The sequence below is a fragment of the Lactuca serriola genome, chromosome 3 (genome assembly GCF_051521515.1).
Source record: "Lactuca serriola cultivar US96UC23 chromosome 3, Lser_US96UC23_V15, whole genome shotgun sequence".
Classification (NCBI taxonomy): Eukaryota; Viridiplantae; Streptophyta; class Magnoliopsida; order Asterales; family Asteraceae; genus Lactuca; species Lactuca serriola.
Genome location: NC_136410.1, coordinates 102,824,289 through 102,968,467, shown reverse-complemented (window position 1 = coordinate 102,968,467; position 144,179 = coordinate 102,824,289). Strand labels below are relative to the sequence as shown.

General features: G+C 37.6%; 6 protein-coding genes and 1 non-coding gene across 9 annotated transcripts; 3 read left to right on the top strand and 4 right to left on the bottom strand.

Annotated features, from left to right (window-relative positions):
* Positions 1–28,464: 28,464 nt before the first annotated feature.
* On the bottom strand, positions 28,465–28,567 carry LOC145096562 (U6 spliceosomal RNA). Its single transcript, XR_013703937.1, has one exon. It is a non-coding gene; the product is annotated as a U6 spliceosomal RNA (small nuclear RNA).
* A 1,147-nt stretch (positions 28,568–29,714) lies between these two features.
* LOC145092976 (L-ascorbate peroxidase 3-like) lies at positions 29,715–32,482 on the bottom strand. Of its 3 annotated transcripts, none has more exons than XM_079030988.1 (10): positions 32,438–32,482; positions 32,054–32,197; positions 31,336–31,460; positions 31,149–31,198; positions 30,921–30,986; positions 30,756–30,804; positions 30,600–30,682; positions 30,426–30,508; positions 30,223–30,343; positions 29,715–30,128 (listed from the first exon to the last, which is right to left on the bottom strand). In XM_079030988.1, exons 2-10 carry the CDS (start codon positions 32,185–32,187, stop codon positions 29,931–29,933), a joined length of 909 nt encoding a protein of 302 aa, XP_078887114.1. In that variant the 5' UTR covers positions 32,188–32,197; positions 32,438–32,482; the 3' UTR covers positions 29,715–29,930. The 3 variants fall into 3 exon arrangements, with proteins under 3 accessions (XP_078887114.1, XP_078887115.1, XP_078887113.1); XM_079030989.1 differs by lacking the exon at positions 32,438–32,482 and adding an exon at positions 32,267–32,366; XM_079030987.1 differs by lacking the exon at positions 32,438–32,482 and having other exon boundaries at positions 32,054–32,362.
* A 6,126-nt stretch (positions 32,483–38,608) lies between these two features.
* Positions 38,609–41,474, bottom strand: ATRAD17 (RADIATION SENSITIVE 17). The gene is made up of 7 exons (XM_079030986.1): positions 41,075–41,474; positions 40,754–40,811; positions 39,717–40,634; positions 39,535–39,648; positions 39,251–39,449; positions 39,103–39,163; positions 38,609–38,990 (listed from the first exon to the last, which is right to left on the bottom strand). Exons 1-7 carry the CDS (start codon positions 41,291–41,293, stop codon positions 38,802–38,804), a joined length of 1,758 nt encoding a protein of 585 aa, XP_078887112.1. The 5' UTR covers positions 41,294–41,474; the 3' UTR covers positions 38,609–38,801.
* Positions 41,475–48,601: 7,127 nt separating this feature from the next.
* LOC145092974 (rac-like GTP-binding protein RHO1) lies at positions 48,602–50,652 on the top strand. Its single transcript, XM_079030985.1, has 7 exons — positions 48,602–49,007; positions 49,308–49,395; positions 49,475–49,584; positions 49,673–49,736; positions 49,832–49,896; positions 50,012–50,077; positions 50,176–50,652. The coding sequence occupies exons 1-7, from the start codon at positions 48,909–48,911 to the stop codon at positions 50,275–50,277; spliced, it is 594 nt and encodes a 197-aa protein (XP_078887111.1). The 5' UTR covers positions 48,602–48,908; the 3' UTR covers positions 50,278–50,652.
* Positions 50,653–60,110: 9,458 nt separating this feature from the next.
* On the bottom strand, positions 60,111–65,465 carry LOC145092973 (vacuolar protein sorting-associated protein 35A-like). Its single transcript, XM_079030983.1, has 21 exons — positions 65,197–65,465; positions 64,982–65,078; positions 64,753–64,876; positions 64,042–64,227; positions 63,807–63,951; positions 63,632–63,721; positions 63,418–63,540; positions 63,236–63,310; positions 63,103–63,162; positions 62,902–63,018; positions 62,575–62,811; positions 62,429–62,494; positions 62,231–62,320; positions 61,707–61,796; positions 61,520–61,612; positions 61,380–61,448; positions 61,239–61,319; positions 61,039–61,146; positions 60,853–60,956; positions 60,590–60,703; positions 60,111–60,472 (listed from the first exon to the last, which is right to left on the bottom strand). The coding sequence occupies exons 1-21, from the start codon at positions 65,287–65,289 to the stop codon at positions 60,259–60,261; spliced, it is 2,376 nt and encodes a 791-aa protein (XP_078887109.1). The 5' UTR covers positions 65,290–65,465; the 3' UTR covers positions 60,111–60,258.
* Positions 65,466–82,620: 17,155 nt separating this feature from the next.
* LOC145092972 (protein FREE1-like) lies at positions 82,621–85,308 on the top strand. Its single transcript, XM_079030982.1, has 9 exons — positions 82,621–83,691; positions 83,775–83,861; positions 83,944–84,075; positions 84,163–84,273; positions 84,371–84,436; positions 84,514–84,624; positions 84,720–84,815; positions 84,907–84,993; positions 85,084–85,308. Exons 1-9 carry the CDS (start codon positions 82,894–82,896, stop codon positions 85,159–85,161), a joined length of 1,566 nt encoding a protein of 521 aa, XP_078887108.1. The 5' UTR covers positions 82,621–82,893; the 3' UTR covers positions 85,162–85,308.
* A 23,908-nt stretch (positions 85,309–109,216) lies between these two features.
* On the top strand, positions 109,217–112,161 carry MCA1 (PLAC8 family protein). The gene is made up of 8 exons (XM_079030981.1): positions 109,217–109,583; positions 110,046–110,632; positions 110,715–111,139; positions 111,223–111,299; positions 111,408–111,479; positions 111,577–111,683; positions 111,759–111,852; positions 111,941–112,161. Exons 2-8 carry the CDS (start codon positions 110,222–110,224, stop codon positions 111,991–111,993), a joined length of 1,239 nt encoding a protein of 412 aa, XP_078887107.1. The 5' UTR covers positions 109,217–109,583; positions 110,046–110,221; the 3' UTR covers positions 111,994–112,161.
* The last annotated feature ends 32,018 nt before the right edge of the window (positions 112,162–144,179 follow it).

Sequence of the window (144,179 nt, the reverse complement as noted above, 5' to 3'; positions counted from 1 at the left end):
GGCCAGCACCCAGATATGCTAGGCAGTATCCGGTCGAGAGGACCGAAGGGGTAGGTCGGGCACCCGGATATGCCCGGAAATATATGTATGATATGTGATTGTATGGTATGTGGTATGATGGGGGAACTCACTAAGCTTCGTGCTTACGGTTTTCAATTTTGGTTTCAGGTACTTCGTGTTTAAAGGAAAGGAGCCGGCTTGATCGCAACGCATCACACTATGGTTTTCCGCACATGAGATCGTTGGGATTACACTCTGATATTGTTTTATGATAACATGTTTGATTATTTCTACTTTGGTTTGACATGACATAATATTACAGATGTTTTATTACACTGTTGGTTTTAAAATGACGTAATTAAAAATGAAATTTTTGGCCTGTATTTTTGGGATGCTACAAGTTGGTATCAAAGCATTGGTTTGAGGGATTCGGACATACTCTCGGGTGTGTCTGAACTCAAACTAAGGGCTTGGTATGAAAATTTTCAAAAGTAAAACCATTTTATAAAAAGGAGTTTGAAAAGAATCTGAAAAGAGAAAAGAACTTTGAGAAGAACAAAGTGTGTGATGCGTGCAATCAGCCGAGCTCAAGTAAGTTTTCCCAAGATACCCATACAAGATATGATATGATATGATAATGAGAATTGCATGCTAGATTAGGGCTAAGTATCTAGGAGGATGCCATATATGCCTATGGTATGTGCTTGTAGACTTGCATGCTAGTACTGATCAGTCAGTAATAGGATATCCTGTTTAGGTTATGCCTAATTGTATGAGCCTTTTAATTACATGTACAGATTCCTGATTAGAGGATAAAATGATTTGATTGGAATATGACGGTTAGATTTTCCATTGTCTGAATGCTGCTTGCTTTGTGCTTTGTGGGACACTTAGAAATGTGAGTTAGCTATTAAGTGAATATGCTAAGTCACATGTGGCACAGGCTGGATAATCTCAGAGTGATAGATTTGACCCTATTGCACAGCTCTCGTTTGAGTCTAACTGTTCTAGGGATGGGTCTTTTACTCGAAGGATTATCTGATCTCTGTTGCATGTGGCTATATTCATGAGGTAGCTAGTTGACATTACTGTGAATCTTTCAGCAGCTGAGGGTCGGTGAGTTCGGGAACCTAGGGAAGCCTGTGATATATTTCAGTGAGTTAGTATTGAGGCTCAGTTAGACTTGGGTGTATCAGTTGAGGAAGTGACTTGGAGGATCCGGGAGGATTGCTGAGGAAAGTATGGATAGGTGTGGAAGGTAGTATTGGGCCCGTACTACTTAAAAGCATAGGATCCATACTTGAATCAGTGAGAGTCTTGGAGAATCTAAGAAGCTTAAGAAAGAGTTCGTGACCCAGTTTGGGGGGGACAGAGGATGTTCCAGTTGTTGCAGCTTAGCCATTGGCAAGCGAGCTAGTGAGCGTGACAGAGTGTCAGACCCTGAAGGACATGATTTCCAAGAGTTGTAGATGCGAGACCAATTCGGAGCACCCTAGAAACAGAGGTGTGTGCCAGGTGAGTATAGTAGGGGTCTCGGGAAGAGACCCATGATTTTTGATCATCAGGTGAAGGGCCAGCAAGGCCAGAGTCAGTGCAGCACGTACAGGACAGTGTACAAGGGAGTTTGTCGCTCCGAGGGTTTAGGCTACTACAGGGTACTGGGGTTGGTCATGTCAGCAGAAGGTGATCAGTATTCCTCCAGGTGTTGCGGGTATGTCATCTTCTATGATATTAGGTGAATGTTTGGAATACGTACCGTTTTGGAATTATGAGTGAGTTTGGATAAGTCAGACCCCGGGTCGGTTTTTCTGCTAGTGTTTGGGTTATCAAGGATCATATATGCCATCCTACATGCCGAAAGGTCCTTGATGAACCCAAAGAGGGACGCATCTTGCGGAGTGGGTTCCGCGCATACCGTTATCATTTGGATCTTTGTCGGGATCTATGCAAGAGTATTATTTAGAGAATACTCGATCAAGGTTGGAGTGATTGTTCTCCAATGAAGTCAGCGTTCAGAGGTTTTATCATTGTTAAGGTATGGTCGGTAATATTTTATGTATGAACTTTAGAGTTCAAGGCACTACCGTTGCTAGGACAGAACTGGTGACAGGAAGAGGGTAGTGTCAGTCGCGGGTGTTAGATGCATAAGTGGTTGGTCATTGGATGTTCAAGAGAATTGTGTTTTCGCATGGTCCGTGTTCAGTTAGAGTTCAGTGGTACTGCAAGATTGGGAGAGGAAACGAGGATTCGTCAGCTAGAGTGAAGATTAAGGTCTTCAACTGACAGCATGTTACATGGATTGAGGTGTCAGACTAGATTAGATTTCAAGAGTACTCATCAAGATTTCCGAGGATGGGAGATATCAAGGTTTAATTGGCGATTAAGCACTAGCATTGGCAGGCACATGTCGTCATCAATGGGATATTAGGAAGCGAGGAGGATTGGAAATCCTTCAATTCTTGCGTACAGTGAAGACTCAGTCGAATCCAAGTGGGGGAGAGACTTTTTATAAAGTTATCCAAATGTGAGTTTGGGTTTGCGGGGTGCAAACTCTTGGGCACCTTGTCAACCAGAAGGGTATTCTAGTTGATTCGGCCAAGATAGAGGTCATGATGCAGTGGGAGATACCGAGGTCTCCATCTGAGATTCGGAATTCCCTGGGTATAGTGGGTTATTACCGGAGATTTATACGGGACTTCTCTGAGATTGAGGTTCCTTTGACCCGACTGACCAAGAAGTCGATGGCCTTTCGTCGAGGCCCTGGGCAACAGGCAGCCTTCAAGGCTCTCAGATAGCGGTTGTACGAGGCGTGGATTCTCACTCTACCAGAGGGTGTAGATGATTTTGTGGTTTATGGTGATGCTTTGATCACGGGTATGGATGTGGTACTGATACAATAGGGTCAAGTGATAGCAGGTTTCGGGAACTAGGGTAGAGTTTTGGTTAGAACTCAAGTTCAATGGTGTGTTGGGTCGAGTGTGTGTTCGACCCAGTTTGGAAAGTGTTGTAAGACTACGAGGGTAGCCGTAGCATTCACTAGCAGTCGGACAGTTTGGAAGGTGTTGTAAGACTACGGGGGTAGTCGTAGCATTTAGCATGGGAAGTGTCGTAAGACTACGGGGGTAGCCGTAGCATTCACTAGTGGTAAGTTAGCATGGGAAGCGTTGTAAGACTGCGGGGGTAGCCGTAGCATTCACTTGGTTGGCACAGATGGCATGAGCACGTTGTTAGGACGCGGAATGAACAGTAGTGCCCACCAGTTCGGGTGTAGCAGTGAGGATATGGAAATCCACAGATTGGGTTCGGAATTACCCAGATGGATTAGGTCTGGTTGAGCCAATGACGAGACTGTAGGAGCGTCACTACAGTTATGGGATCAGGAAAGCAATGGACTGTATAAGATTGCGTGTGAGATAAGGATACCATTGGACAGGTAGCAATCACTTTTAGCCTTGGGTTTGGTGACGTCAGGATTCGTCGTATGGACTCGATCAATTAGATCAGAAAGTTATTAGAGCCTCAGTGACATGATAACTAGTGGCAACTAGTTCCAGAGAAGGATTTCGTTTAGTGGTCGGGTGAGGAGACTAAATAGGGAGTCCTTTGGCTCCGCATCCGGATTGGAACCTGGTATTTCAGATGATTGGTGAACGAATTGAGACCAGGAAGGTCTCGATAGATTTTGGGAAGCAACTATATAGCAGCATACTGCTTCAGGCAGTTCAGTGTTCAGACAGTTTCAGCGATTGGCAGTATTAGTATTTGTGTTTTAGGTTGCAGGTTCGGACGGAATAATAGATTGCTTGGGTTATGCTAAATGACCTCCAGGGATGATTGGGTCCGTGAATTCAGTTTTCTGGTGGGAGCCTCAGGTTATCCGAAGTTGAGTAGTCAGTTGAGGGATAAGCAGACTAGTTTCAACGATAATGATTCAGTATGAGTGGTCTATCAGGGATTCAGACCATCTCGAGACAACAGATTTTAGACGTATTAGATGTGATCTTTTGCAAGGAAATTCTTCATCTGCAGATTTTTGGGCCTTACGAGGATTGGTCGTGGCTACCCTGGGTAGGCTAGGGCGTGCCTAGATTGGCGACTATGCTACTAGAGTAGTTGGGCGAGTAAGGAATGGTAAGGAATGATTTCGAGGACGAAATCTAATATAAGTGGGGGAGAGTTGTAATACCTTGTTTATTTATTAGATAAATAAATAAATTGATGAACGAATAGTAGCCCTAAAATAAATAATTATATAGCTAGTGTTAGTCTCGAGGAGCTATTCGTCATAATTTTAGTAGTTGGGGGTTAAAAGTGCAAGTTCTGGATTTGATTTGAAAAGGATTTCAAAAGTCAGGGTGCGTTCGGTAATTAATGGACTTAAATTGAAAGAACTTTGGAGTAATGGGGACAAGATGGTAAAATTCGGATGTCATTTGAAAAGATTTATGGAGTCAAGGGGCTTAAGTGTAAATTTGAGATTTAAATTCAAAACAATATCATGGGGAGGGACTAATATTGGTTAAATGAACATAAATTTGGATGGACACGGGATGAGACCCAATGCCACCCTTCCTCCCGTTCTCATTATTCAGTCCGAACCCTAGGGCACCATTCAGCAGCCGCCACCCCTCATGAGAAGCTCCCTCTGCCGCCACTTGCATCACAGGTCCGACAGCCTCCTTTCCGCCTGCCGCCTCGCTAATGAACACCGACACAACAATCCTTGCTGCCGGAGACGTCACAGGTATCGTCGGAGACCTGCCAACGGAGTCGAAGCGCTGTTATTTGTCGTGTGGGTTGCGGATTTCCGAGGAAACGCCTTGTACGATCATCTACCACTTCCCTTCCTCCCTTCCTTCGTTCATTTTGACGGTTTGTCATCGGGTTTGCAGGCTGTGGTTGTCGTCGCTCGATTGGCTACCGTTTTGTTGTAACTCGCTGCCACCAGCCACAATAGGAGATGGTTGTGGGTGCGTTTATAAGTGTATGTCCATGTGTGAATGTTGCTACTGGTTTTATGGGGTTGTATGTATGCTTTAGTGGTAGGAAAACCCACTGTCACCACCTCACGGTGGTGGCTGCCACCACTCACCACCGCCGGCAACCAAGGTGGTTGTGTGTGTGTATGTTTAGCTTAGTTAGTGGGCGTGTTACTTTGGTATTTTCATTGTAATTGTAACAAAAAATGGAATAATGAAAGGAACTTGAAAACCACCACCTTAGGGTGGTGGCTGCCGCCACCGGCCGCCGTGTCGAGTGCCGGTGTGCCTCATTGATGTTGTGTTTTGGTTTGGATGTTTGGACAAGGGACTAAAACCCTAATGGGCTCAAAGGAGCTCTAATGGGCCCAATGAAGCTTAATGTACTCTAATAGACCCAATAAAACCCTAATGGGCTCAATGATATTCTAGTGGGCTTGGTAGGCCCAATAAAACCCTAAATCGCCTAAAAGTCTAACAAATTAATAATGGGCTAGTATTTGTGTTGGAAAAACCCTAATGCCAATAAATCTTAATTTGGGGAATTAAGCGTGTCACACGAGAATTATTTATTAACTTGGAATATTAATTAATAATCATTGGCGGAAATTAATCTAAGTAATATTGGACTTAATGGATTAAGTTCTTAATGGATTAAGTCCTTAATGGATTAAGTCCTTAAGGGTTAAGTAGGAAACTTAACCCTAATCATCATTTTATGTGAAACCCTAATTTCACTTGGGTTTATTGTTGGGCCTTTCTATTGGGCCTTGATGATTTGGGTTGTTAAATGGACTATCCAAGATCAAGCAAATGGTCTAGAGCAATTTAATGGGCCTAGGGTAAGGCCCATGTAAGGGGCTTGGGCCCAATTTGGAAAATTTGGCCATAGATGGGACAAGGTTTGGGCCTTAATGAGTATATGATGTTGGGCCTTAGAATGAGACCATGTATAGGTCTAGGCTCAATTTGGAAAATTGGGCCATGTGTTGGGCTTTGATTCCTAGTTGACTTTGGGCCTACGGATTGGGTCTTGGGCTTGAATAAGCCAAGCGAGGGGTAATGTAGTAATTACCCAAAGAATGTACGTATGGTTATGTATTGGGACCTAATTATTAATTGGGTGTTATTTTGGTGTTGACAGTTCGGGAATCTGTCAGCCAGCAGCTGGGGTCGAGTCTGCGGGACTTCAGCAAGTGTTGGATTGTGTCTTCGGGACTTCAGCAGTGTGAGGTGAGTTACCTCCCAGTAGCGGTGGGTCTACGGCCACAATGTCGGCCCACCCGTAGGAGTTGTATGATAGATGATTGTCTCTGTGATATTCATCTAGGGTTGCTACTACATGTGTTATGTTTATGTGCTAGTATGATATGATGCTATGTGATATGTGTTATGTGGTAGCAGTAGGGGTGAAATAGTCCCCAGTATTCGGTCTTAAGGACCGAAGGGGAGGCCAGCACCCAGATATGCTAGACAGTATCCGGTCGTAAGGACCGAAGAGGAGACCAGCACCCAGATATGCTAGTCAGTATCCGGTCGTGAGGACCGAAGGGGAGGCCAGCACCCAGATATGCTAGGCAGTATCCGGTCGAGAGGACCGAAGGGGTAGGTCGGGCACCCAGATATGCCCGGCAATATATGTGTGATATGTGATTGTATGGTATGTGGTATGATGGGGGAACTCACTAAGCTTCGTGCTTACGGTTTTCAGTTTTGGTTTCAGGTACTTCGTGTATAAAGGAAAGGAGCCGGCTTGATCGCAGCGCATCACACTATGGTTTTCCGCACATGAGATCGTTGGGATTACACTCTGATATTGTTTTATGATAACATGTTTGATTATTTCTACTTTGGTTTGACATGACATAATATTACAGATGTTTTATTACACTGTTGGTTTTAAAATGACGTAATTAAAAATGAAATTTTTGGCCTGTATTTTTGGGATGCTACAAGTTGGTATCAAAGCATTGGTTTGAGGGATTCGGACATACTCTCGGGTGTGTCTGAACTCAAACTAAGGGCTTGGTATGAAAATTTTCAAAAGTAAAACCATTTTATAAAAAGGAGTTTGAAAAGAATCTGAAAAGAGAAAAGAACTTTGAGAAGAACAAAGTGTGTGATGCGTGCAATCAGCCGAGCTCAAGTAAGTTTTCCCAAGATACCCATACAAGATATGATATGATATGATTATGAGAATTGCATGCTAGATTAGGGCTAAGGATCTAGGAGGATGCCTTATATGCCTATGGTATGTGCTTGTAGACTTGCATGCTAGTACTGATCAGTCAGTGATAGGATAGCTTGTTTAGGTTATGCCTGATTGTATGAGCCTTTTAATTGCATGTACAGATTCCTGATTAGAGGTTAAAATGATTTGATTGGAATATGACGGTTAGATTTTCCATTGTCTGAATGCTGCTTGCTTTGTGCTTTGTGGGACTCTTAGAAATGTGAGTTAGCTATTAAGTGAATATGCTAAGTCACATGTGGCACAGGCTGGATAATCTCAGAGTGATAGATTTGACCCTATTGCGCAGCTCTCGTTTGAGTCTAACTGTTCTAGGGATGGGTCTTTTACTCGAAGGATTATCTGATCTCTGTTGCATGTGGCTATATTCATGAGGTAGCTAGTTGACATTACTGTGAATCTTTCAGCAGCTGAGGGTCGGGTGAGTTCGGGAACCTAGGGAAGCCTATGATATATTTCAGTGAGTTAGTATTGAGGCTCAGTTAGACTTGGGTGTATCAGTTGAGGAAGTGAATTGGAGGATCCGGGAGGATTGCTGAGGAAAGTATGGATAGGCGTGGAAGGTAGTATTGGGCCCGTACTACTGAAAGCACAGGATCCATACTTGAATCAGTGAGAGTCTTGGAGAATCTAAGAAGCTTAAGAAAGAGTTCGTGACCCAGTTTGGGGGGGACAGAGGATGTTCCAGTTGTTGCAGCTTAGCCATTGGCAAGCGAGCTAATGAGCGTGACAGAGTGTCAGACCCTGAAGGACATGATTTCCAAGAGTTGTAGATGCGAGACCAATTCGGAACACCCTGGAAACAGAGGTGTGTTCCAGGTGAGTATAGTAGGGGTCTCAGGAAGAGACCCATGATTTCTGATCATCAGGTGAAGGGCCAGCAGGGCCAGAGTCAGTGCAGCACGTACAGGACAGTGTACAAGGGAGTTTGTCGCTCCGAGGGTTTAGGCTACTACAGGGTAGTGGGGTTGGTCATGTCAGCAGAAGGTGATCAGTATTCCTCCAGGTGTTGCGGGTATGTCATCTTCTATGATATTAGGTGAATGTTTGGAATACGTACCGTTTTGGAATCGTGAGTGAGTTTGGATAAGTCAGACCTCGGGTCGGTTTTTCTGCTAGTGTTTGGGTTATCAAGGATCATATATGCCATCCTACATGCCGAAAGGTCCTTGATGAACCCAAAGAGGGACGCATCTTGCGGAGTGGGTTCCGCGCATACCGTTATCATTTGGATCTTTGTCGGGATCTATGTAAGAGTATTATTTAGAGAATACTCGATCAGGGTTGGAGTGATTGTTCTCCAATGAAGTCAGCGTTCAGAGGTTTTATCATTGTTAAGGTATGGTCGGTAATATTTTATGTATGAACTTTGGAGTTCAAGGCACTACCGTTGCTAGGACAGAACTGGTGACAGGAAGAGGGTAGTGTCAGTCGCGGGTGTTAGATGCATAAGTGGTTGGTCATTGGATGTTCAAGAGAATTGTGTTTTCGCATGGTCCGTGTTCAGTTAGAGTTCAGTGGTACTGCAAGATTGGGAGAGGAAACGAGGATTTGTCAGCTAGAGTGAAGATTAAGGTCTTCAACTGACAGCATGTTAGATGGATTGAGGTGTCAGACTAGATTAGATTTCAAGAGTACTCATCAAGATTTCCGAGGATGGGAGATATCAAGGTTTAATTGGCGATTAAGCACTAGCATTGGCAGGCACAGGTTGTCATCAATGGGATATTAGGAAGCGAGGAGGATTGGAAATCCTTCAATTCTTGCGTACAGTGAAGACTCAGTCGAATCCAAGTGGGGGAGAGACTTTTTATAAAGTTCTCCAAATGTGAGTTTGGGTTTGCGGGGTGCAAACTCTTGGGCACCTTGTCAACCAGAAGGGTATTCTAGTTGATTCGGCCAAGATAGAGGTCATGATGCAGTGGGAGATACCGAGGTCTCCATCTGAGATTCGGAATTCCCTGGGTATAGTGGGTTATTACCGGAGATTTATACGGGACTTCTCTGAGATTGAGGTTCCTTTGACCCGACTGACCAAGAAGTCGATGGCCTTTCGTCGAGGCCCTGGGCAACAGGCAGCCTTCAAGGCTCTCAGATAGCGGTTGTACGAGGCGTGGATTCTCACTCTACCAGAGGGTGTAGATGATTTTGTGGTTTATGGTGATGCTTTGATCACGGGTATGGATGCGGTACTGATACAATAGGGTCAAGTGATAGCAGGTTTCGGGAACTAGGGTAGAGTTTTGGTTAGAACTCAAGTTCAGTGGTGTGTTGGGTCGAGTGTGTGTTCGACCCAGTTTGGAAAGTGTTGTAAGACTACGAGGGTAGCCATAGCATTCACTAGCAGTCGGACAGTTTGGAAGGTGTTGTAAGACTACGGGGGTAGTCGTAGCATTTAGCATGGGAAGTGTCGTAAGACTACGAGGGTAGCCGTAGCATTCACTAGTGGTAAGTTAGCATGGGAAGCGTTGTAAGACTGCGGGGGTAGCCGTAGCATTCACTTGGTTGGCACAGATTGGGTTCGGAATTACCCAGATGGATTCGGTCTGGTTGAGCCAATGACGAGACTGTAGGAGCGTCACTACAGTTATGGGATCAGGAAAGCAATGGACTGTATAAGATTGCATGTGAGATAAGGATACCATTGGACAGGTAGCAATCACTTTTAGCCTTGGGTTTGGTGACGTCAGGATTCGTCGTATGGACTCGATCAATTAGATCAGAAAGTTATTAGAGCCTCAGTGACATGATAACTAGTGGCAACTAGTTCCAGAGAAGGATTTCGTTCAGTGGTCGGGTGAGGAGACTAAATAGGGAGTCCTTTGGCTCCGCATCCGGACTGGAACCTGGTATTTCAGATTATTGGTGAACGAATTGAGACCAGGAAGGTCTCGATAGATTTTGGGAAGCAACTATATAGCAGCATACTGCTTCAGGCAGTTCATTGTTCAGACAGTTTCAGCGATTGGCAGTATTAGTATTTGTGTTTTAGGTTGCAGGTTCGGACGGAATAATAGATTACTTGGGTTATGCTAAATGAACTCCAGGGATGACTGGGTCCGTGAATTCAGTTTTCTGGTGGGAGCCTCAGGTTATCCGAAGTTGAGTAGTCAGTTGAGGGATAAGCAGACTAGTTTCAACGATAATGATTCAGTATGAGTGGTCTGTCAGGGATTCAGACCATCTCGAGACAACAGATTTCAGACATATTAGATGTGATCTTTTGCAAGGAATTTCTTCATCTACAGATTTTAGGGCCTTACGAGGATTGGTCGTGGCTACCCTGGGTAGGCTAGGGCGTGCCCAGATTGGTGACTATGCTACTAGAGTAGTTGGGCGAGTAAGGAATGGTAAGGAATGATTTCGAGAACGAAATCTAATATAAGTGGGGGAGAGTTGTAATACCTTGTTTATTTATTAGATAAATAAATAAATTGATGGACGAATAATAGCCCTAAAATAAATAATTATATAGCAAGGTGTTAGTCTCGAGGAGCTATTTGTCATAATTTTAGAAGTTGGGGGCTAAAAGTGCAAGTTCTGGATTTAATTTGAAAAGGATTTCAAAAGTCATGGTGCGTTCGGTAATTAATGGACTTAAATTGAAAGAACTTTGGAGTGATGGGGACAAGATGGTAAAATTCGGATGTCATTTGAAAAGATTTATGGAGTCAAGGGGCTTAAGTGTAAGTTTGAGATTTAAATTCAAAACAATATCATGGGGAGGGACTAATATTGGTTAAATGAACATAAGTTTAGATGGATACGGGATGAGACCCAATGCCACCCTTCCTCCCGTTCTCATTATTCGATCCTAACCCTAGGGCACCATTCAGCAGCCGCCACCCCTCATGAGAAGCTCCCTCATCCGCCACGTGCATCGCAGGTCCGACAACCTCCTCTCCGTATGCCGCCTCGCTAATGAACGCCGGCACAACAATCCTTGCTGCCGGAGACGTCACAGGTATTGTCGGAGACCTGCCAACGGAGTCGAAGCGCTGTTATTTGTCGTGTGGGTCGCAGATTTCCGAGGAAACGCTTGGTACGATCATCTACCACTTCCCTTCCTCCCTTACTTCGTTCGGTTTGACGGTTTGTCGTCAGGTTTGCCGGCTGTGGTTGTCGTCGCTCGATTGGCTACCGTTTTGCTGTAACTCGCTGCCACCAGCCACAATAGGAGATGGATGTGGGTGCGTTTATAAGTGTATGTCCATGTGTGAATGATGCTACTGGTTTTATGGGGTTGTATGTATGCTTTAGTGGCAGCAAAACCCACTGTCACCACCTCACGGTGGTGGCTGCCACCCAATGACCTTTTTTGTCGCCCATTTTCGCCACCAGCCACCGTAGGAGGTGGCTGTGTGTGTTTTTATTATTAACTGTGAAGAACTATGTGTGATTTTTGGGTAGGAACCACCACCACCATTGGAAATGGTGGCTCTCGTCGTGCCGCTGCTGTTGCTATCGGACCTCCGTATGCCGCCGTGAAATGGGTGATCGTGTGCATTCCCGAGCAGGAGGCGTATTTTGTGGTGTGTGTTTTGTTTAGCCGGAAAACCAAGAAAGCCACCACCACCACTGTGAGGTGGTGGCTGCCACCACTCACCACCGCCGGCAACCAAGGTGGTTGTGTGTGTGTATGTTTAGCTTAGTTAGTGGGTGTGTTACTTTGGTATTTTCATTGTAATTGTAACAAAAAATGGAATAATGAAAGGAACTTGAAAACCACCACCTTAGGGTGGTGGCTGCCGCCACCGACCGCCGTGTCGAGTGCCGATGTGCCTCGTTGATGTTGTGTTTTGGTTTGGATGTTTGGACAAGGGACTAAAACCCTAATGGGCTCAAATGAGCTCTAATGGGCCCAATGAAGCTTAATGTACTCTAATAGACCCAATAAAACCCTAATGGGCTCAATGATATTCTAGTGGGCTTGGTAGGCCCAATAAAACCCTAAATCGCCTAAAAGTCTAACAAATTAATAATGGGCTAGTATTTGTGTTGGAAAAACCCTAATGCCAATAAATCTTAATTTGGGGAATTAAGCGTGTCACACGAGAATTATTTATTAACTTGGAATATTAATTAATAATCATTGGCGGAAATTAATCTAAGTAATATTGGACTTAATGGATTAAGTTCTTAATGGATTAAGTCCTTAATGGATTAAGTCCTTAAGGGTTAAGTAGGAAACTTAACCCTAATCATCATTTTATGTGAAACCCTAATTTCACTTGGGTTTATTGTTGGGCCTTTCTATTGGGCCTTGATGATTTGGGTTGTTAAATGGACTATCCAAGATCAAGCAAATGGTCTAGAGCAATTTAATGGGCCTAGGGTAAGGCCCATGTAAGGGGCTTGGGCCCAATTTGGAAAATTTGGCCATAGATGGGACAAGGTTTGGGCCTTAATGAGTATATGATGTTGGGCCTTAGAATGAGACCATGTATAGGTCTAGGCTCAATTTGGAAAATTGGGCCATGTGTTGGGCTTTGATTCCTAGTTGACTTTGGGCCTACGGATTGGGTCTTGGGCTTGAATAAGCCAAGCGAGGGGTAATGTAGTAATTACCCAAAGAATGTACGTATGGTTATGTATTGGGACCTAATTATTAATTGGGTGTTATTTTGGTGTTGACAGTTCGGGAATCTGTCAGCCAGCAGCTGGGGTCGAGTCTGCGGGACTTCAGCAAGTGTTGGATTGTGTCTTCGGGACTTCAGCAGTGTGAGGTGAGTTACCTCCCAGTAGCGGTGGGTCTACGGCCACAATGTCGGCCCACCCGTAGGAGTTGTATGATAGATGATTGTCTCTGTGATATTCATCTAGGGTTGCTACTACATGTGTTATGTTTATGTGCTAGTATGATATGATGCTATGTGATATGTGTTATGTGGTAGCAGTAGGGGTGAAATAGTCCCCAGTATTCGGTCTTAAGGACCGAAGGGGAGGCCAGCACCCAGATATGCTAGACAGTATCCGGTCGTAAGGACCGAAGAGGAGACCAGCACCCAGATATGCTAGTCAGTATCCGGTCGTGAGGACCGAAGGGGAGGCCAGCACCCAGATATGCTAGGCAGTATCCGGTCGAGAGGACCGAAGGGGTAGGTCGGGCACCCAGATATGCCCGGCAATATATGTGTGATATGTGATTGTATGGTATGTGGTATGATGGGGGAACTCACTAAGCTTCGTGCTTACGGTTTTCAGTTTTGGTTTCAGGTACTTCGTGTATAAAGGAAAGGAGCCGGCTTGATCGCAGCGCATCACACTATGGTTTTCCGCACATGAGATCGTTGGGATTACACTCTGATATTGTTTTACGATAACATGTTTGATTATTTCTACTTTGGTTTGACATGACATAATATTACAGATGTTTTATTACACTGTTGGTTTTAAAATGACGTAATTAAAAATGAAATTTTTGGCCTGTATTTTTGCGATGTTACACCCATACACGTAGCAAGGAAGACACAATCCCTAGGGTTTGTTGGTATTAGTCTCCCGATATTATGTTGTTTATCTGACATCTTGGGTATATATTTTTCAGTATGGTGGTGACGAGACGTTTTACTACTGGATCTGGGTCAGGATCGGGATCGGGATCAGGATCAGGATCGGGAGACGGAGGGTCGGAGGTGCCGGTAGCACCTGAGCCCGTGGTATAGATAGGGATCGAGGAGTTGGATGCCAGGATTCGGGAGATTCTGCACGACGAGGTTGTTGCGGCGTTCCGAGCGCAGCTACCAGTGATGTTTCGGTCGATTAAGACCATGATGGTTGAGTACTTTGATGAGCGATATGCAGCTCTAGCAGAGACAGCTGCCGCTGTAGCCACATCAGCTGTAACCGCGGCAGGGGTTGGAGGAGGAGCCGGCAGGGCTTTCCAGTACCATGACTTCGATAACACGAAGCCCCCGACGTTTGATGGTACACAAGATGTGATCAGGGCTATGAGGTGGTTATCTGACGTGGAGGGTTGTTTCTTCACGTGTTCATGCCCTACTGACCAGAAGGTTAGGTGTGCCCTGAACCTGCTGAGGCTTGGGGCCAAGGATTGGTGTAAATTGATGACCGCATCTTATACTGATGATCAGAGAGCTGCTGTTACTTGGGAGCAGTTCCGGGATATGTTCCGCACCCGCTACATTCCACGCGTTGAGCGGGAGCGGCTTGCTCAGGAGTTTTTGACATTGAGGCAAGATAGGGAGTCTGCGATGGAGATCACTCGTATGTTCACGGAGAGAGCTATGTTCTGCCCCGAGTTTGCTTCAGATCAGTCTCAGATGACTCGTTATATGAGAATGCTCAAGACGGATATTCGACAGTTTGTGGCTACACAGCGATGTAATACCCTCCTGGATCTTCAGGAAGCCGTGAGGCGGCGTGAGTTAGAGATTGGGTTGCAGTTGAGGGAGCGGCGTCAGGTTCCGGCACAGTCTCAGTCGGCACCTAATCGGTCTAAGACTGCTGATACTCGGACCGAGGGTCAGCAGAGCCGCACTTGTGGAAAGTGTGGTCGGGGTCATTCTGGGGTTTGTTGAGCGGGAGGTGGTTGCCACAAATGTGGCAAGGAGGGGCAGTATGCCAAGGACTGTCACCAGTCCACCCCTCCAGCAGATATGAGAATTTGTTTCCATTGTCATCAGGTCGGTCACGTGAAGACCAACTGTCTGCAGCTCGCCGCCAAGCCGGTGCAGGGTTCCGCATCGACTACCTTGAGGATTGTGGATGGGAGGTCAGTCAAGGTGGAGCCTGTGAAGGCTCAGGGGCGCGCCTTCCAGCTTACGGCCGAGGAGGCCAAGGCAACACCGGATGTGGTTGCTGGTATGTTTCTATTTTTCTGTTTCAGTTATTATATATATGTTATGCTTATTGGTTGTACCCGTGTTTAGGAACGTTTTTGGTAAATTCTTTTCCTGCTTTGGTATTATTCGACTCAAGAGCAAGTCGATCGTTTGTATCTCAGGCTTTCAATAGAGGGTTCAGTGTGCCGATAGATGAGCTTGAGTGTCCGTTGCGAGTTTCAATCACCAACGAGCACAAGGTTTCTGCTTCTTCGGTCTACCGGGGATGCGAGTTAGAGATTTTTGGGTCCGATAGATTTGATTCCTATTCCCATGGTGGAAGTATGCATGATAGTAGGGATGGATTGGATCAGTCGATTCAGCGCCATGATCGACTGTATGGGACAGCGAGTGGTGGTTCGAACCCTAAGTGGGGGAGAACTTGTGGTATATGGCGAGGGCACAAGGATCGGATCAGGGTTTTGTTCGGTATCCAGGGCTCGACGGCATATTCATCACGGGTTTTCCGGTTATTTAACATATGTGGTGGATACGCGGGTTAGGGAGTAGCCCTCAGTCTTAGAGGTCCCAGTGGTTAGGGAGTTTGCTGATGTGTTTCCGGAGGAGTTACCCGGAGTGCCTCTGGAGAGGCAGGTTAAGTTCAGGATTGATCTAGTGCCGGGTGCGGCCCCTATCGCCAAGGCACCGTACCGTCTAGCACCGCCTGAGATGCAGGAGTTGTCATCTCAGCTGTAGGATCTGTTGGGTAAGCAGTTTATTCATCCGAGTAGTTCACCCTGGGGAGCACCGATCCTTTTCGTCAGGAAGAAGGACGGTTCGCACAGGATGTGCATTGACTATAGGGACTTGAACAAGTTAATGGTGAAAAACCGTTATCCTCTCTCGAGGATAGATTATCTTTTCGACCAGCTGCAGGGTGCATCTTGGTTCTCCAAGATCGATTTGAGGTTCGGATATCACCAGGTCAGGGTGAGGGAGAAAGATGTGGAGAAGACCACGTTTCGGACTCGTTATGGTCATTATGAATTCGTGGTGATGTCATTTGGGCTCACCAACGCCCCGACAGTGTTCATGGATTTGATGAGCCGAGTCTGCAGACCAATGCTGGACCGCTCGGTCATTGTGTTCATAGATGATATCATGGTGTATTCCAAGACCCGAGAGCAGCATGAGGAGCATCTCAGGGAGCTGCTGGAGGCTCTGCAGCGAGAACGGATGTATGCCAAGTTCTCGAAGTGTGAGTTTTGGTTACGATAGGTCTAGTTCCTCGGACATCTCGTTAACCAGGAGGGGATTTTGGTCGATCCGGCCAAGGTGGAGGTGGTTATGCAGTAGGAGATTCCGAAATGTCCCTCAGACATTAGGAGTTTCTTGGGTCTAGCAGGGTACTACCGGATATTCATTTGAGATTTCTCCAAGATTGCAGTACCACTCACTCGTTTAACGAGGAAAGGGGTGGATTTCCGATGGGGCCCTGAGCAGCAGAGGGCATTTGAGACCCTCCGACGGTGTTTATGTAAGGCGCCAATGTTGACGCTCCCCGAGGGAGTTGAGGATTTTATAGTATTTTGTGATGCATCCATCACACGCTTGGGGGCAGTCCTCATGCAGAGGGGACGAGTGATAGCCTATGCATCGCGGCAGCTGAAGCCGCATGAGATGAGATACCCTGCGCACGATCTTGAGTTGGGAGCGGTGGTATTCGCTCTCAAGATTTGGAGGCATTATCTGTACGGGGTCTATTGCACTATATACACGGATCACAAGAGTTTGAGACACATCATTGATCAGCCAAACCTGAACATGAGGCAGCGCAGGTGACTAGATGTAGTCAAGGACTATGATTGTGAGAGCCTTTACCATCCTGGTAAAGCGAATGTGGTTGCGGACACTTTGTGCCGCGAGTCAGCTAGGTCTTCTACCTCAACAAGGTGTATGAGGATAGCGGTGGATTCCCCGCTTGTGAGCTTGATTAGGGATGCTCAGGTTGAGGGCATGAGGCCAGAGAACTGGAAGTTGGAGAGGATTAAGGGTGAGGGCGCCCGATTTGTTTAGAATAGTCGCGGATTATTGACCCGACACAGTCGGGTTTGGGTTCCATTGTCCGGAGGGATCTGGCAGACAGTGATGGAGGACGCTCATAAGCCTCACTTTTCTATACACCCGGGGGGCACCTAGATGTACCGTGATCTGAGTTTAAGTTACTGGTGGCTCGGTATGAAGCAAGATGTAACGTCCCAAAATACGACCCAAAAATTTTTGTTTATAATTTTAAAAATCATGATACTGAAAACCATAATATAAAACGTATGTCATGAATCTCAAATCATAATAAAATGTATCATATCAAACTGAATTAAACATGTGAAGATGTCTAATTAAACTCCCAGGAAAACTGCTGAAGCTGTGGTGTGTGCGATGCTATCAACCCGAGCTCTTCCCTTTTACTACGGAAGTACCTGAAACCAAAACTGAAACTGTAAGTACCTGAAACCATAAATACACGTCAGGAGTCGCTTTCGCCTCCTCTGCTGTCAACTGGAAAGCCCTACTCTTCGCCACTGGCGTCTCAGCTCGGCCCTGACGGCTATTTGTAATCCCCAAAGTAGCAGGGGCAGGTGCAGACACCTTCCCTACAGCCGCTAAACTCGGACACTGGGACTTTTTATGTCCCCTCTGATTGCACTGAAAGCAAATCAGATCTGATGCCGCAATGGCGGTGGTAGTGGTTGTACAATCTCTACTCATATGCCCCATTCGGCCGCACTTATAGCAGCCGGAACTCCCTGCCTTGCACACCCCGTTGTGCAATCTCCCACACTTGCCACATCGACTGTGGCTCTGCTGACTCCTGGATCTATGATCAGAAACCTTGGGCTTTTTGCCCGAACCCCCTGTACCCAAAGCCGCCTCCGTCTTCCTCTTCCTCTCCATCTCAAGGTCAATCTCTCGCTCTCGAGCTCTAGCAATCATGTCATCCAGCGTTTTACAGCTGGACCAGCTCACAAACTGGCGGATATCACTCCGCAGCATCTCATGATAACGGGCCTTCTTCATTTCCTTATCAATTGTGTACTAAGGAACAAGAAGTGCCCTCTCCCTGAACTTGGCGGTAATTTCCGCCACTGTCTCTGTGGTCTGGGCCAAATCCTGAAACTTACGTGCTAACTGTTGCACCTCAATAACCGGTGCGAACTCAGCTCTGAACCTGGTAGAAAAGTCTGCCCAGGTCATGGCATCCAAATCCGCGTAATCCCCGATGGCATGACCAACCTCCTCCCACCAATCCCGTGCCCTGTCCTTCAGAAGACAGCACGCTAATCTGACCTTGTCCCCCTCAGGACACCTGCTTGAGCGGAATACGTTGGCCACGTCCGCCAACCATCTGGTACTCGCTATGGGGTGTCGCGCCCCGTGGTAGTCTGGAGCTCCACATGCCCGGAACTCCCTGAAAGTAAGTATGTGCGTCCCCATCATGGCCGCCACCTCAGTACGAAAGGTGCCTAGCTTCTCCTCCATCAACTCTAGTATACCCTCCTTGATCGAACCAAAGATCACTGGAGTCTGCTCAAGAATGATACGAGTGACTTCTGAAGTGAAGAACTCTCTAGTCTGCTCATCCAACTGTTCGGCTCCTGAGCCTGATCCCGATCCCTCTCCGGCACCTAAACTGCCGCCCGCTGGTCTAGAGCGTAAAAGCACCATTCTGAAAACACATTATGATAAACGTCAGAAACACTGATATATCTCGAGGGATCACTACTACTACAGACCTTCCGGTCTCATCTCAGCCTTCCTTGATTCGAGTACAGATCCTCTGCTTCCAGTAGTATGGGCCCCTACTACCTTCCACATATATCCGTACTTTCCTCAAGAACTGCCTCGAATCCACCCAACCACTACTACTGCTGCTGATCTCTACTACTCTCATCCTAGGCTTGCCCTAGGGAAATCTCTAACTCAACCCTACCAGTCCTCAGCTGCTGAAGGCCTCCTTGTGATGCCAATTAGTCATTACCTGAATACCATCACATGTGGCGAGGCTCAGATAATCCTTCGAGTAAAGAACTCGTCCGCATAACGGTTAGACTCAAACAAGATCTGCGCAGCAGGGCCAAATCCAACACTCTGAGATTATCTAACCATGTTCACATGTGATGTGGCGTATTCACCTAACGGCTAGCTCCCATCACTCAGAATTCCACAAAGCACAAAGCAAGTAGCATTCGGACACGGAAACTACTCAAGCAATTCTATCCTCATAATGAGAAACTGTACTAGCATACAATGCTAAGCTCGTGCTATCAGTCATAACCTAAACAGGCTATCCTACTGCTGTCTACTCGATACTAGCATGCAATTCTCATAAAGCTGGAATACACAAAGCACGCACATAAGGCATCCTCCTAGATCCTTAGTCCTATACTAGCATACTGTTATACTGAAACTGAAACAATTAATCATAATATAACTTGTATGGGTAATTTGGGAGTACTTACTTGAGCTCGTCTGATCGCATGCACCACACCCTTTTCTCTTTATCAAAAATCTTTTCTTTCTAAGTTCTTTTTCAAATTGCTTTTCTTTTGAAAACCTTTTTCCATTTCCTTAGTTTGAGTTCAGATGCACCCAAGAGTGTATCCGAATCCCTCAAACCAAGGCTCTGATACCAACTTGTAACGTCCCAAAATACGACCCAAAAATTTTTGTTTATAATTTTAAAAATCATGATACTAAAAACCATAATATAAAATGTATGTCATGAATCTCAAATCATAATAAAATGTATCATATCAAACTGAATTAAACATGTGAAGATGTCTAATCAAACTCCCAGGAAAACTGCTGACATTGTGGTGTGTGCGATGCTATCAACCCGAGCTCTTCCCTTTTACTGTGGAAGTACCTGAAACCAAAACTGAAACTGTAAGCACGAAGCTTAGTGATCTCCCCCAAACTACCACATACCATACAATCACATATAAGCAACTATTGGGCCATGCCCACTGCATCGGACCGAGGTCCGGAAACTGCATCAGACCAAAGTCCAGAACTAACCAGGGCCTTGCCCTCTACATCGGACCGAAGTCCGGAAGCTGCATCAGACTGAAGTCCAGAACTATCGAGGCCTTGCCTCCTGCATCGGACCGAAGTCCGGAACTAACTGCATCGGACTGAAGTCCGGAACTACTGAACTTAGCAAGGCATAAACATATCAACTAGCATGAACATATATACTGCATACTGCATAGGGCCGTAGCCCGGAACTCACAACACATAAATCTTGTCTGAGCCACGAACGCATCAAACATACTAACTGTTGTATCGGACCGAAGCCCGGAAACTACTGCTAGCTAGTCGGGCCGGCATTGTGGCCGTAGACCCGTTCCTACTGGAAGGAAACTCACCTCGTACACTGGTTGCTAAATGAACTGCTCTGGAAACTGTTTGCTGCTGCTCCGGTATCTCCCCGGCTACAATTTCCATAAATACACTTAATCAATTATTGATAACTGTACTGAGGATAAAATGACTATTTTACCCCTGGTCAAAGTCAACTTCCAGTTGACCAGACTCGCCGAGTTAGGGTGCCAACTCGCCGAGTCCTTCCTTTACTGACTCTAACTTTAACTCATCGAGTCCCTTTTTCCATTCACTGATTCACTCCGAACTCTTGACTCAAAGAAAGACGGGGACTCGCGACTCGACTCGTCGAGTCCGAAGAACTACTCGCCGAGTCTGAGGAACTACTCGCCGAGTTCTGCTGTGCAGACTCCATACAACTACATTCGAATCCGCTCTATGGTTCCTAACTCATAGATCTGAAATCTTGGAACCATCTGAACACGTAAAGTTTCTAACTTTACGTGTAACTACGAAGGAATGAAGCCATCCTACTCAAACACAACTTTACTCGGGAAAACTCATCCGACTCGCCGAGTTGCTCACACAACTCATCGAGTTCTAAGGCAAACTTCATCGGACTCGCCAAGTTGTTCTTCCAACTCGTCGAGTCGACGGCTAACTTCATATAACTCTCCGAGTCGCCCTGGGGACTCGCTGAGTTCATTAAGTCCTTTTTCCATATAGGCCTGATCTGAGCCATGCAGTGGTTCCAAATCATGGATCTAAATTTCTAGGGCATGTTTTTCATGTAAAGTTGCTAACTTTACGTGCATGCATGGCTTTAAAGGCTTCATATGTCCAAAATAAGCTCTTAATGATGTTCTGGGCTCAATAGGGACTCAATCACAACCACAACCAAAACTTTATACTCCAAGCATGCCATGAGTGTCCAGATCTAAGGTATAACCCGGCCATAAGGCCTAATCATAAAGGATTTGGGGTTTTTGGGCTTAGAAACCACAAATTAGGGACAACCTAGATCTATATGATCAATAAGCAAGGTATAGAATTTAATACCAGAAAAGATGACCAATAGAGTGTGTATTCTGGATCTACTTCCTCTTCCTTGAACTCTCCAACTTTCTCCTTCTCCTTCTTACTCCAAAGATGTCTTCACAAGCAATAAACACACACACTCACTAAGAAAATGGCTAGGGTTTGTTAGTAGGTGCTCTGGGGGTGAAAGAGACGAGTTTGGGTGCATAAGAGGGTTTAAATAGGTGCAAAACCCTAAAAATAGGGTTTCCTCCAGACAGGCAAACTCGCCGAGTCCAGCGTATGGACTCGCCGAGTAGCCGGCTAAATACGCGAGCTCATCAAGTCTCTACTCGACGAGTCGGGCAACGGACTCGTCGAGTTCCTCTCAAAAAAATGGAATAAACTTATTTAAATACATACCGGGAATGGGGCGCTACACAAGAAATCGCTTGGTATGTGGAGAGGTGCCTGATGATCAAGGCCGAGCATCAGAGGCCGCATGGTAAGCTGCAGCCTTTGGAGATTCCCATGTGGAAATGGGAGCAAATCACGATGGACTTCATTACGAAATTGACAAGGATGGCGAAGGGGTTTGATGCTATATGGGTCATCGTGGATCGATTGACCAAGAGTGCCCATTTCTTGGCCATACGGGAGAGTTCGTCGGCTGAGAAATTGGCCGACATGTACGTCAGCGAGATTGTCTCTCGCCATAGGGTTCCAGTCTCCATCATTTCTGATCGGGATGTCAGGTTTACTTCCCGTTTTTGGCAAAAGTTCCATGAGGAACTGGGTACGCGGCTGCACATTAGTACAGCGTTCCATCCGCAGACCGATGGACAAAGTGAGTGAACCATTCAAACCCTCGAGCATATGCTGAGGGCGTGCGTCATTAACTTCTGTGGGAGTTGGGATTCCCACCTACCACTTGCACAGTTTGCCTACAATAACAGCTACCATTCCAGTATTGGCGTCATGCCTTTTGAGTTGTAGTATGGTCAGAGATGTAGAACCCCAGTGTGTTGGGGTGAGGTCAGACACAGGGTAATGGGTCGGACAAAGGTAGTTCTGCAAACTACCGAGAAGATACAGCAGTTTAGACAACGATTGCAGACCGCTTAGAGTCGGCAGAAAAGTTATGTCGAAAGACGCCGATCTGAGTTGGAATTCCAGGTGGGTGACATGGTACTTCTGAAGGTCTCACCCTGGAAGGGTGTGATCCGCTTCAAGAAGAGGGGAAAATTGGGTCCCCGATATATTAGGCCATTCAGGATCATTGTCAGGGTTGGCAAAGCATCTTATAGGCTTGAGATTCCGGAGGAGCTTAGTCGGATTCACAGCACGTTCCATATTTCGCAGTTGCGAAAGTGCATCATGGACCAGGAGACAGTAGTATCGTTGGATGATATTTAGTTCAATGAGCGCCTGAATTACGTGGAGAGGCCTATGGCCATCTTGGAGAGAAAGAAGAAGATTTTACGGAACAAGGAAATACCTTTGGTGAAGGAGCAGTGGGAACATCGGAGGGGATCCGAGTGGACATGGGAGCCAGAGGCGGAGATGCGCGAGCACTACCCGGCATTATTTATCCCAGAGGACTTCGAGGGCGAAGTCTAGTTCAAGTGGGGGAGAATCGTAACGCCCTGATTCACGGGTATTGATTTAAATAAGAATTTCCTTGGTTTAAGTCCTACTCGACGAGTTGGTTGCCCTACTCGTCGAGTAGCAGCGGGGTTGGATCGCGTGTTTAGTGACCTACTCGCCGAGTCCATGAAGGGACTCGACAAGTAGGAGCTGTCAGATGAAACCCTAAATCACGGGGTTCTGCACTCTATTTAAGGAAGCATAAGCCTCATTTGGCCTCTTTGCAGTCTTTGAGAGCTCATAGAAACCCTAATTCGTGTGGTGCTTCATTCTTGTGTGTTTTAAGCTTGGAAAGAAGGTTTTTGGAAAGGAAGAACTTGGAGAGCAAGAGGATAGGAGCAAGGAAGGTGTGGGAATCCGAGATCTACCTCAGTTAGCATCATTTGAAGGTATCAAGTCGTCACCTTTACCTCTTTTTCCTTCTAGACCTCATTTGGGTGGAGATCTAGGGTTTTTATGGTTTGAATGAGATGATATTGTGAGATATGAGCTAGATCTGAAGTTGTAACTTCAGATCTGGACCCTTCTTGGGTTCTAGAGTCATAAAGCTCCGAGTTTAGCCTCGTATGAAGTCTTCCTTGGGTATGAGACCCCATTATGAGCTTGGATTTGACATTAAGAGCCTTTTTAGCCATGCATGCACATAAAGTTTGCAACTTTACGTGAAAAGCATGCCTTAGAAGCTTGGATCTGTAATTTGGAGCCACTGCATGGCTTAAAAGAATCTGTATGGCTTAAGGACTGAAGGAACTCGGCGAGTCGCAAGGTTAACTCAGTAAGTCAAATGAAGATATGCCTGGACTCAACAAATTGGATGAACAACTCGGCGAGTCTGATGAAGATTGTCGTAGACTCGACGAGTTGTATGAACAACTCGGCAAGTCGGATCAGGTTTCCCCAAATTATGTATACATGTGTAACCGTCGAGTTGCAAGAAGAAAACCCGATGAGTGGCCTTAGAGTTCGATCTTAAACCAAAGGAACTCGATGAGTCACTCTGTTGACTCGGCGAGTGGACAAGTACTTCAAGGAACTCGGCGAGTAGCCGAGGGTACTCGGCGAGTAGGGTCAACACGGACTGTTGACCTTGACTGAGGACTTTGACCTTGACCAGGGGTTGACTAGTTGGTTTATGGAGTACCATGTAAGGTTGAGGACTTGTGGGTATATTCGTATTATGGTAATAGGTGGTGGAGTCTTTGGCAAGTGATCCGAGAGTTGGAGTTTACCGAGTCGACATGTGCGAGGTGAGTTATCCTTACTATATCAAAAGGGTCTAAGGCACTAAGGCCGGCCCTTTAGTTGTTATGGTTATGATATGATATATGTGGTTGTGATCTGATAGATCGGAATCAGGATAGACAGTATGTTATGCTTTTATGATCCTTAGGGATTGGTATGTTAGTGGCCTGCTAGGTCGGTGCTCTAGTTATGAGAGATTGTTATGATTGATAATCAATGAGATAGATATGTTTGATGTCTGTATATGCCAGTATATGTTAGCTATGTGCACATGATTATTTGCTCGTTGGTTGGGTTGAGGCGGTCCTGCTTTGTGCTGAAGGCCAACATATCCTATGAGCGGTCCGGGGAGACTGTAGGCCCACCTGGCGGTCCAGTCGTGTCGAAGGCTTGGTATAGATTCAGTTAGACTGTAGGCCCTATAGGGCGGTCCAGTCAGGCCGATGGCCCAGTATACATGTTGATTGATTGATTACTACCGATATGGTATTATCAGTATGGTATTGGTATTTTGGGGGTAGCTCACTAAGCCCTCGGGCTTACAGTTTTCAATTATTTGTTTCAAGTACGTCAGGAGATCATGGCAAGGCGAAGGCGTGACCGTACCGCTCCTCATCCTTATGATCTGGCTTATGGGACACTCTCATTGAATAATTATTTGAAAACCTTTTTTTCTGTATACAATACTATTGGGTTTTATTATGATTGAAAAAGTTTAAATTTGGCGTAAAATTTATGGATGTTATATAAAAAGTTTATAATAGGGCATAACAATCAATACAAGAGACAAAATAAATTGTACAAACTATTTCAACCCTAATCTCACATGATATTAACCCTCATTCTTAAGGGACTTACCAAATCAAAGGATAAACATCCAAAGTCAAAAGGTTCGACATCCTAACTTAAAGGGATTGATATACCTAGTCAAAGAGATCGAAATCCTAACACAAACAGATCGATACCCCAAGTCAAAAGGATCGACATCCCAACTCAATTACATCAACATTCCAAGTCAAATGGATTGGCATACCAATTCAAATGCATGAATATTCCGAGCACAGGGATCGACATCCCAAGTCACAAGTAATAGGCCATACAAGTCTTAAAAGGCATCAATATCCTTTCTCACTTAATGGACCCAATCGACAATGCCATAATTTGATTTGTTGTCACGATTCTCTAAATATAAGAAACATCCATTGTCCTAATTACTGAATTTCCTTCTAGAAAATAAATATCATGTTTCAGTTTCCCTTTCATTACCACTATAACACCTTTTGCGACTTTTACCTAATTATCTAGCTGGGAAGAGACATGGGTTTTATACCCATATGAGGTTTGAGGTTGGGAGTTCAACTCCTGCAAGCCCTCTGTAAAGTTTATAAAAGTGTTTTATCTCCTCAAGTGGGGAATTTCTCCCTGGAATCCCTATGGGGTCGTCTCTGCCCTATTTTATGATTCGATCTTGGGGTCTTCATTGAAATAATACGAAGGGGCTTCCGTTGAGATATACCACCGTTCCAAAAAAAAAGAAACCTAATTATCTGCACCATAATATTTGAGTCCATGTTTGGCTACAGTTCTAAGAGAAATCAATTTCTTCAAAAGATTGGTACATACCAACAACCCATATTTCTAACCATTCCATTATACATTTTAATATGCACTGTTACATAAGAACGTTATACGATGAGATGTATATGCGTCTAATATCCAAGTGTCTACAAAACTAGCCATATATACAGTCAAAACATCACTTATAGCACCTTCGTCAAAACTTTATTGAACCACACCAACACAATCATTCTTTTTCTTATGTTCTTTCTCTACTAACAAATTGACCTGAAATGGAACCTTATGTATTATAAGAAACCCTACGCTTCCGTTCCTTTGGCCAACAATACATCCTTGATGTCATTCATAATGATCGTTTTTTCTAACGACAGAATTTTATTAAGAGAACCGGACTACCAAGAAGCTAGCCAACACAAAACAAATGCATCAAGTGATAGTAATCTGGGGGTTTTGAAGCTAACCTTGTTAATGTTTCTGTTTGTCTAACAATGCACCATGAAAAACAATTGAGTGATAACAATTTGAGGGTTTTGAAGCCAACCAGCCCAGTTAATGTTTTTTAGACCTACTATTACACCAACAAACAGTTGACAGATATTGTTGTTCTACCATATAACATGGTATCAACAAAATTCTCATATGAATTCGATAGAGAACACAAAAAATAAGAGCTTGATTTTCTTCACCAATCTTAACTAGATAATATGATTAAAGATATCGAGATGATCATTCGCTTGAGTACTTTTAGACATTTGAAGGGTGTATAAATGTCTTTTTTGATACAGCGGACTCTTGAGGGAATTATTCTGATCCACAACCTTTCACAACACTTGATCAATCAGGCATAAAAAAATATCACTTTGTGTTTTTGTTAGAATGTTCACCTTCACATTTGTCTCCAAATCCTTCGGTGGTTTTGTCTTTCCTTCTAATGTCACCCACAAACATGTTGAACCAAATAGGTTTTCATCTTCATCTTCCACAACTTGAAATCAATCAGTCCATTGAACTTCCATATCGAACTTGTAAGACGACATCCTTCGATAAACGAATCTAGCCACTCGAACAACTACAACTCTAACACCATTTGTTACGCAAAAAAGCAATAAAAGTACACGAAGATTTAACGTGCCTCGGTCAATCTGATATATGCCCACGAGCAAGAACCGGAAAACTCTTATATTATCATACTGTTTCAAAATGATTACATTGAACTCCCTACCTACAAATATTTATAACTATAAAATCCTAGCAACTATACCGTCAAGCCCATATACAGGAAAATATGGACTTACTACTCCACACACTTATCCCATTGATATATGAAGTCAAGATAGTTCAATTTTTTTTATACAAGTATATAAGGTTTAAGGATTTTGTTAGTCCTAGTTAAGTGTAATACATAATGATAAAAATAATAAAAAATAATTGTAGGGGTTAAACACATTAATAAAAAAAATTTAAGATTAATTATTATCTCTTATTACTTATTAGTTTAAAGCTCAAAACTTATTGTGAAACAAGCTTTGAAGAGAGATTTGAAAACACACACAAAACTTTAAAAAATTTTAACATGAAAATAAGTGTAGGCGTAGAATTAGATACCAAAAGAGGCTGATTTTCATCGAAATGTAGAGTAAAACTGAAAAGGGATAATGACTTAGGAGGGTAATAAGGTTTCCAGCTTGTCCGTATTAGGTCACTAAGGTTTTTTTTGTGCATATTAGACCAATATGGTTGTTATTACCATTTCGAAATAGTCCTTTTACCGGTTTTAACCGGTAAAATGACTATTTCTAAACGGTAATAACAACCATATTGGTCTAATATGCACAAAAAAAACCTTAGTGACCTAATACGGATAAGCTGGAAACCTTATTACCCTCCTAAGTCATTAACCCTAATTATTTAGAAAACATGCTTACTAATCAATGTGACTGATTTGTTTAACTGAAAATAGTTGCTTTCATTTAAACTTATCTCACAACCCTTCCAGAACTTCTAAGTCCAGAAACTCATATGATTGATGATCTTCATTACATAAATATGCAACATTTTATCAATAACTTCTTTTTTGTCATTTAAATGTTTACATGAACACATCCATATGTACAAAAACAATCTCACTTTGATACCTCCCATCAATGTCTACATTTGATAACGAATGGAAATGTAAAACCAACAGGGACTTGCAGAGAACGTCTATTATCAATTATTTTATAAAAAGCAAAACCACAACATGAACTAAGAAACTGAAGTTGCAAAATGAATAAAAAAATCAGCACATAACAAATACATACATACCATATACAACACATAAACGGAAGTTTATAAAGCATGAAACTTAATGACAGGAAAAGTAAAAAACTTAAAGGAGACTTTATAGAAAGAAAGATCACCCTTACTTGCCACAAATGGTTGAAGACATCAACAAGAAGATCAATCTGACCATAGAATCCACATGTTGTCTGATCATGACTTTCAGTAGATGAACTACTGAAACGTAAGAATTGCAATTGAACTCTATTAGCATTTGAAAAGGGAATTAGGGTTCCAGAGAAGACGACGAAGTGTTAAAAAAAAAAAATTGGACCATTTCTCGATTTGTGTGTGTCATCCTTGCGCAGGGGCCATGCTAATCTTCTCTGTATCGTTCCAATTTTATCGGATGTCCCCAAAGGGACGACTATAGATGAAGAGCTTCGCCATATAGAGGAGTAGCAGGTTATATGGGACGACGCGAGTTCTAAACGAAGTAGTTTACTGTTGATGGTCATATATTCTCAATGTCTTTAAAATTAGGGTTAATGACTTAGGAGGGTAATAAGGTTTCCAGTTTGTCCGTATTTGGTCACTAAGGTTTTTTTTGTGCGTATTAGACCAATATGTTGTTATTACCGTTTAGAAATAGTCCTTTTTACCCGTTAAAACCGGTAAAAGGACTATTTCTAAACGGTAATAAAAACCATATTGGTCTAATACGCACAAAAAAAAAACCTTAGTGACCTAATACGGACAAACTGGAAACCTTATTACCCTCCTAAGTCATTATCCCAACTGAAAAAAGCTACAAGTCCGCTCAAAATAATTCAACGATACCCGTACTAATATTAAAATCAAGAGCAAGACTAAGGGGTGTTTGACTAAACTTATTTATTGCTTATTTTCTGAGCTTATTTTTTATAAGTTTACTTTTTCTAACTTATTTTTCAACTTTTAAGCTTATTTTGACTTACACTAAGAAAATAAGCAAAACTAATGAAAAAAAAAGTTAACAAAAATGAACTTATAAAAAATAAGCCCGAAAAATAAATCATAAATAAGCTCAGCCAAACACCCCTAAGCCAACCCAAAAACACTTCCTAAACCTAAGGTCATCCCCAATGGGGGTTCTATGAAGAGTTATGATGTGACTTTCAATAGAGTAAAAATGCAATGTAGCTTGAGTTTATTGAATACGGAGTTCAATCCCCATTGAACCGTGTAATCTTTTCTTTTTTTTTCAATTTAATATAACAATTTCTAGTGAAAATAATTTTTTTTTTCAACAAACATATTATATATTATTATTATTTTTATTTATCTTTATTTTATTTTATATTTAATAATTTAGTTTATTAAGTTACTTTATATTTTTTTATTCTAAATAATAAAAAAATATATAAATCATAAAAATATTTTAAAAAGATAACATCTTATTTAATGTATTATTTGTAACTTTTAATTTTTAAATTGTAAACTTTAATTAATATTTTATAATTATAATTTTGAATTTCTAATTAATGTAATATTTTAGTTTTATTTATTAATATTATTATTTATAAAAAAAGATAAATTAATGATGTGGCAATCCATAAAGTAGAATTTACTGGATTAAATGGAATGGTTAGTTATTGAACTCGTTCCATAAATTGGAGATGGCCTAAAGAGTAGGATAACCAAACCACGTGCAAAAGTAAAGTTTATCGACATTATTATGCGAACATAACGTTCTTTCCCAAATCATAATAACCTTGAAACTCAATCAGGTGGTGTGTGTTACGATTATTAGCACTTTCTGTTGATTTCTTTGGCGAGATTGATGGAGACGATAGTGTAACTGATTAAGATCACAGAAACAGCAGCAATAATTTTCACAAATCTTCGTAAATGATACGCAGCATTCGGTGACAGAGGTGGGGTGAAACCAAGCTGCGAAAGCTTCTTGTGTGATTCACCATAGTCTTTCAAGAACGCCTCTTCATCCTACACAATCCACGTCCACAATACAAGCTTAATTTTTTTTCTTTTTTCCACATTAATTATTCATAGAATGAAAGATTGAATATATATTATACACCTTTGCATAAAGCTCAACATAGGTACGAAAGTTTGGGTCGTCCAGTAAGGCTTTATCAGTTGGAAGTTTCAGTAATCCATCAGAATCAGAATCAGAATCCGAATCTTCCTTTAGAAGCTCCCTGATTCATTCATTACATGATATTATTATTTATTGTCAATTTATCAAAAAAGGAGAAAATGGATGTGTAATTTTTTACTTACAGGAAATAAGAGTTGTCAAACTTGAAAGGATCTTTGGTCCATGGTTTCTCATCAAATCCTGACCTTTCTGGATGAGCCTTCCCCTGAGAGATGAAACAAATGCAAATCCCATGTATTAATTAAATTTTCATCATATAAAATGGAAATTAATATAATTATGAAATTAAAACTGACCAAAGTGTGGGCCCCTGAAAGTGCGACTATATCCTTATCAGATAGGCCCATTCTGTAGAACACATCCCGGAGATGTTTTGCACCTAAAGATTGTATACATTAAAATTCAGAATCTGAATACTGTGAAGGATAAAATCAACTTTATTATGGACTTACCTTGTTTGGCATCAGGAAGAAGTCCCTCATTAGGTGACTCATTTGAATCCTGTTTCAAAAAAATAAATGGAGATTAAGCAAGTATATATACAGTAGAGAAGTTATAATAATTAATATAAGAAACTGGTTTATTAATTACTAAAATGTTAATTTATTATATTATACCTTCCTTCCAGGTGCAAAGTTAATGGTGGGGCCTCCTGTCACCTCAACTGCAACAACTCCAGCAAGCTGAACAACATATATTTCATCATAATTTTGGGTGAATCTGAAGTTCCTTTGTTACAATTTTATCAAAATACCATAAGTTTAAGAATAGTGTAACCACTAAATTGAAGCTATTAGCATGTAATGAAATTAAGCGGATATTTAAACAATTAATTAATTAATCACCTGATAGAGATCAGCGTATGTAACTCTCGGATGTTTGGCCTTCACTTCCTCTGTTATTACATGAACACAAACTTTATCAGGAACACTAGGTATACAAAAAGACATTGGAAAACAATAGCAAACTCTTCTTTATAGTTAATTTATAGATGGTGTATAATGTTTACAACATAAATGCATAGAAACTTACCACAGAGATCAATAGCAATTTTCAGACCAGTGTTTGCTGCATGCATATACTCTTCCTTGTTCCTGATTGATCCATTTGGGCCTCCTGTCTTTGTTTTAGCATCATAAGTCCCTGCATCATGCCATCTGCATGCATGCCCCCAACAAACTCTATCAGTTATAGATCATGAGGATTACAATGAATACACAAATTCACATTATTTAACAGTTAAAATCAATGCTATATTTACAAACAATCACAAATCATCTCTCGTGAGTTATGTTAGACTACTACGAAGGTCAATGTCAAACCAATTGTCAGGAGTTAATTATAACAGATATAGTAACAATCCAGTTGTACACGTAAAACACTGTAATCAAATCTGCTGAAAATAACATCGCTAATTCTTTTGACCTTTTGTGTGTGAGAGAGAATCACGTCCTAATTATCAACAAATACATTTAATATGCTGTACAAAATCAATACGATGATATATGCTAAAACGTTTAATTATAATCCTTATTTATCATTTCACTTGTAAAGCAATAAAAGAGCGAACTAATTTCCATATCAGAACTGAAAAGCAATGTTGATCTTATGTAAGCGATTCAACTAATATCGATCAATCAATGCTTCACAAATAATACCTATAAGTTCTGAATCAGATAGCTATACAAATCATCGATCTGTAGGAGATATGTAGATTCATAAGACCAAGCAAGGATAAGAAATCACGTACGCTAAGCGAAGCATGATAGGAGCACAGTTTTTGTTGAAGATGAGAGCACGAAGATCTCGACGAGCCTTTTCAATCTCCTTACAATACTCTTCGTCCAATAGAGAACCTGCTGCACCCATTAATGCTTTGATCATTTTATTTCTTCTGCAAAAGAGAAAAAAAACACATCAAATCACTCACTGATTCCATAAGCTATCATAAACCAAATCGAACCTAGCCAACTCTCATCAAACAAAACTAAGTTTTCCAGTTTTTGCATTTCTAAAACTCTAAAAAATCACTTCAAAATGTATGAAATCTAATGTTATTTCACATAAACTAATCGAGGTAATCATTGATTTGATATGAGAGAGAGAGAGAGAGAGAGAGAGAGAGAGAGAGAACCAGAGGAAATGTATCAGAGGGAAGACACGGTAAGGATCAAGTATGAGACGAGGAGAAAGAATAAATGGAGGGAAGCTTATTTGACAAATAGGCAGACGCTTCTTACAGAGTGAATATTTTCAAATACAGAAATGTGTACATATTTCAATACGTAGTGTACAAATCATTTATTCTCGCACTCCTGATTTTAAGATATTCAGCTTTGGAAACAGAATATCTTAATATTTTAGATGGAATTTGTATATACATTATACAGACACAATTTGCAGAACTTGATTGTTTAGTTTATAAATTTTTATATATTATTTATCTAACTATTTATGGGTGTATTTACTGAAAATAAAGGGATCGTTATTTGCTAAAATCTAAATATAAAATAAATTTTAAAAAAAGTGGGACGATTTCATCCATGAGCCTCGGAGAAATTGGTCCCCCTCTATTTTGTCCCCTTGTAAGTTAGGGTTTTTGTTCATGCGTTTTGTTAAGGAGGTAAAGGACCTAAAGGTAGTGAGAGAGAGTTTTTTTTTTTTTTTTTTAATGTCATTGTAAAATTATTTGATTTGATTCAATTATGTAGAAAGTTGAAATAAATAAAGAAATATAGTAAGACATTTTATTTAGTTCTGTTTTTTAAACAAATTACTTATGTAGTATTAGGAATTAAGGATTGAGAATTAATTTCTTAATTTGTCAATGAAATCTTTCACAATTACACAAAAAGTCTATGTTCACATAGTTGCATCCATATAGGAGGCTCTCAGGCTTATTCCGTGATTTTTTTTTTCAATATTGACACTGAGATATTTTTTGTTTTAAATTAGACATTATTTTTATCAATTTTATAATTCTGACTACTTAATTAGTCAATCTGGTTGTCATTGACGTGGTATGTTGAGATGGCACGATTACATGGCATTAGTTGGTGACATTACAATATGGGTGTCAAAACTAAAAAAATAATTAAATTTAATGTCTTTCGTGATAGTTATCCAAAATATATTAATGACTATTGTGTAATTTCCTATTATCATAAAAGTAATGATTGTATGTAATATCTTTACTTGGTGGAATTAGGAAATGTAAATACATATAAGTAATTAATAAAACTAGTTTTATAAAGTGCACCTTCTATTTATTTGCAAAGTAGTATCGTTTTTTATGAGCAGAATATCATATTATATGTTGCCACAGTAGTTTGTCTTGGATGTTGGTTGTCATATAACATGTGTTTATGAAAATTGAAAATTAAGGTGTTTAGTAAGGGCTATAAAGGCATTTCTTTGGAGACTAGTTGGTAATAAACAACGTGTAAATTTGGCAACCAGAAACCTCAAACCTTTGTTAAACATGAGCACGCATTGATGCATGGTGCATACCATGGCTCGTGACCTTGGTGAAAATCTTGTGTCCGGTGCTTGATTCATATCTTTTAAAATCCATAGTTAAACAACAACTTGCATGAAGCACATATGCATACATGTCACCTCAAAGAGTAACCGTGTAAACCTAAAAATATCAATTTCAAAAAAAAAATTGAATAAATCTATAAGAGTAATGATATAATATATACAAAAATAAAGTTCACTCATTACATATATACAAACCTCTTTAATGGTTATTCTTAAATATTAAATTATAATAAATGGTACCAATTCCTAAGATCATTCGTATATAATAATTTTTTTCGTACACAACAATTTATGTTTAATAGAGTTGTACAAGACAACATTTAAAACACAAATTGTTGTGTATTGATAAAAATTATTGTTTACGAATCAGCCTTCTTTTCGAAAACTTGTCCATCAAACTTTTTCCAACCATACAATACTTGAATATGTACTTTGTTACACTGCCTTTTGTCTGTTAAATGCTTAATTACCTTTTATTTTATTTATTATTTTGTAATTAATTTTCATCTAAAAACAATTAATAAAATGGATAATGACTTGAAAGGACAACCAACTATATATTTTGTATATATTTGGTCACTAACTTTTTTTGGTGCACTGTTAACCCTCAAACTTGTATTTTTGTTTAAAACATATCATTATTACCAGCAATAGCAAGTAAACCTGTTTTAAGGGTTTGAGTTCTATTTCTGACAACATTTCAGACGTTCCTTATCTTCCGCGACATCTTCGATCATCTTCAATTTGTTGGGTGTTACACAAAAAAAAAAAAAGCAAACTCTCATTACATTTTTACACAATAAATTCGATTTGTTGACAATTTGAAAAGAATTTATATAATTTGTTTTATAAAATCAACAATAACCCATTGAACTATAAAACCATCTTTTTTTGGAGCAAGTCGTTCTTATGTGAATCTCATTTTTTGAAAACTATTTGGGTGGAAAAGATGCTCATCTTATATAACCTCCTCAAAAATTAACCTTTCATGGTAGGACCGTAGAAAAAAATGTTATAAATTCTTCGCTAGTCATATGAGAGGTCGGGTCGACCCCGAGATTACGAAGACCCTGTGCAAATTAACAAAATATAGGCCTTGATCTAAATTTTTTAGCAAAACAATTATAGCTTTTCATTTTTATTCCAAAATACATAAATTAAAATTTTCATTCAAAAGAATACACAAAGAAATTTGCTTCTACTTAGAAAATCGTAATCCTTCTAAAAAATACAACTCTAATTCAGTTATTTGCTTATTGGTTCTTGATTCTGAAGAATAGAATTGTGATACAATTATTTGCTTCTAATAAAAAAATAAAAATAAAAAAAAGCCAGTTATATTACATTATCAGAAAATAAAAACTATTATTTGCTTCAATATACAAAAGCAGAAATTTGAAAGTTACATTCTGCTTTTCTGAAAATTCAAAAAAATTGTAACATCCCGACTCCCAGGTATAAATTTTAATTGTTTTATATTCATATTGCTAGAGCAACTCGACAAGTTAGAGGCCCCAACTCGTTGAGTAGAGACTGATATTGGCCGCGTGATTTTAGAACCAACTCGACGAGTTGGAGTTGAGTGTGAAACCCTAAATTTTCAAGTTTGTACCCTATTTAAAAGACCTTAAGTCCTTTACCCCGCCTCCATCATCACCTTATCACTCAAAGACAAACCCTAATCGATCTATCTTCCATTTTGAGAGTGTACAAGGCTAAGAGTGTGTGTTTTGGTGCATTACTTGAAGAAACTTGAATAGTAAAGGGCTTGGAACAAGAAGGAGTCTTTAGATCCAGCATCCATTCAGTTGTAGCAGTCATTTGAAGGTAAAAAGTCATTACCTTGACCACTTGTTTGTTAGATCTCTCCATTAGAGAGTTTATGGCCATTTCTAGCTTCTTCTTGAGTCATTATTGGTTTTGAGCATGCTTTAAAGCTAAGACTTCAGATCTGGACACCACTAGGCCCTTTAGGCCTAAGGACTCCAGCTTTATCAAGCTTTGGCCAATCTTCATGCCTTAAACCCCTTTTTGAGCCTTGTTTTGGCAAAGTTAGCCCCTAAATGCCATGCATGGACGTAAAGTTTGCAGCTTTACGTGGTAACTCATCCCTAGATGACTAGATCTAGAGTTTGGGGCCTTAGTCTCGCTTAAAAGCGTATGAATTAGAGAAAGGGATAAAGGAACTCGACGAGTTGGTTAGGGTTTTCCTCGATATTCTAGACACTATACAAACTCGGCGAGTTGGTGAGACAACTCGACAAGTTGACTCGAATTTTCCCGATTTTCTGAGAATAGAAGGAACTTGACGAGTCGCATAGATGCACTCGACGAGTTGAGTCAACATGGACCGTTGATTGAGTGTTGACTTTTGTTGACTTTTTAGGGTTTGGTCAAGTTGTGAACTTTGGTGACCACGGAGGGGTAAAATGGTCTTTCACCCTTCCTGAGATTTAGTAGAGAAGTTAGTTTAACACCTTTGGAGTTGTTAATATAAATTGTTAATTAGAGATGAGTGTGATATATGTAGGCGGAGTCTAGACCGACAGTTGAGTACGATACATTCTTGCTTTACCTACGAGGTGAGTCTTCTCACTATACTTACCTGAGTGGTAATTACTATGCGACCAGAGGGTCTTATTTGTGTTACTGGCCGGAGGGTCTTATGTGCTTATACCGAGATATGTGATATTATGCATTTTGTCTTTGTGATTTATGTTGTATATTATTCTGTGCATTATTGAGATAGGACCAGAGGGTCCAACCCGAGCTGTGAGACCGGAGGGTCTTCACTGAGATACAGGACCAGAGGGTCCAACCAGAATCGTGAGACCAGAGGTTCCTCACTGAGACACATGACCAGAGGGTCCTTATCGAGATATAGCCATGAGAGGCTAACTGTTTGTGTGTGGTATTTTGAGGAACTTACTAAGTTGTGTGCTTATAGTGTTGTATGAAATGTGTTTCAGGTACATCTCAGAATCGCGAGAAGGCGCCAGCATGATTGTACACTAGCTTGTTGATTTATGTTTTGAGGATTCTGGGATATATGACAAACAGTTTTTATGTTGTGTTTTGAAACATTTATAAATTGAGTATGAGAGATGTTAAAATGTGTTTTTTTTGTGGAATTAAAAATGAAAATTTTAGTTGAAAATTTAGAGTGTTACAAAAATAGGAATAAGAAAAAATAAAAGAAACAAAAAACTAATTTACTTCTTATAAATCGAAAATTATCAAAAATAAAAATAAAAAACTAACCTAAAAAGAAAAACATAATTTGGTTTGTTTGTACCTTCAAAAATTAAAAATTGATTTTCTTGTTCCTCTTATTTTCAAAACTAATTTCTCCGTGCCTTCTGGTTTTCGAAACTACTTTGTATGTACCTTCAAAATCAAAAAATCAGAAATCTCTTATATCCTTACTTCAAACCTCAAAGTTGATTTTCGATGAAGAGAAAAAAGATTGTAAGGTTCGCTTTTTCCCCTGAGATTCTAAGCACTCAAAGCTGATTTTCGAGTAGACTATAGAATTGTTGTTTCTGATTTTCGAGAAGAAATAAAAAAGAAATGAGCTTGTTAGAGCAATGGGTATAGGTCTCAACCATGCTCATTCACAATAGTTGCCACATCATCTTCTTCTCTTCATGACTTTAAGAAGGGATGGTATTCTCAGCCTTAACGGTGTTGAGATGAAGCCAAAAAAAAAAAAACACTGGGAAGAAAGAAAGAGAACCAATCACAATTTGTGTTGCATCTCGTCGTCGTTACAACCCAATACGTCATAACGCCCCTTAACGAGATTTGGGGCGGTATGCTCATGTTACGATGCCGTTATTACGGCTCCACGTCGGCAATAACACGATATTTATATACCCACACAATATGCTCTTAAAGATTGTTGCCTCTGAAATTGTTTGAGTGGACATCATTAAGTTCTGCCTCATGAGTAAATCGACAAACAAGAAATCAAAAAGTTTTTTTTTCTTTTCCCGAAGGTTCATATTTTCCCGCTCACTCCTTTTGTGCGCTTGCATTGTACGTGTTGTAGCTGAGAACAATGTAAACCTAATTTGAATTGGGCCAAGAATTGAAGATAGACTAATATATAAGTTATGAAAATTTTAGGCCCTATTATTAAATGGATCCTATTCATGGGCACACTTTGAACTCCCTTGAAGTAACTCTTTTATATAAAAGGTCATGATTTCAAGTCTCGATAGAAACATAGATGGTTATTTAAAAGTGGGTTAGTTAGTTATAAATTCTTGGCTACCCGTTCAATATGGCCCCTAATTTATTGAAGTAATAACTAGGTAATCTTTTATTCAAAATAAATTTATGGTTCTTATGGTAATACAAAATAACCAAATGTGGTCCTTATAAGAACAGTGTGACACGGTTGACTCATGTAGTTTGAAAATGTTGTAAGGTTTGTTTTTTAGCTAACATCGTTAGAAAAAAGAATGGGTAGAGTATTTGTGAGATGATCAATTTATCCATCTTTTATTCTTTTTCTTTACTTTTGTTAAGAAACACACCCTAACCACAGCTATCTTCATCATCTCCAATCTCAAGCTTTACTTCAAAAACAAATTATTAACAGCGAAATCCTCATTTAGATCAAATCGAGAACAAAATAATATTAAAATGACTAAACCCACCACAAAAGCCAGACTTAATGACCATATGGTATAAAAGAAAGAAGTTGGACTTTTTAGTGCACTTTTTGGACATCAATTTCTTTAATTTACTCTTCTACTTCCAATGAACAAAATCAAGTTGAAGTTAATGATTTCATTTACATTGGTATCTCTTGAGTTTTAACCAACTAAAATGATCACCACTTGAAAATAGAACCAAAACATATCTAATCTCAAACTCGTCATAAATTTACACCATTTACAAAAACTAACCCAAACTTTTGCTTTCTCACAAAATTTGCCCTCTAAAAACTACCAATCTTCTATTTCATCATCATCATCACAAATCTCCTCAAAATGATCCAAATCACAGTCATTATTATCAACCATTGATCCACCCAACCACTTACTAACCGGTTTCCACTCAGTTGCAATCACTGAAAGATCCGACAAACTCACACCATTATACCCACCAACACATCTTTCCCCAATCATCTCCTTCTGACATTTCATTACATAAAAATATGTTAAAATAATAATAATAATAATAACAATAATAATAATATCTCTGACAAAAACTCAAAACATTTTACTTAATGTCTGAATCCCAAACCTTGTTGCGCCATTGTGATTGTTCAACTTGCCACATCACCGGACGACGAATGGCATGCCACCTAAGCACTCATAACACAATATTCAATCTTTTTTTTTATTTTATAATTTAAGTAATTATAACAATTATTAATATGTTAAAAGAATACCTTGAAGATAGAGGGTGACGATTTCCAAACATGACCCCACGAACTGCAACTGAAGCAGCAGTTGATTGGATGAGATTCTCAGCTTCATAACTTCTTGATCTTATTCCATTTAATGAAGCCAGAAGTGAGTCAGCATCACTTAGATATGAAGCTACAACCCATGCATCATCTATTCCTTCCTCTTCAACAAAATCTAAAACTGAATCAAACAAATAATAAAAATAAATAAATAAATAATTCCATGACTCATGGTTAAAGGATAAAAAAAAGTATAAAAAAGATACCATTTTCGTGTAGGAAATCAGCAATAGGTCTTGCTTGTCCGTGTGCTTGACCAAGGACCTTCTCTGGTACATCCATTTTCATGGGCAATCTTGTAAATTCCTCCTTTAAAGAGTCTAGAACAGAAGAAAGAAGGTTAAGAAGATGTACACCAGAAGGAAGGGCAATAAAGTAATTTCCATACCAGATGTAGTAGCTTTCTCTGTTTCTCTTTTGTTGTGGAGGAATTTCCCGAGGGCGTGGAACAGGGAGAGAGTTTCATCTCTGCCACATGATAAAGAGTACCCATCATCTAAACAATTGGAATTGACGAAAATACCCTTGGAATTTGATTTCAGATTGAAGTACTGTAAAGATGTGATTGCGTTTCTGATATCACCTCCACTTGCTTTAGCTATAGCATCAATCTGTTCAGCTTTTGTTTTAAGTTTTTCTTCCCTACAAATTCTTGAAAGCATTTTTGTGATGGAGTTTGCTGTGATTGGATTGAAAGCAACTTTAAAAGCTCCTGCATTTTGAAGAGAAGTCTGAAGTTCTTCCCAGCATCTTGAGGTGTAATCAGCTGTGTCTGATCTACCATAGTCTGTGATTAATATAATTGTTGGAACACAAACATATTGGACAAGAAGATGGAGACAACATTGTAGTCTACCATAAGAAATCTTTCCATTTGTAACTGGAAGATCATCGATCAAGATAAGAAAGGGTTTCTTTTGTGGTTCTTTAGTCAATGAAGAAGAAATTAATCCGTATTTTCTTATTTTCTCAACAAAATTCTCAAATTCATCTAACTTTGACATGTAACGCAACCCTGCATTGGTTGTGTGGATGTGTTCTTGCCAGATTGTGGGAGTAGGTGTGTTCCATTCGTATACTGTGACTCCAAGATGGGAGGCAATTGCTTCAACAGTTGCAGATTTTCCAACTCCAGGAAGTCCAGTTATGACAAGAACATGATTGTAATGATTGTTGTTTTTGGTTTTGATTCTTTCTTCAAGCCAGATTTTAATCTCTTCAACTTTCTTTTTGTGAACAGATAAGTCTAGCAAAGAGCGAGGCTTATACTTGTCTACCCATAGTTCTTTGTTGTCTCGTTTATGACCTGAATCAGGATACGTAATCATGTCAGATATGGAAGGAGAAGGAGAAGGAGAAAAATACAAACATTCAGTTTCATTTTGTAAGTGCAATAGCAGAAATGAGAAAACGAGTATAGCATACCAGCAGATACCTTGAACCCAGTAAAACCTTCACCAAAATCCTCACAGAACTCTTTCATCTGCAACAAGGAATTTCAGATTTATCATGCTGCTTAATGAAAAAGAAGACTAAAGTCAAATGTAACAGAAATCGAATCGTATCAAAGCTATATTCTAGGTCTGGAATCAGCGATAGAACATAGAGGAATCCCTTACACGCATCAAATAATCTATCGTCATTTGATGCAGCTTGAGCAAATAACAAAATTACATACTCAAATGAAAGCACACACGCATACAACAAATTGCACGCAAAACACGAACAAAACTCTCAAATCAATACCTCGTCAAATGGATTAGAACTTTTGCCTGGATGTGAACGAGAACTGGAAATTCGAGCTTTCTTTGGAATTGGACCCTTGGTGTTAGTTCGAGGAACAGAAGCTGCTCCCGATTTCGGCTTCTTGAAATACTTCAAAATCGACTTTGATGCAAAATCATTATCATTACAGTCACCATCGTCCTCCGATGATGATAAAACAATGGTTTCCCTCTTTCCCATTTGCTAGAACCAAATAACTGAAAAGAGTAACTACTTCTCAATTAACCCTTATATCAAATACGATGGGCGACTAAGCTTCAAATTTTTCTGTTTTGGCGTCGAAACAGTTGTCGATAAAACCCTAACGACTGCAAAAAGAACACTGAGAAACCCCCATTTGTTGTGTGCCCTGTTCTGGAATTGACGCGGGAGATTTTAGGCGTAGCTGAGAAGCTTATTCAAGGGTCAAATTTGTAATTAACCACTACCCTTTTAAAATCTTGAAAACATGAACCTAAGTTAGGGTTGGCAAACCGTGCTATCGTTTCATGTTTTTGTCTAACACGAAAACGACATGACACGATGTCGTGTTTTTTTTAACTAACACGAAAACGAACGAATTAAAAAACGACAAACAAGACACGACACGAAAAATATATCATATACTAAAAACTAGTTTATTTAATGAATCATTTATCAAATATAACACGAAAAACACGATAAAAAACAGCTAAATCGTGTCAATTTTGTGTCGAATTTTGAACATGAACACGACACGACACGACACGATATCGTGTTTTTTACAGTTAACACGAACACGACACAAACACGAATTCAAATTTCAGTTGCGTCCCAATTTCGTTTTGTGTCGTGTCATAAATTGTCACCCCTAAACTAAGGTTGTTAAAATCTCAATTTTGATATTAAGATCTTACGATTTTTGGATTGTATAAGTGAAACAATTCCTATCACTCTATGATCTCGATCACCTTTTGAGTATCAAAATTTCATTTATTCAACTTGATATTGTGTATCATAAGTTGCAAGAAGTCTTGTAGAAAATCATTATTTCATCCATTCGTTTTGAATTAGGCAAAAGATACTCATAATAATCCTTTTAATATCTTATGTCCTTAGTTGTATACATCAAAATTATCTTTTTGTCTAATTAAGTTGTTTTCTTCTTAATTTTCAAGGTTTGTAGCAACAAAAAGTATAGTTCGTGCTTAAAAAGTTAAAGTTGATTGAACTATCGACCTATTAATCAACATCAAGTTATAATATATATTGCACTTTCACACTCACTATCTTGCGAGCAAATTAGAATATGAATTCATTTTAATAGGATATTTCGATCGTGATTCGATCTTACAATCACGATATTATAAAACATAAAATGATTTTAAGTAGGATCTCAATTTTGACAGCTTTACATGAAACCAATATTCTTCTAGCCATCTTGAATAGGTTGAACTATCTATATCATATGTTGTACTTTTCATTTGAGTACTAACTTTATCATCTAAAATTTGTTTCGTGGATCAAACCCGATATATTTTTAATTGATATTATATGCGATTGATGCTAGCTAGGGTTAAATCCGTCTTCATCCTAGCCAAATTCATTTTGGGATTTCATACCACTTCCTTGTATCATCACATTCATGCTCTTGTTTTTGTAAAGTGAACGTATATTGTAAACCGTCAAAGTTTAGTTCATATATACTTCAAAGTTTGGTAAATCTTCATTTACTTTATATAATGAAATAGCAATCCTTGATTGAGTTTTACAAATTCAAAATATGAGTTTGGTTGATGATTAATAAGCTAAATCAATAATATATTCCAACTCCTAATGTTCAAGACTATCAATTTCAACATACAAGTATTTAAAACTCTATTAAAGCTTAAGAATCCAAAGTTGACTTCATTGAAGGTTTTAACTTTTGATTTGAACTTTGCATGAGTAATCTTACGTCTAAAATCAAATTCCACTATATCTAATGTTGATTTCACAAAGCTATGGTTTTCAAGGCCACATTTGAAGCTTCTTGAACTTATATTCAAGTATAAGAATGGAATTACACTATTATATTTGCAATCTATGCATGGATTCATCATCAAAACTACAATCTAAAAGCAAGTCTCAATGTTAGAAGTCAAAAGGAGAAAGATAAGTGAATATTAGCTACCTTCCACAAGTTCATTTGATTATTTAAGCTTCTAACCTTCAACTGACTTCAAATAACTACTAGTTGTTTCTATAACGTCAAAAATCAATTTGTCTTTTTTTTCCCTATTTATAGGTCAAAATAAAGAGGAAATTGGGGAACTGGGGATTTCAGTTCAAATGTTTGCGTATTGACTAGAATAACCCTTATACTTTTCAAGTTTTCAGCTCCCCAACTAACTCACAACTCCCACACAAGTTTGAAATTTTTTAAAATAACCCTAATAAGTTGGTGTCTTAGCAATTAAGTTCCAAGATATAACTAACCATATCAAACCTAAGTTTCCATATTTTGCAAGATTGGTCCATCAATCTTCAAAATTTTTGTTTAACCCAAATTAACTTTCCAAATAACCTTTTCTTACGTCTTGCTTACTAACTCAACGTTAAATGATAAAATTTATTGCAATTATGTTCATATCTTAATGAAATGAATTTGTGGAAATATCATTCTTTAATTTTAAATCTTACAGGTTTTTGACTTCAACTTTGCCTAAACAACAATAACTATACAATTTTAAACCTTTTATATTAATTAACTTTGAAGTTTTTAAAATCTTTATTTTTTTATTTTACTAATTTCTTTATTATTTGTTAATTTAAAATAAAATCATTCAAAATAATTTCACTAAAAGGGTACATACTATTGTCTTAAAAATATCGGCGTTACACAATCTAATTACAACATCACAGAAATTAAGGTTATCGAAACAAGAAAAGAAAAACTTAGGGACATTCACTCGGCACTTAGGCTATAGGGAGTGGGCGCGGTTTGGAGCCGCATTTTTGCCACCCGGACCGCAAACACCGCCCCTGGGTGCGGTTTCCTACAGGTTTGGCCGCAGTGTGGCTAGAAAGGACCGCATATTTTGATTGGCTGCTACATCATTGAGCATTCAACGGTCCTTGCGTTTGAATTGATTTTATTTGATTTTTTTTTACTTTACTCTCTCTATATATATATACTTACAATTTTTTACATAACCTTCAACCAAAATCCTTACAATTTTACCCTCTTTTCCTCCAATTTTTTTGAAAATGTCTTCTTCCAAAATGCCCAGCAAAGAAAAAACACTTGTTAGAAACACCACAATCTCATTTGATCAACCGATTTTTTTCACCTCCGTACTACCACTATGGCGGTACGCTTCCGTATTTTCCACAACGACCAACACAACCACTACCACAAACATAACCACTACCAAAAACACTACCACAACCCGACATAGATTTTAATCAATTTGATTTTTTTGTCTTAACCCGAGTTTGTTCAACAAACACAAACACAACCACAAACGGTCGTTTCTAATTCCAACGAATTCTCTTCTTCTTATTCACGGCCAAAACACCTCACACCACCCTCATTCTCTCAAAAATCTTTCAAGAAAACTCTCTCAAAACACTCAAGAGCATCCTCCTTCCTTCCATCTAAATTTTCGAGATCTCTAGGTGTTTCAAGAAGATCTTCATTAAAGACCATCAATCTTGGGTAAGTCTTTCTTAGATCCATGGATTAACTTCTTGATCTCTTCAAAAATCTCCTCTTACACCCATATTTTTGTGGATTGTGTTCTTAGAACCATCTAAGTTCAAGATCTACTCAAGAAAGCTTGCTAGGATCAAAAATCTTCTTCCACTTCTTCATCAAACCCGATCCATCACCCCAAGGTGAGTTCATACCTCTTGTTTTCGGTTTTCATATGCTTTTGGGGGAGAGTACAAGTTGTTTTGTGTAGATCTAAGTGTATATGCATGACTATGTGTGTTTTCCATGAATTATTTAGTGATTATGTGTTGATTACTTTATTAATCTAAAAATATGTTAAGAACTTGAAGTTTATCACTTGGATCTTCATAAGAACCTTGAGAAAAGTATGTTTTATCACATATATTACATATAAACTTGTAGATATGGGAATTATACACTTAAAATAGCAAAAATGAGTGTTGTGCTTAAAGATCTATAACTTATACTCAAAAATCAGCTTTTGACAGAAAAGTTTTAGATCTGGGAATTTGACCATCTTAATGGAAATATTTTTCAAAACTGTTTTACATGGATAAAGTTCAGATTTATACCTTTAAAATGACTACTCTCATGTTTTCATACGATTTTTCTACAATTTTTGGCGAATTTTACAAAACTGCCTATCAAATTTGAAATAATTTCAGACCAGCCTATGAAGGTGAGCAATTTCACACTTGTTACAAGCCATTAAAAATTATGAGAAAAATTGTGAACAAAGTAGACAAAATTTCCAAACTTTCAGTATTTACGGATCCAAATTTCGACTTACGATGAATTTTCTACGAATTTTCCAACAACTGGGTCAGAAAAGCCCAAAACCAGAAAAATGTGTGTTTTCACAAAAATCAAGCCAAAAATGATTTTTTTGAGAAAAATGGGTTTAAAATGTTATTTTTACCACAAACTAGTCATCAACACAAGTTTTGAACAAAATGGAAACTAAAGTGTTATTCTTACAAAAATTGCGCCTTAATTGTAAATTTTTGGCTTATTGGGCCAAGAACGTCATTTTTACAAAAAGTGGGCTTTTATGCTATTTTAGTGAATACTTGAACCAAAACCAACGATAAATTAACAAACGGATTAATTTGATCATTTTCTAGGTTATTGGGCCTTAGCGGCCCATTTTTATGTGTGATAGGTTCTGTATACTATCTATATGTTTATTGGGCCTCATTGACCCATTAACATGTGCGACGGACCTTGGATACTATTTGTGTGCTATTTGGGCCTGTAAATACCTTACATGTGAAATGGGCCTTAGTTGTCCTTTCATATATATATTTTGGGCCCATGTTATATAATTTCATTCCAATTTGAGTCTTTAAATGATTTACATGTTTAGCGATGCCTTAGCGTTTCACTTACATGGTTCATTGGGCCTGGAATGAGATTATACATTTCTTCGCGTAAATTCGATTAAGGATCTAGTGGGTTTTGTCGGTTGGCACCTATTAAGTGTACGATCGTAGCCTGTAGTTATAACCAAAGTCTCTTGGAGGGAGAGTGGGGATTTGTGTATAGATCTGTATGGGGACGACACCCCACATCTGAGTTGTTCGCTATAGTTAGACTAACTCGGTCTAGGGTGACGAAAACCTTATAATCAAAAATCAAAACCGGCGTCCAACAACGCCAAGACAGGAGAAATTGTCATTATTTAGTATGGTTATGACGGCTCACTTAGAGGAATTAATGTTATGAAGTTTACAAAAGATCATTCTCTTTTCTCTTGGATTACTCGGAAACATTCTCGTACCGGTACTCAACCTCGGGGGTTGGTATGGCGTCTTTCTCTTTTACAGGCAACATCGGGCTGTCTGGGAACATTCTTTTTACATGCTCATTACATTCCTTATACATTCTCTTTACCCCTTTTAGTCAAATAAACAAAAACATACATGCATTAATACAAGATCTGACACAAACATACTAAACAGTTTGCAGAAAATATCGGATTTTCTGGTGGTTTCAAAGTTATACAAATCATTTTCACAAACATGCTTATGAACTCACCAACATTATATATGTTGACGTTTTCAAAATAACTTGTATTCTCAGGAAACCGTTGAAGCAGGATGAACGAAACAAACTAATGGATATTGTGTTATATTTTGTTTCATCATGCTCTTACTATTTTGGCATGTAATATTCAAATACAATACTTGATGTAAACAATGAATATTGTTATATTACATGTGTGATGATGATGATGTTATTTTTCAAGTATATTCATTGTAATGATATTTCAAGATGAAGTCACGCACAAGCCCCCGGACGTTTCCGCCGTCTGGTTCGGGGGTGTGACAGAATGAACCGTGGAGAATACCGTTCAAAATATCAAGTGTAGTCGAAATGGAGGAAGATGAACAAGGAAATCATGTTGTTTAATGATTTGTATACCAACATGAAACATCAATGGAAAAGTGGAGAAAGCGATGAAGTGATTTTGAGGAAAGCACTGAAAGTGTATAAAAAAAAAACTTGAAGGCTTTCAAGTTTCTTGAAATTTGGAATTTTGTGAAAGATAACAAGAAATGACAAAACATCAAAACATCAAACGAGTATATCAATAGTGGTTCAAAACGCAGCAGAATATCTGAGTCCGACCACACTACATCAGATGCTTGTGTTCAATTTGATCTGAACGAAGATGAACCTGTTCCAATTTCACTGCCTTCCCGACCGATGGGAAGAGACAAAGCAAAAAGCAAAGGCAAAGACAAAGCGTCGGATTCAGACGAGTTGAAAGAAATGGGAGCCGATATGAAGGGTATAAAAGATAGAATGGACAAGATTTTGCAAATTGTTTTCGAAAGAGAGCTTCGGAAACAAAGGGACAGCAACATGAGAGTACTATTGATGGACACGTCGAATATGAACGGGGACGAGCTTCAAGTTATTTTGGCGATGAAAGATGAAGTGAAAAAAACGTTACGCAAATCGTGGCTAACTTTTAGTTTTCCTTTTCAAGTTTTTAATCGTGTGGTGTGATTTTCTTTTAAGTTGTAGGCTTTATGTTTCTAATTTGTTTTTCTAAAATTTTAGGTTTTTTTTAAGTTAAGCAATGTATGACATTTTTATTTTTAATTAATGAAATATTGTCATTTAAAAAAAAAAAACTTTATCCATTAAAAAAATAATAAAATAAACTCAAGTAATGCAATGTAATTTTTTTAAATGAAGTTTTATTTGATTAAACTATTAAAAAAGAACCAAAAAAACAAAACAAAACAAAAAATGTGGCACCACTCCTTGGGTGTGACAATAAACCATACTTATGTGGTAAAAAATGATATGTCGCACATGTGGCAGTGAAGGGAATGCGGTCCAGCTTTACCGTTATGTTTGGATAATGTATTGTTTAATTATTATCTTAGTAAACATTAATCATATTATTTTGACTTTTCTATATAAAAGATGTAACGAATAATTATTTTACTTGGAAATCATTTATGAAGAAGTTTAGTGTGAATATATATTTTTTAATTAATAAATGATTAATTAGTTAATCAAATAGCTGAACTTTCAATCGTTTAAATTAATATTCTAGAATTTAATGACCTTCTAAAATATTATTTCAGTTCAATTAACCATATAGATTATAAAATTAACACCTAATATTGAAAAACAATTAATTTCGAGCAAACATTTCTACATCATCCATATATAATATTTGCCTATTAATTGTTCTTTTTAATTTCATAAACTTTTCTTTTTCAATTTTTTGCAAAAAGAAAAGTAAAAAAGATATTATAATTTAAAAACATGACTTGATCTCCACCACGCAGGTAGCGATTCAACGGCATCATTTCCCGGCTAAATTAGGGTCCATTCTCTCTCTTGATCTCTTCCATTCTTCACCAAATAATTTGTTCTTCCCCTTTTCTTAAGGGTTTCCTATTTCCCACATTCGATTTTCCACTTTTGCATTTTTCCTCTAGGGTTTCGCTGAAAAACCTCCAAAAATGTCCCGGTTTTGTATCAAACAATGGTGAATTTGTCAGTGGGAGAAAAATTAACATAGAAGATCAACAAGAAACGTGATTCAGGTCTTCTAAGAATAGAAGAAGATCTGAGGCTCAATTTTTAACAAATATGAGCGCTTCCAGGTTCATAAAGTGCGTCACTGTTGGCGATGGGGCTGTTGGAAAGACATGTCTCTTGATTTCATACACCAGCAATTCCTTTCCTACGGTGATTATTTCTTTTAATTCCTTCACAATTTCTCTTCTTATTCAATTTCACTAAACACATTTCAATCGTTTTTCCTGTTTATCCCTAATTTCAAACTATCTATCGTATTCATTTCTTTACAATTTACTTTTTGTCCCCATCTTCGAACTTTGATTATACGTTTTTAAGCTCATTTCTGCCTAATTTCTTGTGGAGATTTGAGGAAGAATCGGTATAATAATCACATTCTTGATGGAATTTTAATTTTGCTTGTAAAGAGGATTGAAACATATATATTTGTTTTCATTGTGTTCCAAACAGGATTATGTGCCAACTGTATTTGATAATTTCAGTGCCAATGTGGTTGTCAATGGCAGCACTGTTAATCTAGGCTTGTGGGACACTGCTGGTAACCAATCTTCTGAAACATCATCAATCATTTCTGTGTTCTTGAACTTTAAGGGTAATATAGACATTTCATTGAACAGGACAGGAAGATTATAACAGATTAAGACCATTGAGTTATCGTGGTGCTGATGTCTTCATTCTTGCATTTTCTCTCATTAGCAAAGCTAGCTATGAAAACATCTCCAAGAAGGTGAACCTCTCATTGTCTTTTTTACCATTTCACCCTTCAAATACTTTACATAATCTAGTAACTGAATATATCTTTTTTTTTTCCTCAGTGGATTCCAGAATTGAAACATTATGCCCCTGGAGTCCCAATTGTCCTTGTTGGGACCAAAATTGGTTAGTTGTTTCATGATGATTCAGAATTTGATAATTTGTTATAAATTGATTAGTTATAAATGACCAAAATGCCCTTACATGTTGTTGGATTTTAGATCTTCGGGATGATAAACAGTTCTTTGCTGACCATCCTAATGCAGTTCCCATTACAACTGCTCAGGTAATGATTATTACCGTATTCTACTCAGCTATTAGTAAATGACCAAAATACCCTTACATATGGTAAATCGGTTAATATCAGTAAAGAAACATGAGTTTTTGTGGGCTTATTATAGGGAGAAGAACTAAAGAAGACGATTGGAGCTCCTGCATATATTGAATGCAGTGCAAAAACACAAGAGGTATTTTCTTAATAATATTTTAAATCTTGTTTAAATATAGAGAAAGATGATGATATAATAATTAACAAGTGTTTTAAATTTAATTATTATATTGTCAGAACGTGAAAGCAGTTTTTGATTCTGCCATTAAAGTTGTTCTGGCACCTCCAAGCTCAAAGAAAAAGAAGGGAAAGGCTCAAAAGGGCTGCTCTATATTGTGATTTAACAATGGAATCAATGGAGAGAGATAAGCCTTGTGTTCATTTACCTTTCTACCCTTCCTCTCATCAAATCTAAATCTAACCATGAAAGCATGATTTTACTCATCATGTGTCTCCTCCACCCTTGTTAGGCTGATTTGATCTTTAATTGAGATAGTTTTGCACTTAGATTTGAAAAGGGAAAAAAAAAAAAAAAAGATTAAAGAAAAAATAAAACTCGTGTTGGATTTTTTTTATATATTCATTTTGTTCGTTTGTATTTGTTGGAGACAATGTTACCCCACATTAAGTTCTGTAGTCGGCTAAACTTTTGGTTTGAGTTTTTTTTGAGAACATTGTTATTGTTCATAATGTCATTTGGCAACTTTGATGCTAGGCTTCTTCGGTGTTCTTTAGCTTTTTTCACAATTTTTATGTGTTTTTGGTGCACATTGTTGTGAAAGGAGTGGAATGTAATGCATATTTGATCATCTTTTAATCCTTTTCCCAATAACTACAAATATGCATTAATTTATGTATGTATTGTGTATGAGTATAGACTTATAAGCACAAAAGAATGAGTTACTTTAGGTCAAGATTTGTAATAGACAATAAATTTAGATGATAACCATGATGCCAAAAGATTCACTACTTCAACTCATATATAGTTCGGTTGTATTTGACATAGCAGTTGAAAAAGTAGCTTTACTATATAATCTAGATAGTAGCCGATGAAATAATAACGTTTAATAAAAACTAGCTGATAAATTAAATGAAAAATATAAAATAAAATGACATTAGAGCCTTAGAGGGGATTGTGTGGCCCAACAATATATCTTCAGGAATTGTTAGGGTCTAGACCCGAACCGAACTGAACTAAAACCAAAAAACTGAGAACCAAATTTATGGATACGAAAAAAATCAAGAACTTAACCAAATTAGGAGAAACTCTGACTAACTAACTAACTAGGAACTCAATTAAATAATGTTTTCCATTGAATTCAATTAATTTACTGTAAGGCTGGAGGGAGCGGTAGTATACCGCTACATCATACTTTTTGAATCCACATATGATTTTTTTGAAGCCACGTAGGATAGAGAAAATTGTAACATCCAAGTTGTAAAAAGATAGGAAGTGACAGCATTCATCTGGGTTGGTATTTTTAATAGCTTTTGTTTTGAAAAAAAAATTAATAATAATAAGACAATCATAACGCTTTACCCACCTTCTCTCTTCTCGCTATGGGTTTAACGGGGAGCATTTGGTGAGCTCCCTAGCGAGAGCTAGGGGCGGTGTGTAGCGACTCCAACGACCTCTTAGTGAGGCTTCCCAGCGAGTCATTCCTTGTGGCCTAATAAGTTAAAATCTTTTTTTTGGCATATGTCACATTATATAACATTCATTTTGTCATGTCGTTTTGTGGTTATTTTAAATTAAATTTTTTTCAAGTTTTTTTATGGTTTTTTTTCCTATTTTATCAAATTCGACATATATTTAAATATAATAATTGTAATATATTTAATAATAAATGTATATTAATTTCATTAATAAAATATTTCTTCTAATTTTAAAATTCCTAAATTAAAGTTCAATTATGTTTTGTTCACTTATTTAATTATTTGTTTAATTTAAAAGAAAATTAAACATTTCAATTTCAATAATTCAATATTTGTTTTTACTTTTCTTATAAATTTCAACTCTTAAATATTACATCTAAATATTACATCTGTATTTTTTTTCAAATAAGCTTATAATATACAAGTCTTAACGACTATATATTATTAGTTATTTGCAATTTAGTTTCAAGGCCATATATGCTTTTAGGCCCACATTTTAATTATCAGTTATTTATTTCATCAGTTAGATGTAGTTTTTATAACTAAAAAAGTACATAATTTATTTATTAAAAATATATTAATAGTTATATTTATAGATTTTAACGAATTACATATATATCACCTTAACGACTATATATTATTAATTTATAGTTATATTTAATTTTAAAGAAGTACATCAACAATTACATAAAATTTATTCATATTTACATTAAAAGATTGTATTGTAATTTTGTTATTATCAATATGTAACAACATTAACGATTTATATATACATTATTTTTGGTCATTAAATTATTTGTTAATATATTAATATTAATATTAAAAATCTTTACAAAGTACTAAGGTAGCCAATGTGGAAGAGAGATCATTTACGAAAATCAAATGTGGTCACACTTCAATAGTATGAGTAACTGTAAAGGTATGTGACATAATTAAAAGATTAATGACATTAACACAAATCTTATGTAATTGGTACCGATTCCAATCAATTTAATTGTAACAAATTTAGTAAATACAACAAAGCAAGAAAGAAAATAAAAGAAAAGATGGTAGAACTTTCAGACTTCAAACAGTTTGGGGTCAGTCTCGAATCATTCTCAAACCAATCTCTGTTCCGTCTATGAAAAACATGTTTTTAATTAGTTCGGCTGAAAGACCCTCACTTTCGTACTTGACAATATAGTTACTCCAAAACATGCTGCTTGCATATTCATAAAAATAATATTTTACATTTATAAAGAGGTTACAAACTACTGGATACAAACCGACTATTTCAAAGTGTTATATAGTACATAACTTCCCAGGATTCTATAGTTTTATACATATGGGAGTGCAAAATACAATAGTTTCAAACTATTCATAATCTTCTATCAAGACAATAGTTTCAAACTATTCAAAAATCTTCTTTCAGTATATAACTATACTGGATGCTTATCTCCTGCAATTTGTTAAACATTGAGAGGGTAAGCGGTGACGCTTAGTGAGTTCAACAATAGATACAATATAACATTATGTCATATATATATTTCAAAATGGCAGAAGCAAAGAGGACAAAAGAACAACAAGGGCATATGTGAATCATGTGTCAAACTTTTCATATCAATCATTGATATGATTCAAAGATATACAATCAATGAGACATAACAATTTCCATACTTGATATACATCAATAAAGCTTTTGCCCAAATGGCACAGAAGACATACAACTTCGGATTAACATTTGGTATATTTCGGGCTTATAGCCCTGTCTAACCTTCTGTCAATACCATAGAATAGAAATCATTCTCTTACGGAGACATGTTCTACATGGCCAGATGCTACATACCAGTACCAACGTGAATTTAAGTCTTTTCACTGATCACATCGTCAAATGTATTTCTATTCTATTAAAAATAGCGAATAAAAATAACACGGGAAAATAACCCGGAATAATAACACTGAAAAGCACATAGCATATATAACACATAACATACAATTGTTCCTATATATTAAACTCACCGTGAAATAACCGTGGGCTAAAATATTAATTTGGGCAGCACTTTGGCTCTAAATATGACTTTCTTCGTTGAAAACTGGGAGTTTTCTTGATAACCGGGCTCTGCGAAGGTAGAGCTGCAAATCGAAAAGATAAATTTTTCGGGCTTCTTAAGCACTTCGGGGCATGTTTCGGGTGTTAAAAATAATATCGAGGCTTCGGGGGAAGTGGAAATAGCCAAAATATGGAATAGGGGTGAAAAGTGGCAAAAATCCATACTTACCCGGGAGGTCTTGCAGCCACTATATATAGCTGCGATCCTCGGATTCGAAGCAAGGAGATGAAGACACGTTTCGCAGATCTTTGGCCGAAGAGAGAACACGCGACAACAGCAGCGAGGCTAGGAAGGCTCGGATGCGAGGGTCGGATGGCTCCACAGGATGCGAGGTGCGCCAGAAGCTGGTTGGGCCGCGGCTTCGGTCCAATAAAAAGGCAACACGCGTCGGATTCTCATTGGACCAACTTCGGACTCGTCATCAGATCAGGACACAGGGCAGGCTCGCATGCGAGGTGACGTGGCTGGTCCGGAAGAGGCTTATCCATGCGAATTTTCTCGGAAAATGGGCCCAAATATTCTAAAATCCATAACTTTCTCATACGGGGTCCATTTTTACGTTCTTTATATGCACACATAGGTAAAATTATGCTCTATAACTTTCGTTTAGACTCCGTTGGCTAACTTTGACTTTATTTTTAATAGACCGGGACAAGGAAATCCGTTAAAAATTCATAACTTCTTCATCCGACATCCGTTTTCGTCAGACTTTTTACCGTTGTACTACTAATGATGAGACCTTCAATTCTCGTTTAGGTTGTGTCGGCTAAAAATCACTCGATCTAAAATTCGAGTTTTTAGTTGTCTACTGTTAAGCTGAAACTTAGAAAAATCATAACTTCCTCATACAGAGTCAGATTTTGGCGTTCTTTTTATCGAACTTCTCGGTTTAACGAATACTATGAATTTCATTTAGATTACTAAGGCTAAAAAGTAGTTTATCAAAAAATCACTTTTTACGTCATTCGGCGCCGTGTCGGTTTTGTCGCGGATCTTCGATTAGTCATAACTTCTTCGTTATAACTCGGATTTCGATGAGGTTTTCGTCTAAATGTTTCTAACGAGATTATCTACAACTTTCAATAATAAAATTTTACTTATTCCAAATTTTATATTTTCGTTAAATTTCACTATTTGACATTTGATTGGAATATCATAAGACTTCCAATACTTTCTGAATGATTCTAAGCATAGTTTTACTTCATTTCTAGTAAAAACCATCTGTTAGAACTCAACATTCAAATTCACATAATATTTCGTAATATTATTCACTTTTATAATTTACAATACACGATAACTGAACGTGTATGTTACATCGGCCCTACATCGGTCTACACTGTTCTTGAACCAATCCCAACAGTCATTTTTCTAAAAAGAAAACTCTAATAATTTGTTAAATCCATTAGGCTTGAAGGAGTGTAGCGGGAAAAGAACCTGCACCTCGGAACACTACACCGAGGGTGCGGGAAAGGTGGCGTGGGAATGGAGTGAGGGGAATGCTCCCCGCATTCTTTCTCCTTTTCTGATTAGTCAGATTTTTTTCTAATATTCTTTAAATTATATACCTACTAAAAAATATAAAAAAAATATATCAAAATTCATGATTTTTAAATCTCTACAAAATGAGTATAATATTTATATAAAATATATTTAAAAAAAATAAAAATAAAATAAAATCTAGTGAAAGATGGCCATTCTTACCTTTTGGCGAGGAAAAAAAGAGTAAAAGGAAAACGGAACTCACACTCAAAAAGTTAAATATTTTTCTCATACTTACGAGGTGGTCTTAATACATTGTTGTTTCCAAGCATTTTTTTTCGGTTCGTTCATCTCTTGTCTTCATTCTATGATATTTAGCTTTCCCTCCAAGTTTACTTATTTTTTTTAGGTATTCAAGTTTTTTCTTTATAGTAGAATTTTGAAGCTTAATATTTTTGGGCAGTCCAACCACAACAAAAACCGTTGGATCGAAAAAAGACCGTTCAAAACCCAACAAAATGCCCAACCGTTAGGGACCGATCAGAGACTAATTTCTTCACCTTTACCTCTCATTTCACATATTGGACTAAGGATGAGCATCGGTCCGGACCTGCACTGACCCGTGCCGAGAACCAAAATCAGGAACTGATTCAGTGGAAAATAGAGATCCGAGAATCGGACGAAATACCCCGGTTTCCGGTTCAGTTCTACAAGTAAGTGTGTTCTTTATGGATGTGTTCGGTTCTGGTCCCCATCCAAACCGGACCGAGAACCGAAAAACTGGGAACCGATTTAGTAGAAATGGAGAATTGAGAACCGAACTAATACCCCGATTTCGATTCCAGGTTTATCTGGTCCGATCACTTTCATCACGTCAAATGCGCATCCCGACATTGGACACACCGCAAAACGAGCCACATGTGATGTGATCCCATATTTAAGTCATGTTTTTTATTTTTCCTTATTTTGACAGTAGTAGTTTTTTTAGTTCCTCATAACTTAATTCTTCGCTTTTGTAGAAAAAACATATGAACATTTGTAGTACTAAAAATTATTTATTTATATATATTCTTTTGTTTTAGCAGTGAATAGTGTTTTCGCGGTTTCCGCCAACAGCCCATTTGATAGTATTTTTTTTAGGGATAATGACTTGATAGGGTAACGGACTTTCGACTTTTTTCACATTTAGTCACTAAATTTTTTTCGTTATCTATTTGCCATTGAACTATTAAAACTGTTCATATTTTACCCTTATGACCGGCTGTTACTGGTCATAAGGGTAAAATGTGAACAATTTCAATAGTTTAGTGGCAAATAGATAACGAAAAAAAGTTTAGTGACTAAATAAGAACAAAATCGAAAGTTCGTTTCCCTCTAAAAAGTTCAATGACTAAATGTGAACAAACTTCCTCTTGTATTATGTTTTAGCAAATTATTTATTGTTGTTAAATTGTAGCAACATTTGTTGATGAAGAAATCTATGAAATTAAAAAAAAAAAAAAAAAAAAAAAAAAAAAAAAAAAAAAACAACAACAACAACAACAACAAAACAAAACCATGAAAATATATATTAAAAAAAAAAAACCGAAACCGAAATAAACAACCAATGGTTTGACATTTTCCAAAATAAAAAATCAAAATTTCCAATCTGATTTTGGTTTTATAACAAAATGAACCATTCTCACTGATGTGAATTATGACCATTGGTTTGGCATGCAGAATTTGTGACATCCCATGAATACGTAGTTACAACATCGTCTGAACTCGTAATTCATAGTAAGGGGTTAGAGTATCATCGCATGAATACGTAGTTCCAACATCGCCTGAACTCATAATTCATCACCTACAGGTTATGGGCATGCTGGTGTTTCCACTGGGTTGTCTACAATAGTCTGTGGTCGCCATCTATACTTTGGTAGATGACTACATCGCCACATTGCCGGTTAAGGTTATGGTATCTCCTTTCATCCTACATCACCTATTCATCATCATCTATTTACCTAATTATCATCACCTTTCTATCATCACGTATCTCTCATCATTTTATTTCATCACACACCAACTATTTCATTTACCCGTGTTTCATCCGCAACATATTTGTAGATATAAAATAAATATACCGTTTAAATCTTTTAAAACATGTATAAAATCGTTCATCCAACATAGACAACAAATATTCAAATAATATGCACACATAGCACGTAATTTATATAAAATACTTCATATCTATGTGTAAGATGAAAGTAACTATATATACCATAAAAATCCCATAAATGCTTCCTAACTTCAAACCCCAAGGTTTACTCTACTAAAGCTTCATATTCTCGGCTCTCTGGACCTAAAAGGGTCCAGATTCCTAACTTCAAACCCCAAGGTTTACACTACTAAAGCTTCATATTCTCGGCTCTTTGGACCTAGAAGGGTCCATATTTATAACACAAACTTGCAAGAGGGGTTTGAGGCATTCAAAACCCCAAAGATGAAGTGATTCAAGCCCTAACCCCAAAATGGAATCTATACAATAGGGAAGGAAAGGGGTTCATTTTTGTACCTCATAATGAAGCTCCTTGCTTGAATAACTCAGAACAATAACCTTCCTTGGTCCCTCTTGCTGGAACTCTTCTCCTTTCTTGCAAAATCACACCAAAAAGCTGAAGATAGCTCTTCCTCTCACTCTACACACTCAAGCTCGCTAGGGTTCTCGCTTATGGGAAAGGTAGTCGCAATTGAAGGCCATAAGTGCCTTTAAATATGGCTTGGGCCCAAAGATTTAGGGTTTCTGCCAACAGCGCGGACTCGTCGAGTCGCCTCACCGACTCGTCGAGTCCATTCATTAATCCGAGTCATCAGTCGCGACCTTACTCGACGAGTTGAGGCGTCAACTCGTCGAGTCTCTCTTCTTAACTCAAAAGAAAAATACTTAAATTATGATACCGGGAAATTCGGATGTTACATTTTGTTTTTTTATTTCATAGATTTCTTCATCAATAAATGTTGCTACAACTAAACAAAAATAAATAATTTGCTAAAACATAATACAATAGGAAGTTTGTTCACATTTAGTCATTGAACTTTTTAGAGGGAAACGAACTTTCGATTTTGTTCACATTTAGTTACTAAACTTTTTTTCGTTATTTATTTGCCATTAAACTATTGAAACTGTTCACATTTTACCCTTATGACCGGTAACAGCCGGTCATAAGGGTAAAATGTGAATAGTTTCAATAGTTCAATGGCTAATAGATAATGAAAAAAAGTTTAGTGACTAAATGTGAACAAAGTCGAAAATTCGTTACCCTTTCAAGTCATTATCCCTTTTTTTTTACTTGTATTTTTTGTTTCGTAGTAATGGACTATGAATCATAGTGAACATTGATTGTGCGGTATTTTTTTTTATGGGACCATATAAATAGTGCATTTCGCGATTAGATTAATTCAAAACTGATTGCTATTTTGAAAAGCAAAAGTGAAATTTACGACCATCTTTTATCACATTATTAAGAAAAATAGCTAATATTGGTTTTTAAATTTTTGACATATTTCGATGATAGATTTCACACATATTCACTTGATTTATGTTTAACAACATGACTCTTTCCATTTACTTTTTTAGGTTATATTTGACAAATTAACTAAAAAAACTGGTCGTAAACCAAAAATCTAGCTACTAACAAATAAAAAAATTTAACAAAAGTTAGCTATAAAATATAAAACTGACATAAGATAGATATGTAATATATTTCATTAAATTAAAATAAATGTTAAATAATATTTATCTAACTATTTATGTTGAAGTCATTAAACGAGTTATTTTACCGTACCTTTCGTTTATATAATTTTCATCGACATACATTAAAGAAAATATCTATAGCTCAAATTGCGTCTATAAAGTTTGCTATGTACCTTTCATTGTCCTAAAAGAAAAGATCCGGATAAAGTTGCATCAATAAAAATCAATAAATTAAGTGAACCACCGAGTATACTAACCGATACAGAAACCAACTACAAACTAACCGAAATAAGTAAAATATATAAAAAAAAATATGTGCAAAAGATTGAGTTTTTTTATAATTAATAAAACGTATATTTAGAAGAATTTTAATAAAGTTCAATAAGATTGTTGAAACCCTAATTGTAATAGTTGTTTAGAAAACTAACTTATAATCTATTTTTTTATTTGACAAACATGACAAAATAATTTATTTATAATCTATTTTTTGATTTGACAAACATGACAAAATAATTTATTGTAGCTTATAAACTAGCTTTTATAGACTACTTTGAAACAGTTTTTGAGAAGCTTATGAAATTTTTTCAAAAATATTCCAAATATATCTACATGTAATGTTAGTTTTTAGTTATATATCTAAATGTTATTTTGCATTTGCAATCTAACTAATCATCTATTTTTTATTAAACATTATTAATTCATAAACTATATTACAGCAGGGCCTAACGCCTAAGTTATACATTAGTTGTGATGTGCATATCCTAATTTTCAACTTGGCGGATTCTTTTTCAGAAAAATACTACTAAAAAAAATGATGTCTTGTACATGATTTATATAACTTTTAGGTGAGAATAAACATAACAACAATCTGAACCCACCCACAATTTGTTCAAAAAGATGGATTTTTTTTTAATCCCCAATCACTCGGTTAACAACTTGCTTAGATGCAGCAAATTTTCATAACTGTTACACACATATTTTGACCATTTTAAACTTTCCAATAATCATATATAATCTGTTATGATAACCGTTAGATTCATGTGACATATTTATGACCGTGAATTTACTTCACTTCTTTGAGTAGGAAAAGATTTTATTCACCATTCATATGATCAACAAAAAAATTTGTAGACTTTTTAATTATACAAATCAGTTTATTTATTTCTTCTCAATCCGAATTTAAAATTTAATATTCACTCTTTCTTAAATTCCTCCTCTTTCTTAAAAATCAAAGAAGTTCCTATATATTAGAAAAAAAAAATCAAATTGATACTTGGTTCTTAAGTTACACATCAATTTAAAAAAAGAAAGGAGAAAAAGTCAAAAATATAGACAAGCAAAGCATGCATAGATCACAAATAGGTGTCAGACCTTAATTGCCTCAAACTTCTCCCCTGTTGCTCCACCCTTATCCTTCTGTGACTGAATGTAGCGGATCGTGCTCGCAAAAAAAGCATCAGCAGCCGGATCTGATGTGCTTCTGCTATCACTTTGCATCTCGCTTGTTACCAATTCAATCAGCCCTTGAATTGATGCAACACTGATTTGTGTGTTTCCCTTCTCAAAAAAATACAAATACCTGAAATATAATTAATCAATCATCATTAACACCAATCCACTCTCTCTTATATTATATTATTATATCAACAAACTCAAATTCAAAATATTATTATTATTATTAATGCATGCTACTCACTTGTTTAGAATCTCAATAAACAGCATCACCGATCCACCGCTACCTTTTGTCACATTCGCCATTTGTTGAGCAGCATTTGCGATTCTTAACGCACGCTTTAAGCAAAGCAATACTCTACATCACCATCACAAATTCACAATGTCAATACAAACAACTTTATTCAAGTTTCTAAAACTTGGACCATACTTGTGGTTTTGAGGAAAGCACAGGGACCAAATTTGTAAAATTTAAATGAATGGAATGGTGATGTATGATGTATGTACCTCTCGCCATCCTTGATTCCATCTTGATCGTCAACCCAAAAGAGATGTGAACAAGCATAAACAGCCCTACACTGATCTGGCTTCTTCAACAGCTTTGCTGAATACTATTACCATTTTTTTTATATTAAAAACTGTAAGTAGGGATAAAAGTGTAATTTTAACAATACAATACAAAAGAATGATTACCCCTGTGGCCTTGTGGGTTAAGGTATCCCTGTTTTCAACCCCAAAGGTGTGCATCCTCTGAAGTGTCCCTATAATCAGATATAGAGCTGTTACCTGTGCCTTGGAATCCTGTCAAACACCAATACAAATAAATACAAATAATCAATGGAACTACTTCCATATACCAAAAATCTTACAGATTAATAATTACTATAATTTACCGAAATTTCTTCTTCGTATAATATATATGCTTGGGTGAAAAACTCATATGCCACAGGTTCTAGATCACAGTCATTTGCAGCCTACAAGGGTAGTGGAGGTCAATAAAAAAAAATAATACAAAAGTCACAACAATCACATACCTCAGCACATTCCAAATATAACCTCAATGCAAGGTCAGGTACTGGAACCATTGACAACACCTCAATTGTCTGATACAGAAAACAATCATTAAAAAAAATCTCTAATTTGAAATTATTTATAATAAATGAGAATTTGTTACCTGATTCAACATTTGAAATATTTTTTTTGGTGTGGCTGATGATGTCTCATCTTCACTACCATTCTCATCCTGACTTTGTACTCGTCTCACCAACTGCATTACCATTTAAATAAAATAATTATTGGAGTTTAAACGAATTATACATAATAAAATAAAACAGATATTAAAAAAAAAAAAAAAAAAAGACCTTGAGAGCATTGTATATAAGTGGAGGAATTGTGAAGGGAAGTCGCTTGGGTCCTCCACTCATGATATGCTTCTTCACCATACATATAATCTGCAACTCAGAAAAATATATTTTATATTTATATATGAGTAAATTACAGAAATGGTCCCTCTGGTATAAAGGAGATCATAAATTCACTCCAACTTTTGATTTCTTTACATGGACGGTCCTCATGGTTTCATGTTGTTGCAAATTTGGTCCCTTAAAAACTGGTAGTTAATTCCATTGTAATGTAAAACGACAAATTTGGTCCCTCGTCAAGTCATTATTTATAGAGTAATTTACAGAAATGGTCCCTGTGGTTTAGTAAAAACTACAACTTCAGTCCAAATTCAGATTTCATTACATCTGGTGTAAATTTGCATTGGTTTTTGTCCCTTTATCTCACACCGTAAGAAATAATAAGCCATTAAACATTATCAAAATGACCATTTTACCCCTTATGTTGTCCTTTTGTTAAATTGAAAAATGTAAATTTCAAATACCTTCAACATCTCTTCTGGATCACTATTATACAACATTTGAATTAAACGTGCAACAGAATTCTGCTCTTCCTTAAAGTCCTCCTCATCCATCTGCACAACCCAGAAATAAATAAAATTAAATTAAATATAAGCCTTAATAAAAAAAAAAAAAAAAAACTCATATTGATATAAGTGAAAATATGAATTGACTTATTTAACCTCGTCATTATCATCGCCATCCAAATCTTTAATGAGCCCTTTTATTAGTTCAAATAAAGCCCCAACCTACAAAAGTGGGAACATTTATTAAAAAATTATAAAATACAAGTCTTTATACTGAATAATGATATGATATATTGAAATACCTTTTCAGCAGTTGAGATGTGAGTCTTGTTTTTCATGATGCTTTGGATTATAACATTAGACATAACTTTATTAGTGCTATCATCTAAATACTCCATAACTAAAGGATAATTTGAAAGCTTTAATGCAGTGTCTATATCATTATATTTCTCCAATGGAGCACTTAGAAGTGCAACAATCTGCTTTGTGGCTTTTCCTTCCAGCTTCCCTTTTCCAGCAATTTTGCTTACACATGCACCCTGACAAAAAAAAAATTATAAAAACTTTCAATATAGAAACTACAAAAAAAAAAAAAATCATTTTAAAGAGTAGTAATAATAAAATAATACCAATATTTGATCCACATAGTCAAGTCGATCAGGATGGACATGGAGTGTGAATGTAAGAAGAGATGAATATAAAGTAACAGCTCCAAAAACAGGCATATCTGGTTGTGCTTCAATCACCTGAAATAAATAAAAAAATAAATTCAAGAACTATTTTTTTTATACTTTTGTGAAATGCTCTGAGGTGTTGAAGAACTTATTTACCTGACCTATGGCGTTGTTCAGCTTTGCAAAAGCTTCTACTTGGACAAATTCTGGTAAAACCTGTAGAAAAACTATTATCAGGGATTATGAAAGTGAACTTTTTTAAAAAAAAAATTAGCATAAGTTCACACACCTCAATGCTTGATGCAGCATAGTTAGATAGCCTTTCCATTAAACCAGAAAGTACTGTTTTAATGTCAACAGAAGGCTGAAAAAATAAAAAAACAATGAATATAGAAACTTAGTAACAGAATCTTGAAACAGTATACATAATAGAGCAGAAGTTATAAAAAAAAAGATATTTTTATAAATCACCTGAAGCTGAGGACAAGCACCCAATAATGTTTCAAGAGTTTGTAAATGATACTCATCAGGAAAGACTTGAATAATACAATCCATTAAGTAATATTGAGCAAGATCATCTTTGCAATTCACAACCTGCAATTATTATGAGAATCCTGAGTTCATAACAACAAAAAAAAACATAACCAATATATAGAATATAGATATAAATTTATAAATTAAATACCTGCTCCAAGATTCTAGGAAGAACAGTGTCTCTGTATAGCTCAAGGTCAATGCCTTCAATTTGACTGAGAACATGTAGATTCTTTCCAACCTGTATAGCAAAAAAAAAAACTTAGAAAGGGATATTCTTTATTTGAAATGATATATATGAAAAGTTAAAAATATTAATTATTTACAAGATCACGAAGCTCATTCCTCTCCTTTTCACGTTTCTCCTTCTCCCTAGCAGGTCCTTGGTGTTGCATTCGGACCCACAATTTGTTCATCTCTGTGAAGTTTTGAAGAACAAACTCAACAGCATCCATAACAGTGTTTTCATCCCTACAAAAAGCAAAGGGTATATTTAGTACTTCAATGACTTTGCAATTGGTAACTGAAAGTCTGAAACATGTACAAGTTTGACAATCTTACCCTTCATACTCGGAACCTATATCAGGTAACTTATCTCTACTGACTTGAGAAAGATAACTTCTTAGAAAGAGTCCACGAAGAGGATGTTGGATACCACGACACATTTCAACAAGATCTTTTAAAATGTCCTTAGCAGGAGCCTCCTTTGACCTAATGTACACAGATCCTACTGTACAAAGTAGATACCTGAATGAATGAAAGAAAGCAGGAGTATCAAAAACTGATAACCATAACATATAATCAGTACAGTGATACACATCAGGTTATCTTTGAATTGCTAGGAAACATTCCTACATAACTACATAACATACTGCATTTTTCTGGTTCACAGGAAACAAGACTCGATTTCTATTCCCATTATCTATCTAGCATCCATGTAAATACTACAGAATTCTCAACCCATAGCCCTTACCCCGGTTGTTTCCAATATCATTTACTGATGGATCTTTAAAATTCTTTGATGATGCAACATTTATGTGGTCACACAAATTGTTGTTTGTAGGAATTGTAGTGCATCCGCCATTATTTTAAGCTGATCTTTGTTTAAGTTGGTTAAAACTTAAAAGACACTTGAAAACAGCCCAACATTTTGACTTTTTGAGAGTTGGAGAAATGTCTTCCTCACTGTTTTTATCTTCTATAGCTAATGCAGAACCTGACCATAGTACTAAGAAGAGGTAAATGGGTAAGGGTTTCTAGTTTCCCACTTACAGTCTCGGCAATATGTTGCCTGCATGCTGCACAAGTTCATACAGCTCAATAATCGAGCAACTACGCTTACTCTCTTCCTTGAAAAAGATCTCCAGCTTCCTCAATTCATCAAATGCCCTCATATCTAACCAAAAACAAAACACATTCACAGTCAAACACATCAATTTTATTTATTTCATTCACCACTATATCAGATCACTAAAGAAAAGAGCTATATCAGTGTACTTACAGAGCTCATAGTATTTGTGAGGGGAAAGCCTCGAAGTACGAAGCTCCGATAGCATCTGAGCAGAGTATTTCAACGCATCCTTTATATTATTCGAATCCTGGAGCAAATAATGCAAAGCAACACAAGCGGTTCATGAATTAGGGTTTTCGAGTATGAACAAAGTAATTATTAGCAATTTAGGGTTTAAGAGATCAAACTTGAATCGAATTGATTACCAAAGCGCGATGCATGTAGAAGGCGTTCTGTTGAAGGCCGGCGATGCCAGCTGTGAGCCATTTCTCTTCGTCTTCAACGCCGTCGGACATCATTCTGGAACCGATCTATCTCCCACTCTTGTTGTGGATGAATCTGTTGGGTTGATTTCGAGTAGGTGGTTAGTTTTGTTATGGTCGTGTATACTTAGATTGGAAAGTCCGCTTTTAGTTTTGGACTGTTAGTCGCCAGGTATGTGCGTGTAGGCTGCAAAACAAGTTGAAGGCAATCAGGGAGGTCTTTGTTAGATAAAATTATCTAAACATAGTTTTTATCTTTTGCTTTGTAACATCGATCGTAAGACTATCGGATGTCATATCATATTTTCCTATAATTTTAGTCTTTGGTATCATTATTCTTTCACCTCACGTAACTAGTGAATGTCATATCATATTTTATCATACCCATCACGGTACAATGGTATAATTTTATGCACAAAATACTACATTTAAGGGGTAGGTTTGTTTTTCTTGTGCGGTAGAGCTTCATCATAACCCACCCCACAACCAATCTACGGTATCTACCGTACTTGGTGTTTTGTTTACTGCACCACCGCAATGCCATGTAAGCCACCAGTGTGCGTGTCGTGTCAGTACTTCCACCGATCTAATAAGATCATATTAGGCTATATGGAATGGTCTGTGAAATGCATCTGTGAGATAATATGATAACCAGGTCACCGGTGGAACACCATTTATTGGAGGGAGTAGGTGTAATGGCAAAAGTAACTTTACGCCCGATTACAGAAGAGATAGAAGACTTCCCTCTTTATCTTTCTCTTCCTTCCCCTGTCTCTCATTCTCTCTCTTCCTTTGTCTTCTTTCAAGTCACTAATGAACACCATTTTTAACTGTTAGTGGAGTGGTGTCGGTGATGATATGGACATCTTTGACACGTGAAACACTTTGTATAGCGTTATTAAAATTAACTCGTATTCAAATTTGCTCGCAAACTCTGAAGCAAAAAAAAAAAAAAAAAAAAAAAAAAAAAAAACTACAATTGGATAATAGCAATTGAAAAGGTAGAATCAATAATCATCTAGCGGGAACGGTCTCACTTATAGGCCAAGGGGCTCGCCCATTTCTATTTCTTCTTAGCGGAAACACATGTGGCCAAAACATCTACAAGTGATATATATATATATATATATATATATATATATATATATATATATATATATATATATATATTATAACTTGATTTTGATTAAAAACGTCAATAGTGAAATCATCTTTAACTTCTTAAGCATACTAACAACATAAGGTCACAAATGGAATATTGTGAGTGTGGGTTGCCTAATTCGAAATTAATGGATGAACCACTATATATTCTATGACACTTATGGCTACTTACAATGCTCGATTTCAAGTTGAATAATAAATCTTTTAGGTTCAACTATATAATAAAACTAAAGATGGAGGATCAGATCATGTTAAAATATTCCTAAATTCTCAGTAAATATATTGATTTAAATATGTAACGACCCAAATTTTCTATACATAATATCTAAAGGAAATATCAGGGTTTTTCTTATATTGCGGAATTCTACTAAAATTAAAATACTTTACTTCTCAGGACAAATCATGGGTTTAATATTAAAATCTATTTATTGGTGAGTTATTCTTTCTACTTTTCTTATCTTTCTTTTCCTTCTCTTTCTCATACTTTACGATCTAACTATTCCTCTAATAGCATACACTGCTATCATTTCTCTTCTTTCATCTATCTCTTATACTCTTCTCTAATCTTCCTTTCTACTATTTCTCATCTCATATATTTCTTTTTCTGCCATCAACTCTGTTTCTCATACACTTATCTTAGCCTCTTCTTAGGATCTTCTCATACTGTCCACATATTCTTTCTCTGTCTCTAACTATGTCTTTTCTCTACTCTATTCTCTTCTCTACTCTCTCTCTCTCTCTCTCTCTCTCCCCTCTACTCTAATGTGTCATCATTATGTTCACATTTAGATCCAACGGCCCCATCTCATATCATACTATAAGGGAACAATATCCTACTATCATTATCGGGTATCCTGATCCGGTCTTACTCATCTCTCTTATGATCCATCATGGATCCTTAATCTTTCTTCTTTTATTGAATCCCTCACGGATTCCTTAATTACTTTTAATCCATCACATATTATCTTTAAGTTCTTAAAAAGAGTTCTCTCATCTTGTTCCTCTTAAGGAACCTTTCTCTATCTTCTCTAACCATACATAATCTAGATTCCCGCAGGAACCATCTATCTACATCCCCCCAAAGGGATCATCATCTCTTTCCCCGTAGAGACTTAATCTCATTTTTGAATGAATCATGCTCTTTGTCCCCGAATGAACCATACTCTTGTCCCCGTAGGAACCATACGCTTTTCCCCGTAGGAACCATACTCTTATTACCAAAGGAATCATACTCTTATTCCTGAAGGAATCATACTCTCTATTCCCGAAGGAATCTCTATCACTTGTCCCCGAAGGAGCCTCTAACTCTTGTCCCAAAGGAACCTCTATCTCTTGTCCCCGAAGGAACCATCTTTCTTTTTATCTTTGTTTTGTGATTCGCCACATAACACTCGTCCCATGGGCAATCTCTTTATCTCATCAAGAGATCTTTTAATCTTTTTCTTCTATTACTTAACTCAGTAAGTACTTAATCTCTATCTATGTCTAATAACATATTGGTATTCTACACAATACCAGTAATGTCTAGACATACATACTTACTCTTATGATCACACTGCAAATAATCATATGCTAACTCTTTCTCCTATCTCTTAAGTATCTAGCAAATACCTTTCTCATCTAACCTTACATACTCTAGGCATACATACATGCTCTGCTACATGTATCTAACGTATACCTCATGCACACTCTTAATATATGTACATGCTTTGATACATGTTATTACACATATATTCTTAATCCATCTTCATCTCATTCTTGGGGACATTCACTTAGTGCCCCAAGATTCAACATACACACACGCATATATATATATATATATATATATATATATATATATATATATATACATAATCTAAAGAGAGAGTGTGTGAGTAGGGGTGGCAACTCTCGACCTAACCCGTAACCCGACACTGAGCCAAACCAAAAATAGACGGGTTTGGGTTGAGATTTTTGACCTGCCAACCCATAAACCCATTTATTTCATGGGTTGGGTTGGGTTATTTGTTTGGGTTCGCGGGTCAACCTCCCAACCTATATATATATATATATATATATATATATATATATATATATATATATATATATATATATATATAACTGAGATATTTAATTATTAATGAATTTTGATTTCCATCCGTATTCGTAAGATTTCGTATCGTTGTATTCCTTCCATACTCGTATGTGACTAATCTGCATTTGCAGTTCGTTAATCAGAAAAAGAAAAAATACATGTCTTTATTTTTACGAGTCACGAACGAAGAACACATTCACTTTCTATGAATGTTTTTATTTTTCTTTTTTATTTGGATATTATTGACTTTATGCATTTATGTTGGAAACCATTTTTTTATGTTAATTACTATAATCATTTTATGAATTTATGTTGAAAAAAACTCATTTTTAAAAATATGTTGTTCACTTATTAAACAGGTTATATGGGTTGGTTTGACCCATTAACTTGTGAGCCCGCGAACCCATATACTTAAACGGGTTATATGGGTTGGGTTAGGTTGAGGTTTCTAACCCACCAACCTGTGACCTGTCAACCCATATATTATATGGGTTGGGTTGAGTTTATGTTTTCTGACCCGCCAACCCGAACCCAACCCAATTTTCAGGCCTAAGTGTGAGAGCAATAACTCACTTTATCAGTTAGTGAAGACTAATTGTCCCACTTTGGTTCCTTTCTTCAATTGGCGAGTCAGTTGAAGAAGGTCCTGATGTTTTGTTGAAGGCGGACTCGTTGAGCTCTTGATAGACTCGACAAGTAGGGGCGAGATTGTAGCATTTTGTGGACGTGGGGACTCGACCAGTTGGTGGACCAACTCGGCGAGTCTAGTCAACCAAATGTTGACTTTGACCAAGGTTTTGACTTTGACTTTGCCTTGGACTTGAGTTGACCCTTGTAAGGGTTATGAGTATGAAATAGTAATTTAGAAAGGTTGTTGTGTATGGATTGAAGAGTTGATAAGAGTTGATTTCTATACCGAGGACAGTGCAGACACTACACGACATTGAGGTGAGTTACCTTCCGGTAGAGGTGGGTCTACGACCACAATGTCGGCCCACCAGCAGGGAATGTCTTTAGATAATTGTCTTTGTGATAATTGTCTAGGTTTGCTACTACCTGATGTGTTCTATGTGCCAGTATGATATGTTATATGCAATAGTGGTAGTAGGAGGGGAATAGTCCCTCGATTCGACCGTTAGGACCGAAGGGTAGGTCGGACACCCCAGATATGTATGACAACATGATTATGATATGATATTATGTGATAGTGGTAGGGGTGAAACAGTCCATGTGGCCAGTTGGGATAGACCGGAGGGTAGGCGGGCACCCCAGAATGGCCTGACACGGGTAGGTCAGCACCCCATAATGGCTTGATACGAGTAGGTCAGCATCCCATAATGGCTTGACATGGATAGGTCGGGCACCCTAGAATTGCCCGACAGTATGTATGATTGTATGGTATGTGGTATGATGAGGGAACTCACTAAGCTTTGTGCTTACGTTTTTCAGTTTTAGTTTCAGGTACCTTTTCGTCTAAGGGGAAGGAGCCGGCAGGGTAGCAGCGCATCACACACACATGATTCCGCATTTGAGATTTTTGGGATTGTACTTTAACATTATTACTATTTGACATTATGGTTTTGAGACATGTAACTATGGTTTATGAATTAATATGATATCAGTAATGTTTTCCTCCAACAAATTTTATATGCAATAATTAAAACAAAAAATTTTGGTCTTGATTTTTGGGATGTTACAGGTCCAATGTGCTCTACCAGGGTTCCCTTGATATCTGTTGACCATGCTCAAAGAGAAGGCCACATCAGGGCGAGTACATGTCATAACATACATGATTGAGCCAACTGCGGTATAAGGTACTTTGCTCTTCTTTGCTATCTCGGCATTGGTACTCGGGCTTTGAGTCTTACTCAACTTGGTATTGCTTTGGATTGGTAACTCCCCTTTCTTGGAATTTTACATGCTAAAACATTTTAGCACTTTATCTAAGTAAATACTTTGACTAAGTCTTATTAGTCTTTTACTCCTATTTCTCAAAATCCTTATCCCAAGAATATTAGCAGCTTATCCGAGGTCCTTCATAGTGAAGCACTTCCCAAGCCAGGACTTAACTTCCTGCAAGGTTGGGATGTCGTGTCCTATGAGTAGTATTCGTCCACATACAAAACGAGAAAGCTAACTATACTCCCACTGGCTTTGACATATACACAGGAATCATCCTCATTTCTCGAAAAAACAAACTCTTTGACTTTTTCATCGAAACAAAGATTCCATCTGCGAGACGCTTGTTTCAATCCATAAATGAATTTCTCAAGCTTACACACTCTATTAGGGTGTTTTGCATTGACAAAACCCTCTGGCTGACTCATGTAAACATCCTCAGCCAACTTCCCATTAAGGAAAGCGGTCTTGACATCCATTCTCCATATTTCATAATCATGAAACGCAGATACGGCTAGCATAACCCTTATAGATTTAATCTTCACAACTGGTGAGAAGGTCTCATCATAATTAACTCCGGGAGTTTGAGTAAATCCCTTTGCAACCAATCACGCCTTATACGTTTGTACTTTCCCATCCATGTCGGTCTTCTTCTTGAAGATCCATTTGCACCCGACCGTCTTACGACTTGATACATTGTCAACCAAGTTCCATACTTGATTGTCATACCTTGGGCCAAACTTGAGGGTTTTGGCCTATTAACTAAGATTTTATCTGGTTCTAGTATTGATAGCTCGGGAAGTCGGCGGGGCAGCAACTAAGGATTTCTTCCAGTAAGCTTCTACAATCGAGATGAGTCTCTTCACCATACCAATGGGTCGAATGCACCAAGGCCGACCCATTTATCTAGTTGTGATGATTATTGTGGATGTGCTATCGATACACTATGTATTTATGTGAAGTCTATGTGGGGGTTCCCATGGCAATTAATTATATGTGGTATGCTAGTTGATTGTGTGGTATGTGGTATGCTAGTTCTCTTTGAGATATTTGCGTGGAAGACCCCGGGGGGTTCCCGAGGCAATTGGATATAAGACTATATAGGGGGTTCCTATGGTATTCCAGGCTAAGACCATGTGGGGGTTCCTATGGCACCCAGTGTAAGACCGTGGAGGGTTTCCATGACACCTTTATATGTTTGTATGTGATATGGGCATATTTAGTTATAAAATTCATGCATTATCTTAATATTTTATGTTGATTTTATCTCATTTAATGAACAAAATGTGCTTAATTAGTTTAGAATTTCATTTTTCAGCAAAAATGACATGCTCGGATGGAAAAGGAAGCGGAACTAGCGATTGGAGGCTTGGATCTTGGATTTTGAAGAAAGAAGGATGTTGTTGGACAGCTTGACCCCTCTTCAGTGTTTTGGCCATATCTCATGAACAGTAACTCTGATTGACAAGATTCAAAATGATCTGAAAACTAGACACAACTTCGGACGACTTTCGTGTTTTGAGAAAATTGTGATTCCAAACGGACAGTTAGACCTCAACTCGACGATTCACGTCGAACTTTCGCGATTCTGGAGTCGCTGACTTGCCGTACACGGGTTTTAAGTGATGGACTCGCCGAGTAGGTCACTGGACTCGACGAGTCACCTCTGTATTGTGAAAATCTATATAAAAGGCATTCCTGCCCGATGCCCTAGCAGATAGATGAACCCTTGGAGGCCAATTGTCGACTAAAGGTGCTGCTGGAGCGTGGGAAGCTAAGGAATCAACCCTACATTCAATTTTAAGGAGAACCAAGGCAAAATCAAGTTTACTCTTACCTAATCTCTTGTTTGAACTATGTTTTTACCAATTGATTTCGTTTTTGAGCTTGTTTCTACTGTAATCATGCGCTAAAACTCATACCTTTTGTTTAGGATAAATGATTTTGTGATTATGGTTTGATTTTATGGTTAGGATTAATTTTAATTGGTGATATTGTTTTGTTAAGCTTGTTAAAGAACCTCATATGTTAATAACAACTCTTCACTATTAAGAAATCAGTAATTAAGTTGTATGAACATCTCTTAGTTATAAATTTCATATGATTTATGTGACCACATAGTTATATGTCTAGGAATAACAAATGTGAAACTAGAATTAACTAGAAGATAGGTAAATTAATGTGTGAGCTTGTGTGATACACCATCAATAAGAGGTTAATTGAATCACCAATTTGATTAGCTACTTACAAGTCTTACTTAACCCGAAACAATAAACTAGGAAGCTCATTGGTTTAATCAACTGCTCACTTCTTGAATTAATTTGTTTTCTAAGGATTAGTAACAGCGAACGTGAACCTAATCACACTAATCGGTAGCCAATGCCAACTAATCCATTGCACTTGTCATAAAATCAACCATATGAATAAATGATTTGAACCTAAACAGAAGTCCCCTTAATTATTGAATTTAGTTGATTATTATTTGCTTAGCTCTTAGTTTCTTAGTTTAAGTTTTAGTTAATTTTTTAAGTTTCTTGTTTTGGAAAACTAGAGAAAACCCCCTTTCTATTACTTGTTTTATTTAGATAATATTAGCATTTATTTTAATTGTTTACCGTTCCCTGTGTTCGATACCCTACTTACCTGAACTAAACTGCTAATCGGTAGGTACACTGCCTTTCGTATATTTGTCTTTGTGTTTAAGTTAGTAGGATTAAAACTAGTGCATTTTACACACATCAATATGTATGGCTTATATGGTTTGTATAACATTTTTGTTCATTAGTTAAGACCATACGGGGGTTCCCATGGCAGTTAGTTAAGACCATGTGGGGGTTCCCATGGCAGGTATTTAAGATCATGAGGGGTTTCCCATGGCAGTGGGCTAAGACCGTGAGGGGGTTCCCATGGCACCCGGAGTAAGACCTTGGAGGGTTTCCACGACTTCCTTATATGTTTATATGCATGGTTTATGTGATTGATATGGTTTATTTGGTTATGTGGATTGTGTGGGGTATGTTTTGTGGAACTCACTAAGCTTCGTGCTTACAATTTTGTTTATGGTCTCAGGTATCAATGGTTTGGAAAGGAAGGGCCCAACTTGATCGCAGTGCGCACACCTGTGTTTTCCGCATTATGTGATTATGGGATGTAACTCTGATAAATGTTTTAATTAAGCAATGTTTTTGAATGGTTGGATTAAGTAACATTTGTGTTTGACTGTGATGAAAAATGAAATTTTTACCCTGGATTTTTGGGTAGTTACAATGTAACACCGAAAATTTCAAAACAATTTTTCATTCAAAATAATCGTTTAATTCTTAAAAACACTTTGCTTAAAATCTCAGTCATAATCGAATTACAAAACATAACTCTATTTTCACTTGCATAATAAACCATGATCCTCAAAACATGACTCTTTCTCTGGTGTGTACAATCGAGCCGGTGTCGTCCCGTGATCCTGAGAGAAACCTGAAACACAAAACACTGTAAGCATGAAGCTTAGTGAGTTCCCCAAAATACCACTCTAATACATATTAGCCACTCGAGGCTATAACTCTGTTGACCCTCCGGTCAGTGTGTCTCAGTGGGACCCTCCAGTCCCAGCTCTCTGTGGGCCCTCTTGCCCTAACTCTATGGACCCAAGGGTCCTAACTCTGAATCATGCATATCACATATCACAATAAATCTCAACATATAAATAGCATACAAATATACTGGCACATAATACGAAAAACACCACATATAGCACATATTAGCCACTCGAGGCTATAACTCTATGGGCCCTTGGGCCCTAACTCTGCGAACCCTCCGGTCCTAGCTCTATGGACCTTCTGGTCCTATCTCTGATATACACACAGCATAAATCACAGAATAATGCGGTGCCACACGTCACATACAATAACTATGACACATAACTCTGTTACCACTCCAGGTAAAGTATAGTGAGAATACTCACCTGGCAAGCATAAAGCAGATATCCCCACACTTGAATCTCGAACTCGCCACCGCCTAACACATAAGGCAAATACTCTCATGAATATAACTCTCGAGACTAGAATCAACCCTCTCTTGGCACCCTCTTAAGGGTAAAAGACCATTTTACCCCTCTCTTGGCCCAAAGGCCACATCGCTGACCAAACCCTAAAAGTCAAAAAAAGTCAACGATCAACTTTGACCGGACTCGGCGAGTGCACTAGGGCGACTCGGTGAGTCTACACATGTCCACTGACTCCCTTGGATCCTCTCTTGACACGTCTAGTATTTCTCTGACTCGACGAGTTTCACCTGGCATAAATCGCGGGGCCACCACGACTCAACTCGCCGAGTCTCAAGAACAACTCGGCGAGTTCCGGCTTGACTCAGTCCCCCCTAACTCTCCCTGACTCACTGAGTCGACCCCTCAACTCGACAAGACCACTCGCTGAGTGGTTACAAGCAAACTTCATGCTACTCGCCGAGTCTGTTCTTCGGACTCGGCGAGTCTATACCATGCATAAACTCAAACTCACTCCTGAGGTCAGATCCATTCCAATAACTCATAGATCCAGTCCTTCCAAGCACATACATCACGTAAAGTTACTATCTTGGTGCTCATGCAAAGTTTCAAAGGCCTTATTTGATGATATGGTCTCTAGAATGCTATTCTAAGCTCATGGCCTCCATTAACACTCATAAAGCTTGAGGGAAAGGAGTCTATGGACCTCTTTGGGTCCAGATCTAAAGCACCAACACGAGAAGAGTTCAATTACTCCATGGATCATTCCACAAAGAAACTCTAACTCAAAGATTTACACCAAGGACTGAGAAAGGAACGAATGGTTACCTCAAATGAAGTCTCTGAGCTCAAGAATCACTGGATTAGCACCCTCTTTGGTCTCCTCTTGCCTTGATCCTCTTCTATATGCAAAACACCCACAAATAGTCAAGGATCTTCCTCTTCTCTCTCACAAAACGCTCAAAGACTCTTTAGGGTTCTCTCTGGGGTTGGTGGCCGCAAATGACGGCCATAAGCCCCTTTAAATAGGTCTCATACCCTAAAAATTAGGGTTTCATTAAACAGCGTGGACTCGCCGAGTCCACCTTTTGGACTCGCCGAGTCCGGACGCGAACCCGCGCACAAAACCACGATCCTACTCGGCGAGTTTGGACTCCAACTCGCCGAGTCTCCTCACACTCACCCAAAATAAAAGAATAAAATAATACTTGGGAATCCGGGGTGTTACATACAAGTTGGTATCTAGAACCTTGGTTTGAGGGATTCAGATATACTTTCGGGTGTGTCTTAACTAAAACATACGATTTGTAAAGTTTTGAAAAGAAAAAAATATATTTTCAAGGAAAGAGTTTTCTAATACAAGAAAGGGTGTGGTGCATGCAATCGGCCGAGCTCAAGTAAGTTTTCCCAAAATACCCATATACGTTATATGTTATTACTTGATTTATGAATCTGAGAATCACATGCTAGTTAGGGCTAGGAGAGATCCTGTTCTGTGTATAATTTGCATGCATAAGGCAGCCGACGGTGAAGGTGGATTTGAATAGCATGAGTTGTGGTATGTGGATTGGATGTTCTATGATAGTTTCATGGGTTGGAGAGTTACTGCACGAATGTTGCTTGTTTTGTGCTTTGTGGAACTCTTGGATGATGGGAGTCAGCTACTAAGTGAATATGAAGATATCCAAGAGGTGGATGGATGGCATCATGAGGAGTTCTTTAGTAGCTAGTGGCAGGGCGAGTTCGGGAACCTAGGAAAGCCTAGGATATGCTTCAATGGGCTAGCAGTGCAGTTTAGTGAGTTTTGGGTGCATCAGTTTGAGGAAATGACTTAGAGGATTCAGGAGGATTGCTGAGGAATGTATGGATAGGTGTGGAAGGTAGTATTGGGCCCGTACTACTGAAAACACAAGATCCATTCTCTAATCGGTGAGAGTCTTGGAGAATCTAAGAAGCTTATGGGAAGGAGAATTCTTAATTATGCTCTGATCGTGGGGATAACTGCTTTGCAAGATGAGGATGAGTACACATAGGGAAGTACCAAGGTTTGGTCCCGGCTTTAGCGGTGAGCCAGTTAGAGGAAGGACTGCCAAGGTTTTGAGTTTGCATTGGATTAAGGATAAGGAAAGGGTTTTCTGCACTATTCCCAACCTCATAGGAGCTAAGGTTTGGTTATCCTTAGATCTCTTGTATCGGGCGGCAAGGAGTTGTTGGGGATTGATTGTGTAATCTATTGCGCTTTCGTGATTGGAGACTATGTCTTGAGAGTAGTTTGTAGCCCTGGTTAGGGCAGAGGTTGCTCCGGCTGCTGCAGTACAGCCATTGACGATTGAGATGGTGTGGGTGTCAGGGTGCCAGACCTTGAATGAAATTAATCCCAGAGTTCGAGGGCGGGAGATCGATTTGGGGTACCTTGGGGAGAGATGATCAGGTGCATTTAGTGTAGGGTCTTGAGAAGAGACCCAAGACTTCTAAACATGGTTGGAGAGTCCATCAGGGTCGGGGTCGGTGTAGCACATGCGAGAAAGGCACAATGGAGCTTGCCAATCCAGAAGTATGGGTTGCTACGAGCATAGTAGGTTGATCATGTCAGTAGAGATTGTTCTCTAGGGAAGGCAAGGGAAGTCAGTGCTCCAGCATGTGGTTCGGCGGGTGTGTTATCGTTTACGATTCTTTCGGTTGCTATCAGTTTCTTGTTGCTTGGAATCTTATAGTATGTTGAGTTCACGTTCTCTTTGGGTTGTGATTATGTCATCGTTGTGTTGTATCTTCGGGGAGTATCTTACGTCTTTTTGCATGTTGTGAATCATTTAATGGGTTATTGAAGGGTCATTTCTCGTATATCAAGCTCTAAGTGTTCGGTTGCATCTTGGGTGGTAGTCGATATCGGTTCAGGGGAGTTGTGTGGAGGGTTTATGGTCAGGATTCAGCGGGTTAAATCTCCCGTATCGTTAGGATTCAGTAGTTTTTTTTCTAGTCACGTTGATTGGCGTTTAGGGGTGACCAGGGAGGTGGTCCATTGTTGAGGTTTTAGTTTGGGCATCAACTTTGAGGGTTGCAAGTGTTGGGTGTAGTATCATCTAAAGTATTTAGGATCAATAATGTTGTTGGGCTTCAGGAAGTGTTCAACAGATCTTCGAGGATTGTGCAGTCTTTTGGGATGGTTAGTGATGGAACAATAGCATTGGTAAGCACAAGTTGTCAGCAGACCATTAGGGGGTAAGAAGGATTGGGGAAATCCTTCAATTCTCGTGTTCCATGAGAACTTATCGAATCGAAGTGGGGGAGAATCATTCAGGTATTCAGGAGCAGGAGCGGTTATGCAACTAGGATGTGTTTCGCATCCCCGTCAGGGAGGACGGCGGCCCAAGTGGCTGTTTGGTTTGAGGGTTGTGTGAGTTGGGAGTTTGGTAAAACTCCTCAGTATGTGAATCATGTCTTCTTGGTGCTTGATAGCAGAATTTGGGGAATCAGGTTGGGGTTCCATTCATGAATTGAGTTCAGTTTGGGTGTTCAGTCGAGTGCGTGCTCGATTCTGTGTGCGTTTCGAATTAATAGACTAGGGGTAAGGCATTGGGCTACGATTGTGTTAGGGCGAAAGTGTTGTAAGACTATGGGGGAGCCATAGCATTCACTAATGGTCAGTTAGGGTGAAAGTGTTGTAAGACTACGGGGGAGCCGTGACATTCACTATGGTTAGTTAGGGTGAAAATGTTGTAAGACTACGAGGGAGCCATAACATTCACTAGTAGTCAGTTGGGGGTGAAAGTGTTGTAAGACTACGAGGGAGCCGTAGCATTCACTAGCAGTCAGTTGGGGTGAAAGTGTTGTAAGACTACGGGGGAGCCGTAGGATTCACTAATAGTCAGATAGTGTGGGAAGTGTTGTAAGACTGCGGGGTAGCCGAGACATTAACAAGCGGTCAGATAGTATGGAAAGTGTTGTAAGACTGCAGGGGATCCGTATCATTCGCAAGTGGTCAGATAGTATGGAAAGTGTTGTAAGACTGCGGGGGGAGCCGTAGCATTCACAAGCGGTCAGATAGTGTGGAAAGTGTTGAAGGACTGCAAGGTAGCCGTGACATTTATGGATTCATTCAGATGACTTAGGCCAGGGTGGGCCAATTCGCAAGGTTGTGAGTAGGTCACAACATAACTAGAATCAAGAAACGGTAGGTCGAAGGAGACCGGGCATGAGGTAAGACTAAAATTATGCTGGTAGCATTCACTTTTTTGCATCGAATTCGGAGGCAACATGTTATCGACCTCTTATGATCGGATGGATCAAAAGATTGATGGAGCCATGAGTGGCGGTATAGACAGGTCAGTTATTCTTAGACGAGGTATCCTTCGTAGGTCGCATGGGGCGAATGCGAGGTTGCTTGTTGGCTCAACAGCCGGGTAGGAATTTGATATTTCGGATAATGGCAGGCAAGATTGGGATTCAGGGAAGTCATGGTTGAAATGGAAAGCAGCTAAACGGAGGTATGGTATTCCAAGTAGTGGCAATAATTTGGGATCCTTATGTGGAATGGTCGTTGGCCGGGAGATGCTAAGCCACTTGCAGTGGGATTAAATAATCTCAGAGTACTCGGTTTGACTCAACTGCGTAACTCTCGTCTGAGTCTAACCATTACAGAGATGGATCCTCTACTCGAAGGATTATTTGGACTATCTCTTAAGACGGGCGTTCGACACCTGGACATGGTAAGTAAATTCATTCGGTTGGCACCGACATAATCAGGACCGGAAGTGGTTATTCTATTAGTTATCCGTGTAGGAAAATTGTACGGTACGGTTCTAGTGTGGGAGGTCTGTCGAGGAGTCGGATTAATGTGAGGTCTCAGGATCTGGGAAGGCAGGAGTAGTTGCCTGCATGAGACGAAGGAGTTATCCTTCACCGAGATTAAAGAGAGTTTGGGTTGGTTGGTTTCGGTTGCCTTTGGAATGATGTAATTATTCCCGGGTTGTGTAGGTATTGAACAAATTATTGGATTTGCCGGGGAAGGTAAGGACGCATTTCGAGGACGAAATCTAATTTAAGTGGGGGAGAGTTGTAACGCCCTGTTCCGAATCGATTCCTAATTCGAGGCTGTGGCCCGAAGAGCAGTCGTCATAAGGATTAGGCCTTTAAAAAGGTAAGATTTAGGCCCATTTGGATGTGGGTAATGTAGATATGTGACCCAATAGTTTGGTTTGCACTTTGGAGTCTATGGGTAAAATGGGAATGTAGTGTTTTAAGACTTATTTTATGAATTATGGATTTTAGTTCGATGTGTTTTAAGTCAAAAGTAAATAAATAGGGTTGTAGAGCTCCTCAATACCTTTTCGTGGATATAAAGAACGTTGAAAACGGAGTTAGAACGAAGAAGTTATGAACGTTTGAAGTTTGGGTGGTTTTCGGCCAAGCTGAGTACGTTTGGCGTACAAAAAGGTGTACGTTAGGCGTACTAATGGACTCCTGAGTACGCCAGGCATACCAGGAGTACGTTAGGCGTATGCAATCAATACCCAAACCCTATTTTCGTGGTTTAAGCCCTATTTAAGCTCCTTAACTCCCCTAAACCCACTCCATTATAAGCTTCCACCCCTCCAACACCCCTTTTATGAAACCCTAACCTTTGATGAGCCTTTTGAGCTAAAATAAGGTGATTTTCAGTGCTTTGGAGTATGTATAGTGCACCTTGGAAAAGAAGGAACTTCTTGTAGTAGTGTTGGTTGCATTGGAGCTTGTAGATCTGGATTTTGTTCACCTTGATCTATCTTCTAGAGGTATAAAGTTTGAATCTTGATGATGCATTTGTTAGATCTAGCTAGTTTTGGATGTTATGAGCTTTTGGTCATTTTAGTGCATAAAGTTTAGATCTTGAAAGTCTGTGACCTTGTTATGGATAAAGTTGGAAACTTTATCGATCTAAGCATCATTGTGATTCAGATATGAAGGTTGGAGACTTGGACTTAATGGATTAAGTTGAAAAAGATGCACTTTTGGTCCCATTTGATGCTTAAAGGCCAGATCTTGGTGGTTTAGGCCATTCTAATGGATAAAGTTGGAAAATTTATCCATTATGGAGCTTTTAGGATCCATAAAAATATAATATTGACCCTTCTATACCTTCCATGAGAGTGTCATGATGTCTTAATGGATTGATAAGTTAAGGTTTTAGCTTTTGGACTTTTTCTAGACATGGAAAGTCATAAAGGTGGAAACTTTATGACTTAGAATGATGTTATAGGACTAGATCTGAGTGTTGGATGAAAGGACTTAAGAGATTAAGAACTTAATGGAAAAGTGCCATTTAGCCGGGTACGCCGGGCGTACCTTCGAGTACGTTGCGCGTACTTGTATGGGGTCCCGATTCTAGTACGCCATGCGTACTAGCTGAGTATGTTGGGCATACACAACCTGAAGTTTGACTTGTTAACTTTGACTTCCATTGACAGTTGACTTTTGACCAAGTTTGACCTTGGGCCAAACTTGAGGGTTTTGGCCTATTAACTAAGATTTTATCTGGTTCTGGTATTGATAGCTCGGGAAGCCGGCAGGGCAGCAACTAAGGATTTTTCCAGGAAGCTTCTGTCATCGAGGCGAGTCTCCTCACCATACCAATGGGTCGAAGGCACCAAGGCCGACCCATTTATTTAGTTGTGATGATTATTGCGGATGTGTTATGGATACCTTATGTATTTATGTGAAGACCATGCGGGGTTCCCATGGCAATTAGTTATATATGGTAGGCTAGTTGATTGTGTGGTATGTGGTATGCTAGTTGTCTTTGTGATGCTGGCATAGAAGACCCCGGGTGGTTCCTGAGACAATTGGATATACGACCATGTTGGAGGTTCCCATGTCATTTCAGGCTAAGACCATGTGGGGGTTCCCATGGCACCCGGTGTAAGACCTTGGAGGGTTTCCATGACACATTTATATGTTTTTATGTATGGATTATATGGTTTGTATGACATTTCTGTTGATTAGTTAAGACCATGCGGGGGTTCCCATGGTAGTTAGTTAAGACCATGTGGGGGTTCCATGACATGTAGTTAAGACCATGAGGGGGTTCCCATGATAGTGGGCTAAGACCATGAGGGGGTTCCCATGGAACCCAGAGTAAGACCTTAGAGGATTTCCACGACTTCCTTATATGTTTATATGAATGGCTTATGTGATAGATATGGTTTATTTGGTTATGTGGATTATGTTATGGGGAACTCACTAAGTTTCGTGCTTACAATTTTGTTTATGGTTTTAGGTATCATTGGTTAGGAAAGGAAGGGTCCGACTTGATCGCAGTGCACGCACCTGTGTTTTCCGTATTATGTGATTATGGGATGTAACTCTGATAAATGTTTTAATTAAACAATGTTTTTGAATGGTTGGATTAAGTAACATTTGTGTTTGACTATAATGAAAAATGAAAATTTTACCCTGGATTTTTGGGTTGTTACAAGTTGGTATCTAGAGCTTTGGTTTGAGGGATTCGGGCATACTTTCGGGTGTGTCTGAACTCAAACAGAGGATTTGTAAACGATGGTGGTTTGTTGATATATACAAAAAATGTGATTTTCGTAGCATGAGAGGTGAAATCGACGGTAAACGATGTGGTGGTCCAACCAACCTTGTCAACAAGTGCTTATCATAAGAAAAACCTAAATGAAAAGGTTCAAACAAATTCGAGTACATGGTGGGTAGAAGATCTATAAAGGAAATTTTAGGATTGAAAGTGATTCACCCGATGTGATGGAGCTGATGAAGGAAGCAGGTATCGGGTCCGATCGGAAAAAGATGGGTGTGGGACGGTGTTGCAGAGTCGTAGCCGGAGGAACTAGGGTAATACGGTTCGTGGGACTCCAAATAGAAAGAAAAACGTATTTGTTTAAAAGGTACGGTTTTGAGGTGGTGGAGGAAACATGAAAGGATAAGGAGTGGGAATGACAGAAACATAACACGTATCTTTACGTCTCTTTTATATTAAAAAAAACAAAAAAATCAACCAATAAAAACAAAACACTGTTCGGAACAATGTTTTAATCTATATACTCTAATATATAATATAATAGTTAATTTTTTTGACAAGGTAAAGAAAACCGAAATAATAAAAGGATTTGTTTTTTTAACAAAACTAGAAGACAAAAATATAATTTACTCTTAAAAAATATCTTGGTTGGAAGTTTATACAACTACATTTTCCATTCATTTACACTTGGCATCAAAACTAAGGGCATACGTGTAATTCCGCGTAAATACAGTTACGGTATCAACGCTGTGACAGTTCCGTAAAGACAACGCCGAATAGCTCCGATCGACATTGGTTGGACCCGACCCGTATGTGATAACGATCTTTGGCGGGTAAACCACACCCACACTTTCTCTCTACCTTCTTCGTGTTCCTTCTGCAACAAATAACAATCGGTCTTCATCACACGCCATATCAAAGATTCAGTCTATATCTACATTCTTGATCCATCTAAACCCTAAATTTTGATCTAACAAAACCCTAATCTGAAACATGCATCACCAAAACGAGATGAATTATCCTTCATCATCATCGTCGTATTACGATTACTACCAATCTGACACCCAAAACCCTACTCCTAATCCCCCATGCGATCATTTCCCTTCTACAACCAACGCATCAGCCCCTCCAGATCCTTCAATTTACTATTCTCCCGATTACTACACTAATCACCCCTCTACTCAGTTCCCTAACGATCATCAGAATGGAACGTTTCAGAGTTTTGATTCGAGTAATCCTAGTTACGATCCGAACTCGATACCTTCTTGGTATTACCATCAATCGTATGATCAGAATCAGAATCAGAATCAGGCGGCTGTGGAGTTCGGAGGTGCTTCAGTTGACGAAAGTGTGTATGCGTACACCGGAGGAAATAGTGGTAGGCAGGCGGGGTCCTCTAAGGTGCCGGCGGTTAGGTTTGATGATTATGGGAGACCTATCGGTGTTCCTGATGGTGGCAAGACTGAGCAGATTGTAATTGAGGCACTGGAAAATGAGAAAGTAATTGAAGGTGTCTATGCTTACAATGGAGGTAATAACGGCAGGAAAGATCAGTCGTCTTCTAGGTTGCCTGCACTGAGATTTGATGATTACGGAAGACCTATAACTTTTGGTACTGATGGCGGGAATACGCAGAGGAGTTCAATTTCATCATTGGATGATGCGAAGATTGTAAAAGCTACACCAAAAGTCCAGGTTAATGAAGATTTGAAAAGCGGAGTACAGAAATTCCGTGTAATTCTTCTCTCTGAAGGGGGTGGAGTTCAGGGAGACATGGATGTGCTATGTCAGGTTTGTTTTATACATTTCACGAATTCTTGATCATATGAGTAGATAGTATTTAAAGAAAATTCAACTCGATGTTATCTCTGCAGATTGGTTTAGATGGTATTCGGATGCTTGATCCTGCAACAAATCGAACACTGAAACTCTATTCCCTTGAAACTGTAACAAAATGGGAGGTAAGTATGTTGCATCAAATTAATTTCTTGTTAAAGTTTGAAATCTCTGAAATACGACTCTAAATTCTTTCTTTCCTTATAGGTAATGGATTCAAACGTATTTGCTTTCTGGACCAAAAGCTCCATTGATGTTGATGAAAGACGTGTTAGACTAAAGTCAAACAGTTACACCACAACCAATATTCTTGACATGGTAGCTGCTGCAAGCATTCAGGTTCTGGAGTACTACTATGCTTCCATATTCTCTATGATTCATAAACTTCTTTCTTGCATATTCATGGTTCTTCTTTTATCGATTCAGCTCAAGGAGATGGAAGAAGTAACAATCTCTGAACAACCAACTGAGAAGAAGAAAGTCTTCCCTGATTGGAAAAACTTGATTAAGCCTGGAAATGAAGAAAAAGATCACTGGGTTAGTTTCTATTAATCTTCTTGAATCTGAATTGTATTGGAATTCTATTAATGGTGTCAAATAAAAATACGTGAATTGAATCTGATTTTGTATGTAGGTTCCAGATGAAGCATCTACTAAATGCACAACGTGTAAAACATATTTTGGAGCTTTTGTTCGAAGGGTTAGTCTCGTCTTTTCTGTTTGTTTAATTTCAATTCTTAATGAAGATTATTTATTTATTGTTTTTCTTTATTTCAGCATCACTGTAGAAATTGTGGTGATATTTTTTGTGATAAGTGTACTCAAGGTAGAATTGCTCTTACAACAGAGGAAAATGCTCAACAAGTTCGAGTTTGTGACCAATGCATGGTAGGCAATGCATAATTTAAAAAAATAAAAAATAAAAAATTATAATAATGTATATATAAATTTTGATTTTCTACTCATTAATTTTTTTTTTATAGGCTGAAGTGACTCAGAGGCTGAGTCATGTGAATGAGGTGGCAGGTAGAGGTTCTTCTGGGTTTAATAGGCATGAAGATCTTGCAAAAAAACTTGAGGTGCTAATTAAATTAAATTAAATACTTGTGTAATTTTATTAATTATTTAGTAATATAAATAAATTATAAAGTTTTGTTTGGTGGATGACAGGAGGAGATGGAAAAGAAGGTTAGAATTACAGAATCAAAATCCAATGTGAAAGAGGTTGAATGTCCAACTTGCACAGTGCATTTGCAGGTTTGTTAAATTTCTATTTGAAAATATATTTTTGTTTTTGTTTTTGTGTTTATATAAAAATAAAGATTTGGAATTTTAATTTATTTTTAGGTTGAGGTTCCGATTACGGGTTCAAAAACCATAGAATGCAGTGTGTGTCAGCATCCTTTCCTTGTGAATGCACGTTGATGATTGATCATTTTTTTTTTGAATATTTGTTGTTGTTGGTGATAGAAAATTAGACTTTATAAATTGGTTATAATTTCTGATGATGTATTGGTGTGAATAATAACAAATTTGTTTCACTTACACAACTAAGGCCATGTTCTTTTTTTTTTTAATATCCTAATAAATCCTAAATTGATAAAAGAAAAAAAGATATTGAATGGATAAGTTTTTATTTGTCATAATAAGTCATAAATTGATAAAAACAGAGAAAAAAAAGATATTGAATGGATAAGTGGACAACGATATCTGTATAGATACAATGTGGTTCATCTTTTTTGAATTGAACTGTGTGAATATAATGAATGGCTATTTTACCATGTTTAAATTTGACAAATAACATTGATCATTTATTTAATAACCGTTATATATATATATATATATATATATATATATATATATATATATATATATATATATATATATATATATATATATATATATTACAAACTAGGTGAAACCCATGTACATGTATTATATGAGTTTATTTAAAAATAAATAAATATAAAATTTTAACAATTTGAAAAGTTTGAATTTATAAGAAAAATGAGAATTTTTTTGAGTTATTAAAATTAATGAGACTTTAATATATTGAATACATTACATATATAAATATTTTTTAATAAATATCTTACATATATGTTACCTTACATATTAAATGTGGAATTTTAATTTAATAAAATGAAAAAATTTAATAAAATAACAAGTGGAAAATAAAAAATTTAAAAATTTTAGAAAAATGTCACGTGTCCAAATGAATGAAAAGACGAAATGTGACAAAAAAACCTTCATTTATTAGAATAGATTTTTAATTTAACATTTAAATTGAACATAGTTTTAAAATAAGTTCAAATAACAAAATTAAATTAAAAAATTAATGTTTACATATATATTGGAAAAACAAAAATAACGTCCATATGAAAATGGTATGATATTTACACAATAATTGAATATGCAAACATAAAAATACAATCCGTTACTCATAATTTTGGATATAAATGTGTTTTTCATTGGTAAAATAAAGGCAGCTAAAAAACTAAATATAACGTCATGACTTGATGTTAAGGACATTCATTTCCTAACTTAATTGCTAGAATATTTTGTTAGAATTAAATAAAAAAAAACAACCATATACAGCTGAACTATTAGGTATATTTATATATTAGGTATATTTATATATTTGAAAAGTATAAATTTATAAGAAAAGTGAAAAAATATTGAATTATAAAAATTAAAGTTCTTTTTTCTCTTTTAAATTTAAATAAATAATTTAGAAAAATAAATAAACAAAATTAATGAATCGGTAATTTTGAAATTAAAAAGAAAGTTCATTAATGAAATTTATATGTATTTATTATTGAATATATAAATATTATCTAGAATTTAATAAAATAAAATAAAAACCATAAAATGACATATGAAATAAAAATTAATTTAAAATAACCATAAAATTACATATGACAAAATAAATAAGAATGTAACACGTGACAAAAAAATCTTTATTTATTAGAGATGATGATGATTTATATATTAGGAATGATTAAGTCCATTAAATAAAAAAAACGCCACCTAATGTCATTGAAGATGTAATTAATTTACCCCAACACAACTCCGGCGTTCCCATTTGCTATGATTATATTCAAACAAACTTCTTTTTGAAATGTAAATTATTTTGTAAAAAGTGTGTAAGATATTTTTTGTATGATTGTTTTTGCCTTTTTGGACTTGACAAATAAAAGAAAAGAACACGCACTAAGGACACAAAAATCAATAAACAGTTGACTTGGATAATCAATTACCTAAAAATAAGGGTATTCCACAATCCACAATCCACAATCCACACCCTCTTCTCTTGTGGGGAGTAAATCGCAGACTTCTATCGCACGATTGATTATCCAATGGCAATGGCATAAATGTGACGTTTTTCATATGCATAAACGATCAAAATTGTACCAAAAAAAATTATGGTCAAGATAAGATGAATATTAAAATGTAAGTTGTTAATTTGTAATCTTGGCCAATGTTTTGAAAAACGGACCGAACATTGAACCGGCCGTCATACCGGTTCGATGGTTCAGGTGGTCGGACTGGTCCTGAAAACCGAAAATATATATATATATATATATATATATATATATATATATATATATATATATATATATATATATATATATAGAATTAGGTTCAATGGAAAATAAATAATTAGGGCATTAAGTTATGAACCAATAACCAATTGACACATGTCAATTTCTTTATGCATACGTAAGTAATCTAGAATTTATTTAAATTACAAAAAACGTCCTTATTGTTTTGTTAAAACTATATATTTAGTCCTTAAACATTTCAAACATCGAAATGATATCATTTTTTTTTTACATATTTACCATTTATAACCGTTTGACCGTTCATCGTTATTGGAATTCAAAATTGACAAAGAATACTTTCTGTGACTCGTTACAAAGAAATTGAAGTAATCATTTATTACATATTAAAAATAAAACTGCAACCAATCTATATTCCAAGGACTTCATTCCTCCACTCACGTCCAGATATGTCGACTTCCACGTTAGACTTTAATTGGATATCTTTTATGGAAGATGATGTTTACCTTGTTCATATACTATATTTTTTGTTGAGAAAGTCAATAAATATTTGTGAATTTAATACGTTTGGATTTTGGTTAATATGACTAAAGTAAATTTAATCGTTAGAGTTAATATATTAATTTGGTTACAATTAAAGTGAATTAGTAATGTTTATCGTTGCCGATTTCATATGATCCAATCCAATGAAAGTTTCTAATTATGAAATGAAAGTTAATATATTGGATGACGGTTATCTTCTTTATATATTGGAAATGAAAGTTTTTAATATATTAATTTGGTTACGATTAAAGTGAATTAGGAATGTTTATCGTTGCCGTCATATCATCCAATCTAAAGAAAGTTTTTAATTATGAAATAGAAGTTAATATATTGGATGACGGTTATCTTCTTTGTTTTTTAATTGGAAATGAAAGTTTTTGATTATGTGGTTATCGCAAACCGTGCAAGTTAGAAAGGCAGTTTTTTTTTAATTGGAAGTTAATGTAGAATTATTTATGTACTAAACAAGTAATTTTAATAAAATTATATGGACCATTCTCGTAAATTGATAAAGAATTATGTATGTCCTATATATATATATATATATATATATATATATATATATATATATATATATATATATATATATATATATATATATTATTTTGTTTTCACTATCTATTGTGTGCATGTATGACTGATTCTGGACCAATCATTTTAGTTATTTTAAGAAAGTAATTAATGCATATTACATGTTGAAGATATAATAGGTATTAATTACATCTTCATCATTTAATAAACATTAATTACTTTCTTAAAATTACTAAAATGATTGGTCCAGAATCAATCATACAGACACACAATAGATAGTGAAAACATTTGAACCTAATTATATATATATATATATATATATATATATATATATATATATATATATATATATATATATATATACATGTATGACTGATTCTGGACCAATCATTTTAGTTATTTTAAGAAAGTAATTAATGCATATTACATGTTGAAGATATAATAGGTATTAATTACATCTTCATCATTTAATAAACATTAATTACTTTCTTAAAATTACTAAAATGATTGGTCCAGAATCAATCATACAGACACACAATAGATAGTGAAAACATTTGAACCTAATTATATATATATATATATATATATATATATATATATATATATATATATATATAGAGAGAGAGAGAGAGAGAGAGAGAGATGTAGATTCAAATGTGGATTAACAAATATTGTGTGGATATAGGGATTAATATGGACAAAATATTATTTAATTTTAACTAGGTGTGAAACCCATGTATTACATGAGTTTATTTAAAAAAAATTAAATATAAAATTTTAACAATTTGAAAAGTTTGAATTTATAAGAAAAATTAGGAATCTTTTGAATTATTAAAATTAAAAAGGCTTTAATGTATTAGATACATTACATATATAAACCATTTCTAATAAATACTTTACATATATATTACCTTACATATTAAATGTGGAATTTTAATTTAATAAAATGAAAAATACAATAAAATAACAAGGGGAAAATAGAAAATCTAAAAATGTTAGAAATGTCATGTGTCCAAATGAAAGAGAAAAGAACACGTGGCAAAAAAACCTTCATTTATTATAGTAGATAAGTAACTAATTAAATCATTTGCCCTATAATTTAGACAAATTATTTATTTAAAACCCTATTTTCATCACCACCCATCAAACTGTATCCTCTCACTTCCATCATCGAAATTTACTATGAAGCTACAATTGGAGTACTGCAACCCACCGTAGACCTTCAACCCTATCAGTTTGAACCAACAAAAAGGATTAAGATGCCGCCCTCCATGGATTGACGTTGAGTACATAGGATGCAAGACGATTCAGGAAGAATGTTTGACAATGTGTGGATATTTGTTTTAAAACCAAATATATGAAATTCTTTAACATCGAGTAAGTTTCATTGATTTTGATTTCAAAATCATATTCGAATAATATATTATTTATTTATTTTGACGTTCATTAGGTCCATGACCTTTTTTAAATAAGAAATTTTGGAATGAATAGCTATTGGATACAAAACTGCAAAAAAGTGTAAGTGAAAATTTATGAAAAACAAATTTGTTTCGAAGGAATCTAGAGCCATCGGTCCAATTACTGTTTGATTTACTTTGTTATTGTTCCATTAATTTTTATTATATTTTTACTGTGTTCATAGAACATGGCAAAAATTCGTGTTCATAGAATGGCAAAAATTCGTGTTCATAGAACATGGCAAAAATTCAAATGTATTATGTGAATATGATTTTGGTTACCTGCAATTAGTTTTATCATATTAGCCTTATGCATTCTATGAATCTAATTAGGCTTATGTATTCCTATTAATCATGTATTATATACTTATATTTTCAACTACAAGTTCTATTATTTGTCTATGAGGCCACAAGTTGTATGTATTTATATTCTCCAACTTCATTATTTGTATATGTTTTGTTTCAGGACCACTTAGAATATAACAAAGTTGCCTGGAACAACAATGATGGATAGAAACTAAGACAATTTCATGATAATTGAGATTCACAACATCAAAATGTCAAAATATAACAACATGAAACAAGAATGAGAATGAAGATTCTTTGACGAATGACACTGTATTCTTATAGAATGAAGATTTTTTCAAGAATGACTTACTATAAAACATGTATTCTTATAAAACGCGAAAAAAAAAATCAAAAAATAACAATGTAATCTTATAGAATGTGACAGTAAAAATTGTTATTTTGTTTATATTTTGACCTTAGATTCTTCAATAATATTAATAACAGATGATTATTCTTTAAGAATGTTGTTATTTTTCAACTCATGATTCAAAATTTTGTTATTGTTCAAAATGTTCATTTAATCAAAATATGTATTTTGTCAGAATTTGTATTCTATTAGAATATGTATTTTAAACTCTTGATCCACATTCACTCCTACATTCACACAATATTTACCATCCGCATCATAACTTAACCCAATATATATATATATATATATATATATATATATATTCGAGGGGGAGTAATAAACATTATTATTTACTCTATTTTTTATGTGACGATATTTTTTTAATAAGAGACAAGCCAAAGAACCTCATTTCTAACTGTGAAGTCTTTTTTTCCCAGTCCGACATCGATTAGATGAAAGAAAGAAAAGAAAAACATCCTTCCTAATAAATAAATAACTATTTGACACATGTCACACTCTTATTGATTTGGTCATATATCATTTTCTGGTTATTTTCAATTAATTTTATTCCACATGAAATTTTGTGATTTTTTTTTTCATTTTTATCAAATTTCAACATAATATTTAAATGTAATAATTACAATAAATGTAATAATAATTGCATATCAATTTTATTAATTTATTTCCTTCTAACTTCAAATTTTCTAAACTAAAGTTTCTTTTGTTTATTTATCTAAATTATTTGTTTAAATTTAAAAAAAGAAAAAAAAACACATTATTTTTAATAATTCAATATTTTTCTACTTTTTCTTATAAATTCAAACTTATAAATGTTTAGAATTTCATATTTAATTTTTCTTTTAAATGAACTCATTCAATACATGAGTTTTACACCTAGTAGCCTAATAAATAGGAGGGAAAGAAGTAAGGTTGGCAAAACAAATCTTTGTCTTCTTATTAAAAGGAACCCACAGGTACTAACTAGTCAAGTGGCCGACTGTCTTCATTTTGAAAAAAACGTTTTTTTTGGTTAAACAAGTACCGGTTTATTTAAAACCGTCGTTTTCTTACAGTTTGCCAAACAATCGGTTTTTAGGGCATTTTGAACCGGATTTGATACTGATTCCCGGTTGAACCGGTTGAACCGGCCGGTCTAGTCTTGTTTTCAAAACAATGATCTTGACTCATTTAGGTTATCTACATTTAAAACAAATCCAACTCCATTTTTGATTTTTCTATTAGAAATTATTATGTCTTTTTTTTTTTTCCAAAGACACAACACAATCGTATCATACTTTTTTTTGCCACTTAATAAAAAATTAAATGTAGTTTTTTTTATCAAAAATATATACAAGAAATCAATATTGGTGTCGATTTGTATTGTGTAGAGACAAATCACTATTTATTTTATTTTATTTTTTAATAAAAATTAGACAAAAGCCCATGCTAGGCAATGGGAAGTTTTTTTGGTTGTATATGTTGTTACGTTTATGTTTGTTATTGATGTTTGTTGCGATTGGATAAGACATAATAGCTTTTACATTTAAGTTGTATTTGATTGGAAAGCATGAAAGGATGTGAAAAAAAAAATTTATTATCCAGTTGGAGGAAATTAGAGGCACAATATTAGGAGATTAACAAGTATCAATAGAGGCAACATAACATTAACAAAACCAACCCCCAAAGCTAGAACCAATACCCGATTGTCACTAAGGAAACCCTCTAGTAAAGTACACGGTCCACGACTGTCAAATAATATATACATACGTTGTTGCGGAACAATTTCTATTGAAATTTTTGGAAGTGGTTTTGCAATTTCTATTGATTTTTTTTGGAAGTGGTTTGTTAAAGTGTAAAAAAATGTTTACAAAACAATGGAAAAAATACAAATTTCTGAAAAAAAACAAAATCTTAAAAAATTACATTTAAAAAAAATACCAATTAAGTTAAAAAAAATGAATTTCATAAGAAACAATTGGGCTAAAACTTTAAAAAAGGAAAAAAAAATAAATAAAAAGGGTCTATTTTCAAAACTGAAAACAGAAGTAAAAAGTGGACATATGCACACAATGAGATTCAAACCCGTGCCAATGGAAATGGGAGCGACACAAAATGCTAACCATTAAATCACCAGTTACTTTCTAGTGTAGTTTGGCACAAAGTAATCATCATTTACTTCCTAGGTAATGTATGGTGAGAAGACTCACCTCGGGTAACTCGACTGATCTCGAACTCGAAACACTGATCTAGCCTCCGCCTATTCACATACATAAAATATCTCTATTTAATAAAGGCTCTCAAAGGCTAGATTAATCCCTTTCTATGCTCACTCAGAAGGGTAAAAGACCATTCTACCCCTTCAACGGTCCAAAAGTACATTTGTTGACTAAACCCTAAAAGTCAACAAAAGTCAACCCTAAGGAGTACGCGACGCGTACCAGATCCCTACGTTGGGCGTACTCGACTACTACACTGATATCTGGTTGTTTAAACCCTACGCCCCGTGTACTGGGATTTACGCTCAGCGTACGTCCCAGTTTCACTATTATCTCACTTATGGTCTTAATTAGTTAAGACCTTGGCTCAAAATACAGATCTGGACTCCCTACAGCCTCCTAATCCATAAAGTCAAGGACTTTATGCCTTTGCATGGCTGTAAAGGTCATTATCTTCCAAAACACAACACTTCCTTCACTAAAGAGCTCATATCTCATGCATGGCTCACTCTTAACGTCCAAGATTGGATTTTTATGGAGCTATAACACTTTATACATTGAATATGGACAAATCAAGGTCTATGGAGCTCCTTTACTCATAAAGTCTCCACTTTTGGGACAAAAACCCTAGAAATGGTCCATAATGCACAAATCAAAAAGATTGAGAAAGCTCCAAGCTTTTTACCTCCAAATGATGCTCCAACCTCAGAAAGTTCAGATCCAAAGCTTGCCCTCCAACTCTAGCTCCTTCAATGACACCTCCTTCTCTTCAAAAGCATACAAGAACACTTCCAAGCTCAACTCACACAAGCTATAAAACAAGGTTTAGGGCACACTTAGGGTTTTGCTCTCTGGAAATGGTGGCTGAAAGTGAGGCCATAATGTTCCTTATATAGGGCTCACCCCCACAATTAGGGTTTCCATCTGAACCTAGTACGCCCAGCGTACACTATGGTACGCCCAGCATACTGGGTAAACTCCGCGTCAAGAATACGCTCATGAGTACGCGCAACGTACTCTCCCTTACGCCCAACGTACTCAAAGGCCAAAAATTTATTTCAAGGACTAATTTTGACAACTTAAGGAAAGAAAAGGATCAAAGAGATATACCTGAATTCCTGGATGTTACAAAATATTAATATACAATTATCACTTACTTACAATACAAAGAAATCTAAACTGCATTCAATTATATTACAACTATGAAATTCACACATGCATATATACTTGATTTTCACATCATTTTCAGACATTTTACAGAAAATATCGGATTTTATGGGTTTTTACGAAAGATACAAAGACTTTTATTCAAACATACTTATGAACTCACCAACATTATATATGTTGACCGTTTTCAAAATAACTTGTATTCTCAAGTAATCGTTAAGCAGGAAGATTTTTGAGTGTATGGATTTATTTTGTGTAACATCACTCATCGTACAATTAATACTTTGAATTTATGTAATTTATAACAATGTACTTGATGTGAACAATGTTGGTTGTTATATGTAATGTTTGTGATGAGTGTGTTATGTTCATGTATATTCATTGTGATAATAATTCGATTGTTAGTCACACGAGCCCTCGGATGTTTCCGCCGTCTGGTTCGGGGGTGTGACAGCCCGAAGCTTAGTGAGTTCCCCTAAAATAATCGCACAACAAGTAACACACATATAATAACAACATACTATGGGCCCAATTAACCATCGACTTGGAATACCCCAGACCCTCAACCATCGGGTTGGATTGCCAACATACTATGGGTCCATTCATCTTCAGGATGATATACCCTCAGCCTACAACCATTGGGTTGGAATACCCACATACTACAAGTCCACTCATCCTTGGGATGGAATACTCACGACCCACAACCAATGGGTTGGAATGCCCAGGTCTGGTGGCTCTCGCATAAAGCAGATAATCCTCAACCATTAATCAAACATGTGCACATATATCAGATAATCACATAACAGTCTATCGATAGACAACCCGATCTAAATGATCATAACAACATAATAACATCCTATCTACCAGGATACCAATCTAATAGATCAAAATAGCATAATATCATCCTATCTACCAGGATGCTAATCTAACAGATCATAACAACATAATAACATCCTATCTACAAGGATATTGATCTACATATCATACGATACTCGAGCATATAACATATCAAGATAACTGGAAGCTGGAGAGGATCAGGGGCGAGAATGCCCGATTTGTGCAGGATAGCCGGGGGTTGTTGACCCGATGCGGTCGGGTATGGGTCTCGATGTCTTGAGGGGTTAGACAGACAGTTATGGAGGAGGCTCATAAGTCTCACTTCTCTATCCACCTAGGAGCCACTAAGATGTAACGAGATTTGAGTTTGAGCTACTGGTGGATGTGCATGAAGCGAGAAATCGCTTGGTATGTCGAGAGATGCTTGACCTACACGATGGTTAAGGCCGAGCATCAGAGGCCGCATGCCAAGCTGTAGCCTCTAGAGATTCCCATGTGGAAATGGGAACAGATCATGATGGACTTCATTACCAAGTTGCTGAGGACGATGAAGGGATTCGATGCTATATGGGTTATCGTGGATCGATTGACCAATAGTGCCCATTTCCTGGCCATACGGGAGAGCTCATCGATCGAGAGGCTGGCCGACATGTACGTCCGCAAGATCGTTGCTCGCCACGGAGTTCCGGTCTCCATTGTTTCCTACCAGGATGTTAGATTTACCTCCCGCTTCTGGCAGAAGTTCCACGAGGATCTGGGCACTCGGCTGCATTTTAGCACAACATATCATCCACAGACCGACGGCCATAGTGAACAGACTATAAAGACCCTCGAGGACATATTGAGGGCTTGTGTCATCGATTTCGGTAGGAGCTGGGATTCCCACCTACCCCTTGCAGAGTTCGCCTACAACAACAACTATCATTCTAGTGTTGGTGCCCCACCTTTTGAGTAGTTGTATGGGCGGAGATGTCGCACCCCGGTCTGTTGGGGTGAGGTTGGTCACAGAGTGATAGGACAGACGGAGGTAGTCTTGCAAACTACCGAGAAGATTCAGCAGATTAGACAGCGACTGCAGACCGCTCAGAGTCGGCAAAAGAGTTACACCGATAGACGTTGATCTGAGTTGGAATTCCAGGTGGGTGACATGGTATTACTGAAGTTTTCACCCTGGAATGGTGTGATTCGCTTCAAAAAGAGGGGAAAGTTGGGTCCCCGATACATTGGACCATTTCGGGTTATTGCCAGGGTTGGCAAGGTTGCATACAGACTGGATCTTCCGGAGGAGCTCCGTCAGACACACAACATGTAACGTCCCAAAAATCCGAACCAAAAATTTTTCTTTAAATCATTACCAAAGCCATATTCATAAAAACATATCATAAGTCATAACATGAATTCAAAGTATCATTTCCAAAACATATTTTCATTATCAGAGTAAACATCCTAGGCTGACTAATCAATAGTGTGTGCCATGCGATCACCCCGAGCTCTTCCCTCCGCTACCGGATGTACCTGAAACCAAAACTGAAAACCGTAAGCACGAAGCTTAGTGAGTTCCCCCAACCTACCACATACCTTGCTTAAACACATACTGCACATATTGGGCCATGCCCGCTATTCCGGGCCTCGCCCGCTACAACGGCCTCGCCGCTCCAGGCCCCGCCTGGCTTCGAGCCTCGCTCAGATACAGATCTGTTTCACTTAGGCCTCGCCTGACACTGGGCCTCGCCTGCTAACATATACTAACACATAAACATATCATAACACATAAGCTAAACATATACTAAAGAATCCTGTCCTAAGGCCTCGCCTATCTTGGGCCTCGCCCTTGTCCTGCTATTGATGAGTCATGGAACCCCGTCCACGCTCCTACTGGTAGTGTCACACCCCAAAACCGGAACGGCGGAAACGTTCTGGGGTGGAGGGCGTCATGTCAAGTATCACGAGATATGTATATGGTAAGAAAGTAATAAACAACCATTTCATTTCAAAAGAAAGTGTTTACAATGTGTGTTCGCAAAACATAGAATTCATACATAAATAACAAAACAAGACTTGAAGCTGTAATGCTTCATCTTCTAAATCCCCAGCACGAGCACCTGTCTAATAATTTCTTGAGAATACAAGTTATTTGAAAGAGTTGATCAGCAATTAAGCTGGTGAGTTCATAAGATTTTAGTGATGTGAGTAAGCTGTAAAATGTGGTTGAAAATGTATATGTACAAGTGATGTAAGTTGTAAGTTCTATTTTGAAAGTTCGCCTGTTCCTCTAGAATCATATATTTCCTACTTGAATGAAAGTTAAGTAAAATGACACTACAAGCCTTTCGATGAGTACTAAGTGGGTACAATTTATATATACTCAGAGTAAATAAAAAATCGATTGTGCGCATCTGCCCTAAGCTCACAACCCAACGGGGAACAGAAAGTAAGGCGGATAGCACACATTCCATTGGTTGTTAGATCGTTGTCATATATAACCCTGGTGTAATCACTTGTTACTCATGGAGTTATTTGTAATGGTTCCTTTATATTTCTTATAGTAAAATATTGACCACGGTGACTACTTTTATAATAGTTTTGTTTATACTGCTATATATAATCTGATATCGGGTAGAAAGTTAATTGGGCGAATCTGCCCTAAGTCCACAACCCAACGAGGACATGAAGTAAGGCGGAAAACACTCATTTAACTATCTATTAGATATTAGTTTTTATATATAAACATGGTGTATAAACTAATGTGTTATAGAGTTACTCACCTAAAGTCTTTAAAAAATGTACTGGCTTAATAAAATGGATTAAGCCCTTATCTGGGAAATTTCTAGTTTTGTATACCAAAAGTAATGACTTTGAAAAGTATGTTTTGTACTAGAAAAGTTGTGCTTTGACTCTGTGTCCTATAACCTGATCCATACCTGGTACCCTTATGATGACTTAATGTATACTAAGCATAAATATATATAGAATCGGGTGGATAATAGATTGGGTGAATCCGTTCCAAGCCCACAACCAAACAAGGACAGGAAATGAAGTGGAGAGCACACATCCTATTAGCTGTCGGATCCTATTGGTATATATGTATCCTATGGTGTATACATTAAGGAATCATAAGACTAGCATTATGGTCCTAACTTTTAAAAGTAGCCTTCTACTAAGACCTGACTGTTTTGAAAGTAGCCTTCTACTAAGACCCGACTGTTTTGAAAGTAGCCTTCTACCAAGACCCGACTGTACGACTATTATTAATTAAATCTAACCTACCTCATCGATTATGTGAATATGACACATGGACGAAGTCTAGGTCAAGCGTGGGAGACTTGTAACATCCCGATATTTTGCAGGTATTTCCGAATCCTCTCTTTTGTTATTATTTTGTCATTTGTAGTCCCTGGGGGTTAAAGGAGTCGAACCCTGAGAAGCCTAAGGGATAAAGTTGCAACTTTGGGAATCAAGAGAGTACACTAAGCGTTTATAAGGTACGCTGAGCGTACTAGGCGCACCCTAGTATGCTAGGCGTACTCATGTTAGGTGGAAACCCTAATATCTTGGGTTTGAGTGCTATATAAACAACCTTATGAGCTCATAACCCTCTCTTACCTTAGACTCCACTGTTTAGAGCCGTTTTCCCCAAACCCTAATCATTTCCTTGAGTGTGTGAGCTTATAAAGTGTATTTTGAGTAGTTGGAGAAGAAAGTGTTGCATCAAGGAGTTGGAGAAAAAGAACAAGCTAGTAGATCTGAAGTTGTTTGGTGCCCTAGAAGCTCCAGAACCTAAAAAGCTTCAAACTGTATGCATGTATGTTATAGATATTGCCATTTTAGCTTTAAGGAACCATTTCTTGTCGCAAAAGTCCCAAGTTAGTGCATGATATGATTTGGACGAAATAAACTGTGCTTCTAGACTCTTGAAGAGGTCCTAAGTGATAAAAATGAGGTCCCAATGGCTTAAGATGTTCCATGCATGTAGTAGAAAGGTCTTAATGGATTAAGACCATGGATTAAGAGATTTCTGGACGTCCAAAGTGATAAAGTTCGAGACTTTATGATTCTAAGACACTTTTGGTAGATGGATCTGAAATATGGGCTTAAATGCTTAAACCATTAAGCACTTAACAGAGTTTTGGTGCAGACTCGCGTACGCCCCGCGTACCGAGTCAATGGCCTCGTTTTCCAGTCAACGCGAGACGGAGTACGCCCCGCGTACTAGAAGGGTACACCCAGCGTACGCCCCCTGTTAGGCTTTTGCGAGTTGGGCTTCGGGATTGGGCCACCTTTTGGACTAATTGGACTTGGGCCTTGCTGGGCTTTCTTAATAATGGTGTTTTGGGCTAGTTTTGAATATGGATCTTGGAATAAGGCCCAAATAGGGAGTTGGGTCCAATTTGGAAAATTGGGCCAATAATGGTCCTTGCATATGTAGACTTGTGGATCATGGTTTGGCATTAGGCCTTTGCCCAAATTTGGGAAAGAGGCAAAATGGACTATGAATAGTTGTAGGACTCTTGTCAAGATTTATATTCCCATTTATTGACTTAATATTAATTATTGGATAGTTTGGGATTTTTGGGGAGTCAGCGATTCGGGAGTTCGGTTCATCAGTTGAGATCGACATTTGCGAGGTGAGTTTCCTCACTATACTCAAGGGTCTAAGGCACCAAGGCCGACCCTTTTGGATTGTTATCCGGATATGTAATATGCTTGAGTATTGTATGATCCGTTAGATCAGTATCCTGGCAGATAGGATGTTATATGCGGTTATGATCGGTTAGATCGGTTTGTCTGTGTATAGATTGTTAGTTGGTTATCTGTTATCTGTGCATGTTTGATTGATGGTTGAGGCTTATCTGCTTTGTGCGAAAGCCAATAGACCTGGGCATTCCAACCCGATGGTTGTGGGCCGTAAGTACTCCATCCCAAGGATGATTGGACTCGTAGTATGTGGGCGTCCCAACCTATTGGTTGTGGGCCTGGGGTATTCCATATTATGTTAGCATTCCAACCGGATGGTTGAGGGCCTGGGGTATTCCAACCCGATGGTTGACTGGACCTATAGTATGTTGTTTGTGATTATATGTGTATTATTGTGTGTATGAGTATTTTGGAGGAACTCACTAAGCTTTGGGCTTACAGTTTCAGTTACATCAGATGATCGCGGGAAGGCAAAGGCGTGATCGTACAACTCCTCATGTTTATGACTTAGTTTCTAGGATATTATGATATTATACTATTTTGAAAACAAATTTTATAATGATTAATGGTTTTGAAACGTTTTGAAAAGTTTAAATTTGGCATGATTTTTTTATGGGTGTTACAAGACCCTAGATACTTAAAGATCTCTTGTAGTGGAAGAGCTTGCTCCCTATACATGCATCTACTCCTTCCTTATTTGCCTCCCTACTAAAGTTACACAAATGATACTCTCTTTTATTTGTATTGATCCGTAGCCCTTTCTCTTATAATGTGAACCTCAACATAAACATAACATCTTAAATTTATAGGCATAGTCACATAATCAATTCAACGTAAACATGACAAACCTTAAATGTAATGAAGAAAATACTTACATGAATGGGATATTCTCCCCTTGATCTCGAAGATGATGATTTATGATTCTTTCTTACTTCTCGTAATGATGTCTTATTAATCAATCTGATAGATGTATGACACACCCAAGATTATGGTGTTTATATAGAGAGAGAATTTATGTTAGAAGGGAAGATGAACCAATTTATATTCCACTAATATGTTTGTATCATTATTGGATGTTTAATTTATCAATTACACCTTTTGGGTAAGTTATAGATCTATATAAATTTAGTCTCTTAAGTTATAGACACAATGTCACATCCATTACACTACATATATTTAAGGGGAAATCTACAGAAAAGTCTCAAACTGTGAGAAAAGATTCAAAAAGTCCTAAATTTTTTTAACATAAAAGATTTATTATTTTGAAAAAAATCACATAATCTGTCGTTTCCTGTTCAAATATAAAAAAGGTTTTTTTTGTTAATTTTGGCAAAATATTAAATACTCGAAATTTTTCTGTTAAATTTTTTTTTTAGAATTTTATTGAAACTTTTCCCAAAAGTTTGAGACTTTTCTATATATTTTCCTATATTTAAGTTTAAAAACTTCGTCATACCATTATCACAAATATTACAATACATATAATTGTACTCAATAGGGAAATTTTCATAAAAATCCTAAAATTTTAGTCTTAAATTAAATTTTGTTTATAGAAAAACACAAAATACCGGCCAAAACATCGAAAACCCTTTTTGGCCGGTTTCGTAGATTTAGCCGGTATTTTGTCATTTTTCGTTAGTTAGCTCAAAATATTAGGACTTTTTTGAAAATTACCCGATAACCAAAATATTAAGACTTTTTTGTAAATTACTATGGAATCAATGGATATTATTATTAACAAATCATTTATAAACATAACAGATTTTTTTTATTATAAACAAAAGAAATACATTTGTTTCTAATTTCTAAGAATAGAATGGTCGACTAGGTTTATTGTTTGTTGACCACTTCAATCTCCTTATGTTCCTTCTATGTATCGTTGTGTATGTCATAATGAGATATACTATGTATGTTTCTTCAATGAAATACAAGAGTTGATAATATTTATTAATACACAATCAATACGTGTCTACTTTCTATTAGGTGTGATGCTATAAGATCACATGTTATTAGAAAATATCATTATGTAATGATTCATGAACATATAGATCTTTCATTATGTTCTTTAACCTAAATACCACCTAACCTCCATACATTATTCGGTAACAACCATCAAATTACACACCTAGTGAAAAATAAACTTTTAATGACAATTTAAATAAATAATCACCCTACACCTGTTTCCATATAAACTATCATTCACGATTTACTTTTTCACATTTGATAGATATGTTCTAGCCTATGTTTGTTACCATGTCAGGTATGGATGTTAGGTAATCGTTACGTTAAACAACATAAGAGGAACACCAACATTAGAGGAACACTCACTTAGTACATCTTACCATTATACCCACAACAATGCACAAGATCAACGTAAATAGTTTGATGTGGTCAATAAGCAATAAAAGAGTACTTGGACCACCAATTTATTCCTAGAAATTAGCAACAAGTGTATTTTCTTTTTGTAATAAAAATATTTGTTTTGTTTATAAATGATTTGTTAATAATAATATTCATTAATTCTATGATAATTTTCAGAAAAGTCTCAATATTTTGGTTATCAGATAGTTTCTGGAAAAGTCCCAAAATTTTAAACAACCTAACGAAAAAAGACAGAATACCGACTAAATTTGCGAAACCGGTCAAAAATGGTTTTTTTCGAAGTTTTAATGTATATTCTGTACTTTTCTGTAAGTAAAATTTAGTTTGAGACTTTATCACAAATCAAACTAAAATTTTAGCACTTTTCGAAGATTTTCGGTACTCAATATATAAAAATATTACAAATTAATCTATAGACACATTAATAGATTATTTTCCGAGATAACATTCGTTTAAATCATACACTCGGCCACCAAAATATTATCACGAAAAACTGAAGTAGTAAAAATCTACTAGTGTGTAAATTATGAATGGACAATTGTTCATCAATCTGGATTTGGAAATAATGGCTCTGGAAAAGGTGCTCTCCCATTAAAATCATCCTGTGCACTAAGCACGCGATCCGTAAAATATAGTAATCCAACATTGAAACTCGAAAGGGCTTTTAGGTAGATACACACACGCATCAAAGTGATCAAACACTATATGCATTATCTTGTCACATTGCACAATAGTATATATTTATGCCATATATCTAAAAAGACCCCACAAGTTATCGAACTAAGAGATTGTTTGAATAGTAGTTGATTTAGAGAAAATACCCACTAATATAAATAATTTAGAGAAAATACCCACTAATATAAATAATTTATCTTTATCTTGAATACATCCCTTTTTAATTATACATACATTTTGAATAGTAGTTGATTTAGATGTTTTGTATTGTAAAAATGGTCCATTTTTTGATACCTTAGGTCATTGGTTATACCCACCACTAACCATTATAGTGGTGGGTCATACATTATCACCACTAAAAAGTTGGGATATTCACCATTACATCCCTCTTATTTTTTGATTATTAAAATAATTTTTTTTAATTAGTTAAATTGTAGAGAGAGATGGAAAAAGGTAGAGAGAGACAGAGAGTAATAAAGAGAGAATGAAACTGATTGGGTGTGATGATCCGTGCTCCTCACCACACATGACCACGAAAGTGTTCCACCACTAACACTATGGGACGGTGTTCACATTTGTGGTTAGTGACCACATAGACCACGGAAGCTTTCGTGATGACCATACCAGAAGGCTTTATATATTTTGTGTCCAAAAATATTAACTTTAACAGTTTGACTGTTAACTTTTTTTAAATATTAAATTTACCCTTAGTGACTATTCTACAACCAAACTACAAAGACTATTTATGCATCTCTTTATTTAAATTTTATTCAATTATTATACATTAATTCTTTTTAATTTTTTTATTAGATTATTTTTTTATTTTTTTATTATATTATTATATATTAATAAATATTATTTTTAATATATAGTATTTATATATTAAAAAAATATTTGTTTATTGTATTATGAGTTTATATTTAGTTAATTATTTTTTAATTTCTTTTTTAAAGGTTTATTTTTATTTTATTGTATTATTATTTATTAATAAGTATTATTTTCATTATATAATATTTATATATTAAAAAATATTACTTTATTGAGTTATAATTTCTTTTTTATTAAATTACTTTTTTTATTGTATTATAATTTATTAACAATTATATTTTAATATATAATTTATTAATAATTACTTTTTTTAGATAACACCATCACCATTACCTAATTTGGCAGTGCTTGGGATAGGTGAGATTTTTTTAAAAATAATTTTTTGATGGTGGTGGTGTTATCTAAAAAAAAAGAATTACTCCAATATAAAATGAAATTAAAAAAAATAACTAAAAGAAATTAATTGTCTAAATAAAACAACCCATTTCCATCATCTATATCTTTAAAATCTTCCTCTTCTTCGCCTTCCTCCCAGGATCCCTCATTCTCGTCATTAGATATTTGTTCATACGTCTTTGTAGTTGAGGTTAGGCGCAGTCGTTCCGCACGAGTTATAGTAAAAGGGTGACTCAAACCGCTCTTCAACCTGAAAGATTTGTCTGCTTCCATTTCAGCTTCAATGACTTTAAGTACCTCTCTTGGTTTTGTCTTGATAACCGTCCACTGAAGGGTATGGTGTATAAACACTTGTTCTGTGATGACAAATAAAAAGGTCGTCAATTTGAAGTCGAGAGATAGGCTTGACATCAATTAAGTTGTTTTGATGAATATTACACCGTCTTTGTTATCAAACCATATACAATTAAACAATACAACAGTCGAGGGTCTGTTGTCATAATACTCAATCTCTAAGACTTCTTGTAATATGACGTAATAGTCCGACTCTTTTTCAACATTATACGTCTCCCCCATCGCACATACTCCTAAGTTATTGATCGCACGACCATCATCATATTGTTTGGACTAATTTCTTTTTTATTTTTGGACAACACCACCACCTTTCTAATTTATTTTAAAAAAATCTCATTCATCCCACCACTACCAGATTGAGTGATGGTGGTGGTGTTGTCAAAAATATGTTATCTTCCAAATATTTATAATAAATTAGGAGATGTTGTTGGGTGTGATTTTCTTTGGTTTTTTTTATTTAAAATAATAAAGAAAAAATTTAAAAACAATTAAAAATAGTAATCCGTTAAAATAATTATTATTAATATATAAGTATTATATATCAAAAATCATTTTTATTAGTAACTTATAACCCAATAAAAAAGAATTAATCTAATAAAAAAGAAATTAATAATCCGATAAAGTAATAGTTTTTAATATAATAATGTTATATATTTAAATAATATTAATTAATATATAATAATTCAAAAAAGATAAATAATCTATTTTTTTTGAACCGACAAATAGATAGAGGATAACCCAACCCGATGGATCAGGAATGCCTGACGGGCCACCAAGAGGGGCGCCACTCATGTAACACCTATAATCAGAAAGACCAAGAAAGGAAAGGAAAAAAAAACCCTAAGTCAAAGGGATCAACTTGTCGAGTCCAAGGTGGAACTCGACGAGTCCGAGCGAGATCCAGGTCGAGGAGTAAGTGACCAACTCGGCGAGTCGGCTAGTGGACTCGGCGAGTCTGGTCTGGATGAGGAAAACCCTAATCCCGGGGGTTGTGCCCTATTTAAAGAACATCACATCCCTTCCCTAGCCTCTCTACTCCCCTGTTGAGATCCAGAAACCCTAAATCGTGAGTGAGAGTCCTTGGGAGTAATTTGGAGCTTAGATAAGGGATTTTGTGATGAGAGATTGAAGATCAAGAAGCTTGGAGCAAGGGGCTTTGTAGAGAGTTGGATTATTCTTCAGTGGGAGGTCATCCTTGAGGTAATAAGCTGTTGCTCTGGATTTATTGCAATTAGATCTATTCTTGAATGAGATTTTGGGGCCATTTTGGTAAGATTGAGATCTATTTCGGGTTTGGGACTTAGATCTGAGGTTGCTACTTCAGATCTAGGGTTGTGATGGTCCAGAATGTCTTAAAGCTGAAGTCAATAAGTTGTTGGTGAAGCCCCTTTGTCACAAACCCTAGCCCTAGAGTGTTTTAAGCCCATAACTCTTTGGTTTCACGTAAAGTTTGCAACTTTACGTGAGGAATAGACTTGGGAAGAGTGGATCTATGAATTGGGGCCCCTGCATGGCTCGAAAAGCCACTGTATGGATTAAGAACTGAAGCGACTCGATGAGTCACATGGGTGAACTCGGCGAGTTGGATGAAGATGGGCATGGACTCGACGAGTTGTAAGAACAACTCGGCGAGTCTGTTGAAGATTGTCATGGACTCGGCGAGTCAGGTTGCGAAACACTAACCTCTTCTGGTTAAGCCACAAATCAGTGAGTTGAGTGGTGACTCAGTGAGTTGGACAGGATAAGACTCAGAGATCGTTGAACTCGACGAGTCTTGGGGTGACTCGGCGAGTTGAGTAGTATTTTGAGAGTTTCTGAGTTTAAGAACTCGGCGAGTCTATGGGTTGACTCGGTGAGTCGAGTCAACTGGAAGGTTGACTTTGACCAGGGCTTTGACCAGAGTTGACTTAGTTTGACTTCTAGAATTCAGTTTGGAACTAAGTGTTATGTTGATATTAGTAACCAGTGGAGCTAGTGGAGCAGCGGCTCAGAGAGTTGTCGGTCAGCAGCCAGAAGATCATCAGCAAAGTTCAGCAGTGCGAGGTGAGTCTCCTCACTGTTTGTATGGGTCTAAGGCACCAATGCCGACCCATTTAGTTTATGTATGATAAGAAGACCCGGGGGTTAGCCCTAGGCATTATGCATGAAAGACCAGGAGGTGGCTTCTGGCATATAGTATGTTATTATGTATTGTAGGAAGACCCGGGGGTTAACCCTAGGCAATATGTATGAAAGACCAGGAGGTGGCTCCTGGCGCATTGTATGCTATTATATATGAAAGACTAGGAGCTGGCTCCTGGCACACTATATGTTGATTAGCTAAGTAGAGTAGTATGTACGGTTGTCTTTGTGATACTTGCATAAAAGACCAGGGGGTGGCCCTTGGCACTTGTCTGTAAGACCTAGGGAGTGGCCCCAGGCTTGACCAGGAAGACCACGTGCGGCCCGTGGCATAATGGCAAGACTATGTTTGACACATAGCACCTTAGCAAGACTATGTTTGGCACATAACACCTTACTTGATTATGGATATGTTGGTCATGTATGGTTCTTGGCTTTGTATGGCATGTATGGATCAGTTGGTTTGTATGGTATGTGGTATCTAGGGAACTCACTAAGCTTCGTGCTTACAGTTTTCAGTTTTGGTTTCAGGTGTTTTGTTTTCAAGAAAAGGAGTCGGCTCGATCGCAACGCATCACACTATGTTTTCCGCACATGAGATCTTGGGGATTACACTCTGATATGGTTTTATGATAATATGTTTTGATTACCGACACCTTGGTTTGTCATGAAATATTATAATGAATGTTTTTGTACTGATGGTTTTATGTAATATATTATTTAAAAATGAAATTTTTAGCCTTGAATTTTGGGATGTTACAACTCACCACTAAAGGGAACGAAGAATTGAACCCACGCCAATCCAGGGAAAATCCCCCAAATGTGTTCAGCCAAGAATCGAACTTTTGACCTCACCCGCTGAGACTTATAACCCAGGATGCATCATAACCAGCTAGGCTGGTGATCACTTGCATAAATAATCTATTAAAAAAGAAATTAGAAAATAATTAACTAAATGTAATTAGTAATCCAATAAATTAATATTTATTAATATATAATTGATTAAAATTAAAAAGTAAGAGATGCAGAAATGATACATGAGGATAAAATTATCATTTTGAAAAAGTTAACAACAAAATTGTTAAAGTTAACATTTTTGGACCAAAAATGCATAATTATCCAAATTGGACTACTTTTGCACCATAAAATATTTTTGGACCAAAATCAGATAATATTGACAAACACAGAGACCATTTTTACAATTTTGTCAAAATTCAAATGCAAGTGGAAACCAATTACATATGTGTCCTCCTCAAGCCTAGTCACCACTTACCATTATTTTTATCTTTTACATAAAGGTAAAGGGTTGATTATTAAACCATTTATAATACACCTACTAGCTTTTGAAAATGATATTTACTAGTGAAGTTCCAATAAGAGAGAGAGAGAGAGAGAGAGAGAGAGAGAGAGAGAGAGAGAGAGAGAGAGAGAGAGAGAGAGAGAGAGAGAGAGAGATTTTCTTCAAAATCAAACACCCTTGTTCTTGAGAGTGAGAGAGAGAGATACACATTTTCTTCGAAATCAAACACCCTTGTTCTTGAGAGAGAGAGAGAGAGAGAGAGAAAGAGAGAGAGAAAACGAGATGGAAAAAAAGAAAAGTTTATCTCTCTCTATGAACGATCATGGAAACCCTCACTCCACAAGACACTTATGATAAGTCTATAATGAGTACTCCCGTAACAATGAGCGTAAGTATTATGTAGCAATGCCACCTCATGGTGAACACCACCCCAAAGTTAAGTAAGAACATTGTGGTTGTGAAGTCAAATGAGTCGAGTCACAAATATTCACAATCTCTCTCTTATAAGTATTTCTTATAATGACTAAGGATGTAGTGGAGTTGATGTGACGTTGATATGTCGGTAACAACCTTGTGAACCACTCCTTATACTTATTCCTTAACTTGGGGTGATTTTCACTCGTAGAAACCCCCTTTGTGTCAGTTCCTACGTGTGATATTGCCTCCATACCTCGGCCAACCTAACAGTTAATTGGAAACAATAATTCAAGAAGACAAAAGCAAAGAAAATTAGGAGGAGATAAGAAAACGATGGAAGAGACGGGATGAAGGAAACAAAGGTCGAAGATAGGTTGAAGAGGGCGGCAACGCGTGTCTACATGTGTTTATCTTAAAGCTCCCCCAACAACAAAAGGATGTAATTTTTGATTTTTTTAGGTTTTTTTTTCACAATCAACATCTTTTATATTATTTTTTAAACATAAAATATCAAAATTCAAAACGTGATAACTTATATTTTTTTATCTATAAAAATGATTTATTTATTTTTGTTAACAACTATTAATATGGCTGTTTTTTTTTTAAATTAGGTCAAAATATATGTTAAATGTATAAACCTTTTGTTTTGTGTCCAATTAAATATTATCACTCTCCATCTAAATTTTTATCACATGTCCATGTTTATGCATCTAATTTGATATATTATTTAACTATTTGTAAAGTATGTGTTTTAGTGCATCACAACTAGTTGATAACTTAATTTATTTTTTGAGTTTTGTTAAATTGTCTGACAAACAAAAAAAAGTAGCTTATAAATTATTTTTAAAAAAGCTAATCATAATAGTTTTTTAAGATTTTTTTTTTCAAAATTTATGTTTAATTAATTATAAAAAATATATTCTTCTAACAACTAGTTTTTCAGTTAACAATTAGTTTTAACAAACATTATTTTTTATGTCATTTTATATATTCTAGTTAGGTTGCCAACTAGTTTTTTTTTCATATATTATTTTTTATAAGTTAATTTTTCAGGTATTTTTTTAACTATCAAATAACAAATACTAGTTTTTTGGTTAATATGTAAAAATAAGTAAATATGGTTGAAAAAGAATAGTACAACCATTTTTAGATTTGTAAAGGGTTGATTGTACCTATTTGGGTTAGATTTGTCTTCATATGCAATCTAACAAAATATTAGGGGCATCAAATGCAATTTTGTGAAATAGGCAAACACACTATCCATCCTAATATTTTACAACTTTGCTTCTCTGTCACTGTTTCTTTACCCTCTCTCTCTCTCTCTCTCTCTCTCTCTCTCTCTCTCTCTCTCTCTCACACACACACACACACACACACATTGCTAGAGCAGAGACAAACGACACCGAACCCAACTCCCCACTGTTTTAGAGAGAGAGAAAAAGAGAAGGTTCAATTTCTTCCAAAATGCTCTGAAATCATCTATCATGAGGAAGAAGAATCAGGAAATAGAAGAAGACAAAATTCGTCTGTGTTTTGACTAACCAATCCAGCAAATAAATGCATGCTCGTTGTATCTGCTTCAATGCTCACCAAACAACTACACACATTGTATCCAGCAAAAAAAGCTAGCAAATTCCTCAATGAACCCTAAGAGATTGAACACCAAAGGTAAAAATACATATATCTATCCAACATTCTGATTTTTGCTACTTCGTTTACTATTTCGTTTACTTTCACACTCTAGTGTGTGTTAATTGTCGGTGAATACGGTTTAATATGCATGCCAATTGTTCTTTCAAATTGCATCTGTTCCGATTAAGGTCAACTTTAATTGAATCTGAAAAATTCTCTTTCTTTTAAATGATTAGGCGCTGTTCTTTTTATTATAATTTATCATGTTTTTTTTTCGTTGATCTACTTGTTTTTTTAGAGTTTCTTCTAGTAGAAGACTGTAAATTACCGATATACGCTGTATGTATTTTTACTATTTGTTCCTTTTTAGTCAATCCTTTCAACTTTATCAGATAAAGAAAGCGAAAGCTAACAGAGAATCTCTGAGATCTTGTGTCGCTCATTTCCTTTTCACTATCATTCTGCAATAAAATACTGACTAATTTCAATCTTTACCAGATTCTGCTATTGAGGATCTTTGAATTCAATTCCATTTCTCGAAGATCCTTTTAAGTTTCCACAAAAGAAACAATCGAACCTATTTCTATTTGGAATGCGCTTCATGAATCAGTGAATTGAGAAACATAACAAGTGAAGAAATTTAGGGTTTTGGGAATCAGTTTGAAGAATCTTCAATGGCTGCAGCATGGGATCATTTTGGAGACATTGCAAATGTAGCCCAACTTACAGGTTTAGATGCAGTGAAGCTAATAGGGATGATTGTTCAAGCTGCTACCACAGCTCGATTACACAAGAAAAACTGCAAACAATTTGCAATGCATTTGAAATTGATTGGAAATCTTCTACAACAACTCAAAATCAGTGAGCTCAAAAAGTATCCAGAAACACGTGAGCCTTTAGAACAACTTGAAGATGCATTAAGAAGATCCTACATTTTAGTCAACAGTTGTCAAGATCGAAGCTATCTCTACTTACTTGCAATGGGATGGAATATTGTTTATCAATTCAGAAAAGCACAAAATGAGATTGATCGATACTTAAAGATTATCCCACTCATCACTCTTGTTGATAATGCTCGAGTCAGAGTACATAAACTAAACTTCATCTTGTTCTAAATTCTAATTTCTTTTACAATTTTTTAAGACAGTTATTAATATTTTGTTTCAGGAAAGATTGGAGTACATTGAAATGGATCAAAGGGAATACACATTGGATGATGAAGATAGAAAAGTGCAAGATGTTATCATGAAGCCTGATCCTTCACATACTGATACTGCAGTTTTGAAGAAAACACTTTCATGTAGCTACCCGAATTTACCCTTCAAGGAGGTTATTCAGAAGGAAAATGAAAAGCTTCATATGGAATTACAAAGATCACAAGCTAATTTAGATGTTGGACAATGTGAAGTAATTCAACATCTGATTGAAGTCACTCAAGTTGTTGCTTCAAATTCTCAACATCAACAAGATTCACCAAAAAAGAGAATAGAGCCTCAATATCCAGATGTTAACAACACCAATAAACAAGTTCAAGATGAAAGTGATTCAAATACAAATACAAATACAAATACAAAGCAACACTCAACTTCAAGGTTGGTTTTCATTTTTCATAATTTGATAATTTGGGTTTTGGAATGTAAGGGTAAAATGGTCATTTAGTCAAGTGGTGTTGCAGAAGCATGTCTTTAGTTCCATATGGACATCAAGAATGGCATTCAGATCTACTTGGGTGTTGTTCAGAGCCTAAGATGTGTATGTTTATTATGTTTTCTCATTTTCTAAACTTTTTTTCATTATCTTTATATCAAAATTCAAAATATAAAAATACTTTATTTTTATTTTTTGTATTGATACGTGTAGGCATGAGGACATTCTTCTTTCCATGTGGGACGTTTTCAAAGATTGCATCTGTGGCAACAAACAAACACATGAGTAAGAATAAAGAAGATGCTTTTAACATTTTATTTTAACAACATAACATAACAAGGGTAAAAATGTCTTTTATAATTTAATCTAATGAATTGAGCAGCTTCAGGAGAGGCATGTAATGAGCTTATGGCTTATTCTCTAATATTATCATGTTGCTGCTACACCTGTTGCATTAGGAGAAAGCTGAGGAAGACTCTGAATATCACTGTATGTATTTATTAAAATTTATGATATTTAATTATTATTTTAATTAATTTGGAATTTAATTGTTATGATTGATAGGGTGGGTGGTGTGATGACTTTCTATCACATGTCATGTGCTGCTGCTGTGCACTTGTCCAAGAACTGCGTGAAGTTGAGATGCGTGGAATTCATGGTATGTGTTGTGTAAAGGGCAAATATGGAATTTGACAGTTGTGATTATGTGTTGTTGATGAAGGGTAGAAATGGAAATTTGGTTGCAGGTCCAGAGAAGACAAAAACAAGCCCTCCACCTTCTCAGTGGATGGAAAGTTGATTTGATTATATAATTTATATGAGAAATAGTTTGTTACATAAGGTTTGTATGTTGCCATTGTTGATACTTAATAGTAATAACTCTCTCTCATGGTGGTTGACTACTTTTCCTTTATGTAAAGTTGTTCTTGATGATATGATAGATTGATAGCAATAACTTATTTTTCTATCTTTTCCTTATACTAGTTGTTTATTATGGGAATAGTTATACTGTTTGCTACACTTTTCATTTGATAATTTTATCGCAAATCAGTGAAAAAGTTAGAATGTTTGGAATGTATTTGTCTCACACATTTTTTTGAGCATTATCCGGTTTTAAATTGAACCTTATTCGGTTTTCGAGTTCTAACTCATTAGGTATCCAGTTCGGTTTGCCGGTTAAAAGGCAACTTTAATTGGTTTGGCAAAAATTAATCGGGGCTTGACCGAATAAGATTTCAATATATATATATATATATATATATATATATATATATATATATATATATATATATATATATATATTTGAGACTAACATAATTTTGTGAGACCGAATAAGATTTCAATATATATATATATATATATATATATATATATATATATATATATATATATTTGAGACTAATATAATTTTGTGAGACCGTGAGATCAAATTTTTTTAATGAAATATTATAATATTCTAATGTTCCTAAAAATAGAATATGCAGTATATTCTGACATTATATGTTTTAGAATATTTCAATGTAAAATATATTAAAATTATTGTTTTAGAATATTAAAAATATTTAATTTTTATAAACACTAGAATATTAGATATTTCACTAGAAAAAAGTGGTTTTATGGTCTCATAAAATTAACCCGTCTCACATGAACCTAACCATATATAGATATATAAATACAATAACATAGAGTAAATAAGGGATAATGACTTAAAAGGGTAATATTTTTCGATTTGTACACACTTGGTCACTGAGTTTTTTTTTTTTCGTCCACGTTTTCCCTTAACTTGTTAAACAGTACACATTCAGTCTTTATGACCGGGAACTCCAGGTTAGTTGGAAAAAATGACTTAATAGAGTAATATATTTCTCATTTTGTATACATTTAGTTCTTAATATTTTTGCACACATTTAGTACTTAATATTTTTTTTTTCAAAATACGTCATTTTTTGTTTTTGTACTAATTCAGTACTTATGAATATGATACAATCATTGATGAAGTGTGCGAGGTTGTTGATGTTTATATGTAACGTTTTATTTTCACGACAAAAAAATTTCATTTTTAAATAAGGCAAAAGTCTCTGATTATAAATTTATTATTAAAAAAAATGTTTATTCCAAAATACATTTATAAAAAATAAGAGTAATATAAAAAACACGGAATCCTCAATACTATTGATAAATGTGTACAGTCATGCATTCGCCTTCCCACGATCAACGATATAACCTGAAAACATAAACAACTGGGTAAGCATAAAGTTTAGTGAGTTTCCCCCAAAATACCCGATACAACAAACGCATTATCATGCATAACGGACCCACACTCATCAGACTGGAATACCTTGGCCTAATCAGTCATCGGACTAGAATGCCAACATGCAACATGTCTAATTAGTCATCGGACTGGAATACCCATGGTTTGTCAGCATGTCGCCTTAACCCAACCGCTCTTCTCGAGCCTCTGTGCCTACGGCTTACAGCCGACCCGCACTAGGTATCTTGGCCTACAACATATAGCAGGACCACCTCAACCTATCCCACCACCATATGGCTATCCGACGTAAGATGTCGCGAGAAAAACCTAAAGAAATCATTCATAAGTATTGAATGAGTACAAAAACAAAAATGACTTATTTTGCAACAAAAAAATATTAAGGACTAAATGTGTACAAAAATATTAAGGACTAAATGTGTAAAAAGTGAGAAATATATTACCCTATTAAGTCATTTTTACCGGCTAATCTGGAGTAGCCGGTCATCAGGACTAAATGTGTACATTTTAACAAGTTAAAGGGGTAAATATAGATGAAAAAAAACCAGTGATTAAACTTGTACAAATCAAATAATATATTACCCTTTTAAGTCATTATCCCAGTAAATAATTGGAGGTTGAAGATAATATTGAAAAAGATAAACATGTATTAAATTTACAAAGAGTACGTACCTTCTTTATTTGCCTTCTTCCCAGCCATATAAAATACACACAAATTAAATATTTTTATATATTTTCCTTTTCCTATTTATTTTTATATTCACGTTAAAAAGGATTAAATATTTTTCTATATTTTCTTTTTCCTATTTATTTTTATATTCATGTTAAAAAGGATGAAATGTATTATATTTAATGAAATTAATAATGTTTAAATATATTTGTTATTATCTAATAATTAACATGATAGAGGATAAATAGAAATATAATATAAAATAATATTTAATTTCTTATCAAATATATCTCCAAATCTATTCTATCTAAAATCATCATCAGCTGGAATTCTTTGAAAAATCCTACATGACATACATAAATGATGAACAATAATATATTTGGAAAAAAATATGTTAATGGTGGTTGTTGAGATCAACAAAAAAACATCCTTAATCTTATATACAAAATGACATATAATGGTAAGGGGATCAAATCCATAGAGATTAGTTCAATTGTAACTCTATGTAAATCTTGTTGTACAAATACTTGTGAAAAAGAAATAAAAGTATAATTAGGGGATTTTGATATTTTGAGATGTCTTAAAAGAAAACCAGAATTATACCAAGATTTAAAAACACAATTCAACAAAAGCAAGGTTTGATGTAAAATCAATAGGAGATGAATGGTTGACTTTGGCTTTCATTACAAGGACATTTAGTTAATAATCATTAGACATTATGACGCAAGACTTATGGTTCAAATTAATTTGGCTATAGTCATCTAAGAAGCTTGCGATTACCTAACTTTTCTTAGTCAATAAAATAACTAGAGAAGCTCATAACATATTTCCTTAGTTAAAGTCACAATTTCCATTAAGCATGTAATTAGTGAAAGTTAACTAGCATTAAGAATTAAAAGTCACCAAATCTAAGAGGAGTCAAATACTTTTACTACCATGTTAGAGAAAATGTTTTTATGATTGTGTGAAGTGAAAACTAACACAAGAACCATTCGTTGCTTGTTAATTTGAGGATCCATTACTTAATCAAGAAATTAACCAACTAATCACTAAACATACATCTAAACTCATGAATAAAAACATATAGATGGTAAGATGTTCAAATGCAAAAAAACTTTTATAAAAATCACCACAAGTTCATAATAGTCTTCAAACAACTAAGTATCCATGGATTTTACCAAAATCAACCAAGATTAGTTTAGCCGAGCATGGCTAAACTCAAGAAACTAAAATAAGAGTTAGAAATACCACACATATATCAAGATTCAAGGATGAAGGTCTTCAAGGTTTTCCCCCTTCAAAAGCTCCCAAAAGTCCAGAGAAAACTATAATTTTCGGATGTGCAAAAGAACCACACCAACCTTCCTCAAATAGCAGCCAAAAGCAAAATCTCGAAAATGCTCCTGTAGGAGGTCACGCGGTCCGCATGAATTTTGGCCTAGTTCCTACGCAGGCCGCGTAAGCTGGTTAGGAATGGGCCAATTTCATTTCTTGGGCCTGAATTGCTTTAGCCCACTAGCCCAATTTGCATTCCATCAACTCAAATCCCAGAATTCTTCATTATTTCTTCAACTTTGGCCCGATTCTTCTAACTTAAGAAGAACATAAGAAACTTCACATAACACATAACAAATATTACGCTTTTACCAAGAATTGTTGAAAATTGGTGCAAGATTTTCTGTAACAACGCAAATTTTCAAACAAATTTTTCATTTAAAAAAAATAAAGTATTTCCATTCAAAACAAGGCATAAACAATTTAAGTGTCATGTCAAATACAAACTGTCTAAATCCCAAGATCATAAAACATCCTTCAGTGTGTATCGATCACGCCGGCGCCTTCCCACGGTCCTCGCTAGTACCTGAAACACATACATAACAACTATAAGCATAAATGCTTAGTGAGTTCCCCAATATACAACTTACGCACATACGCCTTTCCAGGCCCTGACCTTCCGGTCCTCGACACAACGCCTTCCGGCCCATAACATAATCGCCTTTCGGCCCATAACATATTGCCTTCCGGCCCACATAACATACATAGCACATCTAACAAATAACTTACCACATATAGCATACATATCACATATCACATCTGACCTTCCGGTCACACAGTCAAACCCTTCTGGGTACAGTATAGTGAGAAGACTCACCTCGTGAATGCTGAAAGCTAGCAATTCCTGAAATCACTCGTGCACAATCCGACGAGCTACAACCTCCCTATAACATCACATATCCCTCATTAACACTTATATCTTCTAAGTGTGACTATCCCTAAGAAGTCAGACTTAGGTCAACTCTGGTCAACGGTTAACGGTCAACGGTCAACGGTCAACTCGACCGGACTCGGCGAGTGCCATGGCGACTCGGCGAGTCTAGACGTCCTCCCCAACTTCCCCTGATGTTCCCTTTCTACTCGTCGAGTATCCCTCTTGGCTCGATGAGGTCCTCGTGGAAGAATCGCGGGGCCACCCCGACTCCACTCACCGAGTCTGAAGAACAGCTCGACGAGTTCCAGTTAATCTCCAAGCTACTCGCCGAGTCTGTTCATCGGACTCGGCGAGTCCATGCCATGCAGTCGATCAAACTGCTTCCTGAGATAAGTTTTGTCCCGAAATACACAAGCATGGGACCTTCTGGACCTCTAAAGGTCCTAATACAGGGTTATAGTCGTTTGGGTAACAATGTACTAATTCATCTAATCACCAAATGGGTTCCATAAACCCTAAATCCATGCACACATCAACAATACAGAAAGAATCCGAGATATTACCTGAATAACGCACTCTCTGTGTCCCCAAACCGCAGAACTCGAATCCCTTGCTGTTCCTTTAGCCAAAACTCTTCTCCTCCTTGCACAACAATTTCTTCAAAGCCCTAATACCCTTCAATCTTGCTCTAGATGCCCACAGCCGTTTAGGGTTCTTCTCAGTCGACTAAAGACGGGCAATGACGGCCTATAAGTGCCTTATATACGTTCCAAAACCAAACGGCTAGGGTTTCCGCTGAACAACGTCGACTCGCCGAGTCCATATCTGGACTCGTCGAGTCCAGTCGCGATCCCGCGACCAAGTCTGCGATCCTACTCGGCGAGTCTAGGCTCCAACTCGCCGAGTCCCCTCCTAAATCACCCCAAAAACATAATTTAATAATACCTGAGATTCCGGGCTGTTACAACTCTTCCCCACTAGGTTTAGACTTCGCCCTCGAAGTCTCATTCTGAAAATAGTTCCGGGTGCTGCTCCCGCATCTCACGTTCCGGCTCCCAAGTCATTTCCGATCCCTTACGGTGTTGCCACTGAACCAACACCAGAGGTACCTCCTTGTTCCTCAGAACCTTGATCTTCCGATCCCTGATGGCCACTGGTCTCTCAGCATAATTCAGGCTCGCATCCACCTGAATATCCTCTAATGGAACCACTGCCGACTCATCGGCTATGCACTTCCTCAATTGCGACACATGAAAGGTGTCGTGGATCTGTCCCAACTCCGCTGGCAACTCCAACCGATAGGCTACCCGGCCTATCCTTGCAATCACCCGAAACGGCCCAATATACCGGGGCCCCAACTTGCCTCTCTTCCTGAATCGAATCACTCCTTTCCAAGGAGAGACCTTCAGGAGAACGAAGTCGCCGACTTGAAACTCAAGCTCGGATCGGCGCCTGTCTGCATAACTCTTCTGTCGGCTCTGGGCGGTCAATAACCTCTGTCTAACTTGCTGAATCTGCTCTGTCGTCTGAAGCACGATCTCTGTGCTACCCATCACTCTCTGTCCCACCTCTCCCCAACAAATGGGGGTCTGACACCTCCTACCATACAACAGCTCAAAAGGTGGCATACCAATGCTCGAATGATGGCTGTTGTTGTAGGAAAACTCTGCTAAGGGCAAGTATGCATCCCAACTACCCCCGAAGTCTAACACACACGCTCGAAGCATGTCCTCCAGCGTCTGAATCGTCCGCTCGCTCTGACCGTCTGTCTGGGGATGGTATGCGGTACTAAAATGCAATTTAGTACCCAGCTCCTCATGGAATTTCTTCCAGAATCTGGAAGTGAAGCGCACATCACAGTCTGAAACAATCGAGATCGGCACTCCATGCCGAGATACTACTTCTCTCACATATATCTCCGCCAACTTCTCCGCTGAAGAACTCTCGCTGATGGCAAGGAAGTGTGCACTCTTCGTCAACCTATCCACAATCACCCAAATTGCATCAACTCCCCTGGCAGTTCTCGGCAATTTGGTGATGAAGTCCATAGTGATTTGTTCCCACTTCCACTCAGGAATCTCCAATGGCTGTAACTTGCCATGCGGTCTCTGGTGCTCGGCCTTAACCCTACGGCAGGTCAAGCACCTCTCAACGAACCATGCCACGTCCCTCTTCATACAGGGCCACAAATACTCCTTCCTCAAATCCAAATACATCTTTGTAGCACCGGGATGGATCGAGAATTTCGATCTATGAGCCTCTTCCATCAAAGTAATACGCGTACCGCCCACGAACGGTACCCAGATCCGACCCTGAAACGTCATAAGCCCTCGCCCATCCTTAACGAATTCTGAAATTAACCCCACAACCCGCTCTTTCTTCTGCATTTCTGGCCGCACAGCCTCGGCCTGTGCCCCACGAATAGCATCCAATACCGGGGTCATCACAGTCAGTCTCAAACATACCTCTCGCAATGGAGTGCTCTCCGCCCTGCGGCTCAATGCATCGGCCACCACATTAGCCTTGCCCGGGTGGTACAGGATCTCACAATCATAATCCTTGACTACATCCAGCCACCTCCTCTGACGCATATTTAGGTTGGGCTGATCCATCAAATATTTCAAGCTTTTATGGTCCGTGTATATCGTACATCGAACCCCATACAGGTAGTGACGCCAAATCTTGAGAGCGAACACTACTGCCCCCAATTCTAAATCATGCGTGGGATATCTCGCCTCATGAGGCTTCAGCTGCCTCGACGCATAAGCTATCACATGACCCCTCTGCATCAGCACTGCACCCAGTCCCGAAATCGATGCGTCACAATATACTACAAAATCTTCCATCCCTTCCGGGAGAGCTAATACCGGGGCTTCGCACAACCTTTGACGAAGTGTCTCAAAGGAGGTCTGCTGCTCGGGCCCCCATGAGAATGCAACACCCTTCTGGGTTAATCTGGTGAGCGGCACTGCGATCTTGGAGAAATCCTTAATGAATCTCCGATAATACCCTGCCAACCCAAGGAAGCTCCTGATCTCAGAGGGTGACTTCGGCACCTCCCAACTCATCACCGCCTCAACCTTGGCCGGATCGACCAATATCCCTTTCTGATTAACAACATGTCCTAGAAATTGGACCTCCCGCAACCAGAAGTCACATTTGGAGAACTTTGCATAAAGCTTCTCCGACCTCAATACCTCAAGGACCTCCCTCAAATGCTCCTCATGCTGCTCTCTAGATCTCGAATATACCAGAATGTCGTCAATAAATACAATCACTGACCGATCCAACATCGGCCTGCATACCCTGTTCATGAGATCCATGAACACAGCCGGGGCATTGATGAGCCCGAAAGGCATCACCACAAACTCATAATGCCCATATCGCGTCCTAAACGCTGTCTTCTGGACGTCCTCATCCCGTACTCTCACCTGATGGTACCCTGACCTCAGATCGATCTTGGAAAACCAAGATGCTCCCTGCAACTGATCGAATAAGTCATCGATCCTCGGTAACGGGTAACGGTTCTTGACCGTCAACTTGTTCAACTCCCGGTAATCAATGCACATCCGGTGTGAACCATCCTTCTTCTTGACGAACAGAATAGGTGCTCCCCACGGCGAACTGCTCGGCCGAATGAATCCCTTCCCCAGCAACTCCTGGAGTTGCGAGGACAACTCCTGCATCTCTGGAGGTGCAAGACGATAAGGCACCTTAGCAATAGGCGCGGCCCCCGGAACCAGGTCAATACCAAACTCTATTTGTCTCACAGGAGGTACTCCCGGCAGCTCCTCGGGGAAAACATCTGGAAACTCACGCACCACTGGAACCTCCTCCACTGACCTCGGTCTCTCGGAAACCTCCCGCGTATCCATCACATACGCCACAAAACCCTTACAGCCCTGCTGTAGACACTGCCTCGCCCTAGCGGCCGAACAAAAAGCAGATCCCGAACGGGTACCCTCGCCATACACCGAAAGAACTCCCTCACTATGGTCTCGTATAGTCACCAGCTGACGCTCACAGTCGATGACAGCGCCGAATCGGCTCAACCAGTCCATGCCCACGATGACACAGACGTCACCCATCACAATAGGAATCAGGTCTATCGGGAATTCAACCCCGAAAATCTCTAGCACGCATCCCCGAAGAACCTCCGTGGCATGAATCACTTTCTCGTCAGCTATAGAAACTCTCAAAGGTCGACTCAACGACTCACGACTAACGCTGATATGCTGACTAAAGGCTAAAGATACAAAGGACCTACTCGCACCCGAGTCAAATAACACTAAGGCAGGCACAGAGTTCACAAGGAAAGTACCTACGCATATAATAACATAAGTATAACATCTCGACATTAAAAATAAATACATGAATTACAACATACCTGCCACGACATCGGGCGCAGCGCGGACCTCCTCCGCAGTCAGCTGAAAGGCTCTCCCACGAGCCCTCGGGGCCTCGACCTTCACCGGTCGAGTCTCAGTAGTCCTGGCAGTAGGTGCAGATCCCTGACGAAGCTGAGGACACTCGGCCTTCCGATGGCCGGTCTGGTTGCAATGAAAGCAAACCATAAACCCCTTGGGGCACTCCCTAGCAATGTGCCCCTCCTTGCCGCACTTGTAGCAAGCACCAGCTCGACACGCCCCATCGTGACCCTTGCCGCACTTTCCGCAAGTGCGGCCCTTCAGGCCTCCCGTCCTCGAATCGGCGGACTTGGTCTGCTTGGCTGCCGGCTGAGACTGAGCCGGCCGCCGGTCCACCTGCTGAGACTCGGCCTCCTCCCTGGCCTGGGTCTCCAACTCGATCTCACGCTTCCTGGCGTTCGCCTGAAGCTCAGTAAAAGTATGATAGGTGGAGTTCGACACAAACTCCCGGATATCCCTCCTCAGAACACCCAAGTACCGGCTCATCCGAGCCTGCTCTGTGGACACCAGCTCGGGGCAGAACATTGCCCTCTCATGAAACTTCCGCGTGATCGCCGCCACCGAGTCAGTACCCTGCTTGAGGGTTAAGAACTCCTGAACCAATCGTTCCCGCTCCACCGGGGGAACGTACTCATCCCTAAACATGGCAGTAAACCCCTCCCATGTCACTGTTGTAGTTTCTGCCAAAGTGAAGTTCGCCGTCACGAACTTCCACCAGTCTTTTGCTCCCAGACGGAGCTGGTTCAAAGCGAACCGTACCCTCAGGTGCTCCGGGCATGAACAAGTGTAGAAGCACCCCTCTATATCCGCGATCCACCTCATCGCAGCAATCGGATCCTGCGTCCCATCGAACTCTGGTGGCTTCGTGTTGCTGAACTCTCGGAACAGCAACGAGTCACCCCCCCTGTGGCCTAGCAGCGGCCACAGCTGCGGTAGCTGCAGCGGTTGCAGCCTCAGTCAATGCGGCGTACCGCTCATCAAACGTCTCCATCAGGGTGGTCTTAATAGACCCAAACATCTCCGGGATCTCGGCCCTGATCGCCGTAGCTATCTCCTCGTGAATCATCTGACGAATCTCCTCGTCACTCACACCGCTCGAACTCGCTCCGTGGCGTGGTCTAACCATGATGTCTCTGAAATACAACATAAAACTATCAGAGACTCCCTCGAGTATAATCACACTCGATACACAACCCTACCCAGTCTCCGATATCCAGGGATTCTTACTTGGGTCTCCCACTGACCCGGTGTCTTCGGTAGTACGGGCCCAATACTACCGACCACACCACATCAGCATTCATCCCAAGTCTTCCTCCCCAAACCCCGGATAGTGAGTACTCTACTTCGGTTATGCACTATCTACTCGCACACTAGCAAAGCATCTCATACCGGCAAACTTCCCTAGACTAAGGCATCACAAATCAGGCCATTCTAGTCCTATCATGAATACCTAGTCTTCTAGCATGCATAACAATTCATATCATATAATATTGTAAGGTATTTTGGGGATCTTTACCGTTCGGGCGCTGACTGATCGTACACACTGCTTCTTTCTTGTTCACCACAAAATCATTCATAAAAGTTTATGCCTTTATTTGTAAAAGTTTTCCTCAAATCCTCGGTTTGAGTTCAGTTACGCCCGAAGGTGCACCCGAATCCCTCAAACCAAGGCTCTGATACCAATTGTAACAACGCAAATTTTCAAACAAATTTTTCATTTAAAAAAAATAAAGTATTTCCATTCAAAACAAGGCATAAACAATTTAAGTGTCATGTCAAATACAAACTGTCTAAATCCCAAGATCATAAAACATCCTTCAGTGTGTATCGATCACGCCGGCGCCTTCCCACGGTCCTCGCTAGTACCTGAAACACATACATAACAACTATAAGCATAAATGCTTAGTGAGTTCCCCAATATACAACTTACGCACATACGCCTTTCCAGGCCCTGACCTTCCGGTCCTCGACACAACGCCTTCCGGCCCATAACATAATCGCCTTTCGGCCCATAACATATTGCCTTCCGGCCCACATAACATACATAGCACATCTAACAAATAACTTACCACATATAGCATACATATCACATATCACATCTGACCTTCCGGTCACACAGTCAAACCCTTCTGGGTACAGTATAGTGAGAAGACTCACCTCGTGAATGCTGAAAGCTAGCAATTCCTGAAATCACTCGTGCACAATCCGACGAGCTACAACCTCCCTATAACATCACATATCCCTCATTAACACTTATATCTTCTAAGTGTGACTATCCCTAAGAAGTCAGACTTAGGTCAACTCTGGTCAACGGTCAACGGTCAACGGTCAACGGTCAACTCGACCGGACTCGGCGAGTGCCATGGCGACTCGGCGAGTCTAGACGTCCTCACCAACTTCCCCTGATGTTCCCTTTCTACTCGTCGAGTATCCCTCTTGGCTCGACAAGGTCCTCGTGGAAGAATCGCGGGGCCACCCCGACTCCACTCGCCGAGTCTGAAGAACAGCTCGACGAGTTCCAGTTAATCTCCAAGCTACTCGCCGAGTCTGTTCATCGGACTCGGCGAGTCCATGCCATGCAGTCGATCAAACTGCTTCCTGAGATAAGTTTTGTCCCGAAATACACAAGCATGGGACCTTCTGGACCTCTAAAGGTCCTAATACAGGGTTATAGTCGTTTGGGTAACAATGTACTAATTCATCTAATCACCAAATGGGTTCCATAAACCCTAAATCCATGCACACATTAACAATACAGAAAGAATCCGAGATATTACCTGAATAACGCACTCTCTGTGTCCCCAAACCGCAGAACTCGAATCCCTTGCTGTTCCTTTAGCCAAAACTCTTCTCCTCCTTGCACAACAATTTCTTCAAAGCCCTAATACCCTTCAATCTTGCTCTAGATGCCCACAGCCGTTTAGGGTTCTTCTCAGTCGACTAAAGACGGACAATGACGGCCTATAAGTGCCTTATATACGTTCCAAAACCAAATGGCTAGGGTTTTCGCTGAACAGTGTCGACTCGCCGAGTCCATATCTGGACTCGTCGAGTCCAGTCGCGATCCCGCGACCAAGTCTGCGATCCTACTCGGCGAGTCTAGGCTCCAACTCGCCGAGTCCCCTCCTAAATCACCCCAAAAACATAATTTAATAATACCTGAGATTCCGGGCTGTTACATTTTCCGAATTACGTTTTAAACAAATAGCCTTTAATTTACGAGACATCAAATAACTACAAAAGGTACAATACTAAAATGGGGTAGTTGTGTTTTTTTAGGCTCACTTTTTTTGGTTTACCAAGGAGTTTTACAAAGATTACATCAAATAAAAATACAAACCACAACTATATACAACTATAAGAGACATCTAAATACAACCTAAATAAGAAGCTAAGCGACTAAATCGAGCAAAGCTAAATGCAAAAGTTAAGCATAAATAAATGAAGGCTAAATTGAGATCAAATGAGAAAATGTGTCTATATCATGAGATGATGTGATATGGAGTGTAGTAGATAGACACTAAAGATCTCAAAATAGCAAAATCTAGTTCTTTTTCCTTTCTTTGGGGGTGTAAATGTGGTTCGTACAGAACATGCAAGTGAGGAACTGGACGGCTTGAGGCTAAGTTGTTCCTTTAGTCATGCTATACTTTCCATAAGGCGATTCATCGGCCTAACTACTTTGCACTCTCTCCCAATGTATATATTAAAGAAGACGTGACAACTGAAAGTCCCTATGAGTGATTTATTTTTTTGAGTTTCCAAAAAAAAATTGCAAATAAGGTGTGTCGAGTCTTTCAACTAAAGATGTTTGGGGATGAGAAGAAAGAGATAACAAAAATGCATGTAAATGAACCTAAGTTATATGTTATGCTAAAATAAAAAGTAGAAAAAAAGAAAATAAAATCTTTTTGGATTTTTTAAAATATAAAAAATGAAATAAAAATGAAGGCAAGTTAACTAAAATGTAACCTACTTATAATGCATGCAAAAGAGAAGAAATGAGGAAATACCCCACCCCAAGCTTAAAAATAAGCATTTTCCTCAATTCTTGGGGGAAGGGTAAATGTACCTATACCGGGGGATCGGGCGGAGGAAAGTGATAGGTGTATAGTGGAAGGGGATAAGGATGGGTGGGAGGAGGGTATGGGTGAGGAGCCGAAAGTGAAATGTGTTCAAAGTGGTTTTGGGATTGATTCCAACCCCACACGTGATGCATTTTTTGAGACACATGTTGTGTCGTAATGCATAGTTCATCAAAGAGCTCATGAAAGTTTGGTGCTATTGTTATTGTTGAACATGTTGAGGTGCATCTTGGTGTTGTTGAGGTTGCTCTTCTTTAACTGCATGGGCTTGATGAGGGTAATAATTGTATGGTATGTACCAAGTGTTGGGGTGTGTAGGCTCGAATGCCCTGACTTGATAGTGGGGGAGAATGAGATAGGGTTGCCCATCACGATACCATATGTACTCATTATTAATAGTTGGGCGAATAGTATGCATTATTTAAAGCGCGACTTAGTTGAGAGAGACAGGACCCTCAACTATAGAAAACGGGGGAGAAAAAAATGAAGTTTAAGTGGCGGCTGAGTGGCAATGAGGCCCCCAATACAAATATACCCCGTATCAATAGTGGTCACATTATAACACTTTTGGAAGAAGTAAGAGGCAAAATCCGGGAAAGGACTGTTTGCACGGGTCATGCACCATAAAAAGAAGATCTCCCATTTTGAAATTTGGCCCATTTCAGAGTGGCCAAAGATGGTGCATGCTAGGACTCGATGGGCCAAACAGAGGCAAGCGTGGATGATTAATGCAACTTTTGAGGATGAAGACGAGAATCTATCTTCTCCGGAGATTTGTTTCCAAAAATGGGTGAGACGAAATTTATTAGGACATTGCTCTTCATATGTGTGTAAATTGTACGTCGGGGAACCTATTAAGGCGTTGATGACCCGATAAGGCAGTATTTGAGTCTCAATCAACATTTGGATGGTAACAATCCTTTCTTCGTTATTATGATCGAATGAGGGCGTGATTATTAAAAAATTGGCCTCACCCAATATTTTCGAAAAACGCATGAACCCCTTATAGTGCTTCTAGCCATGCAAAGGATGCCACATGAGGGAATTTTGTTGCTTTAATTTTCTATTTGTTGGCGGTGAAAAATTGGTAAACAACACAATCATCTCGATCAATAAATTTGATAAGGTTCTCGTTAGATTGTTTGGATCCACCCTAGAGGAGCTAGGTCTGACATCGGTTTTCGTACGCTTTTCCTTTGGCATGGGACAAAATTTGACAATTAGGACTCTCAAATCACCCTAGGAATCAAAACGGACAATAAACACAATTTAAACGATAAACGGAAAATTAACATGTAGATAATCAAGTGAAAATAACAAGTATTCCCATTTTATGCGGACGAATCAGATTTGGAACTCGAAATTTGAACCACAAGCAAGACTTCTCCAAACCGCACCCCAAGCTTAACTTTTTTACCCCAATTTTAATTTCTGAAACACTTGAGCAACCCCAAAAAACGCTCTAAAAGGTTTTCCAGTGATTGGAATGGGTGGCACTTAAAGCCAAAGACATCTTTTAGTGAGCTGTTGAGTGAAGCTTAGTATGGTTATGTAGCCCTTCGGAAGAAGAACATAATGATATGCATGAAAGTTCCAATGGTGGTCGGAGTTGACCGTAAAACGACTTTGAGCGCGACGATGGGTGGTGGTCGGCACCCACCACTCCACCAATAGAGCAGAGTGTTTGTTGGGTGGGATTTGTAGGGGAGTAGAAAAGGGTAAGAATGGCAGCGGTTTTGTGAAGATCCGATTGGTAGAACTATGGAAAATCAAGCTTTTCCAATAGGCTTTATTGGAGGAGGGTGGTGGAGTTAGAGAGAGAAGAAGAGTAAGGAAGAAGATAAGAAGTTGTTGGTGATAAAGAATGAAGGGGATGGTAAATCTCTAAGTAAGAAGATAAAAATCTTGGTCAAATAAAGTCAAGAAGTCAAATAATTTAAATGGAGATGTCATGATCAACTCGAATCGCGTAATGGTTGACCAAGGGTCTCATGGATTAGCTTGTCTAGTTCCTGATCAAACAAATTTCAATTTGATCTTACACACGGGTAGCGAGCGAGCCACACATTGGTCACATGAACTGATGATCGAAAATCTTCCAAGTCTTAAATAAGCCACACGGGACGAGTGAAGATTGAGTGAAGCTTGCATGAGTTGAATTGATTTTTTTTCTTTTTGATTACGCAGGTCGGGTGGAGGTCGCATGGAGATCGTATGGTTTTGCTAAGCTGCCTCCTGATTAACATAATGCATTTTAAGCTTACACACAAGTATTTTTGGGATGTTACAAGTTGGTATCAGAGCCTTGGTATGAGGGATTCGGACACACCCTTGGGTGTGTCTAAACTCAAACTGAGGATTTGGTAAGATTTTCATAAAGGAAATAATTTTCTAAAATTTTTTTCTACTAGAAAGAAGGGGTGTGATGCATGAAATAGACCAAGCTTTAGTATGTAAATATGTGAATATCATGCTGGATTAAGGGTAAGTATCTACTCAGAATTGTAGGTTAGGAGAGATGCCTTTGTATGCTTACTGTATGAGCCTCTAGAACTGGATACTAGTATGGATTACAGACTTCATATTAGGATGGCCTGTTAGGCAATGCTCTAGTTAGAACTTGATGCTCGAATGCTACTTGCTTTGTGGTTTTAGGAACCACTACTAATACAAGTTAACAATCAATCGAATGTGCTAGGTTACATGTTACAAAAAGTAGATAATTTTAGAAGGTTATGTTTAACTATATTATGCAGCTCTTGTTTGAGTTCAACCATTGTAGTATGAGACCTTGCAGTCAAAGAATTATCTAGTGTCTATTACATGTAATTATATTCATAAGTTAGTTAAGGGGATGTTAGTGAGGTTTTCTTCTGTAGCTGGTGGCGGAGGGTGGCGAGAAAGGAATCCTAAGAGAACCTAGGAAGCATGTTAGCATTAGCAGATGTGTTATTTAGCAGGAATGTGGAGTGTTAGGAATTAAAGGAGTCACTTAGGTAAATTGGGAAGACTCTTGAGGAAAGTTCAGATAGGTATGGAAGTTAGTATTGGGATTGTACTAATGGAAGCATAGGATCCGTACTCGAGTCAAGGGAGTCGCGAGGGTACTAAAGGGCCTGCATGGTGTTAGATTCTCTGAATATTTTTTGACGGGTTGCATTGTTTATTTTCAGTATTATGGTCATTCGAGGTAGTTCAAGTCCCGGTGAGGGATCAGGTTCGGGATTTGGAGCCGGACCCTTGGATGATCAAATGTAGGAGTTCATTTTGTCTGAGATTACCCGCGACATTATGGAGTAGACTCTTGTGATCTTTGGTTCGATCAAGGAGGGCATTATGAAGTTGTTGGATGAGCGTATGGGCATGTTTCATGCTGAGATGGTGGCTATGGTGGGTGCATGCTCTTTGACCTTTCAAGATTTCCGTGCATGTAGGGCTCCCGAGTTCTTCGAGAAGAAGGACCCCGTTGTTAGTAGGAGATGGTTGGCGGACATCACGAATGCTTTCTGGACTAGCATGTGTCCCCAGGAGGCAGAGGCCAGACTTGCATATTGTATTTTGAAAGACAAAGCCTGATATTGGTGGGAGGAGGTAGGCTATGCTTTAGGAAGAGAGGCCGTTGAAACAATGTCTACGGATGACTTTGTTATAGGATTCAGGGATAAGTTTACACCTGTGATTGAGGTTCAACAACTGACGTTGGAGTTTCAAGACCTTCGCCAGACTACCAAGAATCTGGCGGGGATCACCGCCATATTTCGTGATAGGGTCTTGTTAGTTCCGTAGTATGTGGTGCCCGAGGATATGTAGAAAGCCAAGTACCATGATATGTTGAAGAATGAGACATAAGAGTTTGTGAGCATGTCTAGCTGCAAGAAATTGGAGGACATGATAGCTCGGGATCGTGAGTAGGAGATAGAACTGGAGTCAATGAGGAAGAGGAAGCTGGTTCAGGCTCCGATATTTGAGGGCTTGGGGAAGAAGCCCAAGGTTGTAGATTTGAGATCGAGGGGCCAACAAGGCTAGGGTCGAGGTGGTCAGTGTAGTCGGACGCACGAGGGAGCTTGCAGGGCGGGTAGTTCTGGCTGCTACAAGTTTGGCAAGACTGGTCACTTCAGCAGGGATTGCACTATCACTACCACCACCTAGGGATCAAGACTGATTTGCTTTCATTACAATCAGAGATGCCATAAGAAGGCCGATTGTTGGAGTTTTGCAATAGGGGGAGCAGTTGTGGCACCCGCTCCGACGACATTGAGGATCACTACCGACAACCAGGGCAAGGCGGAGGTGCTGGTCGTGAGGTGTTGAGCTTTCCAGTTATCATCTGAGGAGGCTCGTGTAGCACCAGATGTGGTTACGGGTGTATTTTATCCCTATTTCATTTATTTCCTTGATTTTTATGCTTATTATATATTTGATGCTATATAGGGACATTCCTAGTTAACATTGTTCTGACTTTAGTTCTGTTTGATTTGGGTGCCACCCGATCGTTTGTATCTCTTGCACTTAGCAAGATATTCGATGACGCTCCAAGGGAGCTTGATTATCCATTATAGTTAGAGCTTGATCAGCAGGGTTGTGTTCTGGAGCTATTTAGCGAGTGGTATCCAATTGAGTTGATTCCTATTCCTTTGCATGAGAGTAAGGTGATTGTGGGAATGGATTGGTTGAGACCTAATGGGTCGATGATTAATTGAAGGCACCAGTTAGTTTGGATTCGAACCCTAAGTAAGGGAGAAATAGTTATTCATGGTGGGGGTGCTCAGTGTGGACTAGCTCTCTGTTCAGCTGTGAGAGTTAGGAGATACCTACAACAGGGTTGTTCTGGTTTTGTGGCTTATGTACTGGATACAAGGAAGAGAGAGGATGATTAATGATGTTTTGGTTGTTCGAGAGTATTTATATGTGTTCCTGGAGGACATTCCTAGAGTGCATTCGGAGAGGCAAGTGGAGTTTTGTATTGATCTGGTTCTAGGTGTGGCTTTGATAAGTAAGGCATCCTATCGGTTAGCACCGGTAGAGATGCAAGAGTTGTCTACACAGCTGCATGAGCTGTTAGACAATGGGTTTATCAGACTGAGTAATTTACTTTGGGGAGCATCGATTCTATTCGTAAAGAAGAAATATGGCTCCTACAGGATGTGCATTGATCGCCGGGAGCTGAACAAGTTGACGGTGAATAATCGTTACCCGCTTCCAAGGATTGATGATTTTTTCGACCAGTTACAGGGTGCATCCTGGTTCTCCAAGATTGATTTACGTTTAAGATATTATTAGATGAGGTTTCTAGATGAGGATGTTCAGAAGACAACCTTCAGGACTCGTTATGGTCATTATGAGTTCGTGGTGATGCCTTTCATAAATTGGGTTAGTCGACCGATGCTGGACTGGTCAGTCATTGTGTTTATTGATGATATCTTGGTGTATTCTAAGACCAAGGAGCTAATGGGTTTAAGCCATAAGAACATCCTATGTGCTCATGCAAACCCTAATGCTTGGATATAGGTTTCTCTATTGTACATGCATTCATCCAAGACTTTAAGCCCTAGATCTAGCATGTGGTAATCAATATTAACATATGAATGGGGTTTAGTTCTTACCTTGATTGTTATGTGGCAATAACAATCTCAAATCCTCCTTGTAATGGCTTCAGAAAGCTTAGAGTCACAAGTGTCACTCCTCTAATGGCTCACAAACACCAAGAGCAAGAGGATGAAGAATGAGAAGAGAGGAGACACCCAAAAAATGTGTAGAAACCCTAAGGAACCAGTTGGCCATGTTTTTGGTGCCCTAGGGGTCCTTAAATAGTGAAGCTATTAGGGTTATCTAACAAGGAAACCCTAATTTGACTGCTTAGGCCCTAAGGAACCCATGGACTCCCTCCTTAGAGGCCTTGGACGATTTCTAATGGGTTTCCCCATAGAATTCGTCCACCCCTCTAATATGGAGTCCATTAGCCCAATATTCAACTATCATACAATTGACAGTTCTAGTCCCCTTTATTTAATTAATGTATTTTAGCCACGAAATTAATTCTTAATTAATTATTGACTAATATTAATTAAACAATATGATTTCTCCTTTAATATATTATTCTCATAATATATTAATAAATCATAATTAATCCTTTCTCTCTCCATAATTCATCCTATCAAGTTGCTTTGGTGAAGGCAACCCAAAAGGACCATGCATCATCGGGTCAAGTACATACCAAAATAGTTATGGACTTAGACACTAATCCAACAAGAGCAACATGGGGATCATCTGCGAGAGGTTTTGGAGACTCTAAGGAGGGATAGGCTATATGGTAAATTCTCCAAGTGCGAGTTCTGGTTGCCCGAGGTACGGTTTCTGGGGCATCTTGCCAATCAGAAGGGTATATTGGTTAATCCTACCAAGATCAAGGCCGTGATGTAATGGGAGGTTCCGAGGTCTTCATCCGAGATTCAAAGTTTCCTTGGTTTAGTTGGTTATTATCGGAGGTTTATCGAGAATTTCTCCAGGATCACAGTTTCGTTGACCAGGTTGACGAAGAAGTCTGCTACTTTCTATTGGGGGAATGAGCACCAGGAAATGTTTGAGACTGTGAGGCAGAGGTTATGTGAGGATCTGATGTTGAACCTACTATAGGTGTCTGGATGATTTCCTGGTGTACTGTGATGCGTTGATTTCAAGATTGGGCATAGTTTTTATGTAAAGGGGTAATGTGATAGCTTATACTTCAAGGCAGTTGAAGCCTCATGAGGTGAATTATCCCACTCATGATTTGGAGCCGGGGGTGGTGGTATTCCCCCTCAATATTTGGCGTCATTACTTGTATGGGGTTCGTTGTATCATATACACAGACCACAAGAGTTTGAGGTATTGATGGATTAGCCAAATCTGAACACGCGGCAACGCATGTGGCTAGATGTGGTGAAGGATTATCATTGTGAGATCCTTTATCACCTAGGGAGGGCCAACATGGTAACTGATGCTCTTAGCCATAAGGCGACCGATACTCTTATCAAGGATGTTTGTTTGAGGATGATAGTGATTACCCCATTCTTGGAGCAGATTCAAGAGGCTCAAGTGAAGGCTATGAAAGAGGAGAACCAGAAGAGTGAGAGTATTGTGGGACAAGTTGTTGGATTAGTGTCTAAGTCCATAACTATTTTGGTATGTACTTAACCCGATTATGAGCATGGTCCTTTTGGGTTGCCTTCACCATAGCAATATGTAGGATGAATTAAGGAGAGAAAGGTTTAGTTATGATTTATTAATATATCATAAGAATAATATATTAAAGGAGAAATCATATTGTTTAATTAATATTAGTCAAGAATTAATTGATAATTAATTCTTGTGGCTAAAAGAGATTAATTAAATATAGGGGACTAGACTGCAATTATTGGATAATTGAGTTATTGGGCTAAGGAATGCTAAAGGCACAAGGGGTGAACGAAATTATGATGGGAGCCCATCATATTTTCGTCCATAGCCTTATCCAGAAGGTTCCATGGGCTGCTTAGAGTTTAAGCTGTCCATTAGGGTTTTGATTGAAACCCTAGTAGCCCACACAAGTATATAAAGGACCCCTTAGGCCCCAAAAACGTGTGTAACTGAATCCTTAGGGTTTCCAGACGGTTTTGGGCACCTCCTCTCTTCTCCTTCTTCATCTAGTTGCTTAGTGGTGTTTGTGACTCCATTAGAGGTGCAACACTTGAGTCACTAAGCTTTCTGAAGCCAATCAAAGCAAGGAATTGATTGTTATTGCAATATAACAATCAACGGTAATTACTAAACCCTTATTTTAGTTCTTATATGATAGATCTAGGGTTTATAGCTTTGGATATTCAATTGCATGTTCATTAGACAAACTAGATCCAAAAGCTATTAGGGTTTGCATGTGCACCATAGGATTGATGTTTTGCTCAAAACCCATCAGTGGTATCAGAGCCTAGGGCAGTTTGTTTGATGTATTTGATGCTTTGGTTGATTATTCATGCTTAAAATCGATTTTTTTTGGTTCTGGTGGCTGGACTCGCCGAGTCCATAGTGAACTTGACGAGCCCATGCTTGACTCGACGAGTCAGAGTCGCAAATGGAGCAGATTTCAGGATTTTGACCTGTTTTGGCTGTAGATAATTACCTAAAACATTTTATATTAATAAAATCCGATTTTTTTCAATATTTGGAGTTTATCCTTGCCAAAATTGAAGATAATTGTCAAATTTAGATAATCTTTTGTTTTATTAGATATATATTGATTATTTGTAATTTAGATTTGAATTATCTTGTGAAAAAGTTTCAATTTCCCCCTTTAGGTTTTATAGTTTAAAATTTGAACTTAAAAGTTTTGTTTTTGAAATTTAAATAGTTAAACCTCAATGTTTTGAAAAGTTTCAAAACTTGCCCTCAAGTTTTGGAATTTAAATTTTTTATTAAAAGTTTAATTTTGAAATATTTAAATTCTAAACCCTAATGTTTTGAAATGTTTCAAAACTTTCCCTCAAGTTTTGGAATTTAAAAATTTAATTAATAGTTTAATTATGTAATATTTAAATTCTAAAACTCTAGTATTTTGAAAAGTTCAAATCTCACCCTTATGGTTTTATTAATTAATTAAAGTGTATAATTAAAAGAGATTTAATAAACCTATAAAGTTTTGGTTTACATTTAATTAAATTAAAAGTATAATTTACTAAATTGAACCACCTAGTATTTTAAAAGTGTAAAATACACCCTATACTATATATAACATTAAAAGTCTAATATTATATATATATATATATATATATATATATATATATATATATGTATATGTATGTATGAGTAAGTAGTCAGTCTTACCATTAGTAGGCCTCATTCACGAAACTGGTCTATAAGGGGTGTTTAAGGAAATTGCCTATAAAATGGTGATTGAATGGGTATCCACTCTTACCGACCGCACTCTTGACTAGTGGAGGGTCGTTAGCCGAACGGGTAGGATGAGACAGAAACCTTCCATTATACGTATAATGAAGTACAAAGTAACTAAAATGCTTTTACAAATTCCCAAATCATAGTTACTTTAGGCAAAATGTGAAATTGTATGCTAATCCATGGAATTACACTTCGTACCCTTGTCAAACATTGGTGGAGCGTATGTGGTTAACCGGTATACTAATTTGGGGATGACATTGGTGGCGAAGGGTGGATCGATGCTTGTTTATAGATCAATGGAGCGTATGTGGCTGGCACATTGATTAGGTGATAGTAGCATTGGGTGCACCACGTGATTCGTATGGTTATTCACACCTTATTTGTGATCCTCGGCATCCCAGTCACAAATTGTAGGGCATAATCGAGATTTAACATGCCATTGAAAAGTTCAATGAATCTCAAAAGATCTAGGAGTTTCAATTCATTTAAAACTTAAACTTCCTTTTCGTTTTTCATGGTGGAAATTGGTAAATCGTCATTTACCTACCTTCAAATATTCTGCGACTAGATTACGACATCCCTCTTCTAGGTTGTAGAGTATTGTGTTGGATCCTAGCCTTGATGTTTCGTTTGGGTGTTACATCAAGAATTCTTGTCAACTTAACTTGAGTTTTCTCCCGTTTTGTAGATGTCTAGATCTAACAATGGTCTTCCTAAATCCCATGGAACAAGCTTTCCATATGAAGATGATGTTCCACGATATGATCGAGGAACAAGAGATCATGCTTTACTTCCTCCACCTCCTCCAATTGTTCTCCCTAACCCAAAAGTTCGAAGGCTTGAAAAGTTCAAGCTCACTCAAGCCCTATTGGCAATTAAGCATGAAGATGGAAAGTCTGTGTATGCACACGTCTTAGAGATGAAGTCACACATTGATAGGTTAAGGATGTTGGGTGTCGATATCTCAGAAATATTGGCTGTTGACTGGGTTCTTCAGTCACTTCCTGAATCATAAGTGAGTTCGTTAGAGAGTACTATATGATGGATCACGACGTGACCCTCATTGATCTCACCTATTTGCTTATAGCTGCTGAATCAACAATGATTTGGCGTGCTAGTCAAGTAAATTTGTCTGGTGAATCAAACTCCCAAATTTCAATGGACATTAAAAATGATGACATTGGAGATCCAGAAAAGGTAAACTTTGAGATAGTTCCTTGTGTCATTCCAAAAGAGTCAATTTGCGTTTATTGCCAAGAGAAGGGGCATTGGAGACGAAGCTGCCCTATTTACCTGAGAGATCTAAGAGATGGGAGAGCCAAGATGTATGGCTCTACTTCAGGTAAAATCCATCATCTAACTCTTTTGAGTTCCTATTCTAGATTCTTAATACATGATGTGATAAGATTACATTTTGATGTTTTGTAGGATCGAAGAAAAGAGAGGAAGCTTAAGGAAAGAAGTGAGCTGAGTCTAATCATGAAGAAATGGATTTCGATCGCATTGCTTGAAGATTAGATTCTTGAGTTACTACTTGGAGTTAGAATAAATTGTTAAGACATATGTAATAACATAGTTTTTCAATTGAATTGCATTGTAAGGACAAATTTTTCTGCAATAAAATAAAAATTTGATTTTATCTTATTTATTTATCCTTTCAATGGCATGTATGAAAAATTGATGTTTGAAGGTTTCTATTATTAGCAATAATGGATTTGATTCTTAATTAGGTCATTTGTGGAAGTGTCAAGAGTTTACTAAATAGGGAGAGTTTCTCATCGCCCAAATTTCAAATGGATCGAAACTTGGAATCACGCAACGTGTATTGTATGATGAATGAACAACTTTCACATTTGGGAAATTTAGACTAATTCTTTTACAAAGTGTCAAGAGAAGGACTAGGAGATCAAGTACACTAAGTTGTGTGTTGATCAAGTCCACCACAAGAGTGACATAGATATTTGTCATGATTTACTAAAGTTTAGTAAATATGATTATACTTATAGATTAAGTGTAATTATGATTTGATTGAAAGAGTTTCAATGAATAGCAGAACGAATAAAGAAGAATCAAGTAGGCAGTAAGATAAAAGGTTCTCTATTCTAAGTAGAAGGGAGAGTATCTTTTATTGTGTTTTATGATAAGTCTTAATGATTAAGAACCATATCTGAATTGATCCTCTAAGTGAGTCTTAGTACATTTGTATGTCTAAGAAGAGGAATCGAGAATTGTGGAAATGGTTAAATCAAGAAGTTAATCATACTTCATTCCAATATCAAGTCTTAGAGTTATATTCCAAGATTGTGAATTGAGTGACAAGTCTTAAGAAGGTTTATAACCCTCAAGAAATATGGAATTTGGAAAAGTTTTCTCATTCTTGCACATTTGAAATTGGTAAGTTGCGTTGTCTTGGATAAGACGAAGACCAACTAGGACCAATTATGTGAAGTGTTTTGTCATGATAAGAACTACACTAACTCTTGAATATTTGTTTTGTCTAGGAAAGTTTCCTGACAAGAGAATCATATATGTCAAGAGGTTAGTGGGAGTTTTAATGATCTTGAAAAAGGTTTCAAGAACAAATCAAGAATAAACCTTATCGATCATTACTAGCACACAAATTGAGGTTTACAACCTATCGTGTCGACATTATTTTGTTTCCGTGCCATTCCAATTGAGTTAATTATGTATGTGAGTTCTATAAGTCATCATTTGAATGCATAAAGACAAAGCGCCTTGGTCGATGGAAAGTACATTGATATGTAAGGATAAGTTGCTAAACTACTTGGAAGACATGGTGGGCACTCGTGTTACCATAAGGAAAGAAATCAAGATTAAGAAAGTTCAGTCTATATGAGTTTGAATTTGTCACAAACTTTGGTTTTGGCAAATTCACATGGATAGGAACTCATACACCATAAAATCTAAGTGTTATAAGATTCTCTCTCGAAAGTCATCCTTTTGTTCATGGTGTTTGTGAACCATTTGAGGCATCACATTTGAGGTGCTAAGTTCTTAGAGGCCAAAACTACAAGCTACAACAAAGAGGTAATTCTATAACTCACTTTTATGTTTTGGAAACAATATTGCACAATATACATTGGTTGAAGGAATGCTATACAAGAAAGGGTTCATGACCCCATGGCTAAAATGCGTGGATGAGACCAGCGGCAAGAAGGTGCTTCAAGAAACGCATGTTAGACCAGCCGGTACACATGAAGGAGAAAGGGCCCTCATAGGGAAAATACTAAGGATGGGGATTTACTAGCCCGACATTCACCGAGATGCAATAACATTTACATGAACATGCATGGAGTGCCGTACATACTCACTGGTATAGGGAGCTCGGCCAACACCCCTAACAAGTATCTCAAGCCCTTGGCCCTTCTACTAGTGGGGGATCGACATCGTGGGGCCTTTTCCCAAAGTCCCTTGGAGGGTGAAGTTTCTAGTCGTCGCAGTAGACTTTTTGACCATGTGGATCGAAGCTGAGTCATTAGCATGCATAGCAGGGAGATAGATAATAAAGTTCTTATGGAAAAACATTGTGACAAGGTTTGGAACACCTAAAGTACTGGTCAGCGACAATGGGTTGCAATTTGCAGAGAACCCGTTTAGAAGCTGGTGTGCAGAAAAGGAATAGAACACCGATTCACGTCAGTAGCACGCCCCAAAGCTAACGGGCAGATAGAAGTATCCGACATGACACTTGTAAATGGGATTAAAAATCGGCTAGGAAAGGCCAATGGAAATTGGGTGGAAGAGCTTCCGGGAGTCCTCTGGTCATACATGACGACGCCAAGGACGAGCATAAAGGAAACCCCATTCAGCGTGTCCTATGACATGGAAGCGATACGGTCGACAGACTCGAGACAAGTGGCCTATAAGAACGTAGTAGAAGGATACTACAATCAAAGGGTGAAGGAGAAAGCCTTCAAAGTGGGAGACTATATCCTAAGTAAAAACAAGGAAAGCCACACCCAACCTTAGGGGAAGCTAGGTCCTATGTGGGAATGACCATACAAAGTAACTGGCACACATAGGAATTGGTCCTACACACTCGAGACAATCGAATGCAAACCAATCCCAAGAATATGCAATGCATAAACCTCAAAATATTCCAATTTTATCTCCACAAACATTCGAAAAGGGGAATGTAGAGAAACCCATACCCAGAGGGGATAACAATGACCCTATGCCAATGTACCAGGTGGACTGATCACCCATGCCGACGAACAATAGTCAGTGTATTTCAGGCGTAGTACACCTCTAAAATACTTAGTGTATTTCATGAAAAAAGTGCTTAATGTACTCATTACAATGATAAATACTTAGTGTATTTCATGACAAAAGAGCTTAATGTACTCATTACAATGCTAAATACTTAGTGTATTTCATGACAAAAGAGCTTAATGTACTCATTACAATAATAAATACTTAGTGTATTTCATGGCAAAAGAGCTTAACATACTCATTAAAATGCCAAATACTTAGTGGATATCATCAAAACGCTCAATGCACTCGCTACAACATCAAGTACTCAATGTATTTCATTGCAAAATTTGCTGATTGTAACACAAGGAAATTCGAGGCTCAAAATAGCCATAAATGCTTGGTATCTTATACACGTAGAACACCCCCACATTGCATAGCTATGTCAGGCACATTGTTTCAATTAAGTAGTTGTTGTTAAACATATCCTATAAAGCCAAAAAAGGTCTAATGAAACACAAAAAATGAAAGGGATAGACTTAACTAAATAAAAGGGAAGTTAATACAACACAAAGAGATACACGAAACCAAAGTTAGAATATAGATAGGCGGGTCTCTACAAACATGGCCATGCAGGGCCAAAAATAAGTCCATGCCACGAAGGGTTGAATCGATACACAAAAGGAAGAAAAAAAACAACAAATCTTCATCAAAAAATTTCACCCCGAAGGGTAGGAGAACGATACTAGGTACCTCACAGACCTGAACTTCCCCATTACCACCACCAGCCTCCTCATCACCATCAATAAATTCCCCATTACCACCACCAACAACTCCGCCAAACCCGAATAACACTGCCATCACCAAAACCTCATTCAACATGTGGCATAATAACACCGGCACCACCCACCCAATTGCTGTCACCACCATCATCACCTTCAACATTACCCAAGTGCTCATCAACATCGTTGAAAGCACATAGTTGCCTCGTGCCAGCCATGTCCAACTGACCCAAACCAAGAAGATGAGCATAATCAAGAGAGGCAAAGCTTTACAGAGCATCATCAAATCTTGTGGTATGACTGGACTGAGAGTCACTGGCCTCAGGATCATAGGTACCAGAGTCGATTTCCAGCTTTAGCCCAAAACGGTCAGACTCCTCCCTAGCAACAAAAGCAGCGTCACGAATTCGGCTAACCCAACTAGTAAATTCTGGATGTTTAATTAACCTATTCATGATGCGTACAACCAGTCATGATCTTGGAGCAAGTCCTGTTACGATCAACAACATCTCGCTCTAGACTCTCGTTTTGGATCTTCAACCCCTCATTGGCTTGCAATAAAGAATCCACCTTGGTCTCTAACACTGATCAAACCTCTTCCACAGATACGTTCTCTGCTGCTAGTAGATTGTACTTATGGCCAAAGCCACAAATCTCATTCTTAAGCTCCACTATCCGCAATTTTTATTCCGAATCAAGAGCAGCAAAACCATCTTGGCCTCACTCCAGCTCGTTGAGGTGCTGGATACAACGAGATATAGCCACCAGGTATAACATATCCTTGCCAAAAGTATAAGGCATGTTGTGAGAAAGAGAAACATTCGCCATAGCGTCCGTATCGGCAACAACGGTTGGAGGGAAAGCATGACGGTAAAACTCAATAGCATTGGACCGAGCAGATAACCTGGAATCATCATAGGGATTCCAATTTCGAACAAAGAAACCGACGCCAAGGGCTATGGGGCCCTGAGAAACCTCCAGCGGAGGAGTCTTATGACTCGAACCCCCCGCAAAACCGCCTGATGAGGAAGGGATGGGAGTAAACTTCGAAGAACTTTTTTCTTGAATAGTGGGCTGCTTGAACACCCCTTGATTCCCCTCAGACTAGTGCACGTCATTATCAGGGATCACCACAACTCCCTCCAGAGTGGAGGAAAGTGAATTTAGCAAGTGGGTGAGGCCACGCCTTTGCTGGATTTTCCATCCAACATTCAAAGTTCCGACATCAGAAGAGGATTCCCCCATGGCTAGGACAACGTTTCGTTTGGACATGGAGCGTCGAATGTTGGAGATTATTCCATCTTTGTTAATATAAACTACTTCAGTGTATAAAGGTGGCACAACCGTAGAAATCGACGAAACATTCAGTAGTCGATCACCACCAGCTGTAGAAGAACCCTCTTGTGGCTGCACCTCCGGTGCGGGGAAACCTGTCCAACACTTATTATGGCACGGCGGTGGAAGGGTATCATGAAAGACGACCTCACGACGCTCTAACTTTCCCCGGTAACGCTTCTGAAGAAAGGAATCCATCGACACTGGAGTCTCCACACCTGTCAGTACAGTCAAAATTTGTAATCCTTAGAGACTCTTAAAAGAAACAAATGGGAGGGAGGGGAGAAGGAGAAGATAGTAAAGGCAAAAACACTTACCATCGATAACAACATAGAAGATCGAAATCTTCCCCCATGCATGCCAGGATGGACTCATCCCAACACCAGCAAGAATGGCCTCAAAGTACTCGTCGGGAATGACCTGGATCGTCCTCAAGAGGTCGGCAATAACCTAATTGTGTAGGAACGCCTTGGGGGTAATATCCGACATGTTGTTTGCTCGATAATGCATGTGGCTGATTCGCTCCTGATTGACTCACAACAACATATCCTGTCAGTTCTTGGGAGTCTTGCCGTCTAGGACCAGGACGTGGCCGTCATGACGGCCGATGTACAACGAGCTTGCTTAAAGTTCTTTTCGACAGTCTACTTCGACAAGGAGTTGATGCGATGGGCTGCTTCATCAGCTTTTATTTTTCGCCTTGGAGGCATATCTCGCTCCGACAGCCTAATCAAGTTGGGGAGGCGTCTAGCAATCTACACTACTGAGGAGACCCTGAGCCCTCATTTTTATGCTTATCTTGACTGTTGTATTACTGCACCACCATAGGAGTACATCTACATGCAGGTCTGGGCCAATGTTCGGGGGACTTATGTCTCTAGGACGGCCAAGGAGAGCGCCTTCCATTCTCCTATCTATTGGTTCATTCACCAATTAGTCGCTTCCACCATTTGTTATAGAAAGGAGTGTGATAAGGTTCCTTCGGGTAACCTCTTCTACATGTGTTGCCTCACTCAGATGGAGGTTGGTCTTCATCTTCCTTTTCTCTTGCTCTCTACTTATCTAGCATGGATCTAGGGTCTACACTTTTCGAGCAGGATCTGCAGGGGTCATTGGGTTACTAGGTTGACCGTATCGTATGAGGTCAACACTAGTAGGATAGTCCCTATGCCTATCTAGGAGCTGAGTAATACTACTCTCGGGAAGATGCTGGTGTTGGTTCCACAACAAAGGGGGATTCTGGAGGGTAACATAGTGGAACCAATTCAGCAAATGGAGTTGGAGGACATCCTTGCGTCTGCCTTCGTGAGGCAGTATAGGCCTAAGTACGTGGAGCATGACCATCTGGAGCCGTCTCTATGTGAAGTGATGTAGTATCTGATTATTGCATAGGAGGAGCTTCGCTAGATCATGGCTTTGATTTCTATGGTGATGCGATGTTTGTGGATAAACCATTTACCTTCCCCTAGGGCGGGTCCTTCTGTTCTGCCCCCTTTTTAGCCACAGGCCGCCAATCATGATGGTGTCAGTCCTTCAGGCAGTCATCTCGGAGATAATGATGACGACTAGGATACTGAGGATGAGGAGTCTGAGAACGAGAGTAGCAAAGAGTAGGTTGAACTCTTTGGGTTTGATGCTTTGTATTTTTAATACTCAAGATGTATTTTGATGCACTTTATGTATATTGTTTCTATTTGTATGTATGATTTCTATTTTATCGGTTATCTATCCCTAATCCAGTTGATGTATTGGTTATGTTAAGTCTAAATATAGTTGGTCATGCTACGTATAGGAGTGACTCAACTTCTATATACTGAATTATCCTGGATATTTGTCTTATGTATTTATAAATGTTATTTGGGATTGGAGATTATTATTGTTTCGTACTTCTAGACTATGTATTGTTCAACGAGGTAGGAAAAGTCGATGAGTAGAACCATTTTCGCACATAGCTGTTCTGAAATCTAGCAGCCCAAGTCGACAGTTTCAACCTAGGCACCTCTCCAATACGTAGTCTATTAGTAGAGTAACTAATAGTAATACTTTTATTTATAGGTTTGAGGACAAACCTAATCAGAGTATATGTCCTAAGCTATAGTTGTAACTCCTAAAGAAATACTAATTCACAATAGCAACTAACTCTGATATAATCTGTCATACTCTCCCAAGCTGATGGCGGAAAATGACGAGTGGTGACGGTATAAAGATTACCCAAATCACCGAGTGCCAATCATAATTACCTATCTATCGAAAATGTCGATAATCTTTCCTTACATGGATCTATAGTCCGTCCTAGGATCACATGCGATTTTTGAAAACGTCAACATAATGTTGGTGAGTGCACATGTTTTTATAGTTTTCAGCTTTTATTTGATTGCATTATTTTAAGAATCCTTTTTCTTTTAGAAAATCATTTCCTAATGTTTTTTTTATCAACCCTAACTTACTATATTTTGGATTTCTAACGATCCTATCTTATTATCTTTTTAGGATACATTTATTGATCCTAATTTAGTATCTTTACAGGATATCTGACGATCCTTTCTTGTTATCTCTAGGATATCTAACGATCCTATCTTATTATCTCTAAGATTTCTAACGATCCTATCTTATTATTTTTTAGGATTTCTATCTAATCATAGCGTATTTTATGTACCATTTCAAGGTGTTCCTAATGGTAATCATACCTAAGGTGATCTAATGTATCATCATGAACCCCTATAATCGATGCTTTTTGACTAATATTTATGCCTCACCACGTCGCTTCATCGGACGTCGAATAGTTAATGATAAGAAAGTTATCCTTCCAGGATTGTAGCTAGTAATCGCATGTGGGGTTGTCAATGCTTGTATAGATTTATACATATCTTTCTATCCCGCGTAAGATTAACGATTATAGGTATCTAGGGAATGTTGAATTTAATCAAGGCCTTTAGATGAATTAATAGCTCACTAACGCATTGACCTTAGTATTTATCTTTTATCTTTTATCTTAATCCTTCCTATATATTTCCTATAACTATCACAAGACAAATCTTTTATCTTATATTTGATAATTAAAATCTTTTATCATATATTTGATGATTATAGTCTTTGATCTCATAATTATTTTGTATATATAAGTATATATATATATATATATATATATATATATATATATATATATATACTAATAAAAGAGTAGTATTTTTGCCATTTGTCATCATATTAGACCTCTCAATTAATGTGTTGCCACTTGTCAATCTATTAGTTCTCAATTTTAAATTTATTAGACATCATCATTAATGTGATGCTATTTGTCAATGTATTTATTTACTATTTTAAATTTTAAATTTTAAATTTTAAATTTATATTATTGTTTTCATTAATTCACAAATAAATAACGTCTAATATATATTAAAAATTAATTTTACATATTTATTTGAACCAACGATTATAATTTTATATAACTAATAAAAACAACTCTTAATTAATAATTTATTTAAAATAATTGATTAATAATTTTGAATTTTTACTATAAAAATTTAATTAATTTTATAACTGTGGTTCCCACGGGTTATAAACTAGTATATATATATATATATATATATATATATATATATATATATATATATATATATATATATATACACACACACACACACACACACCCTAATTATGGTTATTTGAAAACAAGATATTTGGGCGGAGTTACAACTAAGTACATTGCATATCCTTATATTTGATCAACATAACTTTTAGGTACTATGTTATGCTAGGGATTTGGCCATTATCACATCTAGGTATTATCTCTTCATAGACTATTGGGAATCATATCTCTTAGGTATAATATCATAACTTAAAACTAGGCATAGTATCCACAACTATATAACCTAAGGTTTTAAGCTTTATAAAAGACAAAACTACAACATTAGTCCCAGTGGTATTCAAAAAACTTTCGATAGGGTCCAAAAAGTTTCCAAATTGCATGGAAGGTCCAAAATCAAAAGATTTCCATGATTTTGGTCCAAAAAACTTGAAAATATGATTATTCCCTTTTATTTTCCTTTTTGTATTTTTTATAATTATTCTAGTACTATTTTAATTAAA

Coding starts and splice junctions, on each gene's coding strand:
- LOC145092976 (XM_079030988.1), bottom strand. CDS start 32,187: ATGATCAAAGCATTAATGGGTGCAGCAGGTTCTCTATTGGACGAAGAG. Junction 31,461..32,053: donor CCTATCATGCTTCGCTTAGC/GTACGTGATTTC, acceptor GCATGCATGCAG/ATGGCATGATGCAGGGACTT. Junction 30,683..30,755: donor TCTTCCTGATGCCAAACAAG/GTAAGTCCATAA, acceptor TACAATCTTTAG/GTGCAAAACATCTCCGGGAT.
- ATRAD17 (XM_079030986.1), bottom strand. CDS start 41,293: ATGGGAAAGAGGGAAACCATTGTTTTATCATCATCGGAGGACGATGGT. Junction 39,649..39,716: donor AGAGAAAGCTACTACATCTG/GTATGGAAATTA, acceptor CTTCTGTTCTAG/ACTCTTTAAAGGAGGAATTT. Junction 38,991..39,102: donor AATCACAATGGCGCAACAAG/GTTTGGGATTCA, acceptor ATGAAATGTCAG/AAGGAGATGATTGGGGAAAG.
- LOC145092974 (XM_079030985.1), top strand. CDS start 48,909: ATGAGCGCTTCCAGGTTCATAAAGTGCGTCACTGTTGGCGATGGGGCT. Junction 49,737..49,831: donor CCTTGTTGGGACCAAAATTG/GTTAGTTGTTTC, acceptor GTTGGATTTTAG/ATCTTCGGGATGATAAACAG. Junction 50,078..50,175: donor GCAGTGCAAAAACACAAGAG/GTATTTTCTTAA, acceptor TTATATTGTCAG/AACGTGAAAGCAGTTTTTGA.
- LOC145092973 (XM_079030983.1), bottom strand. CDS start 65,289: ATGATGTCCGACGGCGTTGAAGACGAAGAGAAATGGCTCACAGCTGGC. Junction 63,722..63,806: donor GGAATGAGCTTCGTGATCTT/GTAAATAATTAA, acceptor TTTGCTATACAG/GTTGGAAAGAATCTACATGT. Junction 63,311..63,417: donor GTGCTTGTCCTCAGCTTCAG/GTGATTTATAAA, acceptor TTATTTTTTCAG/CCTTCTGTTGACATTAAAAC.
- LOC145092972 (XM_079030982.1), top strand. CDS start 82,894: ATGCATCACCAAAACGAGATGAATTATCCTTCATCATCATCGTCGTAT. Junction 84,076..84,162: donor TAGCTGCTGCAAGCATTCAG/GTTCTGGAGTAC, acceptor TTATCGATTCAG/CTCAAGGAGATGGAAGAAGT. Junction 84,437..84,513: donor TTGGAGCTTTTGTTCGAAGG/GTTAGTCTCGTC, acceptor TCTTTATTTCAG/CATCACTGTAGAAATTGTGG.
- MCA1 (XM_079030981.1), top strand. CDS start 110,222: ATGGCTGCAGCATGGGATCATTTTGGAGACATTGCAAATGTAGCCCAA. Junction 110,633..110,714: donor TTGATAATGCTCGAGTCAGA/GTACATAAACTA, acceptor ATTTTGTTTCAG/GAAAGATTGGAGTACATTGA. Junction 111,684..111,758: donor GGAAGACTCTGAATATCACT/GTATGTATTTAT, acceptor TATGATTGATAG/GGTGGGTGGTGTGATGACTT.